The sequence below is a fragment of the Podarcis vaucheri genome (genome assembly GCF_965113315.1).
Source record: "Podarcis vaucheri genome assembly, chromosome: 14".
NCBI lineage: Eukaryota > Metazoa > Chordata > Lepidosauria > Squamata > Lacertidae > Podarcis > Podarcis vaucheri.
In genome coordinates this window covers 36269315-36390741 of record NC_138752.1, presented here as the reverse complement: position 1 = coordinate 36390741, position 121427 = coordinate 36269315, and the positions used below count along the sequence as shown (strand labels likewise).

The window sequence follows — 121427 nt, the reverse complement described above, 5'->3', positions numbered from 1 at the left end:
TGGTGAGTTTTCATGATGGCTTTTTAAAGGAAAAGATGCCAACTGGCGTGGAAATGTGGAGAACTCAATTTAAGACTGGGAAACTGAGAAACCAAAATGGATAGGTTTACCCATCCCTACTCCAGAGTCTATTGCCCTGCCCTCTCCTGGGTCAAGGATCAGGCTGGCCATTGCTTGAAGATCCTTGACTTCTTTTTAAACATTGCTTGGTAGCTTTCCGAAGTCCTTTTTGGGGCTCTGTTGGCACTCGGGTGCTGGAGGGCAACCTCAATAACTCAGGCACTCCACTCCCAGCCATCCACCTACCCCTGCAAGCTACCATGGAGATTCACCCCAAAGAGGCACAGCTAGCTACAGGATCTGGACAGGCACCTCTGAAGCAGCTAGGACGCGTTGTATCCTGGTGGCGGGGTCTCCTGTCGGGACAGCTAGAGCTGCCGCTTTATTGATGAGCAATGCTCGCTTGCCATTGCTGCTCGCTCTAGCACCTGTACACACACACACCCTTCTGCTCAATTCACTACTTTGGAAGACAAGGGAGGAAGCTCGCCTCCAAACAGCGAAGGCTTCTCACCTTCTCCTTTTGGGGAATGGTAGAAAGAGAGGCTACTTCCAGTTTCGCTGGATGGTGCAAGTGTGTGTCCGCAGGCTGACCCAAGTTGCCACAGTGGCAGTCCTGTGCACCCTTACCTGGGAGTAAGACCTGTTGGACATGGTGGGCCTTACTTCAGACTAAGCATGCTTAGGATTGCACTGAGGGATGTAAGCCATGATTTGTGCCGTGTTTCTGCAGAAATGAGAGGAGGGATTTTCAGGGAGGGCTCAGAAGCCTTTTGCTGCCTCTCTTCTTGCAGCTTGTTGCATGGGGCAAGTGTGTGCCCTCCTTGCGGGTTTTCAAGGTGTTTGCAGCCCTGTTTCCTTTTTCCACCCAGGCGGGACAAGCAAAGGGGCAGGAATGGATGCTGATCGCCTATTGCGTCCTGTTCTTCAGAGGCAGAGAAAGGGGATGTTGCGAATGGTGCACGCAACCCAGGCAACATTGTCCCAAAGGTTAGGGAAAGGAGGTCTAAGCTCCCCCTAGTGGCTTTTGCCCGAATTAACCCGGCTCGCTTGGAAGTCCAACACCCAAAGCAACCACCTGCACTGCCTATTGCCGCCCTCCCCACCTGGCGCTGGCTGGGGCTGATGGGAGTTGTAGTTTGAAACACCTGGAGTGAGCCAGGTTGATGATAGCTGACCTATTGCTCTGGGCCAGCCCCAGATATTTTACTACACACTGTGCCATTTCCTATTCATGGTGTTTTGGTGGCCTTCTCATTACGGTTTTGTGGTGGCAGGTTCATTAGGGCAACCTCAGTCTGCCCTCGGCCAGCCTTCACATGCCTGCCTTCTTTCTTACAACCAGTCCAGCAGGTGGCACTGCCTGTCAACTTCCCCCTCCTGTGTTGCCCTTGTAGAGCCCAGCAGGCAGGAGGATGGGGGCAAAAGTAGAACTAGTTGGCTCTGCCTGCCATTAGCTCTGGCGCCACCTACTGTTGACTTCCCTGCCTTCTGCCCTATCAGTCCCAATGGACACCAGCCACAGCCGAACAACACTATTCCTCCAGTCTCTGGCTTGGAGAAACAGGAATGTGTGATGCCGAAGAAGCAGCCTCTGATTCTAATGTCCCCATCGTTCTTCCTGCAGCTAAGCCATCATCCCCAATACCAGCAGAAAGAGACCACAGGCACTGTCAGCCCTACCTCTGTTGAGTCTTCCCAGCATTATCACTGCGCTGAGGCTTAATTTGGGCCGAGGATTCAGCTCCAGCACTAGTAATGCATTTTATATTGATACTGCTCACTAAAGGAGGACAGTCTCCCACTCCCTGCTCATCCCTCTCTCCCCACTGTACGGCAATCTATTACTTCATTCATCTTTTAAAAGATGTACGGATCAAAGGTTTTCAAAAATACACAGAGCAACTTACTTTCTTTCTTTTTGGCAGCTATGAGATTACTCACTGCCTTCTTCTCAGTTTTTAGAGCTCTGTTTAGGTTCAGTATTATCCTCAGAGCTCTACTACTGCATGAAGTGGTCCCAGTGGGGTCTTCCAGGAGAAAGCCTGAGACTCTTTGCATCACACATAGCAAGCGCTCCATTTGCCTGCCCTTTTCTGGTTGCAGAACCCCTCACAATTCCGTCCCATATTTATGGCGTTAACCTCGCTTCTCTTATCAGTAGCTTTCCCACATACCCTGCAAGCAGTTCCCTCTTCAAGGTTAACTAATAGGTCTGTTTTGCTACAGGCTCCTCCTCCCTATAGCCCTCAAAGGCAGCAGCTCTTAGTCCTACGTTGAGCCCTGGCCTCACCCAACCCAGCCGCACCTCCTCCTTATATATTGGCAGTGGAGGCTTCTCCATCACGGTGAGTGGGGCACCCACCCCAGTCTGCCCCCAGCCAGTCTCCACCCACCTGCCTTCTTACTCACATGCAACCCAGGAGGTGCCAGCACTGCCTGTTGGCTTCTTCCTCCTTAGTCTCAGTGTTGCCCTTGCAGAAGGACGGGGACAAAACTAGAATGAGTTGGCTCTGGCTCTGCCTCCTGTTGGACTCCCCTGATTTCTGCCTCACTAGTCCCCGGTGGGCACCAGTCATCACTGTATATTGGCAGGGGAGAACAGAGGATGAACAAGCTCCAGCTGGTGCCTTTTCAGAACATTAAACCTTTCTTCCCAGCTGTTTCCAGATGGGTGTTTCTTGTGGGATCTGGAGCTCTTCGTGCATGCAGGAGTCCAGACAGTGTTACCGACATCAACTTTCCAGCCCATATTTAATTCAGCTGTAGCTTTCCGGTGAAAACCCATTAAGTAAAACCCAAACCCATTGCCAATGACCCGTTTGCAATATCTCAATGGCTTGATTATTATGAATTAAACCCTATCGAGAAGACCCTGAATCTCCTCGAAAGGTATAACGGAGATTTTCCCAACTTAGCGCCTTCCAGATGTTTTGGACCCATCAGTTCCATCCAGCACAGCCATTAGGAGTGACTAGTAAACCAACCAAAGTAAGGTTTGATGGAATCTACCTAATCTTTCCTTCTCAAGGTTGAGAAAGAGTTCCCATGTGTTCCTGAAACTCTGGCTCAATTGTTATAAATTCAATGGCAATTCATGTGTTTTTTACCCTCCTTGGCCAGGGATCTATGTCTGCAGATCTCCTTAGCAGAACTAGAGTGTTTCCTTTCTTTGTGGATTCCCCAGAAATTATCTCGGAGGTCCTGGGCTACAACCAGCTGGGACTGATGGGAATTGTAGTTCAAAACTTCTGGATGGCACCAGGTTGCTGAAGGCTGATTTGAAGAGGAAGGTTATATCCAGTCATTCATTCATTCATTTAAAAAAAGCATTTGCATTTTTAAAATAAAATAAAATAAGGAAAACCCTCTGATGCAGCATTTCATAACACCTTGCTTGTTTGGATAAAGACATAAGGTAAAATAAATATGAGATTACCTGAGAGCTAGTAAACCTGTGGCCCTCCAGATGTTGTTGGACCACAACTCTCATCAGCCCCTGCTAGCATGGCCACGGCAACATCAGGAGAGCCACAGCTTCTCCATCCCTTGTTTAGCCATTCAGGCCTAGTTTATTTATTTCAGACATTTCTACCCAACCTGTTTCTCCAAAGAGACTCAAGGCAGCTAAAAAAGTAATGAAACCAGAATGAAACCATCTTTAAAAGTCCTGCTATACCCTGAGATTAATGCTAACCACATCCAACCTGTTTTACAAATTTCCAAGGCATGTTTACTCAGAAGCAAGTCCCCATAGGGGTGCCATGGGGTTTGCTCCCTGCTCATTGGGGGTGCTTAGGAAACCACAGAGAAGAAAGATATTCCATGTTTACCATTTGATCACCCCAACTAGATGTCTGGGTTCAAAGAGCTTGGGGAGGGGGGGAGGGTTGAAGCGCTGCGGGTCATTTTGCATGAAGAGGGATGGGCTTGGGGGGGGGGAGACTCAATTTGTTTGTGAATCTTCTGTGAACAGGAAAAATCCATCCCAACCAATCATCATCCGATAAACCCTCCGCTTGGGCCAACCAACTGGCTCAGCTCTGCCACCGCATAGAGGCCCAGCTTCTCCACGCAAACCTCACCTGGGCAGGATTACAGCAAAAGGCACCCACCTGTCCTGGATGGACTATGGACCTCCTGTGCTTGGCGATAAAGTGGTCCTGCATCGTTCCAAAGGATGTGTTTGGACACACACACAGGCTTCTTTCATTTGTATGGGACTCACACGAACAAACTTGCTTTGACAACCACTTTCTTTTTTTAAACAGCAACAACAGAACTTTAATTACAAAAAATTTCGTTGCCATAACATCTTTGTAAAGCTTTAAGCTATTTTTTAAGATGACGTTTTACAACCTCCTGCTCTTTCAATCTGCCCTCCTCGTCCTGCCCCAAGTGCATGATGGTTTGGGTGGGGTAAGTGTGGGACTGGGGTCGGGGTTCTTGTCTGTTGTGGGCCGTAGCTGAGGTTGCTAGTCACATAATTTGAGCCCCCCCTTCCCTCCTTTGAACTCTCCTGAAGCTTGGTAGATGGGAATGTTGGATCAATGATAAATGCATGAAGGGAAATGAATCTGATTTTTACCAGCTTCAGGCTTCTCAAAGCTTGGGTCATTGGAAAACTCTGGTCACTGATGCAAAAAACCCATTGTCTCTAATGTAGAAATAGGGTGAACATTTCTATAATGGAGTTTTCTTTCATCCTATGAATTGTTTACACTGGTAACCAGGCAGTTAAATTGTTTTAATCCCATTGAAACCAGCAGATTGTTTCCCCTCCCTTGAATTTTTATTAAAGCTTGAAAGAACAAAGAAAAAAAAGTATAAGGAAATAAATATCAAATATCAAGCATTTTTAACATAAAAATTAAAAGAAAATAGATAAAGATGAGAAGAAAAAAGAAAAGGAGAAAACTTTCGATTCTCCATCTATCAGCTTTAAAAATTCACAAAATGTTCTTACTTCATAACAATACTCAACAGGCCGGCAGATCTTAGAGCTGGTAGGTGTTTAGTTAATTGATTGATATATTTGAATGCAGCTTAATTGCCAAGGTGGCTTCGAAGTAATTTACAAGTGTGAAACAAAATATAAAAATAAACAAAGACACATCATTAGGATACACGATAAAACAACCTCATCAAAACGTTAACATAAACCAATAAAAATCAATAAAACCAATAAAATCAAACAACAACAAAAACAAGCCCATTAAAACAGCAAAGCAGTTAAAGCAGGAGAGATCAGAGAAGTGCTTGTTTAGCCAGATGTGTATTCAAGATCCAGTGGAATGCCAATACTGATGGGGCATCTCGTATATCAGCAGAGGAGCATTCCACAAAACTGGAGCTACTTGTGGAAAAAGCCCACCACTGTGCTACTACAAGCTAGTAATCATATGTGCATTCATCAGCTGATGGCTCTAGCAGCAGGTTGTTTGTTTTTTCATAGGCTCTTCAGTATGCGGCCCTTCAATATGTGGTTACAGACAACTCAATACAATTAATCTATATAATCAATGGTTTTTCCCCTAGAAAAATAGGTGCTGGTACTCACCATGAAGTTGTTGCAGTAAGTCCCACACTTTTTAACAACAACAACAAGAAGAGGTGCCAGTATTGTGTACCCTTGAGTATCTCCTGGAAAACAACAACACTGCATAGAATATTTTCCACACCCAAAGGCCAGTACAAAATGGAGGTCTAGACCTGATGTCAAAATGTGTACAGCTGTGGCGTGTGGCCATTGGACTAAGGGGACTAAGCTAGTCCCCTAAATGTTCCCCTGGTGCCTCCTTCCCAAAGCCTGGGAAGCTTTTGCCTGGCTTAGGGAGGGAGGCACAAGGCTCTGATGGACCCATCCTGCCATCTTCCCAAAGCCCATCCGGCTTTTGCAAGGAGGCAGGAAGGCTCCAGCATCCTGTGAGAGCCCTGGCACCTCCTTCCCAAAGCCTGAGAGGGATGTGTGATGCTCATGTGCATGACATCAGGACATCAGGACATCACAGTGCATGATATCAACCCCACCCCTCACAAGCTAGTGCCTCTGGCCTTAATTGTTCCCCTATGAAAAATTTCACCGCGCGCCACTGGTATACAGTGATGAGCCCAGAAGGGATAGCATTCAACAATTTAGGGGCCACCACAGAAAGCACCCTGCTGTGCATCGCTGCTCCCAAAACTTCACTCGGCAGCCAAATTGCTAGCAGGGCCTCCCCTGCAGAATGCAACAAGCGGGCAGCTTATCTAAAAGCATTTCCGCTTTGCTCTTTATCCAAAAAGTATCCCAGAGAAACTTACATGCGATGAATAACAAAAAAAAGTCAGTCCCTGCCCACAGGCGTACAACCTAAAAGATAAAAGGAAAAGGGAAAGGGGACATGGAGGGAAGAGGAAAACAAGCAAACTCGGGCAACAGTTCTTAAAATTCTGTAAGTGGAAGAGCCAAATGGAACTGACCTCCACAGAGCTGTTGGGGTGGGACCAGCTTTCCATTTCTCCCTTTGTGATTGGACTGCCACAGATCTAATACCGCATGCAGCACTTTTACTGTATCCTGGGTGTTTTTCAGTGGAAGCTCGCTCACATATTCAGTTACCCACCGTGAATAGAGGGATGGAGGATAAATTCAATTCAGTTTTTAAAATGTGCATAAATCCACACAAAGAATGCTGGTGTGTTTTCATGAGCACTTTAAAAATGAAACTGATGTGGAAATGTAGAGAACTGAAATTAGGACTGGAAAAGGGAGAAACTGAGAGAAACTGAAATTGACAGATTTGCCCATCCCTAGTCATGAAATGGTTCACATTCCAGAGCGTCTTAGACAGAGATGGGGAAACGGTGTCCTATCTGATGTTGCTATTCTACAGTTTCCATCATCCCTGGCCATTGGCCATGCTAGCTTGGTTGAATGGGAGCTGGAGTCCAAGAACATCTGGAAGGCCGTAGGTTCCACATCCCTGATCTTAGATATACAGCTACAAACAAACATGTTTGAACTGTATGTTGGGCAAAAGAGTCCTGTACTGGAGACAGCTGGACTAGAGGACCCTCATGGTCTCTTCCAACTCTACAGTTCTATGAGTTTATATGTGCCAAGCAGCCCTGGCTCTCACATGATACAACACATGGGTCAATTGCGCCACAATGTCCAGAGTTTTCCATGGCCCCACTTGAGACGCTCATGGGGAGGGAGAGGCAAGGAAGGTTTGAGCTTGGGGGTGCAGAACAAGAAGCCATGGAGCAGAGAGTGCCTTCGGAAAGGATGTTTGTGCGTGTATTTATTTTTTTCCTTCTAAAGGAGAGGGGTGCTATCGGGATTTATTATTGAACCAGAGTTTTTCCAGGAAATCACTTTCTCTTGCTGGAGTCAACCATATTATTATTGGTGACAAGGGAGGCACTGTAATGAAACATCCCGGTGGAGGAGTCAGTGGCCGAGTCCCAGGCAAAGTAGGCTATGCCACTAAATGAAAGTGGATGCCATAGTTTTTTTCTGCGATGTTATGCTTTGAGATGACAGTAGGTTGGCACGTTTTCTGGGACAACTATAATGTTCTCCTGCAACTCACGGGTGAAAATACCGTATTTTTTGCTCTATAAGACGTACCAGACCACAAGACACATCTAGTTTTGGGAGGAGGAAAACAAGAAAAAATATATTCTGAATCTCAGAAGCCAGAACAGCAAGAGGGATTGCTGCGCAGTGAAAGCAGCAATCCCTCTTGCTGTTCTGGCTTCTGTGATAGCTGTGCAGCCTGCATTTGCTCCATAAGACGCACACACATTTCCCCTTACTTTTTAGAAGGGAAAAAGTGAGTCTTATAGAGCAAAAAATATGGTAATTGATCACATTTCCAAGCTTCCCATTGGCATCTGGTCATTGTGAGAACAGGATGGTGGAGCAGAGGGACCTTTTGGTCTGATCCCATAGGGCTCTTTTTATTATCTTAACTGTGAGGACTGCTGCGGTGGACTGGCTAAGAGCTAAGAGCCAGGAAGTCTCTGGTTCAGATCTAGCCTTTGCCATGAACCTGATGGGTAGCTTTAGCAGGATGTTCCATCTCATGCTTGGCTTCCCCATTTCTGTTTTGAGGACAGCAGTACCGAGATATAACATATGTGAGTTACTGGAAACACCATAAATTTTTTAGCATGTTTAAAGCACATAGCTTATGCCAAAGAACCCTGCAAACTGCAGTTGGCCCTTCACAGACCTACAGTTCCAAGCACCCTTAACAAACTATAGTTCCCAGGTTTCTTTGGAGGGCAATTGTGTGTGTTAAATGTGTTTCAAAGATATGGTGTGGGTGAGTCCGTCTTTCGAGAACACCATCACACTCTTCCTGTACGTTTTCTTAGAACTCTGATCTTGTCACTGCTTGTTCGGTTTCACTAGAGTACTGTCTTATTGTTAGAATCATTACTTTAAATACCTTTCACCCCCCCCAAAAAAAAAGTTATAGGAGAGGTATGAGAAACCTGGGACCCTCCAGGTGTTTTTGGACCCCAGCTTCCATTATCCCTGACTATTGGGTATGCAGGTGGGACTCTTGGGAGTCTGAGTCCAAAATTTGGAGGGCAAGGGTTCCCAGCAACAACGCTTCCTATAGCTGAGATTGGAGGAGGGATCTTAACTCCTGGTCTTCACCTGAGACCTTGAAGAATCACTTACAGCAGGCAACCATGGGCTGGAGAGATAAATAGTCTGCAAATAAGGCAGCTTTCTATCTATGTTTCATGGGGGGCATTCTTACACCCTTTAACAGTCTTACACCCTTTAAGAATCCTGGGAACTCTAGCTCTGCATGGTGTTTCCTAACAACTCTCAGCAGCCTTAAGAAACTACATTTCCCAAGGTTCTTTGGGGGAAGGCCACAATAGTTAAAAGTGGCATAAGAGTGCTTTAAATGTATAGGGTTGATGTGACCTGAGACTGCTCAACCTTTTCCCTGTTCTCTCTCCCTTTCTGCTTCTTTAAGACCTCATATTCATGTTTGCTCAGAAGTGCATTCCCACTTCATTTCAGCGATTCTTGCTCCTGAGTAAGTGTGTACAGGACTGTAACCTTAAACTTGCAAAGCTTCCCCATTTAGGTCATGTCTAGGGTAAATTTGGGTTGTATCCAATGTTAGTGCAGCTCAGAAATTAACACAACTAAGATCCATTAATTTCAGTAGGTCTACTCTAAGTAAAACTTAATTGAATACCATTTATTGTGACCTGTTAGAGAGGCTATCCCTTGATATGAAAATGTCCTCTGTTTGAAAGGTCATCTGGTCCTGTTTCAATATTTTAAAACTCTTAAGAAGGGAAGGCAGGAGGGGTGTTGAGGTCACCCGTCAGTAATTCATACCTGGAAAGCAAACTGAGCAACCACACAGGGGGCCTGCTCACAGTCTTCCTGACTAGGATGAGATGGATTGGACAGTATTTCTATTTAAATTGAATTCAATTAGTTCCAAATCTATGCATCTATATGCATAAACTAGCATGCGCACATTTTGTGAGGATGTGTTTCATCTTCTGGAAGTGTGTGTGTGAAGTATTTCCCCATTTTGCGGTGCACAAATGAAGGCCACCTTGCCCATGAGTGGGAGAGCCATAAGCCAAGGGACTGGTCCGTGATTTTCTGCTCATTAGATGTAAATAGATCCGAAGGTCAAAATGGGACAATGGAATAATTGAGTCTGGCCATTTTGTCATTTACAGGGCAGACACATTCCCTCCAGTTAATATTATATCAAACCCATTAAAGACTTTATTAGTCTAAACGCATTGACATTGTTTTAATGCCACATTTGTTAAAGAGGCCTTAATTGCTGTAATAATTGAGAGAGTGACCTTGAAGAAGCTCTGGCAATGAAGGGAATGCACACAAGGCATTTTATTTTATTTTTTGCTTTAATCTGCCTCCTGGAGCAGTAGTCCAAGGGCCATGAGAGGGACACAAAGAGCTTTCCAGAGATAAAATTGTGTTATTGCTAGCTAGTGAAAAAGAAATTTATGGGAGAAAAATAGTATTTAAAAGCAGGGCAACGCCAATACATTTTGAATCGGAAGGAGAAAATCCACATGGTGCACAAACAGCCCTCCTCACACACAGATGAAAATCAGACACGACCCACTGGAACATTGTTGCTGTTCCTGCTGTTGCTACGGTGTATTATCCGTCCTTCACCCTAAAGTCCAAGGGCAGATTACAACAATTTAAAGTGCAACGCTAAGGAAAGTTTTTAAAACTTACAATTCCCGCCCCCTCCAAAAACCCACCACAATCCCCCAAAAGTGTGTATGCCTCTATCAAGCTGCCCCTGTTCTCCGATTCCTATTCCTGCTAATCCACTATGGCTAATGTGTCCACCCATTTTGGCCTTTTGTGAAGTGCCTTCTTAAAATTTTGCAAGTGCTAAAGTTGTTCTACACAGGGTTCATCTCTCCCTGCCAGGTTTCCAGATGTGAAACGTCTTGAGAGGGTGATGAATCTTGTCCCTAACGCACATTCTGGTAAATTGCATGTGCATGGGTGTGAGAATTCCCAGGCCAGCCCCATCATTGGGCAGTGAGGTGGACACTTCAGGTGACACACACACACACACACACACTGAGCACCTTCTGCTGTTCCCCTCCTCCTGAGCCTCCATCCTAGTGTCAGCAAACTTTGATTTTCTTTCTGGTCTTATAACCTCTAAGTTGCCCTGCTGTCTTCAGTCAGTGGAGAAAACTGCCCCCAATGGCATGGTGGAAGTGAAATTCAATTGCCAGTCTGGTCTGATTCTATATGTTAGAATGCCAGGGGTGGCAGCATGTCATCATTCCCTAAGTTGTCAAATTCCCTCCCCAGAGAGATGCATCTGGCTTCTTCACTTTCGATGAATGCTGAAGATATATCTCTTTACCCTGGCCTTTGGCACCCAAAATGTGTTTCCAGGGCTCACCTTATCCCCTTGATTGTAATCTGTTTTCATTGTTTTGAATTTTAAATTGTCATACCCCACCCTTGGACCTGCTGGTGAAAGGTGGGTAATAAATTCAACATCACCTTATCCTTCGCTTCAGGCAGGAAAATGCATTGGGCCAGCCTTGCAATGCAAAGTACCATTTCACACGGCGGTGGCCAATGCATAGTTTGAATACTTATATTGTCATGACTATTCTTATAACTTTAATTAAGAGGACAAACAGCTGCTTGGCTTGTAAATCAAGCTATTGCAGTGCTACCCAAGATGGGGATTCAGAGTAGAACCTTCAGCAGTGTGTCTTTACACACACACACACACACACGCACGCAGAGTGCTAATTCACTTTCTATTTTAGTCCATTCCAGTTTTCTTTCATTAGGCATTTACCATTCTAATCTGGACAAGAATTCACAGGAATGCAAAGATTCATTCATTTATTATCCAAAGCAGCCTGAAGTGGGGGAGGGGGAGATAGCGAGAGAGAGATCAGCTAAAAAACTATTAAAATTTCAGACTGAGCACAAATTGGGCAACTCTCATTGTTTCAGAAAACTGCATTCCAACTTTGATAAATTGCTGTGATTTGGGGTATCATTTTAAAAAATAAATTGCTAACAGCAATCTATTTATCATTGTTGCTACAAAATTGTTTTAAGTTTTGTTTATAGATTATTTTAAATGGCCACTTCTGCACATTTAAATGTTTTTGGGTTTTACTAATGATCCTGTCTACTGCAACCATGAAACTTATTGATGTTCCCTTTAATTATCATCTATTATTATACTATAATATAATAACCAATCATTAGTGGTATTTCCACCATTGTTTGAGTTCAGTGGAAATCACATTCTTGGGAATTCCATTGGCTTAAATATCAGCCTAGGTAGTAGCTTTAAGCCTTTCAGTTTGCAAACTCTGGTTTGAGCAAACCAGTGCTATTTTGCTAGAAAAAGAGGTGTTGAAACTCACTATGAATGCCTCCCTTGTTCTCTTATAATGGCAATGGAGCCCACCTTAGAGATGCCAGAACTCAGTTTTGGCAAATTCTGGCTAAAAGAAAAAAAAAGCCCTGGAGCTAACCATAGTTAAAGTGAATAATATACTGCTCCACCATGATTAGATGAGAACAGAATATAATTTTTAATACATATATGTATGCTAGGAAGAGCAAGAGAGTGATATCCAAATGCAATAATTTATTGAATCATTTCTATATCCCTTTACATTTCTGATAATATCCACATTTAGAGAAGCATAATTAACAGGAAAGCAAAATATTCTCATAAACATAGGGAAATGTTCTCTTAAATATGATTAGGAGATGGGGAACATTCCATGTGCACTGTTGGGCCTTTCAATGAATGAAGAGATGAGGAAAGGTATCAGGCAGAGACAGGGGGGGATTGTAAGGGAAAGATATGAAGGATAGAAATGTGTTTAAGATCAATCACTTGTTCTATACAACTGCAATATCCTGATTTACTTGTGTTACGGAGCAGGGTGACAGTGCATTCCTATACAGTAAGTCCCACTAAGTTCAGTAGAGCTTACTCCCAAATAAGTGGATATAGGATTCCTACCTGAGAAAGGTGACTCCACTTCATGCAAGAGTTCTAACAATGTATCGGTCTGAATTTAGGGCATAACTTGTTAGGAATTTCTGCTGGGCAAGCCACATTGACACCAATGAGAATTGCTCATTCATTTTAGCCGGGCTAGTGCAAAGGAACACCTTCAGTGGGTTGTGCCTGCCATTCTCCTTAGCACCCCTGTTTTAAAAGTGTCCACTGGTCCAAAGTATTATTTAAAGCTATTGAAGCTGAGATGTTTCAAATTACTATAAAAGGGGGAAAGAAAAATAAAATTCTGAAAACCATTTTCTTACTGTACATACAAGCCTCCTTCTCCTGTATATTCTGAAGATATAACCTTATATTTGGTAAGTGTTTCTTGTGCTATTTTATCACGTGATCTGTTTATAAAAATATATATTAAAAAATTTAAAAATACAGAATATCTGATTTACTTTTTACACCCACGTCATTGTATGGTAATGTATATAAAAATATACTTGAAGCTGACCACCTTACCTGTGCAAATTCAAGATCTAAAAGCACAGGGCTGAATCAGAGAGTTGCCGGGTGCCTTGTAAGACACCTGTGTCCTCATCATACATTTGAAGAGCATTACTTATTTCTACAGAATCCTGGGAACTGTAGTTTAGCCCTCACGGAGGTATATTCCCAGCACCTTCAACAAACCACAGTTCCCAGGATTATTTGGAAAAGTAATGTGCTTTTCCACGCGGGTGGCGCTGTGGGTAAAACCTCAGCGCCTAGGACTTGCCAATCGCATGGTTGGCGGTTCGAATCCCCGTGGCAGTGTGCGCTCCCGCTGCTCGGTCCCAGCGCCTGCCAACCTAGCAGTTCGAAAGCACCCCCGGGTGCAAGTAGATAAATAGGGACCGCTTACTAGCGGGAAGGTAAACGGCTTTGTCACGCTGGCCACGTGACCCGGAAGCGTCTGCGGACAGCGCTGGCTCCCGGCCTCTAGAGTGAGATGAGCGCACAACCCTAGAGTCTGTCAAGACTCGCCCCTACAGGCAGGGGCACCTTTACCTTTATCTTAATGTGCTTTAAATATTTGATGTGTATGCAGCCCTCGTCCAGCCTACTGCTCAATGTACGGCATCCCCAGCAGAACAGGGTCACATCACACATTGCACAAAACATTTATATAAAAGGAGGAAAGGAGAACTTTCTGTGCTAGAAAGAATGTACAACTTCCAAATGAATGTCCATGCAGTGGAAAACACGCATCTGTGAGCATCACATGTGATGATACACACATGGTTTCATGGGTGTAGCCAGGATTTTTGTTGGGGAGGGGCAGGCCTTTTGTTGGGGGAGGGGGCAGAACCTCAGTTTGTTATGTACCTTTATTGATTTTTATTGATTTGAGGGGGCAGCTGCCCCTCCCTGCCTATGTCCTTGCATGGTTTGCATATTATTGCCTACACAAAAATGTGTACTGTGGGACTCTCACAATGACAGCTGTTCCCAGTCTACATAAGGGGGCACACTAATGCAAGGGGCTAAAGGGTTCCTTGCAAAATTAAGCCACTATTTTGGATGCAGCATTTCCCCAATATGTCCCCCTGGAGTGTTGAAGCCCTGAGAACATAATAATAATAATAATATATTATTATTATTTATACCCCGCCCATCTGGCTGGGTTTCCCCAGCCACTCTGGGCAGCTTCCAACACAATATTAAAATAAAGTAATGCATCAAACATTAAAAGCTTCCCTAAACAGAGCTGCCTTCAGATGTTATCTAAAAGTTTGGTAGGAAACCAAGTCAGACTACTGGTCCATCTAACTCAGTATTGACTACACTGACTATCAGCAGTTCTCCAGGGTTTCAGAACTGTGTGACTCGCAGTCCTACGCCTAGAGATGCTGGGGGATTGAGCCTAGGATCTTCTGCAAACAAAGCTCAGGCCTTTCCCCTGCGTGCAGCTTCGAACTCCCACTCTGTCAAAATATGGGCAATGGAATCTCAGGGGAGAAATGGAGAACCAAAGACTCCTTGATACAGGTGGAGCAACAGCAGACAGAGATGGCAGGGGCAAAGTGTCCCAAAGCATGACCATCGCCCAGAGGCAACTGCAAGAGGTACCTTACAGCTTTCCATCAGGCTCTCATCCAGTGTGGTGGCAACCATTATATACGATAATCTTTACTGTCATTGTCCCATACAGAACAACGAAATTACCAAGGAAACCCAGTTTTAATCTGGAGCGGGGATTGCATCCAGGTATCCAAAATGTGGCAGCTGTGAAAACCAGTGGACAGTTAGATTTCATACTCTGGATGGGGTGATTCTATTTCAATGCTTGCATGTTTTTAAAAGAAAACCTCCCTCCGAAAAGAAAGGCAGCATGTCAGGGAGAACGATGCTAACCCAGACCACTCCCTGATGTGCTAGTTTTCTACCTGCAAGATTAAAAACAAATACAGTGGTACCTCAGGTTAAGTACTTAATTCGTTCCGGGGGTCCGTCCTTAACCTGAAACTGTTCTTAACCTGAAGCACCACTTTAGCTAATGGGGCCTCCCGCTGCTGCCGCATCGCCGGAGCACGATTTCTGTTCTCATCCTGAAGCAAAGTTCTTAACCTGAAGCACTATTTCTGGGTTAGCGGAGTCTGTAACCTGAAGCGCATGTAACCCGAGGTATCACTGTAAATAAAATACACGGGAGCAGTGAAAAACGCGACTCCCCCGCCCCCCGCGATCCTGCGGGAAAACGCAGCCGGGGGCGAGGGATGAAGCCTCCCTCCCAACGCCCCGCGGGCTCGCCGGCGAAGGGCCGAGAAGGCGGCGCGGCCAGGGTGGGGGGCCGGCAGGCGGGAAAGCAAGCAAGGGCGGAGCGGCCTGGCCGGTGGCGGAAGGGGCCGGGCGAGGCGGGCCGGGTTTCCGCGGCGGAAGGAGAGGCGGCTGCCTTGAGCGACGGAGGCCCCGCCAGGAGTGGCCGCGGGAGCAGCGATCGGTGAAACCGTTGGCCTGGCGGCCTCGGCCCGCTGCCAGGTGAGCTGCCGCCCGTTTACTTTTGCTTTTTACCTCAGCGCCTCGCCGGGCGCTCGCTGGTGAAAGGCTGAGGGAAGCCAGGCCAGGCTGGGTAGGCCTCGCGCGGGACTAAAACTGCTGCGTATTTATATATATGCCGCGCATCTTTTTGAGCTCCCGAGACGTGTAAGGGTGAGGAAATGCTGGATTGAATACATTGCATGGCGGGTTTGTTTGTTGTTGTTTTTAAATTAACCAAAGCTCAGTTTTAAAGCAAACTTTAATCTGTGGTGTTGGCTTTTTTATTTTATTTTTATTTTTTGGTAATCGTTCTTGCTTTCATTTCCAGTACGCAAAAAAACCAATGGTCGCAACGATATAGGGAAAAGGGGGGGGGAGGGAGAAGAGAGGAGGGTCGTATTACAACAAAATAGCATTATAATTCCAGACTATTGTTCTTCATAAGTATGTTATCCAATAACAGTTTTTTTTCCAAAGGAAACCGTGAGAAGAGGGCTGCTGCTGGTCATGTTGCTTTAATTTGATGTATTCAATAAACGGATGCCAAACTTCAGAAAAAGTTGTGCTTTGTTTTTTGGTAGCGTAGCATTCAGGTATAATTTGTTAACTTTCCATTAAAGCTGTGGTCCAGATCTGCACTTCTATTGCATCATAAGGAGACTCATGTTACATTTAGGACTCTTCCACACTTAATGTTTGCTCTGCATTTCTAGGCACGGCTCCATAATTTAAACCTTCCTGTCCAACCCGCAAAAACCTGCTCTTTAGTGCTGAATTGGAGCAAATCCACTTAAAACCCGAATTGCCGTTTGCTCTGATTTAGGGGTACAGATTGGGTTTTCCTGGGGAAAGTGGCAGAGAGAAAAAAAGTGCCTGGACACGGACCGGGAAAATGCAGGGCAAAAGGTTAGTGTGGATGATCCCAAAAATGCATGTGCCATTAACTGTCAGTCTTGCCAATTAAAACTGATCCCTCCCAGCAATATATTCAACTGGGTTGGCAATGCTTGTTTTCAGCCCTAGTTTCAAGTGAGGAAAAGGCGGGATATTCAGTAAATAAACAAATTAGCTGCTGCCTTGCAGGATATCTTTGGGAAAAGAAAAGGCCAAGGAGTAAACCCTACACAAATCCAGAGTGGAGTCTCTAAAGCGGATTGTTGGATGTCGTCTTATACACTTTCTGCCAATTCCTGCAGCCAAGCTGGTGCCAAACATATTGCTCTGCTTCCCTTTGGACCACATCAGCAAGGCAGGGGGGGTTTTGTCCTCTGGGCAGTCCAAGACCTCCATGCACACTGCTCCCTAGGGAGGTCATTTTGGTGCTGCTAATGCAACAATAAGAATTGGGAGGGGCAGCAGCAGTTATTAATTGCTGGTCTCTGCAGACACAGCAGGTGCTGTGATTCTCCAGTACTTTGACGTCACCCCTGGAGGCGCACTCTATTTCTGTTGAGACAGACGGATGACAACAAATAAATAAAATATGAAAGACATTAAAACATTTGCCTTTAGTGGTGTGTCAGTTTCTTTTATGCAGGTTCTTCTCAGAAGCAAATGGCAACTTCTACAATGGTGGGTACTGGTCTTGTTTCAGTGTCCAATGCTTTGAGAGAGATGTTTATTGCTTAACTAATTTTCTCCCTCTGTGTGTGTGTTGGTCTGCATCCTGAACAATTCTGTCTTGTGTTTCAGAACTTTGCTGAATTTCTTCGGCCAGAAAGCTATCCTGCAAGTGAAACGTTTTTGTCAAGAGTTTGCTTGAATGTAGGAAAAGAAGTGCTTGATCGTTGACAAAGAAATTTCCACACAAGGTAGACGTAAAGCCAAGTAAGCTTTCAATGCAAATTAGAACAGCTTGCAACTCACTCTGGAGCTGTAAGCATTGGCTTTATGTGATCACTTCATGACATTTCCTTGTGTTAAGATGCTGCCCATTTCTGGGTAGGACCTTATTTCAAGTGCTGAATATTCCTTTTTTAAAATGAAGCTTTAGTGATAAGGAGCTTGCAAGATTGAGTTTAATTTTGTGAAGTTGTCCAAGATACAGCTGTAGACGTTCCTGCTGTGTGGTCATTGGGAGATCCGGCGGAACCACAGGGAGCCCCTCAGAAGGCAGTCATGGAGAAAATGGCTAGGGTGACCACTGCCCTTGGTGGCAATACCATCACTGGACGGACCATGTTCTGCCACCTGGATGCCCCTGCCAATGCCATTAGTGTATGTCGTGATGCTGCCCAGGTAGTGGTAGCTGGGCGTAACATCTTTAAGATCTACTCTATAGAAGAAGACCAGTTTGTGGAGAAGCTGAACTTGCGTGTTGGCCGCAAGCCATCCCTGAACTTCAGCTGTGCCGACGTGGTGTGGCACCAGATGGATGAGAACTTGTTGGCCACAGCAGCCACCAATGGCGTCGTGGTGACCTGGAACCTCGGCAAACCATCTCGTAACAAGCAGGACCAGCTCTTCACCGAGCACAAAAGAACAGTTAACAAGGTGTGTTTCCACCCCACGGAGGTGTACATGCTTCTCAGTGGCTCCCAGGATGGCTACATGAAATGCTTTGACCTGCGCAAGAAAGATTCTGTTAGCACATTCTCAGGTAAGGAGTCATTTCTGAATTTGCCGTGTCTGACTCTTAACACTCTCAGCAATGGTCAAGAGTACCTTTTTCTAGTTACACCTTGTCAAATGGCAGTGCTATGAGTTTGTTGGGGCTGGGCCGAAAGCAAGGTGTGACCAAATTATTGAGAGAGAATCTGATTTGGCCCTTGAGCCTCAAATCTGTTATGCTAGAATATGATTACAGATGGTGAGTGTCATCTAGATGAGCTGCCATATATGAAACTTGCTAAATGCTGTCTGTTGCGTTATCTTTCAGGTCAATCAGAAAGTGTCCGTGACGTCCAGTTTAGTATACGTGATTACTTTACCTTTGCTGCAACCTTTGAGAATGGAAATGTTCAGCTGTGGGACATCCGCCGGCCTGACCGCTACGAGAGGATGTTCACAGCCCATAATGGGCCCGTATTCTGTTGTGATTGGCACCCGGAAGACAGGTATGGACAGCACGCTCCTTTTTTCCCTATGGCACTATCTCAAGTTGTGCACTAGGATTCTCTGTTCTGTAGCTTATCTTTCTCTGTTCCCTGCCCATAGATCATACTTCCTTCTTAAATATGCAGTTTTCTCTTCCTATTTTTAAACATTATTTTAGACAGCCATGGAGAACTTACTGTTCTTAAGATTGCCTTCCTCAAGTAAAAATCTTCCATGTAGTGCTTTGTTTTTAAGCATTATATTATAGAAATGCATCTTAGAAAGCTCAAAGCTCTTTCTCCAAGAGCTTGTTTTTGTTAGTATGCTGTATAAATTATTTTCCTAAATTTGAAATTCTAGGCTAAGAACTGCAGCATAGGTTCCTAACTTGTGGCCCTTCAGATGTTGCTGACGTCTAGCTCCAGTCATTCCTGACTAGGGGCCATGCTGGCTAAGGCTTATGGGAGCTGTAGCCCAACAGCATTTTGGGATGTATGAAGGTTTTGTCATGCAGATAAGAAAAGAAGACACACAGGTGTGTGAGAGCAAGGATTGGGATATGTGCTCACCTCACCCCTCACTGTCACTGATGACTTCACTATAAGCCCTCAGGAGTAGAGACATGGGGGCTCCAATTCCCATCAGCTCCAGCCAGCATGACTCCTGGTCAGCCATGATGGGAGCTGTAGTTGAACATATTTGGAGGACCACAGGTTAGCCCCTCATACTTTAGCAGTATTGTGAGTTGGTAGCTGGGTATACGGTCAGTGTAGATCATGTATAAGAAAAGTGGTGGTTGCCGAACTGTTTACTGGCCACTTAAGCTTCTCTTCTCTTCATCTAGGGGCTGGTTGGCCACAGGGGGCCGAGATAAGATGGTAAAGGTCTGGGACATGAACACCAACCGGGCCAAAGAGATATACTGTGTGCAGACAATAGCCTCTGTGGCAAGGGTCAAGTGGCGGCCTGAATGCAAACACCACATTGCCACATGCTCCATGATGGTGGACCACAACATCTATGTGTGGGATGTACGTCGGCCTTTCATCCCCTCTGCCATGTTTGAGGAACACAAAGATGTCACCACAGGGATTGTGTGGCGTCATCTCCATGATCCTTACTTCCTCCTCTCTGGCTCTAAGGACAGCACTCTTTACCAGCATATCTTCAAGGATGCCATCCAGCCTATTGACCGGGCTAACCCTGAGGGGCTTTGTTACAGCCTCTTTGGGGACCTGGCTTTTGCTGCCAAGGAGAGCCTCATCTCCTCTGATTCTAACCGTAAGCGTGATCGGCGCCATCCTATCTTCTTCAAGCGCAAGCTAGACCCCACAGAACAGTTTGAGTACATCTCCTCTTCCAGTGCCCTAAGTGTATTTGAAGCAGACACAGAGTGCGATGCTGGTAGCATGGACTGGTTTGTGCGGACCGCCAAGCAGTATGTGCTGACAGGGAGACCGCTGGCAGAGCTGTGTGACCATAATGCCAAAGTAGCCAAAGAGCTCAAGCGCAACCAGGTAAGGGCTACCTTTGTGCAGGAGTTATTCGCTGATACTTTGGTAGATTTGGGGAGGGGGCTACAACATATCCTAGTCCCAATGGGCACCCAGGAAGGAGATGCCATGGTTTATTGTACTGGAATCAAAACCTCCAGCATGTATGTTCAACTCAGAGTACCAGAAGTCTCTTTCCTGAAGTTGGCGGCTTGTGATGAAGCCAGAACATGAGCCTGAATTAGAGCCTTAAGTCAAGTGTGGGGAAACTATGGCTTTTCTGATGTTGGACTCCCAGTTCCCATCAGCCTCAACCAGTGTGGCCAGTGGCTGAGGATAATGGGAGTTACTGTCCAGTAACACATGGAGCTCTAGTCAAGTAACTTTTACTTAGAATAGGCCCATTGAAATGAATAGTCAAGACTTATTTTAATTCCAGTGAGTGTGCCTTGAGTTCAGTTGATGGAGGGCCATAAAGTTTCCCATTCCTGCCTTAAGTGGCACAAGGAGAAAGTGTAGCGAGCAGAAGTCTATACTTGTAGTATATTTAAGAGACTTTACCAATCCAGAGATAGTCTACTTCCTACCAGTTGCCCATCAGAAGGTTGGCGGTTCGAATCCTCGCGATGGGGTGAGCTCCCATTGTTTGGTCCCTGCTCCTGCCCACCTAGCAGTTCGAAAGCACGCAGTGCAAGTAGATAAATAGGTACTGCTCCAGCGGGAAGGTAAACGGCATTTCCATGTGCTGCTCTGGTTTGCCAGAAGCGGCTTAGTCATGCTGGCCACATGACCTGGAAGCTGTACGCTGGCTCCCTCGGCCAGTAAAGCGAGATGAGCACCGCAAACCCAGAATCGTCCACGACTGGACCTAATGGTCAGAGGTCCCTTTACCTTTACCAGTTGTAGAGGCTGATGTTGCATGCGTTATTCCTCTGCTGTGAACTAAGTCTCAGTCCTGAAATACCTGAGTTTCCTAGCATGTAAAGAGGAGTCCAGGGCTATGTTCAGCCCCTCTCCCAAAAGACAATACCTGAAATTGTTGCGGTGGTGTGTGGTGGCCTCCAGCCCAGTACCTCACTCTTCATGTCTCATTTGCCTCTATTCCTTTTCCTTAGCTGAAAGACATGGTGTTGATAGTTTAACTCTTTCTGTTCTTTCTCTTATTTGTCAGGTTGCTCAGACATGGACCATGCTCCGAATTATTTACTCTGGCCCTAGCACTGTGCCCTCTTCAAACCTTAATCACAGCATTGGGAAGAGTAGTTCCAGCCTTCCACTCATGAACAGGTAAAAAAGGCTTCAGCATCCTTGATCTTGGTTGTGAGATGGGAGGTAGAAAGTTGACTGTGGCAAATGTAGGTGGGCTGGTTGCATGAGAGGTCTCATTTACACATTACCAGCACCATTTGCATTAAGCAGAGTGTTCATCTGGTTAAAAGTGAGACGACTCGCATTTCCACTCTTGAGCCCTTGCAAATAGGGCATACTACAGGGCAGAAAAAAATGCACCTTGCTGATAAGTTCAGAAGTGCTACCGGTCTCTCAGTAGGTTCTTATGTGAGCCGTGAGAAAAATTCAACTCAAAATCTTAATGATACAATATTTGTGTGGTTACTTGGTTACCAGGAATTGCAACCAGTGGGGGACTTGGATGTTGAAGGGAAGCTGGAAGCATCAGGTTTTACCTGGGTGTAACACAGATTTGTGTTTCTCTTCCAGCTTTAACTTGAAAGATATTCCTTCTGGGATAGGCAGTGAGTCAAGGATGGAGAGGAGCAAGGGAGAGAACCGACCTGAAAACATCCTCATGGATTCTTCCTCCACACTGATCAATAACGATGGTGAGAATGGTGACATACCTCTCCCCCAACCATGCATAGAAACCTAAGAACTGTTTCTCACTCCCTTCTCTGCTTCCCTCTTTTTTTTACTCTTGGATATCTAGAGAACGAAGAGACTGAGGGCAGTGATGTCCCTGCAGATTATCTCCTTGGGGATGTGGAAGGAGATGAAGATGACCTGTACATGATAGACCATGAGAATCCTCACAGTGAGTGTATATACTCTTGAGAACTGTTGGTCCTTCCTGTTCCCCTTTCTGTGTTGAGTGGAATTGTTTATCTTTCCCCATTTGCCTTCCCTCTCACGGGTCCATGTTTTCTTAACAGCTGAGGAGCAAGAGTACATCCTTCCCCAGGAGGCCTTCCCTTTGCGTCATGAGATTGTGGACAATCCCTCTGCACTGGATCACTTACAAGACAAAGCAGACTCCCCACATGTCAGTGGCAATGAGGCAGAGACTGTGTCGCTGACACCTGTGGAATCTTTCTCCCTGATCTCCATCTCTCACTCTCTGTATGACAGCCGTCTGCCTGCTGACTTCTTCAGTCCCATTGTCCGTGACATGTTGCTCTTCTATGCTGAGCAGGGGGATGTGCAGATGGCGGTGTCTGTACTTATTGTGTTGGGGGATCGTATCCGAAAGGAGATTGATGACCAGGCACAGGTACCTACCTCCCTGTTCTATATTTTAGGATTAGGATTGGGGGTCATAATTATCAGATACCTGCTGAAAGCTGCACACCCAATAAGGAACCCATCCCAATCCCAATCCCAAACTCCTATCCTGCTGCGCCTCCTCCTAACTGTTGCTGCCTATTCACCTGCCCTCCCCAAGCGAGCAAGCAGCAAGAGATACAAGGACACAACTTACCCTCTGCCTCTATCAGAGCTGATGCTGATCAGGCACAGAAGGAGAGGCATGTGGAATGGGAAGTGGCCATGAGGAGGTCTGGGTCTGGTGAATGCCTGGATGGGAGTCTGCCCAGGATCCATTTATACTCCACCTTGAATTCCTTGTTTACTAGAAGGCAGCGAGTGTGTGAAATAAAATAGCTGCTCTTCATGTTAATGCTTGTGGTAGTATATTAAGTGGAGTTGGTCTAAATTGTCTGGCTATCAAAACACACCTGCCAGTTATTTCCAATTTGACGGGCCAGGGCCAACTTAAAAATATCCATCTGCAGAAGAGGAACATGGAAAGATCCATATGAATTTTGCTTTTTATTTCACCTGCATTAGAAGTTGTTCATAGACTTGAGTGCATCCTTAAAAAAAAAAAAAAATGAAACGGCAATATATGAGTATTTCAATAAAATAAAGGGTTTGAGTCGCAAGAGAGAGGTTGAAAGAGATTTCTGGAGACGAATACTGTAAGTGACTTGTGTTCAATGCCTTAAAACCCCACAGGAACACTGGTACACTTCATACATTGACTTGCTGCAGCGCTTCCAGCTGTGGAACATCTCCAATGAGGTGATCAAATTGAGCACGTGCAGAGCCATCAACTGCCTCAACCAGGCCTCCACCACACTGCACATCAACTGCAGCAATTGCAAAAGACCCATGAGCAACAAAGGCTGGATTTGTGACAGGTGAGAGGCCTGTGCAGAGACACACTCTGTGCATGTATGCACATATAGATGTTTTAGTTTTGTGACATGCTGGGAATAATTATATGAATCTGCCTTATTCCAGGTCAGACAACTGTTCATCTGATCTGAAATTGCTTACTCTGATGGCAGTAGCTTTCTGAGATCACAAGCAGGGGTGTTTTCCAACCTTCAGGACTGGGGATTGAACCTGGGATCTCCTGCACCCAAAGCATCTTAAATTATTGTCCCTCTTTTAAGTAGCACTTTGCATACATACTTCCTGATAAATAAAGCTAGAAGTGATTTTATTTTCCAGGAGCTAAAAATCATTTTACCACCCCACACTCAGATTACATGAAGGCTTTTGAAGCTAGGTGTGCCTTACTCATTTTATAGGAGATCATATGATGTGACCTATGATAGTGGACTGATTCTTGAAGGATGTCCAAATAAGGATGTAAAAAATGCCGGAATGGCCAGTTCTGGTGCTTTATTTTTAAAAAGTGTAAATTTACAACACAGTGTGCAGAGCCTCACTGACTTTACAGATGCAGAATGGACACCACAACAGTGAGAGGTTGTTATGACTTGTCACTGCCCAAGCAAATGTGTATATACATCCTTTATGCACAAAGCAGCATAGGTCATTTTACCCAGAACCTCCCATAACACCTGGCTGGTGAGGCCATAGGTAGCAGTTATCCAAGGCTTACAGATAGCTCCCCTCTCTGGGCCGAGAGCCCAGCATTCCAGGGTCCACAGATAAGCATAGCATTAAAGCAAGCCAACTTGCATATAACAGAGCAAGTGAATATAAACATACATCAGCTCATTATTGCAAAAACGACCAATTAATTGTAGCATTATCTTGACTACCAAGATGGTGTTTGCAGAGCTTCTGGAACATCTCGCCTTTGGTTCAACAAAGTGGTGTAGCAAAAGTGTTTTTAAAAATTCCTGGAAAACAAAATCACTTCACGACTGCTTACATCCTTTTTCATGCAGTTTAAGAAGTATAGTGGAATACAGAAATTTAGAACAGACCTCCTCAGTTTATGGTACATCAAGCTAACAGAGACATCCCAGGTACCTGATTACAATGCGGTCATAACAAGGCAGCAAAACAGAAGTTTTTTGAGATCCTGATGGGCTCCTATCCATTCATGACTGATGTGCTGGTTCAGTGGGTCAGAATGGATCTCTTATCTATACCTCTTGCGAACTTTATGCATCCCAATAATGCACCTCCCAATAGTGGTGAAAAATGAATTGGTGTATAATTTCAGGTGAGCCATGCTCCTACCAGCTGCAGAGACTACAACAGCTTATCACATTCTATTTATTTTTTGTATTTCTTACAATTATATCCTACCTTTCCTCCAAGGAGCTTAGTCTGGCCTGCATGTTTCTCTCACACACACATGACCATGCACCATTTTATTCACGCAACCCTCTGAAGTAAGTTAGGATGAGTGAGCATGATTGACTGAAGCTTCATGGCTGAGTGAGGGACTTGAACCTGGGTCTCCCTACTCCTTGTCCATCAGTAATCACGTTAGCTCTCATTGGGACTCTTATGTTCCGGGATCTGTGTTGCATTTGACTGCTAATATAAGTCACTTTCTTCTGGTTGATTCATTCTGTGGTCTCGTTTCAGATGTCGGCAGTGTGCCAGCATGTGCGCTGTGTGCCACCACGTAGTGAAGGGTCTGTTCGTGTGGTGCCAGGGCTGCAGTCATGGTGGCCACCTGCAGCACATCATGAAATGGCTGGAGACCAGTTCCCATTGCCCTGCAGGCTGTGGTCACCTCTGTGAATACACCTGAACCTAATGGGAGCCTTTGTCCGCTGGAAAGCAAAACCTTGACGCACTGGCTGCTTAGAACTGGCACTGAGCTCTGTTTATGGGAGGCATTAGAGGCATAGTTGCACAAGAGACCTTAGTGAGTAGGATACTGTGAAGGAAAGGTGACCTTCGTTACTTCACAAAAAGCAGTGAAACTTTAAACGCTCAGGCGATTCTTCTTGAAAGCTTCTGGTCACTTACATCCTCCCCCTTTTTTACTGCTGCATAATATATTTTTTTTGTTATCACGATTCTGCACAAACCTACTTCTTAATGAGCCAAGATGGCACCATGAGACACTTTTGAGTTTCATTCCACTTTTTATACTGAATTAAAAGAACACAGTGAACTTTACTGCTTGCTGCTTTCTATAGAGTTCCCGAATCCTTTTGCATAAATGCTCCTAAAATTAGTGAGCTATGGCACAGCATCTGAATTTCTTCCTCAAAGAGGAAATCTCTTTCCAGGATATGTATTCAGTTGTATAATTTTAAGCAACATTTAAATTTCCTGCTCCCAGATGCAGGTCATAAACCACTGGCCAGCAAGGGAATACTATTATTTGTTACCACTTTTAGAACTTTGTAGTAAATTGCAGACTGATAAAATGCAAGAACTGGAGTTCTCTAAAGATCATCTTAATGAGCTTCTGCAAGTCAAGGAACAAATGGTTATGACTATTACTTAGAAGTAAGTCCCATGATGTTTAGTGGAGTTTACTCCCAGTGCATTAGTTTGCCATATTGGTCTTCCTAGCAGCAATAAGAAGACAAAAAGTACAGCTATATCTTCTGTGGTGGGAGCACCTAATGATGTCAGTGCGTAGTCTCTTGAGGAGATAGGCAATCCAACAGGATCTTGCTCCTAAACTGTGAAGGGCTTTAAAGGTCAATACCAACTTATAAATTAACATAAGGCAAATTGAAACTACTGCACATAATATCTAACAAGTGCCAAGTCAAACCATATTGTTGTTTTCCCCCTGGTCTTTGGTACTGCTATTCTTTCCATTTAATCTGGAACATCAGCCTTCCATGCTACAGGATAGCATAGTTGGTCAAGTTCAGTTTATTGATCCAAATGATCCCTAAATCTTGGTGCTGCTTGCCTGGCCAGTTATTCTTACCTTATGCCCATGCTGCTGCTCTAAGCTTTATATCTCATACCATGCCCTTAGGAGATGTAAAAATAATCATCTGTTGGTGAGTTGAAAAATTAAATATGGATTAGGTCAGAAGCAGCCAGCATTCATATCATATGCAAAAGAACTGTTTCAGTGTTCAGTATAATGTGCTGCCATTTTATTTAAATGGTTTTTAATATCTCAGGATATAAATTAGGACAATCATGAACAGATTACATTCTGGTTCACCCTCAGTTTGAGATGTTTAAATCGTGGCCCACTGTGAGTCAAAAGCTGTCTACGCATCAATTTATTTTAAATTGTGTGGGAAAGGGTATCCAAACCTCAGATGCTGCTGTCGACTGTGAGCAGGACCACTTTGCTTCAGAGGACAGCCAAGATTCTAGAACCTGGTCATGTCAAGGGTCTCATTATGGGAGGGATTCTGGAACCTCTGAGCCAATCACACCCTTTTTCCAAGAGGAGGGTTAAGTGGAAGGCCTGGCAGCTCTTTGTGCTGCCTCCCCCCACCTTGAAAAAATGGATGATGCCTCTGCTTCGGCGGGGTACTCCCACCGCCACATGGAGAGGAAGATGAGTGCGATGGCTTGTACAGTCTTCAACGAACTTCGACTGGAAGGGAAGCTCTGTGACGTGATCATCAAGGTCAATGGGTGCGAGTTCAATGCCCACAAGAACATCCTCTGTAGCTGCAGCTCCTATTTTAGGTCAGTGCTTCAAACAGGCAAGAGTTGGTTTCTCTGGCAAAATTCCCAGGAATATGTCTTGATTTAAGGGCTCGTTTTATTCAGTAATAGATCCTTGAGTTCCTGCTGTCTTCAAAGATGTGGTTGGCTGCTGGTTCACCCTCTCTGTTCCAGATTGCAGTTGTGTGGAAGTCATAACCACTAATTAGTAGGTTGACAGGCAGTTGAAATTTATTAGTTGTTCATCTGCCTTTTAACTGATCAATTAAACTCAAATAAGTGATCATATTGTCAAAACCACCGAATAGGTTCCTATTTAAATGATAAATTTAGTAAAACAAAAACTACCAGAATAGGTTTTTTTATTTTTTTTATTTTTGTTTTTTTTAACTACCAGAATAGTTGAGAACCATATTGTAATGTAACTTTCATTCTCTGTTACAGCAACATTTAATCAAATTGTCTTAAAAGGTAAATGAGTGTGTTCTTAACTCATGTCCACCAGTTAATAGTTTCAAGTTGTGTCTTCAAGTCAAGGGGGTGCCAAATGGGATCCAAAAGCATAATTCAGAAGCAGAGTCTTTTATCAAAGCCAAATAAGTCAAGAAGAAGGTTAATGAAATACCACAGGATAGGAATAAAGTAGAAAAGACAGGAGGGGTTAAGATTGTCTAGGTTTCTAATTTATTTGAACAGTGGATTCCATAGCAAGGATTTGCTTGAATAATGAGACCCTACCATCCTTGGCTTTTCATGCCCATCTAGGATAAAATACAGAGCCCACACTACTTCTGAGTCATTACTGACTTGTAGTATTGGGAGACTCATGGTGCTATTTGAGCAAACAGGGTTTTTGTTTAATATCTGGTTGGCTCTGTTGAGTAACGGTTTCTGAGATTTTGCTGATACAGTCAAGTGACCGTACTTCTTGCCTTAGGAGCAAAATCTTGTCTCATTATCATCCCAGTAGCTACTGAGGACCCAACTCTTCTAGCCCAAGGAAGTTATCAAATGTGAGCTGGAATATGTTTCAGTTGAGGTATGTAGAGTACTAAAATAATAAGCTGCCAATGCACCAACATGACAAGAGCTGTCATTGTCAACAATAGTTTACACTGGCAACCAAGTCCACAGGTTGAAGCCATGATGCGCCTCTTGATGTGCACTCCATCTGTTGCAACTTTTATTGCACCCCAGACCTGATGTTAGACAATCAGATCTGAATATTTGTTTTTTGTTTATTTTTTATTTATTTTTTGGCAGTCTGGCCTAAAGATGGGTGTGGTTACAGTGTCAGCATTGTAGGCAGGTGCTGCCTGTTCATAGGAACTAGTGCAAGGTTGCTCAATCTTGCATTGAATTCCTAGTCAGGCAGGTGTGCCCTAAATACTAAAACAGATCACCTCAACTTTCTAAGCATCTGGGTAGGCATGTCTAAGCAAGAATGTTTTTAGCAAAACAAGTACCATGAAGGTGTTTGCTTGATCTCAATAGCCAGTTCTTACAATAGCCAGTTCTTACTCAATTGAGTTCTTACAAATGCCGAATGGGTATTACGTGGCACCTGTAGTAGTGTCAATTCCTGTTCAACTTTTAGAAGCAATATGAGGCTTGCAGCTGTCATGAGCACCAAAAAGTTGTGGGGGTTGCTATAAAGGTTCAGCGGGTTAGCTAGAGGATCCCGGTGGACCCAACACCATCCCCTTGAAGAACCCAAGATGCAACAAAGACCAATGAGAAATAGTTGTGTTCTTTTTCAGAGCTCTGTTTACCAGTAGCTGGAACAACTCAGAGAAGAGAGTATATAATATTCCTGGCATAACCCCAGATATGATGAAACTCATTATCGAATACGCCTACACAAGGACAGTGCCCATCACCGTGGACAATGTGGAGAGGCTTCTTGTGGCTGCTGACCAATTTAATGTGATGGGCATCGTCAGGGCTTGTTCTGACTTCATGAAATGCCAGCTGTGCCTGGAGAACTGTATTGGTATCTGCAAATTCACAGAGTACTACTTCTGTCCGGAGCTGCGGCAGGCGGCCTATATGTTCATCTTGCACAACTTTGAGGAGATGGTAAAAGCGTCTACTGAATTCCTGGAGCTCTCGGTCAATGAGTTTAAAGACATCATTGAAAAGGACGAACTCAATGTGAAACAGGAAGACGCCGTCTTCGAGGCCATCCTCAAGTGGATTGCCCACGATCCCACAAACCGAAAGCAGCACATGGCAGTCCTGCTCCCTAAGGTTAGCCCTTTTAAATATCTTGGGGGTCCATCAGGTATCTAGGACCAGATTTAACTAAATACTTGTGCTAGAAGGAGCCAGTGCGAGGACTCCCATTAGCGCTGCAGGGCTTCCCCCCCCCCTTCTCCCCACTATGCCTCCCTCCATAAACTCTGGGGGTGGTTTGGGAGAACCCCCAGAATGGCACACAGGGAGGAGAGGGGGAATCATTCCATCTGGCAAGCAGAACTGTGTGAGCTGACGGAACAATTGTAATAGTGTGGTGTTGAATCCCACCCCTTATGTCTCCAGATCTACAGTGCTGGCTAACTTTCCAACCAGCTTCATATAATGGCTGTGTACTACCTTTGGTGCAAGAGGCTGTATGCCTCCTGAATGCCAATTGCTGGGAATCACAAGTGGGGAGAGCCGTTGCAGTTGGGCTCTGCTTGCAAGCTTCCCATCGTCATCTGGTTGGCCACTGTTAAGAGCAGGATGCTGGATTAGACGGGCCATAGGCCTGCTCTAGGAGGCTCTTGGGCTGTTACGTATGTCGCCCTGAGTTTCATTCATGTACTTATTATTGAAAGGCTGCTGTTGCTACCTGTCACTGGGAATCACAAGTGGGGAGAGTGCTGTTGCGCTCAGGTCCTGCTTGTGGGCTTCCCTTTGGGGCAGCTGGTTGGCCGCAAGGATACGAGCGTCATAATTTGGGGAAAAGCTGTAGCTCAGTGGGAAGGCACCTGCATCACATGCACAACACCCCACTCCTCAAATCAGTTCATGCAAAAATCAAAATCTAAATACAGTAGTACAATAACAATATACAATAAGCCATGTAGTATCACTGAAACATAACATCGCAAAACTAATAATCGGCAATTAGTGCAGCTGGTGGAATCGTCTGTTGGTGATCCAGTGAATCCTTGGCAGCCAGGGTTTCAACTGCCCTGGAGATGCTGCTGAGTCCCAAAACATCAGTTGGACAAACAACAAACAGTTGCTGTCCTAATGCCTGTACTGCAATAAAATGAAATTATTATGTTGGTAGAAGGAGGATTGCTGCTCTCTGGATCCTCCAGTGGCAGCAGTTAATCACAGTAAAAAGAAAGTGTTCATAACTGGTCTCCTAATTGATTAAGATGTTGTGAATCATAGCATCAGCTCTGCATAACATAGTTTTTCTTCATGTCATGGAGACCTTCCCCGTGATCTCACTGCTAGACAGTTAAGTGCAGCTTTAGTTATACTCCTCCACCTTTCTGAGAGGATACCACTTCATAATAAGACTCCTGTAACACAGTGGCCAAGGTTTACAGGCTGAGTGATGGTGAGGAAACAGACCTGTCTCATGAACTTGAGAATAACAAGACAGGAATGTGCCTCATTCCTATTAGCACCAGTCCTTTTCACTCCCCTCTCTGCAGGTACGCCTGGCCTTGATGCATGCTGAATATTTTATGAACAATGTCAAAATGCATGACTATGTGAAGGATAGCGAGGAGTGCAAGCCCATTGTTATCGACGCCCTGAAAGCCATGTACGATCTCAACATGAACGGACCATCTAGCTCCGACTTCACCAACCCGCTGACGAGACCCCGTCTGCCGTACGCCATTTTGTTTGCCATTGGCGGCTGGAGCGGTGGGAGCCCAACCAATGCCATCGAAACGTATGATGCCCGTGCAGACCGCTGGGTGAACGTCACGTGCCAGCAGGAGAGCCCCCGGGCGTACCATGGTGCCGCCTACTTAAAGGGCTACGTCTACATCATTGGGGGTTTTGACAGTGTGGACTACTTCAACAGCGTCAAGCGATTTGAGCCCGTCAAGAAGACGTGGCACCAGGTTGCACCCATGCACTCACGGCGCTGTTACGTTAGTGTCACCGTCCTTGATAACTTCATCTATGCCATGGGTGGCTTTGATGGCTATGTGCGTCTCAACACAGCTGAGAGGTATGAGCCCGAGACCAACCAGTGGACCTTGATAGCCCCCATGCATGAGCAGAGGAGTGATGCAAGTGCTACAACCCTGTATGGAAAGGTAATGAGAATGAAAGTAGGCCAATGTTTATAAAAGGTAACCAGCTGCTAAGGCTGACAGGTCACAGGGGTAGATGTGAAACTTTAGGGGGTTGCCTCTAAGAGAAGAAATTAAATATTAAGGGAAGATTAGGAAACGAGGCTAGACTGATGTCCACAAGGCCCCTCACCATCCTGAGCTGCTTTCTAAACTACCCCCCCCCCTTTCCAGCCTTTGTTCCTTTCTGTAAAGATGACAACAATACAGATATCGTAAACCTGGTTTGAGGACAGAGGGAAAATAGCAAAACTGTTAATGACACCAAGCTCTGTTTTTCTTTTTAATCAAACCCACATGGAAATGCAAAACAGTTGCTTTTGATTGATAGTGAACCAGAGGCAGGAGGGATGAGGGATCCATAAACTGAACCTCAGTTCAGATAAGATGAAGGTGTTGTGAGTTGGTGGCTCATGTGACCTGAGAGGTGGTGATTACTGCAATTGGGGGAGTGTTGCTGTATTTGGCCTTACCTTTAGAGAGGCCCAAGTGGCCTCTACATCTTGAAATTCCTTTTACCAGCTGTGGTTGGTGCACAAGCTGCGACCCCTCTTGGATGACAATAGCTTGGCCACAGTTATCCACACACTGGCAACATCTTATTTAGTACACTGCAATGTCCAGAACAGGGACGCGGGTGGCGCTGTGGGTAAAAGCCTCAGCGCCTAGGGCTTGCCGATCGAAAGGTCGGCGGTTCGAATCCCCGCGGCGGGGTGCGCTCCCGTTGTTCGGTCCCAGCGCCTGCCAACCTAGCAGTTCGAAAGCACCCTCGGGTGCAAGTAGATAAATAGGGACCGCTTACTAGCGGGAAGGTAAACGGCGTTTCCGTGTGCGGCTCTGGCTCGCCAGAGCAGCGACGTCACGCTGGCCACGTGACCCGGAAGTGTCTCCGGACAGCGCTGGCCCCCAGCCTCTTGAGTGAGATGGGCGCACAACCCTAGAGTCTGTCAAGACTGGCCCGTACGGGCAGGGGTGCCTTTACCTTTACCTTTAATGTCCAGAACACTGCAATGTCCTGTACACGAAGATGCTTTGAAGCCTCATTTAGTACAAAATATAGCAGTATGTTCATTAATTGGGACCACTCATGTAGAACATATTATGTCAATCTTAAATCAGCTACATTAACTGTTTCTGTTCAGAATGGAAAGTTCTGATTTTAACCTAGACATCCTTAAGTAACTTAGAGCCCCAGTGCAAAAACCTGTCCAGCCTTTGAGATCATCCCTGCTCTGCCATCAACTGAAGTAATAAACATATTTTATTTTATTTTCGGTACCAGGTGAAAATCTGTCTAGGCCTTTTAATGCTGTATGTATTTTATATTAGATTTTTAAAACCTTCAGTATCTGTTTGCAATGCTTATTATTGTGATAGTTTGCTTGGCAGTATTGTTTTATTGATGGATATACTTTTTTATTGCTTATATTGGTCGCCGCTCTGGGAACACTGTCAGATGAAGAGCAGAGCAAGATAAATGGTGGCAACTTGTGGCATCTTAAACCCTAACAAACGTATTATGGCATGAGTGGTTATGAATTAGAACCCTACTTCATCAGACACCATAAGACTTTCATTGTTTTTGTACAGCAGCTCTCTCTCTGGAAATGAAATAAATCAGCACTTGAGATCTTTTTTGAAAAAAGAAAAAAGATAACAATAAGCACTGCCAGCCACACTTGCTTTGTCTAGTGAATCTCACGGTGCAGTATCCATACTTGAGCAGTTCCTCTGATATAGGGTCATAAACTGAGCATGAATATTTAAGAATCTTAAATAATTTTAAGGAATAGGGCTGTAACTCAGGGGGTAAAGCATCCATTCAATCCCAGGCATCTGCAGGTAGGACTGGGAAAGACCTCTGAAACCCTGGAGAGCCACAGTTAGTCAGTATAAACAATACTGAACTAGATGGACCAATAGTCTGATTCAGTGTAAGGCAGTTTCCAGCGTCCTTTTCAGTTTGGCTTCTTGTAATCCCTGCATGATTTCTTCCACATCTGGCTAGAAACAGCCCACTGGCCGCATAAACTGACCTACCAGGTGCCGGATAAACCCAGCTGACTTTGCAATGTCAGGCAGGCTGTAACACAGAATATCTATTAAGCTGCTGGTGGACCATCATATCAGGCATAAATGGCAAGTTGTGCAGACCTGCTCTAACATCTTAAGCAATGAGAGGTTATCCAGCCAGCTATTTCAGCAAGAAAAGCAACCTTGGTTTATGTTAATATACGGTAAACCAGAGATGAAAAATCTGTGGTCCTCCAGCTGTTGTTAGACTCCATCTGCCATCATCCTTGGCCATTGGACATACCAACTGGGGCTGATGGAGTCCAGCAACATATGGAGGGCCACAGGTTCCCAAACCCCGATACAAAATTTTCAAGTGTATCCAGGGTAGGAGCTGGTGTGGGTTTCGTGGTCATAGTGGAACTAAGGAGAGTAAGCTTCAAATCCCCACTCAGCCACAAAGCTCACTGAGTGTCCTTGTCTTGTTCCCTCTCTCTCAGCCTAACTTAGCCTCACAGTGTTGTTGTAAGAATTACAAGGGAGGTACCCTGAGGTGCTTGGAGGAAGGCCAGGATTAAAAAATTATTAATCCACACTTAACAACAGTCATTCTTTCTCCCAAGGAATCATGGGAGCTGTAGTTTTACCCAGGGGCCTAGGAAGCATGTGAGAATTCTCAGCGCTTTCACCAAACTACAATCCCCAGGGTTCTTTGGAGGATACCATAACAACTAAAAAGCCATCAAACCAATACGCGTGTAAAGTGGACAGGGCGAACAATTCTTTCTACAATGGCACCAAATTTATTTCAACAATATTTTCACAAACCTATTTTTTGCTTTCCTTTTTTAAAAAAGGTCTATATATGTGGTGGGTTCAACGGAAATGAGTGCCTGTTCACAGCAGAAGTGTATGACGCCAAGATTGATCAGTGGAGCTTGATCGCACCCATGAGAAGCAGGCGAAGCGGCATTGGCGTGATAGCGTACGGAGAACACGTCTACGCAGTAAGGCCAGGGTCCTTTTGTGCCCGTAATGGCAGGCAAGCCTGCAGACCCTTTGGCAGTAAAGTTGTTGGAACAGTGCTGCCTCCCTTTGGTTTGGTGAAGACCAAGTGCTTGCCAAGCTGTTGCTCATGAACTGTATATATTTAAAGAAGTGGATAGGCACAAAATGGCAAGAATGCTGTAGCTTAGTGGTCTTCTGAGGGGTGTGGTGATCTTCTCAGCCTGGTATCAACACCTGGCATCTTCAGGCAGCTACTGGGGTCTCAATGCCTGGCACTAAGACCTCCAAGCTGCAGCCTGTCCTGGTGGTGATGGCAGCAGGGCCAGCCTTACTGCTTAAGATACATAGTATTTGGTAATCACTAAGTACGTGCAGTAACACTCAATGTTGGGCCACTCTTTCAGGTGGTTCTGCTGAATCCTCGTCCCACTTCTCACACCAAAGTTCTGCCATCTAGTGAGTCCATGCCGAGGTGTAATTTAAAATAGGGAGTCAAATGCCTCAGTGAAGTCTTCTACTGGAACAATTTGTGTTGATTTAAACTAGTGCTATGCAAGCTTTCAGTGTGCACAGAAGACTTGATCAGATGACAACAACTCTCTTCTCTGGTCATTGGCCCCTATGGCAGCTTCCCTCTTGTGCCGTCTTGTCCTTCATCTTGGGCAATAAAATGTCCTTCTGCACCAGCCCTGACTACTGCTATTGCATGGAACGGAAGGGAGTTTGGGCCCAGCATCTGCACGGTGCCTCCTTGATCTACCTGGATCAGTGATCTGACTTGGTGTGAAGCAGCTGCCGCCGCCCCCTCCTCCTCTAAATGACTCCCTGTCTTTTTGCTGCCTCACAGGTGGGCGGATTTGACGGAGCCAACCGCCTTCGGAGCGCAGAAGCTTACAACCCCATCGCCAACACCTGGAGGACCATCCCAACCATGTTCAACCCTCGCAGCAACTTTGGCATCGAAGTGGTGGACGACCTGCTCTTTGTGGTGGGCGGCTTCAACGGCTTCACAACAACGTTCAACGTTGAGTGCTATGATGAGAAGACGGACGAGTGGTACGACGCCCACGACATGAGTATCTACCGCAGTGCCCTGAGCTGCTGCGTGGTGCCAGGGCTGCCCAACGTTGGGGAGTACGCTGCCAGGCGGGACAACTACGTGGGGTCAGCTCAGAGAGATGAGGTCAAGTACTCCTCATCCACAAGTACACTACCTGTGTGAAAAGCTCTCCTTGACTAATAAAGCCCTCTAGCAAGAACTATATGCACAGGTGGATTCACCTTTTTTCTCCCCCTCCACCTTAAGCTGTGAGACTGGTCCTTATGGGTGAGCTGGTGGCATATGTCCCTCCCCTGCCCAGGACCTTAACCAATCCCATTCTTTTATCCTTTAGGAAGTCATAGAGCTGACCTATAGGATATGAACAAAGCTGTTGAGAACAGTGATGGGATTCAGAGAAGAGCCACGAAGGGGATAGAGGGATTTGCCATTTGTGCTGCTATTGCTCTGACACACAAAAAAGAGTAGTAGGGGAGGACTCTCAAGGCAATCGGAAATGTTAAAAAGCATGCAAAGGCTACTACTAGGAAAATGTTGATTGTGGGTTAGTCTTGCTTTATATGTATCCAGTGATATAGCTCCTACCCTCCATTCTGCCAGATGAAGAGCTGTTTGTAAGTAGAAAGCTTGCATATTCCTGCCGCAGTAAAGCTGATCCAATAAAACCCATTCAGCCAGACTACCCATTTTCCATTTCTTATTGAGAAGCAGTAACAGACCTTGCCAAGCAAAACAGGTATTCCACAAGATGTCCCTGTTACAATCTGTAGTTTTCTTTAGACACTTGGCTTACCTAGTTGCACTTAACAGATTTTATTTTTTAAATTTCAAAATATAGTAATTTTGGCACGATGTGTAATTTCTTAGGAGAATCTTAATAAACAGAAAAAGTATGGAGCACTGAATGTTTCTAATAGTTATGCCAAAACATTCCTGGAAATGTGCATCTGCCGCTGAAAGAGCAACCCTGCGCTCTGTCTCCTCTTCCCTAGCAATATGCATTGCTGCAGCTTGTGTGACCTCTCCATCATGAGTAGGTGGTGGAGTTGGGCTATATGTGCTGGCCCTACCTACTATATCTTCATCCTCTGTCCTTCCACTCTTCCCTCCAGACCTCCATGCCTTAGACAGGAAGTCTGATTAAGTGGGGAGCTTGCAGGTGCATATACCATTCCCCCCTTCAGACCTTCTGCCCAGTGCATAGAAGTGGGCTTTCATTGGGTCTACTCTAAGTAGGACTAACATTGACTACCACCCATAGAATCTAATAACAGATCAGCAAACACAAGTATGGCATTGTCTACCCTGCATGGCTGTGGTTCTCTAATTTCATGCATAGGTTTTTCGCATCACCTGTCAGCTGATCCTTTTAGCACAGCAGGAGAAGGGTTTTTTGTGACAGGTGTGGGGGTTCCTATTTCCTTCCCTTCAGGGCCTGGAAAGGACTACAGAGCTTGTGTTTCAGTTGGTTGGGCCCCTGAACAACAGCTCTATGCTTAGAGCAAGGATAGGGAATAGGTGGTCTTGCAAGTGTTGATCAAGCCAACATGGTCCATGGTCAGCAATGAAGGGAGTTGAAGTCCATCAACATCTGAAGGGGCTACAGTTTCTCCATCCTTGACTTAAGACGGTGGGAATGCCCTGCAACATTCTGCTGCAGGCCCTGCTTGTAATACCTAGTTCTCTAAAGAGATCTTCTGCAAGTTCAGCTTTAGTTCATCCTGCCTCTTTTCTTCAAATAGCACTAATGCAAGCACAGAGTGGTCTTCCAACTGCAGGTGTTAATGTTCTAGGTGACACGGCACACACTCATTATTTGACTCATGCTGTTGGGAATTGTAGTTTAAAATATCTGGAGTGCTCCACCTTGGAAAGCTGTTACAGATTGTAGCCTTGGCCTTTTCCATCATGCCCACGAACATCTTTTTTCTCTCCTGCCCACACTTTTGGCTTTGTGTAATATATCTTAACTGAGGAAGACTTTTGTGAAACTTGAAAGCTTGCTCACTTCTGTGTTGTGACTTTTTGTTTGGCCCTACTAAAGCCAATGGGGGAACATTTTAGTCTCCCAGGACAGTCTGCAGCTGATCTGAAGGTAACCATTACTGGGGAAAGGAACTTCAAAGGCAGACTGTGAAGCCTTTGAATTGCAGTATTTCAAGAGGTTCAGTGCTATCACTTGTGGGCTGAAGGACTACAACTACCTGCCCACTAGCCCTTTAAAGCACATTCAAGGCACATTCTTTCCTCAAATAATTCAGGGCTCTAGTTTATATCTCACAGAGTTACAATTCCCAAGAACCCCTTAACAAACTACAGGGTCCATAATTCTTTGAGGGGGGAAATGTGCTTTAAATATAAAGGCTGTGTAAACACTATATCATGCTAAATGAGTTACTGATGAAGGATTGTACTTTCAAATATTTTGGGTGAGAATGGTTTGCTTAGGTTTATTGCACTTATTTTATTTATTGCTTGCCACAATTAAAAGCCTCCAAGTGATATACAAAAAGAATAAAATACATAATAAAAATGTGTAAGCATCCCGTCACTGGGACCCGAATGTCCACTGCAGGGGGGGGATGTCTTTGCTACCAAAATGACAAAGTTGGTTCCAGGAAAGCCTCCCTGGGGAGAGCACTTCCTAGGGGTGGGGATCTACTACAGAAAAGGTTTGTTCTATCATTGCTACCCTCTAGACCTCTCTTGGAGGAAGCATGCAAAAAATGTCATACGACAATGTCCATATGGATTCATAAAGGGAAAGGCAGCTCTTTGGTTATAGGTGTTCTGAACCATATACGGCTCTAAAAGTCAATACCAGCACTTTTAATTGAGACCAAAAACAAATTGGTGGAGAGTGCAGTCAGACCAGAACCAGAGTTAAACATTCATGTTTTGTCCCCGTCAACAGCCTAGCAGCTGCTTCCTGCACCAGCTGTTGTTTCCAAAGGCAGCCCCATGTACAATGTGTTGCAGTAGTCTAACTGTTAATAAGGCCATTGTCACCACCTGTACTTTTCTGTGCTTCTTTTCCCTCTGACCTCACTTTGCAATCCTCACAAACATGTATATTTGTACCTTCATCAGGCTATACCATAAATGTGTTAGTCTTAAGGGATCCCAAAACTATTTGATTATACTACTTCAATGTTTGGATTTCTCCCCCTAATGGGCCAACACTTGTTTAGTCGTTTAGTCATGTCCAACTCTTCGTGACCCCCTGGACCAGAGCACACCAGGCACTCCTGTCTTCCACTGCCTCCCGCAGTTTGGTCAAACTCATGCTGGTAGCTTCGAGAACACTGTCCAACCATCTCGTCCTCTGTCGTCCCCTTCTCCTTGGGCCCTCCATCTTTCCCAACATCAGGGTCTTTTCCAGGGAGTCTTGTCATGAGGTGGCCAAAGTATTGGAGCCTCAGCTTCAGGATCTGTCCTTTCAGTGAGCACTCAGGGCTGATTTCCTTTAGAATGGATAGGTTTGATCTTCTTGCAGTCTGTGGGACTCTCAAGAGTCTCCTCCAGCACCAGAATTCAAAAGCATCAATGAATTTTTTATTTGAATCACAAATTATCAGGAGGTGTGCATTAGGAAAAACAAACCCACACTGAGGTAACGTGACTTTGGGCTTTCCAGTCGTGGCACATTCTAACACGACGAGCTCTCCAGCAGGGCAAAGAATATGTCTGGTTTTGGGATGCTACTTTCCCTTCCATACAACGCCACCCTCTCTGGTAAGAGTACAGAGGGGAAACTCATGTGCGTCGAGAGAAGAAAGGGTGCGCGTTTGCAATGCTTTGTGGGTGATGTAGTCTTAGCCCTTGTATCCAATACCAAAACAGCCGGCTTTCGACATTCTTTTGCGGGGGGGTTCTCCCTTTGGCTTAACCCTGTGCCCTCTGTGCCTGCTGGGTAATGTAGTCCTTCCGTCTTTCCTGCCCTGCTACAGCTGGGATTAATTTTTGCACATTTCCAACTTGGAAAGCGGCCAGCGTCGCGAGAAATAATGTTGGGTGTTGCGTGGCTAGGAAGTTGACAGGTTCTCACGGTGAGGACTCCGTTTCCCGGAGTGGCTGCAACGTACGGACTACAATTCCCAGATCCAAAGGGGCGAAGAAGGGTTGCCCGTTCCAGGGGGCTTGGCGAGATCTCCCAAGAGCGCCCGGCGCGATAAAAGGAAGGCGAGGTAAAGCGGGAGGGATGGGGACGCAGGTGGGTCGAGCAGGTGGAGGGATGCAGGTAGGAGAGAGGCGGGCGGAGCGTCTAGAGACCTTCTGCTCGCCATCAGTCCGATGAAGCCGCTTACGTGTCTCTAAGAAAGAGGAAATGCAGCGCCGGGAGTTGCGCGGAGGCAAACGGGGATACAGATTTACCTACAATTTGCAAGTGGCAATTTATGCATATAGATGCAAATTTAGAAAAAAAAATTGCTGTAATTTAAACCAGGAATAAAACGCGTTTCGCCATAGTGGGGGGAGACTGGCCAGGTCAGCTGCCTGCCTGCTGTCTGGGGATGGGCAAGTTCAAGCCCTCCCCACACTGCTCTTGCTTCTGATGGGGTTTGGGGTTTTTTTAACCTTTCAGCTACCATGGGACCAGGCAGCCCTTCAGCAGAGGGCTGTCCTTTGTAAAGTAGGGGACACACACACACAATCACAATCTGAACACTCTGGCATGGGCATGAAAATGCAAGGCACTTACATGCACTTTATAATTTTGCATTATTTTGAATCCCCCTCGTTATGGGGAAAGGAAAGGCATTAAGCAGTGTACTGAAGCAGCCAGGGTTGCTGGATGAGTATTTTGGAATGATCCTCTGAGGTGGCCAATTCTCATGCAACAGTGAACCCATGTCCAATCTTATCAACCACCCCTTGTGGTACAGTATCAGCTGAGAGCGTCCGCCTTCCTTATAGCACGTTTCGCAGCTGAGTGTAGATTTGAACCTGGATCTTTTCTTATGTATAAACTGCTCCCCGCACTCTACCATCTTCTAGATGCAGCTGAGCACCTGGCCTTAAAGCATTTTTCCTGAAGGAGGTTCCTCTCAAGGTTTTCCCACTGCAGCCTCAGCCTGCAAAGGATCACTGCTTGGAATGACAGATGTGTAGGATTTTGGAGCAGATGGGACCCAGGGGCCAGCGCTTTTTGCTCTTCCCCTTCTTGATGCTCATCTTTCTGCCTGGATATTTAGCATTGCTGGACACTGATGGAGGCTGGTGAGTAGGTAGACAGTCAAAAAATGGATCAGTGAGAATTGGGTGGCTTCTCGCTTGTATATAATTCCTTCATGCATGAACTCACATTTTGAAAGGCTCCCTTCCTCCTGTATCACATTTTTGCCTCAATTTCAACTAATGCCCTGTTTGTTTGTTTGTTTGTTTGTTTGTTTAATTTATTCATTATTGCACAGTCTCCTTTCCCTGCTTTAGGGCCATGTCTTTATTTGTTGCACTTTAATTGTGATCACTTTAGCATGACCTTGTTGTTACTGTGCTAATAGCCTTGAGAACCGTGAAAGCAGGACCTGTAGAATGTAGAAACAAACAAATGAGCTGGAGCTGGTTTTGAAGTGCTCAGGTCTGATTCATTCAGGGGGAGTCAGAGAGAGGGGAAGTGAGAATAGGGGTGTCAGAGAATAGGGGGTGTCGGAGGGGAATGGGGAGTGTCAGGAAGAGAGAGAGAGAGAGAGAGAGAGAGAGAGAGAGAGAGAGAATGCTCTGTCTCCACCCTTCATTGGTTTGGCCTTGCCCCCACCTTTTCATTCATCATCTGAGGCCCTTCTTCATGTGCCTCCTCCACAAGAAGTCTGGCAACACGAGAACTGGCCTTTTCTGCAGTTGCTCCCCATTTGTGGAATGCTGTCCCCAGGGAGACTCGCCTGGTGCCTTCATTGTACATCTTTAGGCGGCAGGCAAAAACTTTCCTCTTCAACCAGGCCTTTGGCTGCTTAACACTCTGTGTCCTTTTAAATATGTTTGTGGGAGGGGAGGTTTTTGCTTTGTTTTGTTTCTGTTCTTGGTTTTTATTAGGTACTCTGTGTGGGCGGGGGGCGTGTTTCTGTATTTTTATGCTGTGAACCATCCTGAAATCTTTGGATCTCACACATATTATTTTAAAAAATAAATAAAATCTAATAATAACAATAACATGCTGCCCCCAGAAAGATTACCCTTGAGAGAATGAGGCCCTCAGCTTTGAAAAGGCTCCTCACCCCTCTTGTTAATGGATATGAAAAATATCCATCCACCCCTTCTCCCCTCAGGTTGACAAGCAGCCACTCTGCTTTACTGGAAGAAGACAGCTGTACCATTGAGAGGAGGGATGCCACACTAACCTACTCCCAGTTCATTGAACAGTAAGTGGCAGGGGCGTTTTTTCTGCTTATCTGTTTTGGTCATCATCAGGGGGCTGGGGGGGGGTCAACATTCTTGGGAAGGGAGGGAGAGGTCTGTGAAATCATCATCTTCGTTATACTTGCACCTTCCTTCAAAGGAGCCAGGGCAGCAAATGTATCAATAGATAATTAAAAAAAGAAAAGAAACAGTGCAAAACAACCTTCTAAAAAGAAGTTTATAACTCCTAAAAGCCATCACTTAGACTAATAATTTCAAGGTTGCCAGGGCAAAAACCTTAAAATGCCTGGCTATCCAGGCTTGGAAGGTTTCCATCCTTTTCCACATACACACAAGGTTATCACGGGTGACTTTTTTGCTGTTTATGAGCGGTACCGTCCTTTGCGTGCCTACTCAGAAGTAAGACCCACATGATGCCCTGCTCTATTCCTTGGGCAGCATCTGAGGTGCCACAGGTTACCTGTTCCTATTATAAATATAGTGTTGAATCTTAGGGAACTTCCAGAATGATGTGTTGGCTGAGCATTCACCCTGATTTGTTTGCCGGGAGATTAGAGGATGTTGGCTATTTAATTAGCATTCATTCTGATCTGTTTGGTGATAAGCCAGATAAGCAAATGTTATCCCATACTTTCCAGTACATTTCCTCATCACTTTGCTTATCTCAGAAAGACTGAACTTCCTCAGGTCTGTTCCACAAGACCTCCCAATCAGCTATATCTGCTCAACAAGAATTTGCATGTACTTGATTGAATTCCAGCCAGGAATAATGACAGGCGTGTCTTTGTTGCCTCTTCAAAATCTTCCTTTTTATCCTTGAAAGTGGAGGTTCTCATCCCTGTCTGCATCTGTACATAGGAAGCTACCTTATATCTAGTCAGTTTCTTGGTTCATCCAGCTCCATATTGTCTACACTGGCTGGCAGTGGCTCTTCTGGGTTTCAAGCAGGGGACATTTCTAGCCCTCCCTGGAGATCCCATTGGGATTGACTGTGACTTCTTGCATGCAAGGCCTACCTATTTGACATGAAAATGTTTTAATATATGCAATAGATTTTTTAAATGTAAGATTGTTGGAACTGTGTTTTTATTGTTAAATCACTTTGAGATGTTTTCTAGGCAGTGATGCATAAATGAAACTAAATCAAGAGCTGCCTGTTATATACAACAGTGGCTGACGTTGGTGTCTCAGATTTCAGTGGCACCTGTGCAGTGCCAAAATCTGGCAAGCCACCCCCCCCCACCATCTCTTGCCTTCTGTTGGATGTCATAGTTGTGGCGCCCCCTGCAGCACCCCAGAAGCTCTGCACCCAGTGAGATCGCACTGGTCACTTTCCCCTAGATCTGCCTTTGCATACAACAGCTGTACCTGTCTTATTTGCTTCTTAGGTATGCCTTCTCTCGGCCAGTTATACTCCAAGGAATAACAGACAACTCGGTGAGTGTCCCCACAACTGCACATTCGGGTTAAAGATTAACCCGGTTTAATGGCCCAGTTTCATAAGCTGGATCTCCAAGGTTTCAGGCCTGTGTCTTTCCCAGTCCTGCACCCAGAGATCCCTAGGGATGGAACCTAAGATCTTCTGCATGCAAAGCAAACAGATGCTCTGCTACTGAGCTGTGGCCCTTTCCTTTAGGAACACAGGAAGTTGCCTTATTATGCCAAAGTAGATCATCGGTCCAGGTAGCTCAGCACTGTCAATGCTGTCTGTCAGCAGCTGTCCAAGTTTTCAGAGTGGAGTTTTTCCCCAATGGTATCTGGAGATGCAGGATTTGAATCTGGGATCTTTCGAGATTCCTTCCAACTCTGATTCTACTCTCATCTCCTTCTGTTACCTACAGGAGTTCCAGGCCCAATGTACCAAGGACAAGCTGCTGAACAGGTTTGGGGACCGCCCTGTCCGTCTTAGCACCGCCAACACCTATTCTTACCGCAAAGGTGAGGGCAGGGTGGCCAAGATGCTTTCTGGAAGGAACCAGAGTAGGCTGGGCTTGAGCCCTGCAGCTTGGCCCAAATCTGGCGCTCTCATTATAAAGGACGCTGTTCTTACTTGATATAATTTTTTTTATTATTAATAGTAGTCCCGCTATTTACCACTACAGTGGTACCTCGGGTTAAGTACTTAATTCATTCCGGAGGTCCGTCTTAACCTGAAACTGTTCTTAACCTGAAGCACCACTTTAGCTAATGGGGCCTCCTGCTGCTGCCACGCTGCTGCTGCACGATTTCTGTTCTCATCCTGAAGCAAAGTTCTTAACCCAAGGTACTATTTCTGGGTTAGCGGAGTCTGTAACCTGAAGCGTCTGTAACCCGAGGTACCACTGTACTGCTCTTTGGTTGTTGTTGTTTTAAAAAAGAGGTGCCAGTATTCATATATTGATAAAAGTGGCTGTCAGCACAAAATGAGAGAGATGAGAGCCTCCATAGCATTGAGGACAATTGCAAAAAAAAAACCCCAACCATGACGATGATGATTATTTTTCCAAATTCCTAACTATTAGATTGGCCTTAGATTTCTACATTTTCCACAGACCCCCAAAGGTTGTGGAGCCCTTACAAACACATGCGATAATTGGGTTGGATATATAGGCACGCGCACCAAGCTGAATGTTTGCTTTTCCAAGGCTGCATTTAAAGCAATCATAAAAATAATGTTTGCAATTCAATTAAAGAAAGTTATTTGAAATTACTAGGAGCGGAGGAGGAGTGGAGGCAGAAAAGGAAACTTTTTGTGGTCCATGACCTTTCTTGCCTTTCCTGCAGCTTCTTCACACCTTTCCACATCTGAAGCAGTTTTTCCAGGGCTTAAAAATATATATTAAGTCTGTGAAAGGGTGAACGGACCTTTTTCAAGAACCTTTAAAAAAGTGCTTATTATTTATTTATTTAGGACATTTCTCTGCCACTTAATTACATAAATCACTATTCACTGTGTTAAGGAACACAGTTACAGTGGAAATGAAAATTGGTTAAATTTTCATATACAATTGTTCCCTGTAAGAGTGAAGGCAACTGAACCAGAAGCTGTTTACAGTCTAGTCAATTTCCTGGTTCCATTGAGTTGCATGATATGAAGGGAAGCAGCTATAATGAAGTAAAGAGGATAGGAATTAGCAGTCGACCTCCAACCTCGCCCAGCCACCAAACACACCTTTTTTCAGCCTCCCTCTGTTTCAGTTGAATCAAGCCACCAGCACTGGCCTGGAGTTAGTTTTACAGTAGTAATTCTGCTTGGAGCCTGAAACTGCTGCCGGACTTAAGGAATGGTTTATTTGTAATTACATTTAGATCAACCACCTTTCTTCCAAAGGAGCTCAAGGTGGCCTACGTGGTTCTCCCCTTCTCTAGTGATCTTCACAACAATCTTCTTAGGGAGGTTAGGCTGAGAAGGAGTGATTGGCCCAAGTCACCAAATATGTTTCCTGGCACTGCAGGGATTTGAACTCTGGTCTCCCAGGTCCTATTCTGACACTTACCACTACAACAAACTGGTCTGAAGCTGCAGCCTGTGGACCTGCAGAAGGCCAGTTGCTCCACTGTGAATGGAAAGTGGTCAGTAGTTCATAGGTGGGGAACCTGTGGCTCTCTGGATGTTGTTGGACTCCTAAGTCTCATCATCCCCAGCCAGCAGAGCCAGTGTTTAATAATAATAATTTATATTAATAATAATTTATTATTTATTCCCCAGCCACTCTGGGCGGCTTCCAACAAAATATTAAAATACAGTGGTACCTCTGGTTGTGAACGGGATCCGTTCCGGAGGCCCGTTTGCAACATGAAAGTAATGCAACCCGCATCTACGCATGCGTGTGATGTCATTTTGTGCATCTGTGCATGCGTGAGTGGCGAAATCCGGAAGTAACTCTTTCCGGTACTTCTGGGTCACTGCAGGACATAATCTGAAAGAACGTAACATGAAGCAAATGTAACAGGAGGTATGACTTTACAGTTATGCATCAAGCACTAAAAGCTTCCCTAAACAGGGCTACCTTCAGATGTCTTCTAAAAGTCAGATAGTTGTTTATTTCCTTGACATCTGGTGGGAGGGCATTCCACAGGGCGGGCGCCACTACCAAGAAGGCCCTCTGTCTGGTTCCCTGTAACTTGGCTTCTCGCAGTGAGGAAACCGCCAGAAGGCCCTTGGAGCTAGACCTCAGTGTCTGGGTAGAACGATGGGGGTGGAGACGCTCCTTCAGTTTAGAGGTGAGAGTTGCTTTCAGAAACACCTGGAGGGCCACAAGTCTCCTCCATCTCTGGTCTCGTGCCAAGCAAGACAGCTCTTTGAGGGAGATGCATGCCCATTGCCTGCATTCAGCATCACTGACTTCCTTTTTGCAGTTGACCTGCCCTTCCAGGAGTATGTGGATCAATTGCTGGAGCCGCAGGACCAGACCTCTTTGGGGAGTGGTGAGTAGGGCATCCCGTAACACTAGAACTCAGGACCATCCAATGAAGCTGAACGCTGGAAGATTCAGGACGGATGAAAAGAAGGACTTGCTCATGCAGTGCCTAGTGAAACTACGGAACTTGTCCCCATAGGAGGCAATGAGGGCCAGCAACTTGGATGGCTTTAAAAGAGGACTGGGCAGATTCATGGAGAAGGCTCCCATGGCTACTAGCCATGGTGGCTCAGCTCTGCCTCCACTTTTGGAGCCAGTAATACTTCTGAATACCAGTTGCTGGAAATTTCAGGAGGGGCGTTCACATAGGCAACAGGTTGGCCACTGTGAGATGAGGATGCTGAACTAGATAGGTCATTGGTCTGATCCAGCAGGCTCTTCCTATGGTCTTCGGTACTGTTTTGTTCTTGGAGGCTAAGGGGAGAATATAGGGACAGCTCAGATGTCATAGGAGAGTCCTTGCTCTGCCTTAGCCTCCTTCGGCTAATACTGCCCCTCCATGAATCCTAGCTGTCTGCTGCCTTTAGTTTTTCCTGATGCTGCACAAACCTCTTTTGCACCCAATCCAGCCACCTTGCCCATGCCCTGACTTTCCCTTGCCAACCACAGGATTAATAGATGCAATCCTACTCTAGAATTGCTTCCCCTGCTTTTTAACCCCTGCCTCAGGAGCTGAGCTTGGCTTCCATCCTGCCATGCAGTCCCTGGTGGGTCGTATTCAGGGGCCGATTCCTTGCTTCCCCCTCTCCTCCCTGCACAACTGGCAATGCCACCTTTTTGCTGTTGAGATAGCCAGGCTCCACTTGCTGCTGGCGCAACAGGAAGGCTAAGGTTCTCTTCTCAGCCCAGCTCTTTGTTCAAGGGACTGAACATGGCCCACCGTCATGGAAATCCCAAGAGTTTGCTTTTGGAATGGGACACGAAATTGATTACAGGATGCTTTTTCTGTTATGCAAAGGTCTACGGTTGTGCTTTCTGTCCTCCTTGCAGAAACACTCTACTTCTTTGGGGACAACAACTTCACGGAGTGGGGCCCTCTCTTCCAGAAGTACACCCCGCCCCCGTTCCGGATCCCAGGCACCACTGGAGCCTACAGTTTTGGGATTGCAGGTCAGTCTCTGGGGCATCAAAGGGATGGAAAGGTAGCCGGCACTTGGGAATTGTTATCCAATGTGTGCTTTGAAGGGGTCTGATCCTTCCCCCGAGCCTACTCATGTAGATATTTTGCCCCAATTGCTCTGTTTATTTGATTTATATGCCACTTTTCTTCCACGGAGGTCAAGGTGGCATACATCTTTCTCCTCCTCCTGCATTTTATTCTCATAACAACCCTGTGAGGTAGGCTAGGCCGAGAGGCAGTGCCCGGCCCAAGCTCGCCGGTTTTCATGGCTGAGTGGGGATTTGAACCCTGGCCTCCCGGCTCCTAGTCCAACACTCTAACCACTACACCACACTGCCTCTCAGGCTCTATTGGGGTTTTCATTTCTTTGAATTTCAGCTGGTTTCAAGGCAGACCCCAGGCCTTGACCCTCGATCTATTTCTTTAGTGGCCTTCTGTAGGGATAGGGAAACTCAGGCCTCGGGGCCAAATGTGGCCCTTGGGACTCTTTCCAGGTCATGCCCCTTCCCTCCAGGCCATTCCTCCCACCGACGCTACTTTGCGCTACTCTCCCTGAATTTATTTGCCTGGCTGTGGAATGTGTCCTTGAAGGCTTCTTGCTTTTAATAGTCATGGGATTCTGGGCATGGCCTTTCTGAGGGAAAAGTGCCAGTGAATTGGTTATCTTGCCACCTGGGCAGAGAGACGGCTTCAGGATTGCTCAAGGTCATAGTGGTGGAGCAAAACTCAGCAGCTGCAGCTGTCTAGCCCTAACAGTGGGTACACTCTCCAGTGCTGGAGAAAGTAGGCCCTAGACTGTGCTTGGCTAAAGGAGAAATCTACCCTCCTTTATCGAAACCGTATGGTGTGAAGAAGAAAACAAGAACAAAACATCCAGGTCTGGTAATGGGAGCAAGATTATTCCCGTGGCATTTGCTGCCATCAGCCTTCCTCTGAGACAAGGGAATGGTCTGAACACCTGGATCCTACTCAGCCCCGGTTGGAGGCAAGTCCTTGAGTTTCGTAGCGGAAGGAAAGCAAGATATGTAGTTCCTTCATTTACATTGTACAGTGTTCTCCACCCCCACCCCCATTTTGTCGTCACAACTCCAGGAGGCAGATCTTTTAATGTTGTGTTTTAATTGCTGTAACCCGACCTGGGACTGTAGGGAGATGGGCAAGTAATGAATTAACTAATAATAACAGTAAATGGACTGAAAGCCAGTGACTGGCCCAAGGCCAGTCGGCAAACATCATGGTGGAGCATGGATTTGAACCCATGTCTCCAGGGCCCTAATGCAACACTCCAATCGCTGCACCACACTGCCAATCAGAAATATAGTCTATAAGCAGCCCAGCTATTTGGTACCGTGAGTCAGCCTGGATAACTCAGTTGGTTAGAGCATGTTGCTGATAATGCCAAGGTTGCAAGTTTGATCCCTGTAAGGGACAGGTGCATATTCCTGCATTACGGGGAGTTGGACTAGATCAGAGCTTTCCAAACTGTGTGTCATGATATGTTAGTGCAGGCATAGGCAAACTCCAGCCCTCCAGATGTTTTGGGACTACAATTCCCATCATCCCTGACCACTGGTCCTGTTAGCTAGGGGTGATGGGAATTGTAGTCCCAAACATCTGGAGGGCCGGAGTTTGCCTATGCCTGTGTTAAGTGTGTCGGCTGCAGTGTGTAGCACAAGCGCTCCCTGCGCTCCTTCCAGGACTGGGAAGGGGTTAGTTTAACCTCTGGTTTGCTAGTAAAACTGTCTAAAAAGTGTGTTGCCAACATGAAAAGTTTGGAAAGCTCTGGACTAGATGATCCTCAGGGTCCCTTCCAAGTCTACAATTCTATGATCTATGTCTTGATGGTAAAAGGTAAAGGGACCCCTGACCATTAGGTCCAGTCGTGGCCGACTCTGGAGTTGCGGTGCTCATCTCGCTTTATTGGCCGAGGGAGCCAGCATACAGCTTCTGGGTCATGGGGCCAGCATGACTAAGCCACTTCTGGTGAACCAGAGCAGGGCACGGAAACGCCGTTTACCTTCCCGCCGGAGCAGTACCCATTTATCTACTTGCACTTTGATGTGCTTTCGAACTGCTAGGTTGGCAGGAGCAGGGACTGAGCAACGGGAGATCACCCTGTCGCGGGGATTTGAACTGCAGACCTTATGATCGGCAAGTCCTAGGCTCTGTGGTTTAACCCACCCGTGTTCCTGTCTTGATGGTAATGCTCCTTGAAAAGAAATGCTAATTTCCTCCCTTTTCTTTCTTCTCCGGTCGTTTGCAGGCCCCGGCTCGGGAGTCCCGTTCCATTGGCATGGCCCAGGTTACTCAGAGGTGATCTTCGGCAGGAAAGTAAGTGCTTCGGCTGGAGCAATGAGAGGGACTGTGATCGCCCACCTTTGCATGCAGGTGGTCAGCCTGCACCTGCTAGGTGGTCTTGTTTGAGACATCAGCCGTGGGTGGGTGGGTGGGGGCTCAACTGGACTGAATGCTCTTCAAGAGCCTGTTCACCCAGCACCTGGGGGGGGCACAGGTTCCCCATCCCTTTTACTGTTCCTGCCAGCTAAGCCCTTCTCTCTGTCTCTGTAGCGCTGGTTTCTGTATCCTCCAGAGAAAATGCCAGAGTTCCATCCCAACAGAACGACACTGTCTTGGTTGTTAGATACATACCCCTTTCTGCCCTTGTGGGAGAAGCCGCTCGAGTGCACCATCCACCCCGGAGAGGTGAGTCACGGCTGTGGCCCCATTTCCAAAGTTCTGGCACTAGCCTACATTACTCTAGGGCCAAGTCAAACTGTTGGTCCATCTTGCTCAGTGTTGCCTGTACTGACTCGCCATGTTTCTCCAAAATTTCAGGCCGAAATCCTGGCTGGTACATATCTACACAAATTGCTGCACTATAGGGTGGCGCTGTGGGTTAAACCACAGAGCCTAGGACTTGCCAATCAGAAGGTTGGTGGTTCGAATCTCCACAACGGGGTGAGCTCCCGTTGCTCAGTCCCTGCTCCTGCCAACCTAGCAGTTCGAAAGCACCCAAAAAAGTGCAAGTAGATCAATAGGTACTGCTCCAGCGGGAAGGTAAATGGCGTTTCTGTGCACTGCTCTGGTTCGCCAGAAGCGGCTTAGTCATGCTGGCCACGTGACCCGGAAGCTGTACGCCGGCTCCCTGGCCAATAAAGCAAGATGAGCGCCACAACCCCAGAGTTGGTCATGACTGGACCTAATGGTCAGGGGTCCCTTTACCTTTACCTAGCCTGCCACAAGCTTGTGTGGCATCTTTGGTCAGGTGTCATGGGCCCACTGCTGTCACCTGCTCTGAAATTGGCTCTGCAGCTTCGGAAGGTTGACCTGGATTGTTCTTTGGGAGATCTGCTTTGTCTCAGACTGCTTGCTTAGCTTCTACTTTTGCTTCCTTTAAGTCTCCAGTGTTCTTTCATTGCAAAGAAGCTAAACGTGATAGCACAATCCCCTGAAACCTCTCACAGCAGGGGTGTGTAACAATAGGGGCTTTAGCAAGGCATGGTGTTGCCAGGCCCCGTTAGTCCTCGCTTTGTTCTCTCCCTCTCCTCTGCCTTCCCTACAGGTCCTGTACTTCCCAGACCGATGGTGGCATGCTACCTTGAATCTGGACACCAGCGTTTTCATCTCCACGTTCCTGGGTTAGCAGATCTGCATGGTGGCTCCTCCTTGGCCTTCTTTGCCACTACTCCTGCGATGGTGTACGAAGAAGCAGGATTTGTCGACAACATTTGGGGAATCCAGGGCTAGTGATGGTGGGGCCACCCGTCTCTCATTGGATCATAGCACAGAATTAAGGAGAAGGCAGGTGGTGGTCTGCTAGTGGACTTCCCAATGTTTTAGACTACAACTCCCATGATCCCTGCCCACTGACAATGCTGGCTAGGGCTGATGGAAGTCGTGATGCCCTCCAGATGTTTGGACAATGTCACCTACCCCTCGTCTGAAAGATGACTTGCTGTAACCTTTTCTGATCTGGAACCTACTAGACCACAACTTCCATTAGCCTTGACCACTGGTTCTGTAGGCTGGGTCTGATGTGGGGCGTTGTAGTCTAACATAATCTGGGGAGCCATGGGTTTCCCCATTCCTGGGTAAAAAATGGACAAGATGATGATGAATCAGAAATTTCCAGTGACCACCCTTTGTAATTGGCAGGTCCTCTAATTATAGCCTTACATTCCAGGAAGGAAATGTGACTTGAGAGTCCTTGGATGAAGTTAAATAGGCTGTCTGCATGTAGTCACCTGTGATAAACAATAGTAGTGTGCTCTTTACAGCTGGATGCCCGTTTATTTTTTAAATAAGCCCTAGTCCTATCCGGTTTAGCTGGTTCAAAAAATTAAGCTGGTGATGTTGTTTCTCTTTCTTTCCCACCAGCTGGGTCTCTGCTAAGGAAAGCTTCACTGGTGAATTTCTGCATTTCAGGCTGATGTTAGATAGGGGAGCAGGGCTCACCCACGAATGCAAGGTTTGGGGAAACTTGAGTTTTTACAAATATTCTTTGTACCACAAAAATGTGACCTGTTCCAAGTTTTCCCCGTTGATTCCTCTTGTCTTCGCTTCCTGCCATGAAGCCCCAGTTCCATTTTTTGTTTGTCATTCATCGTCTCTGGCAGGGAACCTCTGGCCCTCCAGTTGTTCATGGGCTTCCCATCTGCATGGCCAATGGTCTGGGATGATCAGAGAGCTCCAACTCAGCAACACCCGGAGGGCCACAGGTGTCACACCTCTGTCCAAGGCAATCAGGGATCGCATCAAATGCACTTGCGGAGGTGTAACTCAGGGATGAGGGGTCTTGTGCCCTCCAGCTGCTATTGAGACTCCCCCAGCTCCATCAGTTCCAGCCAACATGGTAAGTGGTCAAAGATGATGAAAGTTCTAGCCAAATGACAGCTGGAGGGCCATGCATTCCCCAAGCTGCAATTTAGTACTTTGTGGACAGATGCTGCCTAAATGGTTTTTCCAGCCACATGAGACTTTCCAGAAATACGTTTGCCTCTAAAGTTCACTAGTTTGCGATAAAGGCAGACTCAGCCCTGCTTCTGATGCCAAATTGGATTTGCAGGTTTAGGTCACTCACATGCCTTCATAGGAACATGGGAAGCTGTTGTCAGGCTGTGTGCCCAACCAGGCCAGGATTGTTGAGTGATTGGCAGCAACTCTCCATCAGTCAGATAAGAGTCTTTCCCATCAGCCCTTTTAACTGAAGGTGGCTGCAATGGAGTTCCTACATGGCTTCTCAGCTTGAGCATGGTGCTCGTCAAGTGATAAACTGCAGGACCAAAAGGGCCTCCGCCCTTCCAGCAGGGCAGTTTATACCAGGGGTTGTGAACCTGTGGCTAGCCAGCTGCCGTTGGACTCCCAACTCCTAGCAGCCCCAGCCAACATAGCCAATGGTGAAGGATGATGGGAGATGGAGCCCAACAAAATCTAGAGGGCTGCAAGTTCCCCAGATGTGCTTTACCCCTCTTCAAATTAAATTAGATCTGCTAACACCATTTTGCTTCTCAACGTTTTACCTTTTTATAAAAAAGAAAAAGGGTTCTGTTTTGCAAAGTTCTTGTCAGAAAAGATGGAACAAAGGCAGCAAGTTGAACATTTGCCAGCAGAGCAACAGAGAACAGCTGGGCTACATGTGTGTGCTTGTATGGGGAAAATCTCAGCAATAGTTTGAGAGCCTTTGCTGGATGATCCTTGTTGTTCACGTTGACCTAGGAATAACAGTGGAGGGATGGGCAGGGAGTGGATGGGACCAATTTCCAAAAAAGTGATTTTGAAAGTTGAGTCTAGGGTCACGCTGAACTGTTTTTTCTTTGCAAGCGATACAAAACAAACGCAATTGTTTCTTGAAAGCAGTCAACTATGTTTTTGGATTTAAATTATATTTCAAAAACCTGAACTGTTTGTAAAGTGGTCTTCATGTAGTTTTTTTTGGGGTGGGGGGGTGGGGTGAGGATATAAATGGGAAAATACATTAAAAACAAGGGAAGTGCTCAGTTTTTAAAGAGAGGCTGCACTGCTAAGGTTTGTGTGGGCGTTTTAAAGGAATGCTTTCTCCTTAACTCTGATCTCCAAGTATATAGTAAACAGGTTGTGATTGTTGGGAGGTAAGGCTTTCTAGACAGGCAGTTCTTTTAATAATGCAGAATTGCATGCTTTTTTCTTTTTTTTTTACAGCAGGGATGGGGAACCTGTGACCCCTTTGGATATTGCTAGACTTCAGCAGCTCCAGCCTGCACACCCAATGGTCAGAGACAATGGGAGCGCTTGCCCAACAAAACCGGGAGCACTTTACAGAAGGAGTGAAAAGGATAAAGAGATAGGGAGGGCTAGTAGATGATGCTCAAGCAAGGCCTACAAAAAATTCCACCCCACCCTCCATTTCCATTTGCTTCCTAGAGTGTAAGAACAAACTTACACTGAAGCACAGTCAAAACAGCAGCACCCAGAACAGAGAGGTAGCAGCAGGTTTGGGGGAACCCCATGGATTGCAGAAGTATAATTGTACCCCCCTCAAAAAACCAAAATGGCAGTGGGCACAGGATGCAGACTGCTGAAGGGGAAAATGGGACAGTGGAAAATGTAATGGAGGCCCCGAAAGACGGTGTGGCTGGCTGGCACCTGTAACAAGAGCCTGTCACGCACTGCAGCAGTTTGTCTCAAGTCCCTTTCATAATGTTAGTGGGGAAATGTGGGGTGTACATTAAAAGCTGGGAGATACCTACCACACTAACAGCTAGCCAAGAGATCCACCTCTAACTGTTGCCTCTGTACCACCTTAAACAGAAACTGCCCTCGCCCACAAAACCATCACCCTCCTCAAAATTTCATGCTCAGATATTTATTTACCAGCATAACCAAAATTGGAGAGATTGCATGTTAATCCCTGCCCCCTTTTAAAGGACCAAAACTCCCCGCAATAATATTAACTATGCTTCAAAATATCCCTTTGTTATTAGGGAGGGGTTTTAAATAAAACAACAAGAAAAAGGAACTTTCAGTGGTTTAATGGGAAAACAACTACCTGGAACAGAGCCGGGGGGCTCAGCTTCCCACACAAGCAGGTGCTTCCCCCAACCAAACCCAAATTCCAGTCGTCTGTATAATAATTATTAGATCTCTGTGCCCACCTCCACCACCCAGCCCAAAATATGTGGCTATTTATTTACAGAGTAAAGAGGCCAAACAATAAAAATAAACCCAACTATCCTGGGCAGGCAGGAAAATGGAATGAGGTGGGAAGGGGGGGGACCTAAAACTTTGTAGAGAGAGAGAAAGGAGTGGGAAGAAAGCTCAAAGCCAAGCTGGGGGGATTGGGGAGAACCGGGAGGGGGGCAGTCTAGCCCCTTCAGCTTGTGGCCTGCCGCAAAGGCCGAGCCCAACAACTGCAGCATACTCAAAGTGGGAAGGGGTGTGTGTGTGTGTGTGTGTGTGTGTGTGTGTGTGTGTGTGTAGGGAAATGTGTCCATCTGCCCGGAGTGCTGTGGGGTGCAGTTTGCGGGGCTGACGTGGTATCCTTCATATGCCACTGTGGGGTGTCTGCCCCTCACACAACGCATTTCGTGGCCCTCAGGGAAAGTGCTGCTGCAGGCCTCCCTCCTCGCCTCTCTTCTTGAAACAGGGCTGGCCTTCCCCGCCACCTCAGAGCCAGGCCTGAGGCCCCCGGCTTTGCCCGTGTTGGAAAGCGGCCTGGGAGCAAGCCGACACCAAGGAGGCTTTTCTGCAGCCCTGGCCCACCCCAGGGAGGTGACGGGCAGGCCCCCAGCTGGCACAGGATGAGGTGGCCCGGCCAGCCGGAGCAGGAAGAGGAGGGAAAGCGAGACAGACAGTAAGGCATGGCGCTGGCCCAGCGAGCTCAGAGACCAGTCTCTAGCAGTCCGGTGGCCTTGGCTGCCGCGGCTTGGGGACGCCACGAGGAGGCTGCAAGCACAGCCTCTCCCCTGCGGTGGTCAGTAATCTTCTACCCAGCCGTTTTCCGATATGAACGCGTCTATCACCTCTTTCATGGCAAGGTTGGGGATCAGCTGGTCCTGGGTCAGGGGGCTGCGGGTCACGGGGTCAAAGTGGCCGACGCGCTGGAAAGAACCCAGAAGAGAGTCATGTGGCTTGCCAGGAAGCCTCTCACGTCTCCCGCAACAAAAATGCTCCCACCAGCCCCAAAATGGTCAGATTCAGGGCGCCCTCTGCCCCCAAAATCTGTTGCATAAGGCAGCATTCCCATCCTACCTGGATTGAAATCAAAGACATTTTTTTAAATCCCTAAAATGGTTTAAGGGTGTAAACTAATGTTTCATCAGGGTAAGCCTGCTGAAATGAGTAAACCTAAGCTCTGTTTATTCATTTCAACAGGTTGACTCCAAGCATTGGACACCAACTTTGATGACCTTTCAAAAGCTATGTCCTTTCTTTCATCTTTGAAAGGACTGGAGGTGCAATTCTCAGAGGGAGGTGAGAACTATCTGAGGGCAGAGAGCCCTGCTGCATCTGGATCCCTGCACTGCTGATAACAGAATGATCCCATCAAACCTGGTGCAAAGTTGTGGCAGAAGTGCCTGCGTTCTTTAGAGGCCTCCTGGAAGGGTTCCTGGCCAGAGCAGCAACTCATCCAGAGATACTGCAGGCATTCTCTAGGGACAGGCACTTGGGGCTCCTGCCTTTGCTTACCCAAGTGAAATATTTCTCATACCGCCTTATTATCCAACAGCCATGTATGCGTGTGGAGCTCCTTGACACAAGATTGGAAGAGACACACCCTGCTCCAATCAGGATCCCCTTATGGGGGGGAACTTGACACATGTACAGCTACATGCATGTACACCCCTTTGCAGCCAGCTGAATACAGAGATAGAGTGGCCCCTCCCCTCTTGCACATCCTTTCAAAATATGTGTGTGTGATATCCGAGCCCCTTCTACCAATTTGTGATATAGCTGGGGTCTGCACAGAAATATGATGCAATTCTGTTGATTCAATGCAAGGTTAACAGCTAATATAAAAACAATGCAGCTGTCCCCCGTTTCTCTCTTCTGCAGAAATTATTCTGGTGGCCTTTTCGTTTTGTCTTACATTAGAACTCTCTTGTATTTGCTCTGGTCTTGCCAGACGGGTTGGTGGGGCACTGAAGCTCACCCTACCAAACCAGTCCCCTTGTCCAGCTCCCCTCCTGGCTTCTGAAATTCTCGCAGTTCCCACCTTCTCAGCTCTAAGGCAGGCATGGCGGAAACCTTTGTCCCTCCGGATGTTGCTGAGCTACAACTCCCATCAGCACCTAGCAAGCATGGCCAATGCCGAATGATATGGGAGTTGTAGTTCTGCAACAGCTGGAGGGCCAAAAGTTTCCCTTTTGTGCTCTTTGGGCAAGAAACTCAACTTTTCCTTCCAAATACAAGCTGTGGGGCTTAGGAAGCTGTTGTTGCATTTGTTCTATATTAGGAAGTCAATGCACCTCCCCTTCTGAACCCTGTCACTACCATCACACCTGCGCAACCATCGTGCCAAAAGGCCTGAATTACCTGGAGGTGCTCTTCAATGTCTTTCCTGTCATACGTGATCCCACTGGGCGTGATACAGGGTTCTCGCATCAGTTCAAAGCTGATCTTCCCACACAGATAATCCGGGATGTCACGCTTCTGGCTCAAACGAGAAAACCAGAGTTAAACCTAGACAGATTTCAAGTAGGGAGGGGGAACCTCTGGCCCTCCAGCTGTTGGGACGCCCAACTTCTATTAGCTCCAGTCAGTGTGATCAATGGTCAAGGCTGATGCGAGTTGTAGTTCAGCAACATCTGGAAGGGCCACAGGTTCCTCATCTTCTCTTATAGGGTATGTGATGGGTAGTGGATGGAACAGCGAGATGGGGGACTGGAGAAGCCTGGCTTCCAATTCCTGTTCAGCTACAGATGACTTTGGGCCAGTCATTCTCTCAAACCTTTTGATTATTTAAAAAGGGACCTCCAATAACATAGCAGCTCAAAAAATTATTTTAGCATAAGAATTTCATATAATAATGTGGTTAGCAGGCACACACTCTTATTTCTCTCATACGAGGGAAAGCCTCTTGAAAGAGAATGGTCCCTATGACATGTGGGCACATCATCTAAAGTCAAGCACGCTCTTTTCCAACAGTCAAATTAAATCAACTATCTGTTGTTTGGTTCAGACAAGTGTGCAATGTTTAATATGACTGAATTCGCAGTGAAGGCAGCTCACCTTAGGCAAGGTCATGGGGCCGCTCTCGAGAGTCAAGATCCTGTTTTCTATGAACGTTTTATTTATTGTATAGGTCCAGTTTTTCATGTATAATTCTTGCATATGTTTTATGTTTGTGTTTGGCTATATCCTGTATTTGGCTGCCTTAATAATAAATTTGATCTTAACAGTCTGAAATAAGTATGATGATGACGATGGTGATGATATTCTGTCCGTCTACCAAGAAGGCACCCAGGGTGACAAACTCATCCTATATATATGCATTCTAAAAACAAATTCTAAAATCAGTTAAAAACATTTTCTCATGGGTCAGTGCATCTGGCTGTTAACCAGAAGGCTGGTGATTTGAGCCCACCCAGGGAGAGCTGTGGGCAGGATTCCTGCATTGCAGGGGGTTAGACTAGATGACCCTCAGGGTCCCAACTCTATGATTCTTTGATCTAAAGGTTGCCATAAAACAGTGTCCTTCAGCCATCGAATCCCTGGGCAAACAAAAATGTTTTCAAATTACTCCTGGAAGTTAATAATGATGGAGACAGAGGGCATTCCACAACCGGGGGAGTCAGCACTGAAGAGGCCCTGTCACAAGTCAGAGCCACACCAACAAGGCTTCACTTGCTGATCTGAGAGGGCTGATGTGCCGATTTACCCAGGTTGGGCCAACCAAAACTCACGCTACTAATCAACTTCGATTAGGGGGCTCCTATGAACTTGGATGAATTTGAACTTTGAATGAAACATGAACCGAATTAGTTCACTTTGTAAAGGGACAAAAGTTAACTGGAATTTGTTCCTTTTTTTCGGACATGTCGAACTTGTCCCTTTTAAAAATGAACTTCCCAAGCTGTCTGGGAACCCCCATGGACACTGCCTTGGGTTCCATAACAGAAGAGTGATGGAATATAAAAGCTGAGAATATACGTAAATGGAGCCAGGGAGCATGGCCCTCTGCTTGAGCTTGCCCTCACCTTCCGCTTCTCATCCACCTGGGAGAACAGCTCATCCATGTCTGCTAGGTACTTTTCCTAAAAGAGAAACAAATCCCTTAGCAGGAAGGAGCAGAGGCTCAACACAGAAAGCAGGTGGGGGAATTAAGCAGTTAGCTATAGATGGGGCAAACGGTCGTATCTGGATGATGAACGCAGACCAACAAAGAGGGACAATTGCACCTCTTTATAAAACAGCAGTTCAGGTCAAGTTTATGAATGGTCCATAGATCTCCAAATTTACACACACAAGAGGAAAAACCTAAATACATTTTTCCATTGTTAAATATTCGAACAAGATTAGTACAGAAACTGAAACCTCTTAGCACTTCTGTAAAAACAGGGGTGGGAGAAACCTGCAGCCTTCTGGATGCTGTCAGATTCCAACTCCCATCAGCCCCAGCCAGCAAGGCCAGCACTCAGAGATGACGGAGTCTGACAACATCAGGAGGCCCACAGGTTCTTCCACTCCTGCTGCAAAAGTTGCTTACAAAGCGTTTCAATTTGGGATGCAAACACTGCAGCCAGCTCAGTTATGCCAGCCTGTGTATACATCCCTGAACAGAACAGGAAGTCCATGTGCCGCTCTAGACACCTTCCTTGGGAGCAAACAAGAGACAGGTATGTCCGGTTCTTCCGTATCAGTGCAAATTGCGCAACAGTAACCTGTTCCGTACAGTTCCGAACTTGTGTTCCTAAATTGCGCGTGGAATGCTGTCATACCTTTCTCCTGAGCATATCGTGGGCTTTTCAACAGCTCCCCGTACAATTCTGCTAAGTTCCCTCTGACCTTTCGGCTGTCCTAGGACTGGGATTTACCTGTATCTGTTGGGTTGCAGCCAAGATTAGGCTTACTCAGAGCAAACCCACTGAAATTGAGGTTTTTAAACAGCAGTGGGGTGGCCATGTCAGGGATGTGGCTCCTGCATTGTAGGGGGTTAGATAGCTCAGTTGGTAGAGAATGAGACTCCCGAGTGGTGGGTTCAAGCCCCGCATTGGGCAAAGAATTCCTGCATTGCAGGGGGTTGGACTAGATGACCCTCGTGGTCCCTTCCAGCACTACAGTTCTAGGATTCTATCATGAACATTGACTAGCCACTTCAATAGGTCTACTTGGAGCAAACGTTTAGCAAGAGACACTCCACTGGCATTTCTGGGACACTGGCAGTGTAGAAAACTGCCAAAGGGTCCCAATTCCCTTGCTCCTCCCTCTGAGGTTGAGGTGAGAGCAGGGCTGAACCCTGGCAGATCCCCCCAGTTAATGGGGGCGAGGGACAGATGTCTCACCCCATCACATCTGCTGACACCAAGCAGTGACAACCCAAACAAAACCGTCAACCGAGGGCCCTTAAAATAGAGAGGCTGAGCCCGGGCAAAGACTGACAAGGGTCCTCACATGTTTGGCTTCAATGTTGGCCAGCTGCACACGGCTCCGACTTTCCTCCACGTTCTCCTCTTCCTGCGCCCGTCGACATTCATCCAACTCCCTAAAAGAGAAGTGGGGATTGGGCAACTTCACAGAGCTTGGCAAGGCTATCTTTATTTAAAAAAAAAATATTTCAAAGCCAAAAAAAATTACAAACATCAAATTCAAAATCCATATTCATTTTCTAACAGCCTATTACATAGATTACCTAAATTAAAATATATCTAATTGCTCTAGGCTTCCCTTTGCTATATGTAAATACAACGCAATTAGCAAATTATATTATAAATGATATTATAGGTTCCCATATACCCCCACTCCCCTTCACCCATGTGTGATCTCAATATTTTACTTCTTCCATCTTGTTGTGTTGTTATAATTTAATAATTTTTCAATTGATTCTATTATTATTTTCTTGCTTACCCCTGCACTTTTTACACATTCTCTATTAATATTTCAATTCCGGAACCATATTTTTTCATGCATTCCTTCACTCCATCCCACTCTCTAATCATTCTTTGATTTGAGTGGCCTCTAATAATTGCCATTTCTACAAACTCACAGAGATTGCTTTGCCATTCTAATAGTGATGGGATTTTCTCCACCTTGAGCTTGGCAAGGCTATCAAAGGCTACCAGCCATGATGGCTATACCCTACCTACACCACTGGAGGCAGTAATCCTTCTGAACAGGAGGGGGCAGGTCTCTTGTGCTTGGGTCCTGCTTGCCAGTTCCCACAGGAATCCGGTTGGCCACTGTGAGAACAGGATGTCAGACCACTGGCCTGATCTAGAGTACCCGTCTTATGTCACTTATCAAGAAACACGGCGATTGGGAGAGGGAGGTCAGAAGCCACCGCAAGTTGTAGAAAGGCACCGTCGCTTGGGGTCACAGCACATGCAAAGGTTTCAGCTCCAGTCCATGACACTCAGTGGCTGATGGGCAAGAACCTCATCTCCCTGAGAAGCCAGATAGCTGCTTTCAGTGGGAGTAGACAACTCCTACGACTTCCGAGGCAGCTTTTAAAATTCCAAGTCCTTTTCACGTTGTTGTGAAAGACCTGCTTTACTTTGGTTTCACTCTGTGCCACGTTAGTCTGTTCTAGATTTCCACATTTTATCTTATGGTTTTAACTTCTACTTGTAAACCACCATCAGAGAACTCTAGTGACGGGCACAGAAATGTAGTTAGTAAGCTGCGTGGGGAAGAGGCACTCAGATGAATATGGCCCTTCAGACCTCTCAGTCAGGCCCTCAGGACTCTCTTCAGGTCACAGGTGGGGAACCTCTGGCCCTCCAGATGCTTCTGGACTACAGCTTCCACCAGTCTTGGTTACTGGCCATGCTGGCGGGGGCTGATGGGAGCTGTAGCCCCACAACATCTGGAGGACTGAGGATCCCCACCCCGCCCTTGCTCATTCCATCTCCCCAGGCCACTCCTTCACTGATGTGCTCTGCAAGGTCCTCAAGTGCCTGGAAAGGGGCTTTGGATTGTGACGGTGCATCTTGCTTCCCTGGATGGAGAGCTGGGTGTCCTGGTGGATGTGTAAAAACCTCTGGCTTCTGGGTGGTTGTAGCGCAACCTGCTGTACAAAGGCTATGCACTGCATCCATTGCTCTGCCCACCTCTGGCATTTGGCCTCTGAATGCTGCCCAACAAAGGTGTGTGGCTGAAAAAGCTTCCCTACCACTGTAGAATATAAAACAAGCTATGCACCCAACACACACAAAGTCCCCTTTGTTCTTCAAGAGTTTCTCCACCCATATCTGCCATCACTCCCTCTCTTTCATCCTCTCTTTTACCTCTCTTTCTCTGCCATGATGAGCTTGGTGAGATAGGAGTGCAACTCGTTTTCCTGGTTGATCCGCTTCTCCTCAATGTTGTTCCAGCGCTTCTTCTTCGCAATCCGCAAAGCGCTTGGGATGTCGTCCCCAAAGTTCAGTCGTTGCTCTTTGGCTAAGTTGTAGGCTGGAGTAGAGGGGAATATATATCAAGGAGGAGGAGACGAAATAAAGATCTTGCAATGCGGTGTGTTCTCTATGGGCCTGTACCAAAGGCTCCAGCTGGGGCAAAACTAGGCTGTGTTGATGGGGACAGACCATTGCTGGCATGCCACTCTAGTGCACTAAAGTCTGCACTGACTGCCCATACACATGCACAAACCTGAATGACTTTCAAGTTGATACCTCGCTCCTTTTTTTCTCAGCCCTGTGGATAGCTCAGTAGGTACAAGAGGAGACTCTTAATCTCGGGGTTGTGGGTTTGAGCCTCGCATTGGGCAAAAGATTCCTGCATTGCAGGGGGTTGGCTAGATGACCCTTGTGGTCCCTCCCAACTCTACAATTCTAAGGAGAAAAGAAACCTTGACTTCTACTTTTAGTCAAACCAACCAAACCTTTGATTGATTGACATCCTATGCCCTTTTAAAATGTGTTGGGGGGGGCTGTTACAGGGTTGTTTTTGTTTTGATTATGTATTTTGTGGTCTTATATTCTGATTTTATCCTGTGAACCACTCTGAGACTTGCAGGTATAGGGCGGTATATAAATTTAATTAATGATGATGGTGATGGTGGTGCCTGAACTGAGGGAACTGAAGCTTGTTTAAGCTGTGGTTTCGGAACAAGCCAGACTGGAAGCATGGCATGGTCCTGGCTCATTCTACGAAAACAATATGAACAAACCACAGTTTCTGACTGTGTACAAGTTAGATGCCTAACGGCTAGGCCCCACAATTGCTCTCAAGTCAAAGACATGTGGCTGTTCTAGACTCCCTGGCTAAAACTGCTATCCAAAGACAACGCTGTCCTTGCCAGATTGTTAAGCGATACAGAATTCATTTTGACTTGGGCAGATGCCTGGTTCAAACCCTGGCAAAGGCTGGGAGAAATCCCTGCCTAAAATCCTGGAAACTGGCTGCCAGTCAGTGTAGAAAGTAGTGAACTAGATTGACCAATGGTCTGGCTCAGTGCAAGGCAGCTATGGTTGATTCTGTTTCACTGATTGGTCAACTTGTGACCACCTTGCGCTGAAAGGCGGTACCTAGAAAGACACACCCCTACCCACTCGGCTAGCCTGGAAACGAGAGCCAGCTTACCTCTCTGAAGGTTAGCAATGGCCTCGTCGTAGTTCTCCATCTCCATCTGGCACTGCCCCAGGAAGAAGTGCGCCTTCACGGACTGGCTGTCCAACTCCAGGGCATGCTTACAGTCAGCCAGGGCCTTGTCGTGCTGCTGCATCTTAAGGAAGCATAAGGCGCGGTTGGTGTAATAGACTGCCACTAAGGGATTCCGGTTCTAAAAGGAAAGAAAGAGAATATAAGCATGAGGGGCCAGATGGGAGACTAAAACAGCCCTCAAGGGATCTATGGGAGAAGGTGAGGCCCCAGATTCAATCCCTCCAATCACCAGGTAGGACTGGGAGAGACCCTCATCTAAAATTCACAGGTGAGCCATTGCCAGTCAGGGTGGCCTAGATGGGCCATTGCTCGAACTTGGTATAAGGCAGCTTCCTGGGTTTCGGGTTAATACAGCCTTTTCTTCATGAGGACTAGAAACTTACTTTATTTGTTAGTAGACATGTCATAGCCCAGAAGCAGAGCACATGCTATACATGCAGAAAGTTCTGGGTTCAAATCCCAGCATCTTCAGGCAGGGGAGGAAATCTCCAGGGAAATCCGAAAGGAGCCACTGCCAGTCAGTGTGGACACTACCAAGCTAAATGGACAAACAGGGCAGCTTCATATCCTTGGATGAAATCATTTTCAGGCAGGTCTCTATTTCTTATTGTTGTTGTTGTTTATTACCCACCCTTCACCCTAAGGTCCCAGGGCAGGTTATAGAATTAAAACACAACATTAAAAACATTTGAAAACACCTTACAATTTCAAATTGCCAGTGTGGTGTAGTGGTTAAGAGCGGTAGCCTCGTAATCTGGGGAACCGGGTTCGTGTCTCCGCTCCTCCACATGCAGCTGCTGGGTGACCTTGGGCCAGTCACACTTCTTTGAAGTCTCTCAGCCCCACTCACCTCACAGAGTGTTTGTTGTGGGGGAGGAAGGGAAAGGAGAATGTTAGCCGCTTTGAGACTCCTTAAAGGGAGTGAAAGGCGGGATATCAAATCCAAACTCCTCCTCCTCCTCCTCCAAATATAAGGAAGGTTCTAAAAATAGACACCAAGTGTCAAAAGCCAGTGTTAAGAGTTGTGTCTTCAGCATTCACTGGGAGCTGTATATTGAAGGTGCCACACACACCTCTAGGGGAGTAATGCAAGCCCATCCAGGGCAGCCCACCTCCCAGAACTCAGGGCACATGACACTCTGTCTTTTCAGGATCAAGCTTCAGTTTATGGGCCCTCATCCAGCCCATCACTGCCTCCAAGAACTGGCCTAGCACCTCAACTCCCTCTGCTGATTCAGATGGAACCGAGAGATAAGAGTTGGGTGACATCTGCATATTGATGGCACGCCTCTCCAAATCCCTGGATGACAGTCCGCAGAGGCTTCACATAGATGTTAAATAGCATGGGGGACAAGACGGAAGCCTGCGGGACACCAGAGAACTCCAACGGCGCTGAACAGCAGCTTCCCATGACCACCTCTTGGAAACAGCCCTAGATGAGTGGAACCACTGAAGTATGGGGCAAGGCTACAACCACTACAGAATGAGAGGCAAGTTCCGTCTTACTGATCTCTCAACTTGGACCAGGGAGTGGTTTAAGTACAGTGGTACCTCGGGTTAAGTACTTAATTCGTTCTGGAGGTAAGTACTTAACCTGAAACTGTTCTTAACCTGAAGCACCACTTTAGCTAATGGGGCCTCCCGCTGCGCCGCAGGAGCATGATTTCTGTTCTCATCCTGAAACAAAGTTCTTAACCCCAGGTACTATTTCTGGGTTAGCGGAGTCTATAACCTGAAGCGTATGTAACCTGAGGTACCACTGTACAGTCAGATTTTGAGTTTGCCCCACCCTGCAAAGAGCAGCGCTTTGTTTTTGTTTCGTTTTGCATGGGCAGAGTGCATTTCCTACATTCCATTTAGAATTAGAGAAAGGGCTGCCAAGTCTAAGCCATGGCTTTCAAAAAGGCTTAAACCCCAGTATATCTTCAAAGAATCACAGAACTGTAGAGGTGGAAGGGATCACAAGCGTCATCTAATCCAACCCCCTGCAATCTTTTGCCCTACTTGGGGCGGGAACCCATGACCCTAAGATTAAGAACCTCATGCTCTACTGACTGAGCTGCCCATCTTGTCTGTGAGGTTGTATCATTTGAGCAGCTGATTATTTATCATTATTTCTCCAGGCAGGCAGCTACCATTAAAAAAAAAAAAATTGCGTGCAGCCACTTAATCTGAAAGGTAGATCACAGGACTCAAAACAGTGAAGAGAACTGGTGCAGATCTCAGGGAAACCCCTGGAGACAGAGTGATTGCAACCAGAGAATCATGTATTCTGAGTCCCAATAGAAATAATGTGCAGCCACAGAAGTGCTAATTGTTAAATGTGCACCTGTGGTGTTATCAGCCTTGCTGCATGGATAGGGGCACATGAAATCTGGCTGAAGGCAACCTAGGAAATCATTTTTAATCTGTACTCAAACGAGGAAGGCACGGCCTTTATTCAGAACTGTCCAAAGTAGGAAGGGTTGAGGCTTACAGAGAAGGGTGGCTGGCAAAAGGTCACCAAGTGAGTTTGCAGTGAAAAACAAGTCTGGAGGTTCAAACAGGATGCTGCTTTATACTGAGTCAGACCATTGGTCCATCTAGCTCAGTACTGCCTCCACTGACTGGCAGCAGCTCCCCAGGATTTCAGGCAGGGTTCTCTGCAAACCCAACCTGAGGATTGAAACTGGGGCCTTCTGCATGCAAGACCTTAAAGCATGCTCTCTGTCCATGCTCAGAAATGCTGCCTTTCCTCACTGCCTCCTATCACACATTACTGGAGATAAAACTGAGCATTAAAACAAGGTTTTTTGGCAGGGGGAGGAGAAGGATGAGCTTTGGCACAAATAGAGCCCTAGTCACACACCCAGGTTTGCTTCTTAAGGTCCACTGTTCCCCTTACCTTGCCCCTGTCAAATCAAGGGCCAGAATCATAATCTGCCCATGCTCAGAGAAAAGTGCCCTTGCCACTTCCCCTGCGTTGCCCCTTCAAATTATTTTTAGAGTAAGCCTCCGGCATTGGCACCTTCCAGTTTATCTCCTCTCCTCACCTCACCCCCATCTGTCTCAAGAGGGCAAGCACTCTGCTTGTGTTCAGAGGGCCATTTTGTTTGGTCACACCTCCCTTCATATCTCGGAGGAAAAGGCTCAGCGATCCAAAGGACACTTACCTCCTACACCACTATTGCATCATCTCCTACCCTGCAGTCTGACGCCAGGCTCTACATAGCATGCACTTTGCCCATGTTCAGAGAGCTCTTTTCTTACTCCCCTTCAGCTATTCTTGGGGTAAACCCAAAACACTGGGGAGCAGCTGGGAGGCTCCAACTGAGTCTTGGTCACCCTGCAGCTTGCTTCCTATGCCATAATAATAATAATAATAATAATAATAATAATAATAATTTATTTATACCCCGCCCATCTGGCTGGGCTTCCCCAGCCACTCTGGGCGGCTTCCAAAAGAATATTAAAATACTATGATACCTGAGAGCAGGCCCTCTGCACATGCCCAGAGAGGCATTCTCCCCACTTCTCATATATTCTCCCAGGATAAGGCTCACGGGCCTGAGGAGCTTCCTCCTCCTGCTCTCGCTCCGCCCCTCCAACACTCAGCACTCGGTCCATGCTCAGAGGTACACACTCCCTATCTTCACGACCCGCCCCCCTCCGACTCAGGATAAAGTCCGGGGCCTGAGCTCAAACGAAGCCCCCTCTCGCCCCCTCGAAAGCGAGACCAAGCCTCTCAAGTGAGCGCACTCTGCCCATGCTCAGAGGCCACCCGGGCCCTCTCGCCGTCTTCCTCCGCCCGCCCTCCCCCCCAAAACAGAGGCCCGACTCACGATGGCCCGCCCGTAGCAAGCGGCGGCCTCCGGGTACTTTCGGCTGACGAAGAGCCGGTTGCCCTGCTCTTTGTACTCCTGCGCGCTGCGGCTCTTCTCCGGGCTGCCGCCCCCGAGGCCGCCGCCGACCAGCCCCACACCGGGCCCGCCGCCCGTCAGCCCCGCGCCGCCGCCGCCCTCCTTCTCCTTTTCCTTCTCCTTCTCCTCCTTCCCCTTCATGCCGCCCAGGCAGAAGCAGCCGCAGCAGCCGCCGCTGCCGGCCCGCCCGGAGGAGCCCGGCGGGCACCGATCGCCCCGGCCTCGCCGCACCGCCACAGCCCGGCCCGGGCCCCGATCGCCCGCAGCAGCAGCAGCAGCAGCAACACCGCCCGCAGCACAGGCAACGCAGCCGGGGAAGGAGGGCGGGCCGAGCGGGAGGAGGGGCCCGCGCGAACGGAAAGGGCCGGGCCCAGGCGCCGGAGGAAGCGCGGCCCGCGGAGCGAGAGCGCCGCCTGGACCCCGGCCGGACGCACGGCGGCGCCTTCCCGAGGGCGCTGGAGGGGCGGGAGACGGCAAACGGCCGGGGCACGATCCTGCGAGGGGGGGCTACTCGCGAGCAAGCCCCCTTGGCTGACCGAGGGCTCCCGCTTAGGTAAGGCTAAACCGCCGCCGCTGCTGCTGCTTCCTCCCAAGTTAGGTTTACGGAGCGGAAATGAAAGCCCCGTGGATTCCAGCAAGGGCTCTTTACTCCATGAGTAAACCCCTCAGGTCGGATCCTGGCTCAGTCCTATAGTTAAATAGGAAGGCCCAGAAGTCCCGTGATGCCAGTGAGTTTGCTCGTAAGTATGGCTTAAGGCTGGATCCCTCCCATTCCAGAAGTTGTGGGGTTTTAATGGGGCAAGTAAACTTAACACAGTACAAGTAAGGGGGAATGAAAGCCCCTTGGATTTCACCGGGGTTGTTTACTCGGGGAGTAAACACCCACATCACCCCGTTTGGATCCGACCTGTTGGAAGATCTCATGAGTTCTGGCATTTTAAGGAGGTTGAATCCCAAGACCCAGCCATCCCCTCAGGGTGGGTCCCAGCTTTGCCATGATTAAGATTGGAAGACCCAAAATTCCCACGATGCTATAAGTTTGACTTACCCACTGGAAAAGACCCATATATCCTGTAGTTTCCGTGGGACTAATATCCAGGTAGGTAAACTTAACAAACTGCTGCTATCCTCCTCCTCCTAAGTAGGTTTAAGGAGGGAAATGACAGCCCTGTGGATTTTCAGCAGGGCTGTTTACTTTGGGAATCAAGCCCTCAGGTTGGATCCCATCTTAGTCATAATTAGAGAGAAGTCCTATGATTACAATGAATCTGCTTATAAGAATGGCTTACGGTTGGATCCATCCCACTGGAGAAAACCTCACACAAGTCCTATGATTTTAATGAGGATACCAGTGAGTCTACTGAATGGCTTAAGTTTGAATCTGTCCTGTTGAAGACCTGTGATTTCAGTGGGGTAGGTCACTTTAAAACAGTACTGCAAGGTGGTTTACTCTGGGAGTAAACCCCTCAGGTTGGATCTGGTCTCAGTCATAATTAGAGGGGTAAAGACCCATAATATGCACCATGATTTATATGGGTCTTTGTATGTATGACTAAAGGTTATATTAGCTAAGTACTACTACTGAGAGTAGACATATAAATTAATGGGCCTAAGTCATGTCTAGTAGTTGCAATGGGTCTACTCTGAGTATGACTACCATTGGATACTACCTGAAGTTGGATCTCCGCTAGGTTTACATCCTTGGTCGGTAAACTGCCACCTTCTTCCGAAGCAGGATCATTGAGGGGGGAACCCCATAGTTTTCAGGGTGAGGTCACTTTCAAGTATGCAACCTTGCAGTGCAATCCGTTTTTTTATGTTAAGGATTTTTTAAAAGGTTAAGGCTGCCTTACAGTACAATGGCCTCTCTAAGTAGCTGGTAAACAAAAAGCAAATAAAATGCCTGTTCCAATATTATAATCTCAAATAAAATACACATTATAATCAATAAAAGAGTAAACTGCCATTAGGCATTAAAATAGGATCTAGTTACTGAGAGGTGTAGGCCCATCTAGAGCTCGTTGGGAAAAAGGTGAGGTGTAAATGCTGCCATTATTATTATTATTATTATTATTATTATTATTATTATTATTATTTTCTCCAAGGCCCTGCTGCTTAGTTCCCTGCTTTTGTTTTTGCCTTCGGTTTCAGGAAGCCTTAAATGATGGGGCTGGAAGGAGGACTTTATGGATGTGATGAGCCTGCATACTGGAGAGCGGTTTTGAATGTTTACCAGGATGTGGTCATGGCCAAAGCGAGCAAGAAGGGGAAAACCATTGCCTTGGATAAATGGTAAATGTTTTCAGCAGGTAGCAGAACACACCTGCTACAGCAAAGAGCTTCTGGGGGGTTCCCTCTCTCATTGTACATTCAGTGAAGCAGAACACTGGAAGATTTGGGATGCACAAAAGGAAGGCCTTCTTAACACAGCACATAGCTAAACTATGGAAGATGTATAGTGATGGCCTCCGGACTTTTCTTATGTTCTGATGCTTCAGTTGCAGCCTTAACACTGTGGTGATTTTTCATAACTGGCAGCAGAGCTGGAGAATCTTAAGACACTTGTTTCTTATTCGTCCCCTTCATATTTTTTTCACTTTGTTTTATGTGTATCCTTACTTACCCCCTCTGATTTTTATGTCGTACTGAATGGACCTCCTGCTAGGATTATTTATTGAATTGCTAATTTATTGAATTGATATTCCACCCTTCCTTCCCAAGGAACCCAGGGTGGCAAACAGAAGCACAATTAAAAACAATGCAAAAGCATTCTGAAACGATTACAATTAATCCAATCTAAAAGCAGTTTCTGTTAAAAACATTCCTGTATCCAGTGATCTCAAGGTTGCCAGGAACAGAATTCTTTAGCCACCCAATGCTTGGGTAAACATGAATGTGTTTAAATTCCTCCTGAAAGCTGATGATAATGGAGACAGGCACACCTCACTAGGGAAGGCAATACGCATCCAGGGAATCGCCACTGAAAAGGCCCTTCATGGGGGCAGCAGCAACTGGGCCACCAAGTCCTCCCCTGCCAACCATACAGTCCAATATGACTTCTGCAGCAGAGCAGTGCCAGTCCCCAGAGCAATGAATTGGACAAGTCTGTGGCCTGTGCAGTTCTTCTCTTTTTGTCTCTTGTGAGCTTTGCCCAAATCAGTTTAACTGAAGAAGGGGGAAATGTGTTTCTCCTCGCTGATCTTTTCAATGCTAGTCAAAACCATTTTATTGTTTTTATTCCCTTCCCTCTGTTACCATTTGCAGGTATCAAGAGGAGCTGCCAATTGCTGTTTCCGGGCGGAAGGACAAACACTTGACAAAAGAAGAGCTGGTGAGGCTGATGGAATGGAAGCTTTCCGTAAGTAATTCTGCCAGAGTCGGTTGCCATGTGGAGCAGAGGCAGCATGGACCCAGGGGTGTGATAGTGCGTAGTCACAGGAACCTGCAGCCCTCCAGATACAGCTGGACCACAGCTCCCACCATCCTTGCTCACTGACCACGCTGGCAGGGCCTGATGGGAGTTGGAGTCCATCAGCAGCTGGAGGGCCATGTTCCCCATCCCTGTTTTAGAAAGTCTATCCCTCACGCACCCCATCTGCTCACGGAAGTTAAAAATAAAATAGAAATACTCACTGACTATTTAGGTAACGGGAAATGCCTGTGAAATGAAACAACAATAATCAGATTATAATAATGATAATATATTTTTACTTTTCGGACTTTATAATCATTTGTTTCCAAAAGTTCTCCAAGAGACTTAAAAAAACATTTAAAATCATAAGCATGAATATACTATACCATTAACAGAACTCATACAGAACACCGGCAATTCCTCTTTATATTTTACACACACAAAGTGCCCCAATAACAGCAAAATAGCACCAGCTCAGTTATTCAGAAGCTTGGGGGGCAAGTCTTGGCACTGCAAAGCTGGCAGCACAATAAAGGAGCCTGGCAGACCTCAATCCTTAACATAATTAAAAAAAGGAGAGCATTCCATAGCGTAGCTCTGTCCTGAGTGAGCATATGAGACTCAGAACTAGTTTTAAGTCAGCAGTGTAGGCCCAAGTGGGAATGACTGCCTTCTCTCTTCCCTGCAGAGAGGCAAGTTTCGCCCTCGACTCCAGCAGCTGGTGGCCACTAACTCCAGCGAGATGGTGGAGAGCTGCACCAGAAAAGCCTTCCAGCTCCTCCCTGACGTAGCAGCTGCCATGACTGAGCTGTGCAAACTCAAGGCTGTGGGGCCCGCCACAGCTTCAGGTAGGAAAGGCCCTGAAGCCTGCAGGTTTGCCTACACATTTTGCAAGGAGTTTGAGCAATGATTGTGCTCTTTCATTCACCCAGCATTCTCTTAACATGATCACAGCAAAACGTTTCTTTTTGAACGGTGGTAGCTCAGTGGAGGAACATCTGCCTTGCACACAGAAGGCCCCAGCTTTAGTCCCCAACAACTCCAATTAGGGCTGGGAACGTTCCTATACAATGCAAGGTAGCACCTGCTCCACAAGAGGGAAGCCACCCTTCAGAGAAGCTTGCCTGTCATCTAAGGAACTCTGTGATTCTTCAGAACCTGAATTTCTCTCTCTCTTTCTCTTGAATTTTTATTTATTTAAGAAAGGGCAGACACTTCTATAACATACAGGAAGAAATAAATAAAGAGCAGTTGAATTGAAATTAAACATACACACATAATGCAAATTTGGATCACTTCATTCACAACCCCTGAAAAGAATTATACCTTTTTTCCTTTTTTTGCACACAACACATACATGCTTAGTGAAAGAACAAGAGGGGGTCCCACTCTGCCCATGTATGCCCTACGCAGAAGTAACATGAATAGGGCTCAAATTAATATCAGGAGCTTCCCTCATTCCCCACCTAACCTTGCCTAAGGCTGCATCTGCACCTTACATTTAAAGCTGTTTCATACCACTTTAAACAGTCATGGCTTCCCCCAAAGCATCCTGGGAATTAGTTAAGGGGTGTAGAGAGTTGCTAGGAGATCCCAATTCTGCTCACAGATCTGCAATTCCCAGAGTTCCACAAGGGGAGGAATTGACTGTGAAACCACTCTGGGACTGGGGTCTCCTAACGGCTCTCAGCATCCTTAAGAAACTACAGTTCCCAGAATTCTTTGGGGGAAAGCCATGGCTGTTTAAAGTAGCATAATGAGGTAGATGGGACCTAAACCAAGAATGTGGCTGCCTAGTCCACCCCGCTCTTCCTGAACGGAGTTTCGTATTCCAGATGGCATATTCTTGCCCCATGTTTATTACAGACTGCTACATATTGGTCTAAATTTTTTGCTTGTTTGTTTCAGCTTTCAGCCAGGATCCACGGGGTTTAATCTTGTCAAGCTGTATGAGCAGCTGCAGCGGTGCTTTACAAATAAAAATAATTCCAGCCTTTTGAGGGCAGGGGTGGCTAATCTGTGACCCTCCAGATGTTGTTAGGCTACGAGGACCGTCATCCCTGACAGCTAGTCTTGCTGGCTGGGACTGCTGGGGGCGTAAGAGGCTGCCTTATACAAAGTCAGATTTTTGAACATCCCAGCCACGCAAAAGTCAGGCAAGGAAGAGGCATTATGATTGCAGCTGAAGGAGGCACTTCAGCCAGGCAACAGCATTTGAGGGTGGGGCACGGCCTGAGGAGGTGACAGTAAGACCTGGATCCTTAGGGGTCATGAAGGGAGGATTCAACCTGCTTTGGATGGAGTTGACACGAAGGAATAAGATGGTCCTACTCTGCATAATAAGGGACGTGGCTGGTGCTGTGGGTTAAACCAGAGCCTAGGATTTGCCGTTCAGAAGGTTGGCGGTTCGAATCCCCGCGACGGGGTGAGCTCCCATTGCTCGGTCCCAGCTCCTAACAGTTCGAAAACATGTCAAAGTGCAAGTTGATAAATAGGTACCGCTCTGGCGGGAAGCTAAACGGTGTTTCTGTGTGCTGCGCTGGTTCGCCAGAAGCGGCTTAGTCATGCTGGCCACTTGACCTGGAAGCTGTACGCTGGCTCCCTCGGCCAGTAAAGCGAGATGAGCGCCGCAACCCCAGAGTCGGCCACGAGTGGACTAATGGTCAGGGGTCCCTTTACCTTTACCTTACTCTGCATAATGCAGATTCTTCTACTCGTATTTCCTTCTCTTTAAGAATCTTGTAGCTTCGGAAGTACCCTGAAGATGTCGAGAGCTCAAGGTGCATATGTGATATTGCTCTCCCGCCATCCTCCCCAACGTCTGCCTTTGCTCCCATTGCAGCGATTCTGACTTCCGGAGCCCCGGAAGCAGCTGCCTTTATGGCCGACGAAGCAGTAGAGTCTCTGCCAGGCCTTGTCCCTGTCCAGTACACCCTCAAGCACTACCTGCGCTACCTTGACGGAATCCAGAGCTGTGTCAAGAAGCTAAACGAAGGTAAGGCAGGAGAAGTTGGGACAGTGTGCACACTCTGAAATGGATGGGGATGCCTGCTGGATGAGGAGGGTTCTCCTTGTGAGCTAGAACACTGAACACACAAACTTCCAGCTCACAGAAACCTTCTCTGTGCATTCCATTGCTACCATATATGCCAGGAAGAGACCCTTCCTCTCTGCCCACTAATAGGATTCTGTCTCCACCTTTAAAGCCCTGCCTCTTCACTTAAAATAATAATTATTTAAAAGCTCCAAGACAAGTCAAGTTTCTTCTGGTTCTGTAGTAATTTGTTCCTGTGTGTTTCCGGCTTTCCTGTCCAGTTCCCATAGAAAGTTGCCTTATGTTGTATCCGACCATTGGTCCATTTAGCTCAGTAGTATTTCTTGGGGAAACCTTTTTCAGTCTGAGAGCCATATTCCCTTGTAGACAACCTTCTGGGGACTGAGCCAGAGGCAGAAGTGAGCAGTGCTCACAAAGGGTGTGTTTCCTTCTATACACACACACACACCCTCCGTCCAGGCAAACAAGAAGCCAGATCACAGCTCAAGGACAAATTCCAGTTGTGCAGCAGAACCCAAGCAGGGCTCAGGGCAGGACCAATGAGGGGCATGATTTGGGAACTGGTGCTGTCCCCCAGTCTCAGGGTTTCTACATCCTCAAAGCACACAGCCCAACCAATTCCTTGTTCTTAATCCATTTCCTAGTTGATGCAGAACAGGCCTGGACGCCTCACCGTGTGGAGATGTGCCTCTGGGCTTGGGCCATCGGCAGCAAGCTGCAGCTGCCTTCGTTGCGGGCTCTAGGCGGAGAGGGAGCAAAGGCAGGGGACGGGGCAGAAGCAGGCAGGCCTAAGAAGAAAAGGAAAGCAACATGAAAAATTCCAGGGTTGCGGCTTTGTTCCTTGGTGCATGAATACTGAAGCTGAACTACACACACACACACACACACACACACACACACACACACACACGAAAAGGCCATGCTGTTATTCTGGATCTCCAGGACAAATCTCCAGGAGAGCCTGCACCAGTGATCATTCAAGACCTTTGAACGTCTGGAGCAAATAGTGCAGCTGTGGAAAACTGGTCTTCCCTCTCAGGACTCTCTTTCACCGTCTGCAGTGTGGAGCAGCACATGGCAAAATGTAGATCAGCCTTCCTCCCCACCCGCCCCACTCCAAATAATTTGAGAATGGTAAGTCACTCATAAAACAGATTGGGCATCCTGATGTTAAGCTTGTGGTTTATAGCTGGAGCTTCACAGCTGCTCAGGATCTGGGATGAGCTTTATATTTGTGGGTGGGGAGGAATTTTGCCTCCAGTTTGACGACTATCTAGTGATTATCTTTCCATGTAATGTAAGGTTTGACGGACTTGTGTCGTCAGGAGCAATTTGCTACTTGGGTACCACTAGGGGGAGCACCTCCACTGGAAATGCCCTCCCTTCTAAACTCCTCCCCTCCTGTGCAAGCATCCTGTAAGATTGTGGTCTACTCTAGTCTACTTTGAACGGATTAATGTATGAAAGCTCTGCTATCCAGATCCTCTGACAGGTAGGGAAGCGGAGGTGTTTGACTGACTATCATTTTTGCCTCCCCAGCTCTGTCACTGCTAGTGAAATAAACACAACCAAAGCACGATTTTTTTTGGAATCTGATTTTGCTTTACAAAATCAAGTTTTATATTAGCAAAATAGATATTTAAGCTATTAACAACAAGAATTAAATACATTATCATCCATAGTCTCTCCCTCACACTCTCACACACAGTGAATATGAGATATGTGCCCAGCTGCATTACAACATAGGGAAGCTATATTTCTGAATATTATCCTAGCATTTCTCATTGTAGTTCTTGTCCAATAAAATCCTTATTTTCCTATGAATTTACTTGTTGTTCCTAACAAACTAAGAAGTGCCTGGCTGGCGGATCAGGCCAGTGGCCCATGTTCTCCCAATGGTCAACTAGAAGCCTTCCAGAATTCTGCCAGCCATTCAAAATATGATCTTCCAAAACACATCAATTTGGGTAGAATATCGACCATCTCCATCTCTGTGACCTCCCTCTGACTTCTACAGCCATCTTCCTTTGTGGCGCAGGGCAGCGGTAGGTCCTTCTGTAGCACCCTCTTAATTCACTCAGGGGTAGGGTGAGGCCCAGCTGGATTGGTGCCTTGGCCAAGCTGTGTGTGAGAGCCCCTCACAATCTGCCCCAGAATCCTTTGCACCACACAATAGTTCCTTAGCAGATGTAGGAAGGATCCCTTGGCTGAAAAAAATGGGAATGGCATGTGGTGTTTTCTTTGACTGGAAACGGACCCCTCCCACGTCAAAAAGGCAAACCAAAAAAAGGGGGGGTGAGTTGAAGACTCTAATCCTGAATGCATTTCCCTTGAGAGTTAGCCTTGTTGAACTTAATTCTGAGTCGATGGGTTTATAGGATTGTGCTGTGAGGGCTCTCTAAAATAGGACAGGGGCCCTCCAGGCAGTGGTGTGCAGCCTCATTTTGCTGGAGCCCTTGGCCATGGAGTGGAACCCCTTGGATAGCTCTTCTGCCATGTCGAAACGTCTGGCTCCCCACCCCCACCCCCCGTGCCAAGGGTTAGCAAAGCTTGCTGCTGCAGCCCAGGAATTTGCCTTCTGGCTGGCTTTGTGCTGGCTTGAGTTTTTCTGCTCCAGTAATTTTTTTTCCTTGGATGCTTAAAAGTCCCCGTGCCTGCAATCCCCCATTTTCTGTCCTTCGCACAGCCTGGAGATTTTGCCCTTGTTTTTTGAGTGTGTGCTTTGTATTTATTCTGTGAGTCCTGGGTGGGGAAAGCTTCCTGAGAGCAGGAATGAATGGAAAGTGAGAGTGAAATGCTTTGCCAATCGCTTCTGGGGAATGGTCTTGAAATCACAACCTGAGGGTGCCCCCCCCCTCTTTCAAGTAGCCAGCCCCCATCCGATCCTCCTGCACTAGGGTTGGGTTGGCATCTGTCAGTCATGGGAGACAATGGAGGAATGTGCCTCTGGAGTGAAGTCAAACCATTGGAGAGTTACAATGCCTGCTATGGGGACGGATACAGGAGAGAGATGTTTTGTTGCAGGTGGGGTAGATGAAGGCGCCTGGTTGTGCTGCTGCAGATGCACCATGGGATGCTCTGTGTCCCTGGGAACCTTCCCTTTGTTTTAGTGAGTCTTGCACTGATTAGCTTCCAAATAGACTATTGGGCTGGCTATATAAGAGACAAAAGATCACCCTAACCCAGCATTTAGTTTCCAGTTCTGCCCCCTTTAAAGAGCAACACCTCGTTAAGCATCAAAGCAAATAGTTAAGTACCCCAAGAGCAAAAAACCCTCTGGTGTTGAGTGCTGACAGCATTGGCACTAAAACAAGAGGGGGATATTGACATCCACTGGGGAAATGCTGAGGTTTTGCAGAAGTAACAAAATAAAAAAAACCAACAACCGTCAACCCTTAAAAAAAAAATCAGCAGCCCATTTTAGAAATCATTCTAAATTGAATTAAGCATCTCAAAAGCCATGGCTTGCCAATGTGGATGGGCTTCTGCATAAAACATGGACAGTGGAACTGAATCTTTTGGAGGAAGGTCTTAACTGTCCATCTGGAGTCCCAAAACAGAAGCAGAAGTCTTGGGAGGCGAGTTTACACACGGCAACATTCTGTTGCAGGTCTGGCATGCTGAGTCCTGAAATAATTGCATTGAAATTGTGTGCTGATTTCAAATAAACGGGTAAGATCACTTGTGGAATTTCATAGTCTGGGGTCCTCATTGGGAAGGACCAAGGGAGGGGGGGCAACCCAGAAGCTCCTGTGCCGTCAGCAATCTTGCAGCTTCAGTATCTGGGATGCTGCACTGCTTTCCCCTCCCAGAAACGGGGCAGGGCCTCCCCACAGAGCGGCATCTTGCCTTCAGCTCAGCTACGGTTGGAGCTGCAGTGTTAGTTCCAGCGGGAGGCTTGGTGCAGGGAAAGCCAGGGTGCTGCAAACATGTCAACACCGGGGGTTGTACTAGTTTTTAACACAGCGGAGCAACTGACCTAGTTTTGAGCTAGCGGAAGTGTGGCTCCCTCCACCCCTCAGGTATTGCTTCGCTGACACTTCGCTCCCAACCCTCTTCCTGTCACCCTTTCCAGCCAGGAACCCCAACATCCAGCGCGGGCGTCAAGCCTGCTGTACCCAATTTGCAAGCAGGTTTCCCATGACCTCTTCTGCGCTTTCTTCATCCCTCATTTTGGGCCATTCCACATGTCTGCTGTCACTGAATACACAGCAGCCTTCCCTAGAGTGACCTGCTGCTGCTGCTTCTGCAGTCTGGGTTGTCCGTTTTCTGCTTCCTCTGCCACTGAAAATTAACCCTCTTAAGAGCATAAAAAGATCCCTCTGGGTCGGGCCCAAAGCCCATCTAGTCCACCATCCTGTTCTCACAGGAGCGAACCAGGAAACACACGAGCAGGACCTGAGTTCAACAGCGCTCTCCCCTCCCTCTGTCTCAGCTCTGGAAGGCCAAATGCAGCCCTCTCTCTAAGGACTACCCGCAGGCCACACTTCCTTCCTAGCTATGCCCTGGCCACATCTCTGGCTTGCCCCAATTCACGGCCTCCCAGAAGCTTGTGGCCTAGCTCTCCTATTGCCTCTTGCTCACCTGGATGGAGGATTGAGATGCAGGGTGAGTATAAACTGCTCTACTTTGCATAGGTACAAAAATGGTGCAAATGTTGTTCCGTCCACTTTTGGCTCTGCTCCCACCTGCGACTGGCATGAGGCCCCTGGAAGGCCGTCCAAAGGGGAATGTGGCCCTCGGGATGAAAAAGCTAGTTCACCCCTGCTCCACCTGGCACACTCTTGAGCAGGGGTCAGCAAACTTTTTCAGTAGGGGGCCAGTCCACTGTGCCTCAGACCTTGTGGGGGGCTGGACTATATTTTGAAGGAAAAATAAATGAACGAATTCCTATGCCCCACAAATAACCCAGAGGTGCGTTTTAAATAAAAGCACACATTCTTCTCATGTAAAAAAACACTGATTCCCGGACCGTCCATTTAGAAGGCAATTGGGCTGGATGCGGCCCCCGGGCCTTAGTTTGCCTACCCCTGCTCTTGAGTGTGGCTGCGGAGCCCTTTCCACCAGACACGCAGAAGTCCCAACTGCAGAGCATGATGGGTAGGATGTTTTCCACTGTTAAAGGCCCCGTTTCGTTATTCATTCATCAAAAGTGCCTTGTTCTTGGCATTTGCATGCCTTTTTCTCCAGCTGTTGTCTGAGAGTGGCAGCCAGCATCTTTCCCTCTGCCTATCCACCCTTGTCTACGTCTTGAAAAGAGACCCCTCCTCACACACCCGCAATTAAAGAAAAGCTGGGGACTTTGCATGGGGGTGGAAAGAGCAGCACTGAGTAAATTATTCACAATCACATCAAGCAATTAGTTTGTCGCACTGAAACGCCGAGCCACACACAGAGTCCCAGAGGATCCTCCAGTGCTTTACTTTCCCTAATCCTCGCTGAGAATCGAAAGGATTATGTGATGTTGATACATTCCGTTCCCCATCCGTCCCCTCTATGGTGGCTGCGTTTTGTTGAGGAGAAATCAGAAGCAATTAACAATGTTGTTCTGTTTTGAGAAGGATGCCGCAGATTAAGGTCTCACAGATCCCAAAGGCTCAAGATTGTGTCAGAAACCACAACTGCGTATGCGCACAGAGAAAGCTGGTTGATCCCACATTAGATCCCAGGTGCATCTGGACCAGCGATGTAAATGGTCAGAATGAGAAACCTCCCGCCGGACGTTTATTTATAAAAAAAATATTGGATACCTTCAACTGCTTTAACACATTGTTGTAATATTGTGGGGTCAGTCTGAATGATACCTGTGGGTCCCTTCCCAAACCTGTGATCTGTGAGGTTACAATCTGTTAGAGACCATTTCTTTGTAAGATTGTAGCCTTTCTAGGCCTTATTAACCATGTTCCCCTTCAAGATAATGCCCTGAGCTGGCCAGCCAAGTACCTCCATTTACATATCCAAAGAGCTTGCCCTGTTGCTATAGAGACAAGTGGGTGGGCCTTTTCCCCACATCACCTGCAATTGCAGCAGAGTTCTCAGTTATTAGAAGTTCTGCAGATGGGATCTGCAACAAAATGTTGCAGTGTGGAGCGCTCCTGTTCAGGATTCTAGTGTCTCCATTCCACTACCACCCGGCTTTCATTCCCCACCTCCCTCCAGCAGTCAAGAGGCAATGATCAGTTACCATGTCCAGTCCTTAATGAGACTGGGTTTGTGGAGGGTGTGTCTTTTTCTAAAAGGTTTTTTGTTCTTGTTCTGCAATCCTCAGGGTCTCCCCACCCTGAAGTCTGCTGATAGAGAGATGCAAGACAGCAGCATCTTACCTATGCAAGGAACGTTATTCACACTCGGATCATCAAAAGTATAAATGATGATGATAAGTGGAAAGGTTTATACTATAGGAATGACTCTTAATTATAGAATGGGCTCCAGTTTTTTAGATACAGTGGACGCTCGGGTTGCGAACATGATCCGTGCGGGAGGCACGTTCGCAACCTGCAGTGTTCGCAACCCGTAGTACCGCTTCTGCGCACATGTGGGTCGCGATTCAGTGCGTGTGCAAAGCACCGAAACCCAAAAGTCGTGATTCGGTGCGTGCGCAAAGCACCGAAACCCAAAAGTAACCCGTTCCGGTACTTCCACGTTCGGCACAGTGCGCAACCCGAAAACGCACAACCTGAAGCGTCTGTAACCCGAGGTATAACTGTACTGGAACAACACCAAACTCCAGTAAAATATTCACTGGGATATTTTGGCTATTTTCTGGGCTGTGTTAAATGTAAGCCTATGGGGTGTATTAGATATAGTTAACTTGCATCGTGAAATTAAGATTTAATTTCATTCGGTTGCAATGGATGGGGTTTTTTTGTTTTTGTTTTACTTTTTCTAAATAAATCTGATCTGAAAAAGAAGACATAGATCGCTTCAGTGCATGAAAGTGGTATTTAGCAAACACAGTTAACAGCTGCTGGCAGACTTATCTGTCATCTAGACCGGTACTGACTATCGTGATTTAGGGTTGCTGCCTTTTAATGGACAGATGTTCCTGCTCCTTTTACAGCCTTGTGAGGGGTAGGAAAACCAGCAAGGGCAGATTCTCTCTCCCCTCCCCACCCTCCATCACTGCCTCTCCATGTTGGGAAGTTTGAATGGCTTTAAGTGAGGATCAGACAAATTAACGGAGGATACCTGTAAGTATCAGGGGCTACCAGCCATTATATTTTGCCTCCACTGTCAGACGCATTATGGCTCTGAACACCAGTTACTGGGACTCATGAATGGGGAGACTGGGGTCATGCTCAGATCCCACAGGCACCTGGTTGGCCACTGTGAGAACAGGACGCTGGGCTAGACGGGCCATTGGCCTGATCCAGCAGCCAAGCTCTTCTTAAATTCTTAAGCTTCACCTAGTGCTGTGCCAAAACTTGTCCCAGGAATCTTTGGCGAGAGCCGTGACTTTGAAGAGGTACAATACTGCTTTAAATGTATAGTGCAAATGAAGCCTGTGTTGTGGGTGTGTTTTGAGGTTTTTATTCTGTTCCAGTTTTTTTAAAAAATTAAGTTTTAAAGTTGGACTATGGTTTTTATTATTGATGCATCTTTTTTTTGGGGGGGGGGGAACCTTCCTAAGGAAGCTTTGTGCATTTAATGAATAGAACTTATGAAATCTACATTTTAAAAAATCAAGTAACAGGCAAACCTGTATGAATGTACACAGCAGTAACCCACTGTACTTAATGATAAAGGTAGCTCAAGACTCAAGATCTACCCACCCTGGAAGAATGGCAGATGAAGGTGATTGACTACATGGAATTGGCAGAAATGACTGGCAGAATCCGAGAACAGGGAGAAGAGTCGGTGAAAGAAGATTGGAAGAAATTCAAAGACTACTTACAGAAACATTGTAAAATTAATGAATGTTAGAAGGATGTTGGATAAAAACTAAGTGGTTTCCAGCTGTAATGTTTTAAGAGATATGAAAAAAAAAAGGTTTCACAAATGGGTAAAATTTTAATGGTAAGGATTTGCTGAACTAACAAATTGAACTGGAATACAAAGAAGGGAGGTATGAGGAGGTCCGAGGAAATAAGTGTATGGAAGTTATGTTATTGAAAATGAATGTGTGTTTTTAACTGTTTTTTATTTTGTATGTTTATTTCTTTTTGGTTATATTTTAAAAACCTTCAATAAATATCTTTTTAAAAAAAAAAGATAAAGGTAGCTCAGTTATCATTTTGGGGCCGGGTTCTTCTACCTATACGCTATTCTTTAAGGATAAAGTCAGTGTTACAAAACCTTGACTAAGCCCAGCTGGCTTTCCCATCAGCCACAAAAGCTGTTGCTTACCCAGTGCATGTTAATTTATCCATTCTCTTCTCAACCATCATCAGTAAAAACATAGGAACTACAGAAAGAAAGAAAGAAAGAAAGAAAGAAAGAAAGAAAGAAAGAAAGTTGGACTATGTTATAAGTCACTTTGGGTTACTTCATATTTCTGTTTTTTGTTCTTTTTGAAACCAGCTAAGAAATAGAATACATTCAAATAAAACCGGCACTTACACCAGACCACATCCCGGTGTGTGCAGTCAGCTGAGATGCCCTGTGTTTTGTTTCCCTTTCCCGTAACCTCGCTGTGACCCGATTGCCACTTTCACCATGAATAATTAGGTCTCTCCATTCTCCGGGTAGCTGTTAAAAGTCAGAGGGCTGCCAAGTGACTGCTGCGCGGGGGGGGGGGGGACCAAAGCCTCTCTCGTGCGAGTGGCAAGGGCAAAGGGGAGCTGGCAGCCAAAGGTCATTCCAGCCCCCTCCTCCTCCTTTTATTCGTACGCTGTCTTTCCACAAAAGAGTTGTGCTCAGAGCAGCTTTCAGCATGAAAGCAGTGGTACATCACTGAAAAATCAACAGGCGCAATAACAATATCATGATAACAGCTATAATGAAACAACAACATGCAACGAAAACAACAAATGCAGTAACATTGCACCTCCTAGAAATAGAAATAGCTTCTGTGCCCACTACAAATTAGCTGAGAATGCAGTTAGTCTGATCAAATATCAAGGTCTCAGCTTCCTCAAAGGGTCACTGTTCCTTTGGCATTACCCTTCGGGCAGCATTAGTGCTTCCAAAGGCCAGAGGTGTGGTACAGTGGTGCCTCGCAAGACGAAATTAATCCGTTCCGCGAGTCTCTTCATCTTGCGGTTTTTTCATCTTGCGAAGCACGGCTTTTAGTGGCTTAGCGGCTATTAGCAGCTTAGCAGCTTTAAGAAAAGGGAAACAAACTTGCAAGAACTCGCAAGACGAAACGTCTTGCGAAGCAAGCCCATAGGGAAATTCGTCTTGCGGAACGATTCAAAAAACGGAAAACTCTTTCATCTTGCGCGTTTTTCGTCTTGCGAGGCATTCGTCTTGCGAGGTACCACTGTAGTTGGACGCACTCCTCCCATGATGTTCCTGCTGATGCCTCTTCTACACCATGCAGCTTCTCAATAGCCTTAGGTCTGATTTGACAGTGCGTTGTATCCAGCTGCATTCTATGTTCCTCCTGGAACATCATTTGCCTTTTCATCTAAAGCAGTCTCTTCTGGGCCTCTTTACATACCTTTCAAGAGGTTTTCTGCATGGGGAGGTTCCCTCCCCACTCCCAGTGGTTTTCAGGGGTTCATCCTTTATTACATCATTTAAAAATACTTTTTATTAATTAAAAAAAACTATGGAATTCAGAAAATTTATTTGACCTACAAGCAAATATGGTCGATAAAGTGACTTAGGGCATTACCCGGTCTGGGATCCCACAGCTATTTCTCCCCTGGTCTCTATGCTAGCCCAAATAGGACTAATTTAGCCAGCTAACCCTGATGATCATCTAATGTTTATTGGATGGATTTCCCCCCTAAATTAATTTTTGAATTCTGAATTCATGTTTTATACTGTATTTTATGCTGTTTTTTGTTGCATCAATTAAGTGTTTTAAATTTGTTGTTAGCCACCCTGAGCCCGGTTTTTGAACCGGGAAGGGTGGGGTATAAATAAAAAAATATTATTATTACTATTATTCAGAGCCGACCCATTGAAATCAATAGACCTGAGGGTAGGGAGCCTGTGGCCCTTCAGCTGTTGGTCTCCTGTTTCCATCAGCTGCAGCTGGCACAGCCAAAGGGCAGGGATGGGAGTTGGAGCCCAACAACATGTGGAAAGCCAAAGGTTGCCCTATTCCAACCCTAGGAGGTGTGTTTAGATTTCCAGTTTAAGGGCCAAACTAAATCTAAGCAGACTATTTGCATCAGAAGGGATGTTAGTGAGGGGAGGGAGGCATGGTTGGTTTGAGTGCAGAAGGCTCAGACTGTGGAACTCCCTGCCACAGGAGGCTTTTGTGTCTCTTGTAGCATTATATATCTTAAAAGGTATCCCAGTTCTGTTTCTTATGTAGGGAGCTTATGTTGGTTCATGTGGCCCTCTCTTCTTCCTATTCTTCTTTTCTTCCCAGCACATATCCTAAGCTCAGCAGTGCCCGCTCAAGCCATGGACTCCGCCACAGGATGACGCTGGCAGTGTATGGCTTTGTCACATGCCCACTGGCTGGAGGAGAAAACAGAAAATCTAGCATTAGCAGGCTGAGCACTCCTGACACCAGCAAAAGAAGGAACTGAAAGAGGATGACACAGCTGGAAAAGACAGAAGCTCTTAAAGGTGTTGCCCTCCTGCGCAGCTCCCAACCAGGTACAGGAGGGCAGCTTCAAGAGAACCTCATACATGGCAAAGGCAGTCACGTCAGTTGCCCATTATGGCCTTTCCATCTTTCATACACTGAACCAAGCTTAATGGCTAGTCCCCATTGAGACTGGTAGGCTGGAAGGCAGGGAGCCCAACAGTAGGGGGCACCAGAGCTAATGACAGGCAGAGCCAACAAATTCTAGTTTTGTTCCTCCTTGCTGAGTTCCACAAGGGACAACACTGAAAGTGAGGAGGAGGAGGAGGAAGCTGACAGCCAGACAGCCTCCTCCCGCCACATGGGGACCCCAAACTGGTTGTAAGAAGTGTGCACGCACATGAAAGCTCAAACCAATAACAAACTTAGTTGGTCTCTAAGGTGCTACTGGAAGGATTTATTTATTTATTTTGGTTGTAAGAAAGAAGGCGGGTTTTTGGAGACCTGCTGAGAGTAGACTGAGGTTGGTGAGTCCTTTGCCCTAACAAACCAATTGCTGCTTCTACCTGATGCATTTTAGGTCCTTTAGAACAGGAAATAACAAAGATAATAGTATTTTGTGTCAGTGTTATTTTTTTGGTTATTTGGTTATCTCTTTTTCCTATTCTGTAATCCGCCCGGGAGCTAGTGAAGACTGGGTGATAAATATATGTAAAATAAAACCATGTCAAAAGGTGGGAAGCCCAATTAGCTCTTTGGCGTAAAGGTGGGATATAAAAGGAAAAATAAAATAAATGTACTGCTTACATTAAGTAGTGAACGACAAGGTAAATAAAGTACTATTTGTCAGAAACTGAACTGCAGCGGAAAAGAAACAGCACTGATTGTGACACAGAGAGGTCAGGCTTTGCAAGAAATCTGGGGCAGGTGTTTAGTGAAGAAAGATCCAATGCCGGAAAGATCCAATGCTGCTAGATTGAAATGTAACACTCCACTCCCTAAAACCCTGCAGTTTCCCTTTCAGCACAGGTCTTCTCATGTGTTCTCTAGTCGCCAGGCTGTCTTCTGCCTCCTTCTGGAAAGGACACTTTCTGCCCTGGGTTGCAAAGCTCACCCCTTAAGAATCCCAGGGGGTGTGTTTCAAAAGGGCGCGCACCCCCCCCCCCGCCACTGCGGGAGCAGGAGAGTGTTTTTATGGATTCCCAGCATCTCAGACATCTGTCTTAGTTGGAATTATTACCTGTCAGACCGCATCTCAGAAACCCCATATCATGAACCCTGTTATCTTCCTGGGTCCACCCACGCACACAGGCAAAATAAACTAGAATATTTTTTTTCAAAAACAGCAACCCATCCACATGGAGAGATGCACGCTGTTTGCTCACACTCCCACACGTATCACGACAACTGCAGCTGCAAGGAGCAACACACAGGGTTGGGGCTTGTTTGACTGGCATACTTGTGTGTACAAAGGAGGGCCACCAAGATGCAAAGGCTGCAGCTCCAAATACTACAAGCCTGCCTAGTGCTGTAAAATTTTTGATTATTTTGTGTGTGTGTCCCAAAAGATTATGGGGGCGTAACCCATTATTGGTGATTCAGGGGGCTGTTTCAGAGCAGGACTGCAGAAACTCAGACTGGTGATGGGGAGAGAAAAATGGATGTGACAACAGGTCACATCCATTTATCTGCACACCTCTGGCCCCCCACACTACTGCCATGTGGCCCCCGCAAGATTGCTCATGATGGAATACTGCCCTTGGCTAGAAAAGGTCTCTACTCCACTCCCCAATTGTATACAGGACTTCCCATTCTTTTAGAAATCTCCACTTCTGGGTTGTTTTTTTAAATATATTGTTGTGGATGAAGCCTGAAAATGCACAGGCTGCACTTGCTTAAGCAGACACGGGCAGAAGGTGTCTCTGTATCTCCTAGTAGATTTCTAGGTAACATGGAAGTAGATTGGCAAGGATTTCCAACTCCCAATGATGGCCAAAACAAAAACGAACACCCCCCCCCCCTAAATTAATATTGCTGAAATTAAGAAAGCTGATGGGACCTAGAGTGGCTTTTGGTGCAGAGGGACTGTGATTCAGTTCAGTTTGAAATCATGGCAGGCTGAAAAAAAGTCACTATCCAAGAATTCTCCTCTGCACAGCTTCCTAGAGACAAAGCTCTCTAAGGGCTCTTCCGGGTCACCTGTTTATTAAGCATTCACCCATTGCTTGCACAAAGCTGACACGGAGGTCAAATTATATTCATTTTTTGTTGAGCAACTGTCCCGATTTGTTTGTGGCAAGCTTGTACAACAAATGGCCATATTCACACCATATATTTAGAGGACTGCAATGCAATGTCAAACAGTCACTGCTTCCCCGAAAGCAGCCCGGGAACTGAAGTTTGTTAAGGGTGCAGAGAGGAGATGACTACTCCTCTTACAGAACTACAATTCCCAGAGCTCCCTGTGAAGAGGGATTGACTGTTAACTCTGGGAGCTGTAGTTCTGTGGAGGGAATAGAGGTATCGTAACGAGACTCAGCATCCTTAACATACTACAGCTCCCAAAATTATTTGGGGTAGCACAGCTGTTCAAAGCGACACCGTAGTGCTTTAAATGTATGGTGCGGACGTGGCCAGGGAACATTCATAGTGATTTGCTTGTGTGGGCATTTGCATACCTTCGCATTCATTCATCCCACACATTTCAATACATTTCCTTGTTACTTTTCTCATCTCAAAAGGGTCATCTTCAGGCTGCTGCTATTTTGCAGGAGGTATTTTATATATACCATAAGGAGATTGCAGAAGGAGGAAATCAATATATTGCTTTTTTAACCCCTCTCCCTTTTGATTTCCTCCTTCTGCAATCTCCTTATGGAAAGGGGAATGCCGTAAAGCACATTAGGCCCATGAGAAAATGTGGGGGAACTCTGGAAGGAGAGACGAGAAAGACAGGCAGATGGTGTGCAAAATATTTATTCATACTTCTCTTCTCCCCCCCCCCTTTTCAAATCAGACTTCAGATCTGGGTAGTAGTGCATTTACTTGTAGCAAGCTCTTTCTCTCCCCCCCCCCGAAATTCTCCTCCCCCTATTGCATGCTCACCCCTGCCTGTTCATCTATAGACTTCATCTCTCCAAAAACAGGTGCATTTCCATTCGTAGCGGGACGGAACAATTTCAGCAGCCTGGTGCAGCGAGATCTGGGGTGCTGTCACAGGCCACGTGCCAGAGATCTACTGCTCCCACAGTGCAAAACGAAATAAACTCGCTTCCCAAATGGCACCCCTTGCGACAGGAAGGCACGTTTTGAAGCCAGCGGGAAAGTTTTAAAATTAAAACACCCAGGGACCCTTCCAGGCCTTACCAGAAGGATGGTGGAGCCCATTAGCTGGCCTTGAGGTGTTGAGGGCTCCGCCAAGGGTTTTCACCAAGCCCATCCCATTTGGAGGATTCCTGCTGGAGCACCCTTAGCAAAAGCTGCCTATAAATGGGGAGGGGGAGGGTTCCATCTCAGGCTGGGCAGAAGACTAAGAGAGCTCCACTCTCCCACCTGCTCAGGCTCCCCGCTTCAATCCCCAGTGCAGTTGAACACTGTCAAAGGTCCTCATAAAGGATGGGAAGATCAATCTAGGCCAAGGATGAGTTAACTGGCCATCTGGAGGGCGCAGCTGACCTCCTCAAGCAAATTTATCCAGGCTCCATGTGGCCTTCCCGTGTCTTAAGCCAAGACTGTTCATGCTCATTTAAGAAAACGGAAAATTTTGTTCAAAGGTATGGCACAAAACAGACCCCGCTTTCTCTCTCTTTGGGTTTTAAGTGGAGCTCTCCTCCCCCCACCCACCCACCAAGTGCATTTGCTATTTTAAGAGCCAATCCACCCATTCAGGTGATCGGACTTCATGGCAAAATATACTTCCAAGCCTTGCTTCCCAACTACTAACTACAGCACAGAACTCCACACCTTCCCTGCGCGCACACACATACACACACTCCTGAGAATCCAGAAGTCGGCTGTCCCTGATCTAGACCAACCCCTGCTCTAGAAACCAGCTTCTGGAAACACAAAACCTGTGGGCCTGCACAGGACCGATTGCTCAGTCACTGTTCCATCGGGACAAAATGGGCACCTTGGCAATACAAGGGGGGCAGAGGCAGGGTGATGGAAGAAAGGCAGGAGAAGGAAGCTGCCTGAACCCCATGGACTTTGTAGAGATCTTAGGGCCTGGAGTTCCATCTGGGAATCTCCTTTAAGGCCAGAGATTCCTCAGCGCAGAGAAGACACATTTATAGAAACATAGGAAGGTGCTTTGACCCTTGATTGTTTCCTTAAATGATCATAATAATGCACGCAGACCTGCACACTGGTGTGGATTGGTGTGGACCTCCTGTGCACTCTCTCTCACACAGGAGCATAGGAAGCTGCTCTGTATACAAAGTCAGACCATCTAGCTCAATGTTGACTATACTGATTGACAGCGCCTCTCCACGGTCTGAGACAGTGCCATCCTTGGAGGCGCCAGGGATTGAACTGGGGCCTTTTGCCTGCAAACCACGTCATCAAACACTGAGCGATGGGAGGATGCTGTATTTCCCTCCTTCCCTCCAGAAGAATCCCAAAACCAGACCTCCAACCACAGGTTAGGTGGAAGGACTCCCAGGCCAAGGAAAGGTGAAACCCACCCACCCCCCATCTCAGCCCCTTCCCAGTAAAAAAACTGAAGCACAGAGGTGTTACCCAAGGAGCTTGCAGAAAAACCAATTCCAAAGCAAGGGAACGAAGGAAGTTACAAAGCAAACAAGCCAACAAACCCAGCAACTCAAGAGCACGAGGAATGATCTGAAGGCATCAGATGCAGCTGCATCCATCATCACAGACGCAGCTCTGCCGGAGGAACACAAAACTCTGGAATAGACACGGGTAAAGGGGTACCAACCCACCAACCCTCCCTCCCCCAAATGAATACATAGACTCTCATGCCTATAAGGGGATCTCTGAGAACACGATTGCTAAGGGATCTCCCCCCACCCCTCTTTGGAGCTGAGCTGGGGGTGGACACAGAGGGAATTCTAGGGAAAGGGGTGGCAGTTTGTTCGTTCCTGGGTCACAGATGGCCCCATTTGCCCTCCGGCCTCTTCCCGCAGGAGCCTAGCATGGGTCCTTGCTAATCTTGTTTTTGGCATCCGGCTGACGCATCGCTTCGGAGACGCGGCGCGCGGTTGCTGGGCTCCTGCGCTCCTGTGCGCCAGGTCAGCCCCCTCCCTTTCTCTCCGGTGATGTCTGCAGTTTTTGGCACTTCCAGGGCGGGTGTTGCAGAGAGAACTGGGACCGGGAAGCGGGAGGGGATTGCTACGGGGGAGGCGGGATCTGTGCCCCTAGAAGGTCGTAGGCGAAGATGTTCCAGAAGACGGCAAAGACCAGGAAGGTGGCGTAGGAGAGGAGCACCACCCACCAGCCGCACTGGTCCTGGAGGTTCTCCTCGTAGCTGCGGAGGATGGTCAGGCCCATGCTGATGCCCACAATCGCCCCTGCCAGGTGGGCCATGAAGCTGGGCTGGGGGCCCGAGGAGGGCAAGGGGGGAGAGAAACGCAGCCAAACGGCCCGGCCCACCTCAGAGCTCACTGCGAGGGGAAAGAGAGAGACAAGAGATCACAACGGCTCGAGTCCCAAGCTTCTAGTCCCTTTGAGGCATGTCTCTCTGTCATTGCCCCTCCCCTCCTTTGGTGTGTACATAGTGCCTTATAACATTTATATTAGAGGTGTGCATGTCCCCCTCCCGTGCAGTTTCAGGGTTTAAGTGGGCCCAATCCAAGTCAGGGTAATCTGGGGCTGACCCAGCCAGGATCCGGGCCCTTGCACAGTGTTTAATTAGGGTTTCACATATTGGGTCAAGGATGCAGGAGGAAAGGCCTGCCTCATCCCCACACCATGGAAGTCTCAACCAAGAGAGACCAGTATACTTACTGCACACCAGGGCTAACACCATGCGCAGCAGTTTGTAAGGGCAACGCATCCCTGCCCAGTTCTACAGAGAGAGAAACAGAATTAGATTTTTTCCTGCCCATAGCTTCTTCTCCCAATACCTTTCTCATCACACCCTCTTCCGTAAGAAGAACCTGCAGGATCAGGCCTACGGACCTCCTGCAGTCTGCTCTCGCAGCGGCCAACCAGATCTAACATAAAGTGAAATGGTATCACGTCCACCAATATTTACAACTCCAGGAGCTTTCAACCTGATCCTGAAATTCTTCTTCATAGATTTGCCCTGGAATGGCACTGCTCAAGGGAAGCACACTTGGGCCTCTGCCATTGTCCAAGGCAACCATGAGGCTGAATGACCCACCTCCCAGGAAGAAGGTGACAGCAAGGGGAAGGCCAGCCAGGTCCCAGCCATTGGCCAGAGAAGGAGCAGCCGCAGGGAGCTGGCTTCCTTGCTCGCTGCCAGAAACAGCACCCAGTTAACCAGCCAGCTGTCCCAGGGCTGAAGGTCTGAGGAGGAGCACACTCTGTCTCCATCTGTTTACCTGGGTGGGGGAGCTAAAGAGGGCTGAGATGTTTGGGTTTGGAGGTTCTGTTGTGAGTCACTTGAAGGGTCATTTGGTTAAATGACAGGGTGGAAATCTTCCAAATGGCTAAATAAATACTTGGTTTTGTTTTTCATGTTCTGTTCTATAAACCCCCCTGCAATCCTTGGATGAAGTGTGGGATATACTTTTAATATAATTAAAATAATATTTTTTATTTGTCTAGCCAAGACCTGGGGACAAGAGGCAGGTATCGCCATGTCTGGCAGAATACCAAGGCATGAAGAAGTACAATTCGTTTCAGAAAAGAAACCATAGAGAGGGTCAGGGGAGGAACCCCCCCCCCCAAAGACACAGCTTGATGAGGACTGAGCATGCTCAGTGACCACAGAGTGCAGAATGTCTGTTAGGGAAAATGAGAAACAAACAGAACCTCCTCCCGGAAAACAAGGAGGAAAGTCGAGAATGGAATGGAGTATTCCTGAGGGGTACTGGCTGGCTAGAACCCAGGAGCCATATGGCATGGCAACATTTTGTTGAAGATCTCACCACAGAATCACCATATTGAAGCCCACCAAGTTCCCCTCCCCCATTCAGTTCAAAGTGGCATCCCACTCACCATGACAACGTTAGCCAGGTGAGCGGAGCAGAGGGCGTAGACTCCCCCCGAACCTCCAACCAAAGGTGCTCTCATGTCTGTGATGGAGACGGTCAGGGAACCTGAAAGGGAAATAGCGGGAAGAAATAGGATGGAGTTGGGCAGGGGCACCACAAACAAAAGGATTTTCATTGCCTCAGCAACTTGACACGCATTTAGTTGCCAGCAAAAATCTAGTCTGGACACTCCTCAGTAAATGATCAACACCCAGGGTCCTCTCCCTGCTACACCCTTGCCTGTCCAAACCTCAAGGCATTCTTCACTTTATTTATTATATTTTAATACCACATTTTCTTCCAAGGAACTCAAGGTAGTGTGCACAGTTCTTCTCCCCACTTCATCCTCACAACAACCCTGTGAGGTAGGTTAGGCTGAGAGATGGCGGCTGCCTCAAGGTAACACAGCTAGAGCTCCATGGCTGAGTGGGGATTCGAACCCTGGTCTCCCAGGTCATGGCCCAACCCTCTAGCCATTACACCACACTGGTCCTTCTTGAAGGACTGCCTTCTCCAGCATGAAACCCTTTCGCACCCCACACATTAAACACCTGAACAGTCGTGGCTACCCCCAAAGAATGATGGGAACTGTTCTCCTAATTGTTCACTCGGAACTCCTTAGAAACTAGGTAAAGGTAAAGGGACCCCGGACCATGAGGTCCAGTTGTGGCCGACTCTGGGATTGCGGCGCTCATCTCGCTTTATTGGCCAAGGGAGCCGGTGTACAGCTTCTGGGTCATGTGGCCAGCATGACTAAGCCACTTCTGGCGAACCAGAGCAGTGCACGGAAACACCATTTACCTTCCCGCCGGAGTGGTACCTATTTATCTACTTGCACTTTGACGTGCTTTCGAACTGCTAGGTTGGCAGGAGCAGGGACTGAGCAACGGGAGCTCACCCTGTTACAGGGATTTGAACCGCCGACCTTCTGATTGGCAAGTCCTAGGCTCTGTGGTTTAACCCACAGTGCCACCTCTTTAGAAACTACAGTTCCCATAATTCTTGGGGGGGGGGGTGAACCATGCCTGTTAAAATGGTCTTTTCAACATATGGTGTGAATATGACCCACACAGGGTCAGCAATGTGATGCCCCCCCCCAGACTGCAACTCCCATCATCCCTTGGCAAAACTGGCTGGGGCTTATGAGTTGTAGCCCAAAACATCTGGGGCTTCCCTAGGTTGACAAAGACAAAGAATGGTGGAAGGGGGAAAACAAAAGCCTGACATGTTTAAACAATTTCAGATGGGTTCTCCTTGAAGATCTGAAACCCACCAACCTCCTTGGGTTTGTGGAGGGGGGAAAATACCAGCCTCTTCTGGACAGGCCTTAGCAAGCTGTGAAATGCTCTCCCCAGAGCCCACTGGGGGCAGCCCGGCAGATTGTGCTCCTTCCCTCCCTCCCCAGATGTACTTTGCTGAGACAGCAGCTTGGGAGAGGAGAGCCAGCGACTGATGAGGAATTGTTCACCCTCCATTTCGCTCTCCCTTCCACCACCACCCCGCCTCTCCAAAAAAGACATGGATGGGTGAGTAATTCCAGCAGCTGCTCTAATTGCCCAGGGGCTCAGCAAACAAATAAATAAATAAAGCTTGCAGTGACAGCCAATAAATACTCTCCCAAAGCACCGTAATTTAGAGCCTGATGCCTCCCCGCCCCCCAGCTGTCCTGGACAGGGACCACGTGGGATTTGGTCAGACTGGACTCTCGGGCAGAGACAGTGTGCGATAATGCAGGGATCTTTCTTTGTGTGTGTGTGTGTGCATGAAAGAGAGAGAGAGAGATCTACAGCCAAGGGAGACAGTCTCAATTTTTAGGGATTTAGATGCTCCAGAGACAGAACTTTGGTTCACAGAGCGCTGTTTATAAACCGTCTTGAAGGAAAAGAGATGGAACCAAAATGAAACCCCAACAATGGGTGTGTGTGTGTGTTGTGTGCTGTACCACAATTTAAGGCCTCATCTGCACTATATGTGTAAAGCAGTATCATCCCACTTATGGCTTCCCCCCCAAATATCCTGGGAACTGTAGTTCGTTAAAGGTGCTGAGAGTTGTTAGGAGACTCCTGTGTTCCTCTCACAGAGCTACAATACCCAGAGTTCCCTGGGAAGCAAGAATGACTTAAGCCACTCTGGGGATCCTCAGGCTTGAGGACTGAGTGTGGCCCTTCAGGCCTCTCAACCTGGCCCTCAGAACTCTCCCCAGGCCCCACCCCTCTCTGGCTGTGCTGAACAACTCCCAGAGGGTCCTGGCCTGGCTGGAATGTGCCCCAGCCTGGAATGTGAATTTGGATGATGGAAGATAGAGACAGGGGTGTGCAGAGACTAGCCTGCTGCGCAAGGCAAAAGGTACCTTTGTGCCCCCCCCCCCACTTTTGCCTCTTGCTCCTCCTACCCCTGGTGCAAGGCCCCTGGAAGGTCGCCCAGCAGGGAATGTGGCCCTAAGGCTGAAACGTCTTCCCCCACCCTGGACCTAAGGGCTAACAGATTAATGGTGTCCAACAGCAGGACTTAGAGAAGAGTGGAGATGCGAGCCGTGCTCCCTCACCTGCCAGAACTCCTGCGAGGTAGAGGAAGCTGATGCGAAGGATGCCGTGGACCATCTCTAGGGGTACCCCGATCATCAGCTGCAAGAGGGCGTTGAAGCCCAGCTGCTCCAACCTGGAAAGAGACACGGAAAGGCAGTGAGCTCAGCCGCCAAGCAGTGGCGTAGCGTGGGTTGTCAGCACCCGGGGCAAGGCAAGTAATTTGCGCCCCCTAACCCCTAACCTGCCGCTGCTGCCAGCTTCTTCTTGCTGCTGCCTGGTCTGGTCTTGTGTGGTTCTCTCCCGCGCTCAGCGCTGCGCTGGGCGGCTGCTGCACTGTCCCTCCCCCAGATAGTCCCTCGCTCTCTCTCCGCACCGCACGCCTGGCACCCACCCCCTCCACAGTGGGCAGCGACCCAGCGGCTCGGATCGGATTCGCACAGCCAGCACTGCAGTGAGAGAGAGTGAGTGAGCCAGGTAGGGGCAGAGAGCTGGGCAGAGAGAGGGGCAGAGTGCGAGCGCACGCCCCCAGATGTTGCGCCTGGTGCGGCCGGCCCCCCCTGCACCCCCCACGCTACGCCACTGCCGCCAAGAATCCCAGGAGGGGACAGGCAAAGTTCAGCTCACCTTGCCAGAAACGATGAGAGCTAGAAACTTGCCGTGTTGCTCCCTCCCCAAACCCTGTGATGTTCTCAGGTCTCGGAAGCTCTCAGGCCCAAACGTCACCTCCTCTAGGTTTGCAGGTGCAGTTTGCCCAAACGAAGGAGCCTCTCCTGCCTCCAGAACCCAGAGGAATCTCACAGAATTGTAGAGTTGGAAGGAACCATGCGGACAATCTAGTCCAACCCCCTGCAATGCGGGAATCTTTTTGCCCGACGTGGGGCTCAAACCCACAACCCTGAGATTAACTGTCTCATGCTGTACTGGCTGAGCTAACCTGCTGTTGCCCCCTGCTCATAGACACCTCCCCGCCCCCATCTGTACGCACATTGCAGAAATATGGAGTCAGCTTGCTCACTTGCACATCTCTCATCCAGGGAACGTTTCTCAGCTTGAGAGCCACGCTGCCAAACCAGGCAACCTTCTGGGGGCCACATGCCAAGGGTGGCCAGAGCGCCAAATGCAAATTCCACCTTTTACGCAGTAGGCTAGTTCCTACACTCACTCACTCACTCCTCTCTAGCCTCCATCCTAGCAATTGAGAGGCACGATCAGAGTTCAGGGACACATTCCAGCCAGGCAGAAACACTCAAGAAAGGGGTGGAGCAGGGCTGGTGAGGGGCGTGGCTGCAGAGGGGGCGTGGCCTGCAGAGAGTTCCGAGGGACAAACAAGAGAGGTTTGGAGGGCTGTATTTGGCCCCTAGGCCTGAGGTTCCCGACCCCTGTTCTGCTGGAAGCAACGAGCGGCAAGACAAGGCAGACACTTACCCCACATGCATGAACATGTAGGTGAGGAACCTCCAGGCACGAGCGCGGTGTCCCGGGTGGTACACGAGGGGGCTCTTCATGTACTCAGGGTGGTATGTCTGCAGGACCCACTTGTTCAGCCGAGCCCCATAGCAGAGGAATACGATGATCTAATAGAAACAGGATGCGGGGGGGGGGGGGGAGGTTATTTAGGATGATCTACTATGGTGTCCAAATGGGTGTGAGGCTGTTCAGCCCCTTGGCAACACCCAGAGATAAAGTTGATAAAGCTGCCTTCCCTTCCTATGTCTCTAGTCCTCAAGAAAATGGCTGAAAATGCATTAAACAGGTTGCATCTAGGCTGGAAATGAACAGGAGACCAGAAAAAGCCACACAAAGCAGTACAGTGGTACCTCGGGTTACATGCACTTCAGGTTACAGACTCTGCTAACCCAGAAATAGTACCTCAGGTTAAGAACTTTGCTTCAGGATGAGAACAGAAATTGTGCTCCGGTGGCGCAGCGGCAGCGGGAGGCCCCATTAGCTAAAGTGGTGCTTCAGGTTAAGAACAGTTTCAGGTTAAGGACGGATCTCCAGAACAAATTAAGTACTTAACCCCAGGTACCACTGTACTGGTCACTAAATTCTTCTCCTTTTTTAAAAAAACAAAGCAATATGCTGATCCTCAGGGTTGCAAATATATGACTACGGGAAAGAAACAAGGTGGGGGCAATGCCTAGTCAAATCTCAGATGTCCAAATGGTTGGGGGACGCAGAAATTGTTGGGGTTCAGCACCTTCTGCAGCACCTCCTCCACCCATGAGTAGGCAAAGCAGAATAAGTTGTGCAAAACTGGAATACACTGGACGCTCAGGTTGCAAAAATGATCCGTGAGGGATGCACGTTCACAACCTGCAGCGTCTGCAACCGCATCTTCGCACGTGCGGATTGTGATTCAGCGCTTCTGCGCATGCGCAACTGCCGAAACCCAGAAGTAACCCGTTCCGGTACTTCCGGGTTTCAGCAGTCCACAACCCGAAAAAACACAACCTGAAGCAGCTGTAACCCAAGGTATGACTGTAAACGAGATCCATTTGCAGCATTTTGTTTTATATCAGCAGGAATTCTTTTTATACATATGATCAAAGCACAGGTGCATGCACACAAGGAGAATTCCTCCAGCTGCAGAACCTGGCATCTCCCACAAGACGCTGATCAAGCTTTCTTTAAAAGTTTTAAACGTTAACCACGGGCCGCCTCTTCCCCCTAAGAGGAGGGCGCCCTCCACTGGCACTCGGGCGAACAGCAGGTCACCTCTCCGCCCACCTGGGTCAGTGTGACGACTGCCATGAAAACCGGAGGGGGGCAGGTGCGGTGCTGGTAGAAGTACCACCTCCGGTCCATCTCGCAGGGAAGGATCTCGTAGGCCACATAGCGCACAAAGCGCTTGTAGAAGCCCAGGCCCGTCTCGTCCAGGAGCCCATTGCGGGGAAGCGCCCTCTGTCCGTTGGCGATGGCTCGCTTGAAGCTGCTCGACCGCTTGCTGCTGATCTGCAGAGAGGGGCCACGTCATGCAAAGAGGCAGGAGACCCGCTCCCTGGAGCTCTCAGGGTGAACCAGCCCCCCAGGCTCCAGCCCCCACCCCCCAGCCAGCCAGTAAATGATGCTCTGTATCACTGCCCTTTCTCAGCACTGCTTAAATCCTCCAGTCAGCTGCTAACCTTGCCTTGCAAATATATCCAAGATAAGTACTATGAGAAACTGGCAGCAAGCATTAAAAACAGCCTTACAGACACCCCTGTTAGGTAGGTGAGTCCTAATACCCTTTGGCCGCAGATGGGGAGCTGAGGCTAAGAGAGAAAGGCTGGCCTGGTGAGTTCGTAGTTTCAGAAGGTATTCGAACGAGGAGACACTGGCTCTTAAATAAAAAAAGGTGGCTGCCGAGAGTTTTACTCCTGCTTCCCAGCTAAACGCAGACTGGCTTAAGGGAGGGAGACCCCATGTTTGGCCAGCAGGGGGCACTGTGGGGCCTGACCTTCCACCTGCTTCCCTGGTGCTTAAGGGCAAGCTCACTCAGTCCTTTGGGGCTGGATGATGAGCACCAAAAGACCTTGCTCAGGGAGATGTGCTGCATTCGGGAATTGAATTGCAGGTCACACGGTGTGCAGACGGAGCCTGCCTACTAATGCCTTCCTCCTTGCCTTACCATCTTGGCACTCAGCTGAGCCAATTAAGGAGAAATTATTGACTATTAAGTATTCAGAACTGGATAGCTGGTGCAGCCTAAATGCTTTTTAACAAAGAACTTAGGAAGAAAAGAAGAGAATTGGATATTATCTCTTTAATTGGACTCTCCCTCCCACTTTGCTATCCAAGATTATAGGAAGGGGAGATTCTATATATACTGAGTCTTTCTCCAGTGAAACCTTCCCCTATAGGAACCCACAGGGTGACCTTGGGACAGTCTCTGTCTCTCAGCCTAACCTACCGCACAAGGCTGTTGTGATGGAGAGGGAGATCAGTGCATATCAGTGGAAAATCTTACTGGCTTCAAAATTTGGCAAAACATTTTGCACTCCTGCTCAAGTCAGGCAGGCAGGGAAAACACATTCGAGTGGAAAAGAGAGGCATGAAGTTTTATATTTATATTTACTTATTGCATTTATATTGCACCTTTCCTCCAAGGAGCTCCTGGTGGCTGACATTGGTTCTCTTCTTCCTTATTTTGCCCTTACAACACCCCTGTGAGTCAAGTTAGGCTGAGAGACTGTGACTGTCCCAAGCCCCACCCAGTGGGCTTCAATCTGCAAACCAACATTTGCAGGGAGCGTTTGTCATGTCCAGTGCTTGTGATGTTAAACAGGCACCTTCATCCTACAGCTTTCCTTGCTCAAACAAGCTTACCTACAAAAAGTCTGCTTTCATTGCTCTTTCTAATTAATGCTTTGTGTGAACATGTTTACTGATTCTTATTTTATCTTAAGAGGTATAGGTCGGAAATCCTGCAGAATCACAAGTGCTGATGCAGCCACAACTACGGTGGCTGCCAGGACTCATGCCACTGACCAGGTCTACCAGCTCCTGATAGCAGATCTGTCCCTCGTCGTTGCTCTGTGCCAATGCCACCAGCATCTCCAGTTTTGCGGGGTCCAGAGGCAGTTCATGGCTGTGTACCAGGCTGGCAAAGGTCTCCACGCCAATGAAACCGGTGTTTTCAGGATCAAGCTGTTGAAGAATCAGCACTGGGCATTAGCGACAATGAATAAGCTGGAAATCAAGAGTGGTGATCCATCTCAGAAGGGCTGTTTATTCTGTGCAAGGACAGAATTTGATACTGGGTGAAGAATTCCATATCCCTAAATTATTGCTGGTTGCTTAGCTCCCACCCCCCCGACAACCTCAAGTTCCCAGCCATTTTTTTATTATTGCATTTATATCCCACCTTCCCTTCCAAGGAGCTCATTGTTTCCCACCTTCTGCACAACAATCCTGCAAGGTAAGTTATAGGCTGAGACTGTGGCTGTATTCGCAAGGCAGTTTAGCTTGTTTTCCTGACGTTCCCCTGTTCTGCATTACATTTGAACTTTCACACCATGTAGAAGTCACTTTGACTTCTACATGAGCCAGTGTGGTGTAGCGGTTAAGAGCGGTAGACTCGTAATCTGGTGAACCGGGTTTGATTCCCCGCTCCTCCACATGCAGCTGCTGGGTGACCTTGGGCCAGTCACACTTCTCTGAAGTCTCTCAGCCCCACTCACCTCACAGAGTGTTTGTTGTGGGGGAAGAAGGGAAAGGAGAATGTTAGCCGCTTTGAGACTCCTTCGGGTAGTGATAAAGCGGGATATCAAATCCAAATCCAAACCAAACCAAACTTTGGGAAAACTAACGGACTACAGCGCATGTTTAGAGCTTATTTCTGTGTTATTTTTGATTCCAGAAAAATTCTGTTTGCAGCTCCCTTGACCCAGAAAATTATGGGAGTAAAGTGACATAATTTTGGGGTGCTATTCCAGCATAGATTTCTTCCCTGCCATTTTCATGGGGCAATTGTGGGGGAACAGAAGTAGACACATGCAGAAAGGGTGGAGGTGTTAACAGAGAAAGAGGTTAGCTGCAGTGTTCACTGATGTTCGTTTTTCCATGTCACAACGTGCTTACTTGGCGTGAATGAAATTTAGAGTGACAGGCTAGTATATCGGTCAAAAAGCCACAGTTCCATGATGCAGCAGGTACTGCAACATGAACGGCACATTAGAAAATGGGAAAGAAGCTGCAGCATTATAATCAAGAAAACCAAGACAATATACCCCACACTTGAACGCACCCTTTGACTGGCTTCATGACCTAGTGGGGGTTTGAACCCTGGTCTCCCAGTTCCTAGTCCAACACACTAACCACTACACCATGCTGGCCATGGGGCTTGGTTGACACTTTCAAGCCTGTGACCGGAGCAATTTTGAAATCCAGAACTTTGAAGGTAAGTAGGGGATACATTGAACCAGGTGTAAATCTGGCTTCAACATCCTGCATAGCCCCTTGCCTGATTCAGTAAGTAGCAGTGATCCACAGGTAAAAGGCAGGCAGGCAGGCAGGCATTGAACCAGTAAGCAGTGCAGTCTGAGTGTTCATAGACTCATAGAATTGTAGAGTTGGAAGGGACCCCAAGGGGGGTGGAGGTGGCAAAAGTGCAAGGAGATGAAATCTTAAGGATGAGCAGAAATAAATTTGATTGCCCTAACACACTTCGAAATGCATTCCTCCTTCACGTGCCCTTAAAAAACAGACCACTGTGTCCTCAACCGTACTCTGTAGCCAAATGAATCTATTATTCAACATAAATATAATCAACTTGGCTCATCTGCATAATTTGGGGCGGGGAGGAGGAAAGAATTTGAGACAATGCAGAACTTGGATTTTTACACACACACACACACACACACACACACACACACACACACACCAACAACAATCAATCTTCCATCCGAGACATTAACACAACAGTTGAAAGCGCCTGTTGCAACCGTAAGCCAAAGAATTATTTTAACAAACAGCTCAATAAACAGCTTTTGTTGAGTAATGCTGTGCCAAAAATCTCTCCTGACCATCTTCCATTTGCATTTGAAAATTACCAAACACGAGATAACATTCTGGGGGACATAGGAAGCTGCCTCATGCCAAATCAGACCATTGGTCCATCTAGCACAGAACTGTCTACACTGACTGGCAGAGGCTCTCCAGGATTCCAGGCAGAGAACATTCCCAGCACTACACTGGGAACCAGGGCCAGCACGGCTAACCAAGGCGATGACTTCATGAGTTGGCTTCAGTAGATCTAAACATGTATGGTAGTTGGTTTCCAAAAGGTTTCTGGGCACTGGTCAACTCACTTCTCAAAATCAAGCAACCTGTCTCATATGCAGTGTTGAAACCCAAATTGATTTTCCCCTTAAGCATTTCATGAGAATCTCAGCTTCATTTATTTGTTGTTTTTAATGGTATCTATCTGCTTAGGCACACCCCTCCCAAAAAAGAGAAAATGCATATCCATAAAAGAAAAGAAAAAAGGCTGTAAAAATTTTTCTTGCACTAATCGGAGCAGCTAACATATATGTGCAGGTGCACATTTTTACAAGAGGAGTGTAATTTATAATTTAAACTGTGTTTGAAAGACATCTCCCCATTATGGAAAAGACTGTGACCAGCTGAGCTGTGTGCCCGATGGCTCAGTCTGCTATCCACGTGCTCAAACCATTGATGGGCAACTTTGCAGCCCCTCCTGCTCTCCTTTCTTAAGGTTCTTTAAACTAAACTTAGACTGGGCGGCCCTTCTGATAAGAGGACTGTCTGCTGCAAAGTAGGACACTGTGGAGACATGACTGAAAGTGTCTCTGGGGGCCATTATAGTCTCCCCAAGGCATTTCTGCTAATCAACATGACTAACCCACCCTGAGATGTGTGGCTATTTTTGTATCTGGAAAGAACTATTTTCCACTTGTAAGGCCGGCTTCAGGAATGTCAAGAACTGCTGAACGAGAGAGAGAGAGTTTAGGGAAACAGCCTGTCATGCGCACCCCAATCTCTGAGTAGTAAGAGACTCCGGATAATTCCCACACTTACCCAGGGCTTGGATCCCTTGGAGTGAAGGTCAGAGGAGTCTGTGTTGTCTTTGGGGTATATAATTTACTTACATATATCTGTAACATGAGCATAGGACAAAGGGGCTCACAGCATGAGCACTCCAACAGATCTTACCTCCCCATGGTTCCCAGGGAGATCCCCAAGCCATAGCGTTGGGTTCAGCACAGAGCAAGACAAGCCTCTGCGTCTACAGCTTCTAGCATCAGCCAAAAATGCATGAGAGCGCGCGCACACACACAGCTCTCTTGGCATATTTTTATCCCTCCTATGGCATCCAGCCAGATGAGGTGGGAAAAGGCCCAGCCACTTGTCTCTATGGCAACAGGGTAACCTCCTTGGACATGTAAATGGCAGCACTTAGCTCGCCAGTTCACACCATTATCTTACCAAGAGCCTTGTCTGACTGGTTTAGCATAGTTTCCCTTATAGATTCCAACCTCACGGATACAGGATCATAGGTTTAGAAGTGACCTATGGTCAGCCCCAGACTGACACACCCCCTCCCCATGGTCACCCCCAGACTGACACTCCCCTCCCCAACCTATAGCACTATATAATTTGTGGGCACATCTGATGGAGTAGACTTGAATCCACAGAAGCTTATACCATTAAAAAGTATATACAGTGGTACCTCAGATTACATACGCTTCAGGTTACAGACTCCGCTTACTCAGAAATAGTGCTTCAGGTTAAGAACTTTGCTTCAGGATGAGAACAGAAATCGTGCTCCGGCGGCACGGCAGCAGCAGGAGGCCCCATCAGCTAAAGTGGTGCTTCAGGTTAAGAACAGTTTCAGGTTAAGTACGGACCTGCGGAACGAATTAAGTACTTAACCCGAGGTACCACTGTATAATAAAATGGGTTAGTCTATATTGCTATTTTGTTCTGTTGGTGGGAGCGGGGGAATACACACACAAAATAATCTAAGGTGGAAGGTTTAGCCAGAAAGAAAAGCACCCCTCAAAAACCCTGCCCAGGCCATCTAAAGTGCCCATGGTTCCAAGCATGTGGCAGAGCTAGTAAAACAAAATTATTCTACACATTACATTGTCTTTGCCATTTTATCCCCCCAGGGAAGAGAAGGCACAGAAAAGAGAACTTGGGCAGGACAGGGAATGCTTGGGCGGGAGGGAATGAGGAACACACAGAGAGAAATGTCATCAGGTTTGAGCAGCAGGAAAGCACTCTGTCCTCGCCTGCCCATCTCCCAGCACAAGGAAGTCCTGGCTGGTGAAAGTCAGCTACCTAGTAGAAGAAGAAGAAGAGTTTGGATTTGATATCCCGCCTTTCACTCCCTTTAAGGAGTCTCAAAGCGGCTAACATTCTCCTTTCCCTTCCTCCCCCACAACAAACACTCTGTGAGGTGAGTGGGGCTGAGAGACTTCAGTAGTTTTCAGGGTCCAGCAGCATGCAAGGGCGTCTGAACTATAGCCGTGCCAAACATGTGGCTGTCAATACCTGGAAATATGTTGCCAGGGACAAAAGCATGCTCTGGGGGCGGAGGTTGCCCCAAGCTAAGAACAGCCCTTCATTTTGCTACATGCATTGCAAGCCGTGCCTTCCCCACACCACAAACAAGAATCGGTCCCTCTTGTGACTTGGTGGGTTGCGCTGTCTAGTGGTGGAGCATTTAGCAAGGGGGTGGGGGAGAATCCATTGCATCTTAGGAGGCCTCCAGACTGTTTTGCTAGAGGGATTCCAAAAATGTAGGTTTGCACAATTAAAGTGGGTTAAAAGCGCTCCATCATATCAAATCCACTTTGAAAAGTGATGGGCCAAATGCCAAAAGTCTGAGTAGGTCATACAACTCCATGCACTTTCTCTCTTGGAGGGAGCATAACCCGAGCAAGCATTGGGCTCACTTCCCATACCTAGGATCCACAGCGCCTCCACCTTTGTCAGGTTTCAGCTGTGGCTTCTTGGGCCCCTTCCAGTCCATTATTGTATCCTCACTGGTTCAGCACTTGGACAGCATCCCCTGACTCTTCTTTGCCCAAGCAACTGAGCATTACTGTTTCTACTGAACCCAACAGAACTTTTGAAAAAACCAAAAACACACACCTTCAGGGATTGTAAGCTGCTCTGCTGCTCTATTCAGTGCCTGCTGTTTCATTAATTCTGCATTTATGCCTTTAGGGTTTGTTTGCTTTTATGTCGCCTGCAACTGCTGCCATTACAGTCTTGCTGCTCTGTTTCCTTGCCATGTTGTTGAAGGCTGTTTGTTTTTAAGGTTATAATGTTAGCCACTTTGGAAAATTTTCACTCAGTGGAGCAAGTGGGAAGAAAATACCTTATAGTACAGTTGGGGGGGCCTCAAAGGGCCAAATTCAGACTGCCAGGCCCCTCTCTCTCTCCAGACCTGAGTTCCCCACAACCATCTGTGAGCCTCATCTTTCCCCCCCAAGCCACATCCCTCTCCAGGTAGACACCCTTTCCCCAGGCCACACCCACTTATAGACACACACCTTTTGGAGGCCCCACCCACTCATCAGACACACCCTCTTTCCTCAAGCCACACCCCTCACTGCCCCTGATTTGCACCCTGCTTGAGTGTTTTTGCCTGGCTGGAAAGTGTCCTTGAATTCTGACAATGCCTCTTGCTTTGGAGGATAGAGAGGGCGTGTGTCTGTAGAAACCAGCTTCCTTTACACATTCCTTTAAAATTTGCATTTGTGGCTCCACCCAATTTTGCCCCAAGCCCCACCCACCACGGCATGTCCCCTCCCACCAAGGTTGCCCAGTAGGGAATGCAGCCCCAAGGCTAAAAAAGGCTTCCGTGTCCCTGCATTACAGCATGGAATGAAACATGAGAAGGACAAGCCTCATGTCAACACTCCTGAATCTCCTGCTTAGGGGCTGACCCTGCTGCAGGGCCTTCTCTTGATCCTGGAGGGGCTACCCTAACACATAGTAAATTCTGGGATGCTGGACAATTAAAGCCCCACTGCTCCTAGCAGCTGCTTTTCCTCCCTCCCTTGGGAGGTCACTGGGGGATAGTGGAAGCCGTTCATGTGGATTATTTAGGTCAGCATATTATAAAGCTAGTCAGCTGCCCCTGTTGTAGCCAGCTGCTCTTTCCTCTCTGCCTTGCCCCGGCACAGCATCACCCAGCGCATGCTAACCACAAAGTACTGTAACTTACACGAAACTTGCAAGTACAGCCACGCACGTTCCTGCATCGCAGTTCACAGGCATGTTGTTCAGACTCCTGCTGGAGAGGCACTGCTGGTCAGTGTGGGCAATAGTAAGCTGCATGGACCAGTGATCTGACTCACTATAAGGTAGCTTCCAGTGCTCCTACAAGAAGTTCACCCGCTCCCTTTCACCACACACAACTTCTTGTGTGAGTCAGGCACATCAGTGGCAGCTATCTTTGTGTCCCTCCAGACGTTGTTAGAATCAACACCCAGCACTCCTGATCAGTCACCGTGCTGGCTGGGGCTGATGGGACTTGGAGTCCAGCAACATCTGGAGTGCCAGAAGTTAACTGCTCCCCGCTTAGATTAAATACCCAGCTTCATGGAGTTCTGTGCTAACACAAAACTTCATCTCTGCCCCCCCTGCCCCCAAAAAGTGTGCTTTGAGAGGACTGAGCCCAGGTCATGCAGTAAGTTATCTTTATAGGAAGGAGAATAGGGCAAGCTCATTCCTCCCCTCGCATCAGCCCCTGTGACTGAATAAACCAGGGAACAAAACTGTATTAGATCAGCTGAGTCAGTTGCAGTGGCGTAGCGTGGGTTGTCAGCACCCAGGGCAAGGCAAGTAATTTGTGCCCCCTAACCCATGGATTTGCGCCCCCTAACCCTAACCCCCAGATGTTGCGGCCGGTGCAGCCGGCCTCCCCTGCACCCCCCACACTACGCCACTGGTCAGTTGAATTTCTAATTTTGTTTTGTTTGTTCACATAACAGTGATGTGGTGTGTGTGTGTACACAAGCTTTACTGTTCCCATTTCACAGTTGGGAATACTGAGGAAGAGCTGTTATAAACTTGTCCAAGTTATAATTCTAAACCTACTAGGGAAATAAGCCCCATTCAATGTCGTGAGAGTAAACAGTGCTTAGGACTGCTATTCCCATTGTGCAATCCTACGGATGCTTCCACAGAAGTCTCACTGAATTCTGCACTTCTTACGCCCAAGCAAGTGTGCATAGGATCTGCAGTCCCAACTATCTTATAGCAAAGATTTTATCTTCCAGAATTCTATGTGACTCTCACCTTAATGATGGTGTGAAGCCCTAGCTGTGTTGCTCTCCAGTTAATGGAGAAAGACTGTAGCTGAATGGTAGAGCGTCTGCCTTGCCCCCAGAAGGCCTCTGGTTCGATTTCCGGGTAGGGCTTGGAGAGCTGCTGCTTGTCAGTGTATACAATACTAAGCCAGATGGGCTGAGGGTCTGGCTAAGGCAGCTCATGTGTGTTTGTGGGTCATAGTATGCTGCCCAACTAATATAAAATCTGGGGCTCATCTACTGGTCCAGAAGCAGTAACGACATACTCCAGTTTTCACCACCAGGTCAAGGCCACTTGTTCACATTGAGATTTAATGCAGTCTCATAATAATATTACAAAGAGCTTTCAATAAGAACATAAGAGGAGCCGGCTGGATCAGACCAATGTTCCATTCAGCCCAGCATCCTGTTCTCACAGTGGCCAAACAGATTCCTACAGAAAGCTCATAAGAAGGATCAGAGCACAACAGTTCTCCGCTCTACAACAGCACTCAAGCATTTCACATCCATTATCTCGGCCACACTTACAACAACAGCCCTGTGAAACAGGCTGGTGGTACCCATGTCCCCATGCTGCTGATGGACGGTGCCAAGACAGACAGCATGGCGACTCCTCAGCCCACCAACTGAACTCTTAGCCAAGGAGCCATTTGAAGCTGGGGCTGTTCTGGGCTTTGCAGTCGCTGCTTTGAGCCAGACCGTTATGCCAGCGCTCAGCTCAGGAACAACAGCAGATCCCGGCAGTTCTTACGAAGGGATCCTTCACAGACAGCCAAACAAGCGGTCACTTTGACAAAACGAAATATGCCATGGAGGTTCATGGGGGGGGGTTGCCTGAGAGGCCGCTGACTGAACTGGACACAGGGGTGACGGAAGTGACAGAAGCACAATTGGCTCAGCCTCCAGCAAGAGAATTTCAGCTGTTCTGCAGACAAGGTTTTGAGTTCCTTGCAAAGTCACCAAAAGATAGCTCAGTCAGTAGAGCATGAGACTCTTACTCTCAGGCTTGTGGGTTCCAATTCTATGATGGGGAAGATATTCCTGCGTTGCAGGGGGTTGGACTAGATGACCCTCGGGGTCCCTTCCAACTCTACAATTCTATGGTACCCAAGAAGGCAGTGGTCCCACTAAGACTCAGAGCCCTGATTCCATCAGTGGGGAATCCACAGATCCTGTCATGCTGCAAACACATTTTTGTCCCCCTGCCAGGCATACTGCCCTGTGTTCAGCCATGTCAGTGGCCGTGGTGTGTAGTGGTTACAGCACCAGAGCAGGACCTGAGGGACCAGGGCTCAAATCCGCACTCATCCTGAGTAATCTTGGGCTAGGCAATGTCTCCTGGCCTAAACTACCTTGCAGAGTTATTGTGAGGATAAAATGGGAAGAGGGAAGAACTACACACACAACCTTGAGCTCCTTTAAGAAAAGGTGGAATAGAAATGCAATTATGAATAAATAAATGAGCACCCCATCTATTTTTCAGTACAAACTCGTGCCAGTTCTTCCTTGGTCTCAGAACCTTTAGGCTGGATAGGCATGGGACAAGGGCCAAAGGCAACAGCAAAGATGGGTTGCCCACCAGTGGCAGTGATTCAGCCCGTGAAGGCTGGTTCTATGCTCTCTTGATCAGCTGCGGGCAGTGCTGGAGGTCATGTCTGCACTATGCATTTAACACACTCTCGGACCACTTTAAACAGTTATGTCTCACCACCACCAAAATATCCTAGGAACTGTAGTTCCTTAAGAGTGCTGAGGATTGTTAGGAGACCACATGCAGAACTACGGTTCCCAGCGCCCAAACTACAGCTCCCAAGATTCTTTAGGGGGAGCCATGACTGTTAAAGTGGCAAGAGAGTGGTTTGAATGCATGGTGCAGGTTTTCATGTTAGGTGACCTCTGGATCATGGAGCAACACAATAAATGCCACTAGGAAGACCACAGATCTGAAAGCTGGGGGTGGGGCAACACCTGTCTAAATCCCCCACCCCACCAAATAAATGAATGAAAATTCCAGGCAAATCCCTTATGGCTCCATCCTGAAATAACCCACCACCATCTAAATGGGCCCCTGCCACCCTCCAATCGGAAGGTGCTCCTGGACGGCTCTACCTAGTCTTCACCCCGCCCATGCCTGCCCATTTCCTTCCCTCCCTCCAGCACCCTGAAGCTGGAGTATCTCCTGGTTGGCACAGCCACACGTGGCCCGGCCAAAGCGATGCCAAGGCAAGCAGCGGGAGGGCTGGCTCCGTGCCCGCCCGACCCCACACCAGCAGCCGGAGGAGTCGCTTTTCCGGGGCACTGCAACCTGTTTGCCCAGCTGCGACCCCCTCCCCGCCACGAGATGCCACTGCCCCTGCACGCACCCCATCCCCGCCGCCCCCTTTCCTCCCCACCCCCACCCCCCATGCCAAGGGGAGCCTGCCGGCAGCGACGCTGCCGTGGAAACGGCGCCTCATCCCGCCTGGCTCACCTGCTCCTGGATGAGCTGCAGCAACGAGCTTCTATCCATATACCTGCTGGGCTGGACGGCGGAGGGAGAGGAGGACAGCGGAGGAGCGCGCACGGGCGGCGGCGGCACTGGCACCACCGGCGGCTGCCTTGCCTTCTTTCCCCCGCCGGGAAGGCGACCAAGCAGCAGCAGCGGGACCAGCAGCAGCAGCCCGGGTTCCCGAGGCGAGTGGCAGGCAGCGAGCCGGGCAGGCGGAGCCTAGGGCAGCCCGGCGGGGCGGGGAAAGACGAGGCGAGGGAGGCGCCCGCTGCGCCTCGGGCGGCGCGAGGGAGGGCGTTGCGCAGGAGCGGCGGCCGGGCAGGCAGGCAGGCAGGCGAGCGCCGCTTCTCCTCGCTGCTGATGCTGCTGCGAACAGGGACGGATGGACGGGCGCCCGGCGCACGCAGCAGCAGCAGCGCTGCAGCCCCCTCTGGCGCCCTCGCGAAGCGGCGCAGGGAGAAGAGGAGCGCGCGGCGGGCCACCCGGAGCCGCAGCGGCCGGCGGCGCCCGCGAAGCAAGGGAGGGAGGGAGGCTCGCTCGGACCCGCCTCTTTCTCCCACCCGATTGGCGGGGAATGGATCCCAAAGGACAGGGGCGGGGTGGAGAGCCCTTTCCCCCCCTCCTTCCAGCCCGAGGGCCGCATTCCCTCATGGGTAACCTGCCGCGGGCCACATGCCGGCAGAGGGCAGGGCCAGAGGCGAAAGTGGGCGGAGCAACAGGTACAGTCTGTGCACGGTAAGGGGCGTGGTCCAGCCAGGCAAAAATCAGAAGAGGAGGGGGGCATTTCTCTCCAGCAAGAGGAAGGACCACACTTTAGGGTGCGATCCAGCCAGGCAAAAGCAGGTGAGGAGGATGGAGAGCGTTTCTGGAGACCTAGGGAAGTTGCGTGCGTGCAGCCTGGGAAGAGTCCCAAGGGCCAGATACAGAGGCCTGGAGGGCCACTGGTCCTGCCTCAGTGTTATAGAACATATTGAACTAAGAAGTGTGCATGCACACGAAAGCTCATACCAAGAACAAACTTAGTTGGTATCTAAAGTGCTACTGGACAATTTTTATTTTATATATATATATAATAGTCATACCTCGGGTTGAATGCGCTTCGCGTTGAGCACGTTCGTGTTGCGCTCCGTGGCAACCCGGAAGTAACGGAGCATGCGTAAAAGCGGCAAAAAGCGACACGCGTGTGCGCAGATGTGCCGTCACTAGTTACGTTTGCTTCAAGATAGGAACGGGGCTCCGGAACAGATCCCGTTCGTATCCAGAGGTACCACTGTACCCTGTTTATCATCCACAGGGATAGAAAGCAGTACTTTACTCATCCCTAAGGGCTTGTTGCTTGAGCCCAGTGGGGATCCGGGCTTCTGTTTCAAAAGTGGTTTGCTATGTGGCCCAGGGATGGGGGTGGAGAAGGCTTGAGTGCCCAACGTGTATAGGGACCAAGTTGGTCTGGGACTAAGTTTAGATCCTGGCCACAATATCGTATTAATATTATTTGGGCACACTTAAAAGGTTTGCATACATTATCTTCCCAGCAATGCACTACACAGTGCAGAGGCAGAATTAGGGCTGTGGGAGCTGTTCCTCCACACTGGGTGCTGAGCCTTGGGGGTGCTGCAGGGCATAGCAACTATGCCGTAGTGAATTGAGCAGAATGGAAGACAGTAGGTAAGAGGGCATTGAATTTTCACCTTGCACAGGGCTCCGCTGAAATTTGAAAGATCGTAGTCCGCCCCTGCACAGTGGGCCAAAATGGTAGGTGGATCCTGCAACAAAATGTTGTAGCACATCTTCACCTCCTAGCAGAAGTGCTCCTGTTCAAGATGCCTGCCACCGAGATGCTTCTCTTATCGTCTTCCCACCCCTCCAACTGGCACTCAATATTTCATGGCCACCGACAAGTAGGAGAACAGTCCTGGCTCCCCACTGCCACAATGGGGAGCTCAGCATCCTGGAGGGAGTTAGGGAAATTGTGGGGAAATTCACTGAAAAGTGTGGGATGAGCAAATGATCAACAGGAAGTGGTTTGCTATGTGAACACCCTGCAAGAAAACCAGGATGAATGCTCAATAAAGACTGGACACAAGTCTAACCGCCAGAAAAGCAAATCAGGAAGAATGCTGAATAAACAGGCCATCTGAGAAGTGCGTTTTCCAGCAACCATCCTAGGACCACCATTTCTCCACCCCTGTTCAAACCATATTCACAATATGTAGAATGCAAGACACCAGTTTTGCAAAATGCCTTTGCATGGAGGGAGTGTTGCTCTTTCAGGGAACACGTTGCATGTTCTTAATATCCCCATTTGCACTGAAAAAGAACCTCACCAAAGTTTCTTACTTCCCTCTGTAGATGTTCGCAACAGGCACTGAGTTTGGATTTGATATCCCGCTTTATCACTACCCGAAGGAGTCTCAAAGCGGCTAACATTCTCCTTTCCCTTTCTCCCCCACAACAAACACTCTGTGAGGTGAGTGGGGCTGAGAGACTTCAGAGAAGTGTGACTAGCCCAAGGTCACCCAGCAGCTGCATGTGGAGGAGCGGGGAAGTGAACCCGGTTCACCAGATTACGAGTCTACCACTCTTAACCACTACACCACACTGGCTCTCAACAGGACTTAGGCAAGGGTTGCCAAATTACCTGGGTTGGCGTGGAGTGTCCTGACCTTGTCTTGTACCGTTTCCAGCAGCTAAACTGTGGAGAAATCAGGAGAGGAAGGTTTTAATGCCACTACGAAAATATTCCTATATATAAACCTGCATTATAACCTGCTTATGTCTGAATGTCAGCTGTGTGCTTTAAAGGCATCGCTGCAAGAGCTGGCTGAAAAGTTGGCAAGCCTCATTTTAGGTGGCGAACTGGAAAAGGTCCTACTGTGAGGCAGGGAAGATGTGTGGGTGGATGGCTCAATAATCATTCCGTTGGGCTAATGCTCATCTGTCTGGTGGAGATAGGAGAGGCTGGCAGCAGCTGGTTAGCAGGTCGTGAAAGCCATGGAACCAAGGAGCCTAAATATTCATCTTCGTCCCATACATATTCACATCCTCTGGGAAATGAGGAATTGTGGGCAGGAAGGAGAGTGACTCCATTGCCTCTCTGCCTGAAAAAGTGTGGTGAAGACCCAAGGGTGGGCAAAACCTCAGGAGGAGAGCATGCATACATCATGCATAAGGTCCTTCCCAACAGATTTCCAATTAAAGAATCTCGGGTAGCAGCAGAGCAGGAAAACCAGATGAGATCTGGGAGGTACGATTGCCTGTTCCTGTTGCCTTTGACAAACAGGGCAATCTATAATTTGATATTTTGACAGGAACTAGAACTTCCAGATACTTTTTAAATATTATTTGACATCCATTTATTATATGTATGGTATGTAATACAACAAATACATTTCATTGTGTTTTTAATATTTTGTTGGGAGCTGCCCAGAGTGGCTGGGGCAACACAGTCAGGTGGGCGGCATATAAATAATAAAATTATTGTTGTTATATATACAGCAGAAGTATCGTTTCCCAGACAACCATCGTCACAAGCCAAACAAGTCTGGAACTACACCTGACAATCAAATAACACCAATATTCTACCTATGTATATGAAGATGACTTTTGTTTTTTATTTTTTTATTTTCTTCCGCTGGACTTTGTGACTTAACTCGTATGTAACTTTGGTTATTCTACGTACCTATTTTATGGTTTTGCGCTTTTTTTGGAAATAAATGTTCATTACTTTCCCCCCAAAATAATAATCAATAAAATAAGGATACAAAAATCAAACCACCGTCTAACATTATACTTCTGATAAAAAAATTCCTACTATTTTACAAACCGTCTTTTGAGGTTCTTTACACCTCAAGACTTCCTTCCACCCCCTTCTACTGGAAACTGAACCCTGAGACTCCTGGAGTCCCTTGCCGCTCAGAGATTGGGGTGTGCATCACAGTATACACAGCGCAAATAAAATCGGCCAGTTGCGGCCTACTCTCACTGTAGCCCCTTGGCGCCAGTATTATCTGTGCAAATATTCCCTTTTCTCCTCGCAGCAGGCTTTCTCTGTGTGTGCATGGGTAAGGGCTGTCTCTGCCCCCTCTCTCCCCTCCGGTCACCACCTTCCGACATGGGATTTGAGACTTATTAATACACGGCTTCCCGGCTGCTTCTGCATGTTGCTGCCTCAGGCAGAGAAGCCCTGTTTAGATCTTCATTAAAGCGGCAGCAGAGACAGGCCTCACGGGAGGAGCACGGCCCACTTCTGATCTCCCCCTCCCCATCTTGTCTTCCCAACCCCTGCGAATACCAGCTTTAACAAAATAAAATGAAAATCTTATTATTAGCCACAGCAGTGTTTGGGTACTTAACCACCATCCCTGAGGAAACAGTCCTTTAAAAATACACCAGGCTTGGGTGATTAAAACAAAAACCAACCATCAAACTAAGCTGGCCAGGTAGTAGACAGGTGAGGGACCAGCTGAGGTAATTCCACCTGACAGGCTGTGGCTCAGTGGTAGACCATCTTCTTTGCATGGGAAAAGTCTCAGGATCAATCTCTGGCATCTCCATGTAGGGCTGGGAGAGACCGTTGTCTGAATTCCTAGAGAGCCGGTGCCAGTCAGTGTGTACAATACTGAGCTACATGGGCCAATTGTCTTGACTCAGTAGAAGGCAGCTTCCTATGTTCCCGGCAGGGCCTTCATATTATTGATATTGTCAGCTGAGCCCAACACAACTAGTACAGTGGTACCTCGGGTTACATACGCTTCAGGTTACAGACGTTTCAGGTTACAGACTCAACTAACCCAGAAATAGTACCTCGGGTTAAGAACTTTGCTTCAGGATGAGAACAGAAATCGTGCTCCGGCGGCACAGTGGCAGCTGGAGGCCCCATTACTTAAAGTGGTGCTTCAGGTTAAGAACAGTTTCTGCTTAAGAACGGACCTCCGGAATGAATTAAGTACTTAACCCGAGGTACCACTGTACTAGAATTGTGGGAAGAAAGGTGGGCAATTCTACAACCCCAGGCTGCTGACTTCCCTCCATTTTAGCCAAATCTATGCCCCTGTAGATTTGGTTTTTTAAAAAAGACAGATAAGGGGTCACTCCTTTGGGTGATTCAAATCCTTGTAAGAAATCCAAACAGCTGTTCAGTTAAGACCAAGAGTAACTGAGCTTGTGCTTGAGTTTTGTGCAAGCAAATCAGAATGAATGCTCAATAAACAGGTTACCAGGAGGAGCCTTGCACTCCTCAATATTGTGTTGCTCTCTGTCAGTTCAACTAGCAACCTAGTTTAGCCAGAAGCCAAATAATCAACAGGTTCAAAACTCACTTTGCTTCAGAACTCGGCTTCTTGCTCCATTTGGTACTGGATGAGGCAGCTGTGTTCTTTCTGCTTCGCCATACTGCCTGGTGCCAGAGAGTGAGCTCAGTTGTGTGGGTCCGAGATTGTGCAAGGACAAAGCACCAGACCTGCCCACAACTGGGGAGGGCAAAACCAGGGGAAGGAGTGTAGAGAGTTAGTTTCTCCAGTGAAGTCAGAATTCAGAATTCTCCATGTTTCACTTGCTTTTCCATTGGTGATGCTAGTGTTATGGAATCCTGAGAGTGGATTCAAACACTAGTGAAATTATTTTTCCCCCCAGCAAAGGCCAACGGGCTAAAAATATTTGCACAGGATATAAATTAGATGCATGATCTCATGTTTATGTTAATAATAAATATGATAATATTTGTACCTGGTTGAGACTATTAAGATCCTAATGACTAATGAAAAAAATGTAAGCACCCACACCATCGTTGCGGAACCATACACTTTAAATGTCAAACTTTTGTGCATTACACAACACAATGTGTTACCAACCTATAACTTTGTTGTATTTGCTTGGTGTTCACTTCCAAAAACAGAAATGTTACTTCGCATGATAAGATGAGACTGCACTGCCATACTGTCAAAGTGCAGAAGTGAATTTTGGTAGAGTTGGAAATACTTGGAAATCTCCTGTTTTCATTGTTTCATTGCATATTTTTAATTACTGATGCTTTGAATTTTAACTTGTAGCTGTGCAATGAAGCTGAAGGTTAGAAACTTCAGACCAGACAAAAGAAAGCACTTCTTCTAAACACAGTGCAGAGTTAAACTATGGAACTCACTCCCACAAGAAGTAGAGATGGCCACAAATTTGGATTACCCCCAGCAGAGAGATCTCAATGATCGGGAAGAGGTTGAGAGGCTCAACCAGCCACAGTGGTGCCTTGCAAGACGAAAATAATCCGTTCCGTGAGTCTCTTCGTCTAGCGTTTTTTTCGTCTTGTGAAGCAACCCTATTAGCGGATTAGCGCTATTAGCGGTTTAGCGGCTATTAAAGGCTTAGCGGCTTAGCGGCTAAAAGGCTATTAGCGGCTTAGAGGCTTAGAAAAAGGGGGGAAGCGAAAAAAATCGCAAGACTCGCAAGATGTTTTCGTCTTGTGAAGCAAGCCCATAGGGAAATTCGTCTTGCGAAGCGCATCGAAAAACGGAAAACCCTTTCGTCTAGTGGGTTTTTCGTCTTGCAAGGCATTCGTCTTGCGGGGCACCACTGCATTAAGCTATCCTGGACTCGGGTTGTAAAGGGCACTTTGCAAATTAGTACAGGATCCATGAACCTGGTCCATAATGGTAGCTGTGTGAACTACCGGGTAGAGGGCGGTGTATAAATTCAATAAATAAATAAATAGTGCCAGCTCTGAAGCACCAGACTTGCTAGAACGAGATGCAGTAAAAAAACAAAACCCTTCACATTGATACTGTGAGATCCCCTGTATACAACCAAGCTATTCCTTGTCATTGTCCATAAATCCAGGCTTTTGATGGCTGCATGATATGCCAGGGGAGCCAGTGGGGAGGAGGACTCAAATCAGGTTCCTAACAGCAGCCTGGCCCTTCTATTTGCCTTGACAGCAGAGCCAGATCCGTTTCCGACTTTGCAAAACCTTCTCCCTTAAGCACTGGGCTTCGGAAGCTTTCCGAGGAGGAAGTGTTCCAGCGCCAAGCAACTCTTGTTCCCTTCGGCAAGGCTGCTGCGAGCTGTGCTCCTGCTGACCCCTTTGGAGACAGAAATAGCCACACAGTGAGCAAGTAAGAGAGAGAGAGAGAGAGATCTGCATTGCAAGGGATGGCGAAGAGAATAGATCAAAGGAAAGATGGCTAAGCAAGCAAGGAAGCACTGCGGGGTGTGGGGAAAATGGCAGAAGAAATCAGGGAGAGGAAAGGAATAGGGTGGTCACTTGCTCATTCTCCTCAAATGAAGAAGAAGAAGAAGAAGGAGGAGGGGGGGGGAGGAGGAGGAGGGATAGAGTCACACAAAATTGTATATCCTGATTTGTATGTAAAGATGCAAATCTAGAAAGCATGACTATAATTTCGGTAGAGATACATATTGCAACTTGTGTGTGCCCGCTCATTAAGTGGTCCAGGTATCCACACTGGACCACTGGATCAAAACTTCTGGCTCTCCCTCCTTGTAGCACTTTATCTTTATTTTATTATTATTTATATAGGGTGGTTCACAAGATAAAAACACAAGTTAAAAACACAAATAAATAGTTAAAAACAACAAAACAATAACCGCCATCCCACAAACACATTTAAAGGGCTGTAGAATATTAATAAGCCAAAGACCTGGTTGAATAGGAATATTTTCACCTGGTGCCTAAAGATATATACAGTTCACTGCCCAGAGGAGTGTGTGAAATAATGAGACATGAGGCTTCTTCTCAGCGCTATTTTTTCTTCAGTTTGGGCAAAACTAAAAAAAGTTCCACAACTGTTGTGCCCAGATTTTCACTTTTTGAAATAATGGCTCTTCTTCTTCTCTGCATTAAGAAATTGTCACCCAGTTTTTGATTCTGGCAGCCATCTTGGAATCCTAAGGCTCTCTAGTTTCATAGAGTTAAAAAAGGAAAAGGAGGGTGTTTTCCTGTCAAAGGAGAGGGGGCCAGAATTGCCATTAGGCAGGAGAGCCTTGAAAAGTTATCCAAGCCTGCTGGAAGGCTGGGTCTGGCCACCAATTTAATTTCCCAAAATGCCCCAGAGGCATTATGGGAAATTTGACGACCTGCATAATTTTGGTGCAGCTGTTAACAGACCCTCCAAGTGTCCCTATTTTCTAGGGACAGTCCCAGATTTACAGAAGCCACCCCAGTTTCTGATTTGATCTCAGAATGTCCCACTTTTCCTTAGGACTGCCCTATTTTCATCGGAGGAATGTTGGAGGGTATTGTTATAGGAATTCTAAGGTCTTAAATATAGAATGAATGTTGATAATTGCACAAGGTAAACACACATACATAAGTACAGTGGTACCTTGGTTTAAGAACAGCCCTGTTTATGAACGATTTGGTTTATGAACTTCACAAAACCGGAAGTAGTGTCCCGGTTTGCGAACTTTACCTCGGTCTAAGAACAGAATCCGAACAGTGGAAGGGCACCGGTGGCGGGAGGCTTCATTAGGGAAAGTGCACCTCGGTTTAAGAATGGTTTTGGTTTAAGAACGGACTTCGGGAATGGATTAAGTTCGTAAACCAAGGTACGGTACCTCGGTTTATGAACTTAGGTTCAAGTACCACTGTATATAAACTATCTCTAAAATAGTACAGGAGAGCAATCCAAAAGCCATCTTGGCTCCTTTAAAGACTCTCAATATTTCCTCTGCCTCTTAATCCCCCTTGACTGAGAACAAGTAGGCAGATAGCAACCAGGGGAAGTTCCTGAAGGGATTCCTCTCCTATATCTATGAACCTCCTTGATATTAATTGTCATTGTTTGCCCAGATGCTCTGCATTGAGGGATGTCTGAGGGGCATCCTGATTGTCTTATCAAATGCTAACATTTTGTGTAAACTATGTCTGGAACTATGTAAAACTTGCTAAATCCTCAGGAATATCACATCTTGGCCTGCCTGAGCCACAGTAACCCCACCTTACATGTGACGTAATTTCTGGCTGTTTGTAGAGGGAACTGTCCTTCTCCACACAAAAATGCAAACCCTGAAAAAGAGATGTTTCTTCTTGGTTGGGGTCTCTCTTGCCTCCTTGCTAGGAAGAGAGGGAACTCTTGCAGCAGAAAAATAAAGATCTGCCTTGCTTTCACTGCATCCTGCCTCCATCCATTCATCCCTGACCAATCATGGACTTAGGGGACTCAGTCTCTTGGGGAGTTGGGCAGCAAAAGCCAACCACCCCTATTTTTTTCTATATTAGTTTGGAGTTATGTGACCCCCCCCCCCGAGCCAAGGAGATAAGTAACTATATAACCTTTAGAAGACATGTGAAGGCAGCCCTGTACAATGGTACCTCAGGTTACAGACGCTTCAGGTTACAGACTCTGCTAACCCAGCAATAGTACCTCAGGTTAAGAACTTTGCTTCAAGATGAGAACATAAATCGCGTGGCAGCAGCGGGAGGTCCCATTAGCTAAAGTGGTACCTCAGCTTAAGAACAGTTTCAGGTTAAGAGCGGACCTCTAGACTTAATTAAGTGTTTAACCTGAGGTACCACTGTATAGGGAAGTGTTTTTTTAATGTTTAATGTTTTATGTGCTTTTATATATGTTTGATGGGGGGTATAAATAATAAATTATTGTTATTATTGTGGATTAGGACATCCCATTTTCATTGGAGGGTATGTGTTAAGTGGATGGATGTCGCCAGGGGAGTGAAACACCCACTGCTCCTGCCCTCAGCCACAGCCTCAGGAACAACAAGAAGGTATAGAGAGAAGTCGCCATCCCTGAGTTATTGCTACATGTCTTTACTTTATTTTTACCCGGCTTCCTGCAAATGTTAATCGTTTGTGCCAGTAGCACACATGGACTTGGGGAATGAGCTCTCGGAATATCTGAAGCTTGTCAACCCTCTTGGCTTTGTGGAGGGGAGGCAATGCCTATTTAGGGGAATGAACTTCCAGTTCCTGAGGTCTGCTGCACGTCTGACTGCAAGCAGAGAGGCTGGTGCTCATAGGGCCTGGTAGGGCGGAAGGCAGGGAGCCCAACAGTAGGTGGCGCCAGAGCCAATGAGAGGCAGACCCAACAAGGTCTAGCTTTGTCCCCATCTTCCTTCCTCCCTGCTGAATTCTACAGGGGCAATGCTGAGCCTATGCAGAAGGAGGAAGCGGACAGCCAGGGCCGCCCCCTGGACTGGTTGTTGTAAGAAGGCAGACAGGTGGGGACTGGCTGAGAGCAGGATGAAGCTGGTGGAGCAGTGGCTCATTTGCTCTAATGGAGCAGCTTCCACCGCTAACTGCAGTAGATGGGAAGCAGAGCTCTCTCCCACCGTCTCTGCTGCCAGACCCACTATTGTTTGGATGGCGTGCCCTTCTCTATCAGATTAGGACTCAGTTTAGGTCTCATTTAAATCCGTGTTTTCAGCTGCAACTAAGCAGAACATACAGAATCCAGCTCTGTGTAACTCTTAAGGAATAGCGTCTTAAGTCTGCTAATTTTCCTCTTTCTGATCTCTTACCTTTTGTGATTTCCAAGCCTGAGGGCAAAGACTGCCTCGTCTTAAATCTGTGTGCTTCGTAAAACAAACTGCAGATGCCTTTAAATTGCCGAGTTGCCTAGAAATCATTCGGTATTGGGCAATGAACAAATGGTAATAATTTGCAGAAGGGTAGCCACCCATCAGGTGAGCATCTTCGTCCAATGCCATCCAGTCAGTTGTCTCAGGGAAGCAGATATCAGTCCCCCTGGCCGGGATGTTGTCAGCGGCTCTGCTCCTAGGGAAGAATAGTTCCAGGGAGGGCGAAAGAGACAGAAGTGCCGCTGACATTGGCTGTAACTTTTCAGAACTTGAATTCGTGCTTGTTTCCCCCTCTTCCCCCTCATTCCCTTTTCCTCATGTGTTTTGTCTCTTTTAGATGGTGAGCCTGAGGGCAGAGACTGTCCTGGCCCTGATTTCTGCAAGCCAGTCATCAAGTCTTTTTGGCTACAGAATGGGTTATGGGTTGTAAGTGCCATAAATAAATAAACAAACAATAAATATGCTTGCCAATTCAGGAATACACCATGCATCTGATGAGAGAGACTGTGGTCCAGCAAAGTGCTTATGCCACAATACATTTTGTTAGATTTTCAGGTGCCACAAAACTCTAGGGGAAGGCCTGACAGGCAGTAATAAGGCAGATGTTTTGCACCAAAAGGTCTCCTAGGTTCAACCCCTGAAATCTTCAGTTAGGCTAGGAAAGACCCCTTGTTATTTGCTGCCAGAAAATTGTAGGCACTTTTGTAAGTGATAAATAATAATGCTAATACTGCTGCGGTTTGCTGTTTTTTAAAAACTCAGTTGCTGTTGGTTGTTGTTTTTGAAAAGGTGTGGGGGAATAAACCATGCTAAGGTTTGGAAAGACATGATGGGAAACTTGGGGGGGGGGAGGGGAGATGAACTCCCTTCCCCTTCATAAAGCTGTTTCAATAGCACAAAAATGTGGCTAAATGTACACCCTGCAAAACAGAAGCCAGACACAAGGAATTTTCTTTTTCTTTTTTTTCTTTTCTCTTGCAACCAGCAGGTGCATAAAAATTTATTCTGGTCAACAGTACTCAATTGATAAAAGTCGCACGTCTGCAAGAGATTCAGGCTAAGTTAAGACGGATACAGTGTAGAAAGCTGGGCTGGCGGTGGTTTGGCAAGTTCCCTTGGTGAGGGTGGGTTTCTCCTGCAAAAAACTTTGCTGCTGGGTCTCAACTGCACAGTAGTGATGGCTAGTGCCCATTGGGACTGGTAGGGTGGAAGGCAGGGAGACGAACAGCAGGTGAAGCCAGAGCCAATGAAAGGTGGAGCTGCCTCTGATTGGTTGATAAGTAAGGAAGTAGGTAGGTAGGAGGCGCCTATGATTAGCCGGGCATAGCCCCATTTAATAAACCAGCCTCACAGAGCACACACAACAGACACGCAGTGAGGAAAGGAAGAGTAAGAAATGCAAAATTTGCGTATGTAGCTCATGTCTCACATTTCACTGCATAGTGAAGAGGGACTCCTGGAGCAGCAATAGGTAAAGGTAAAGGGACCCCAGACCATAATAATAATAATAATAATAATAATAATAATAATAATAATAATAATAATATATTTATACCCCACCCATCTGGCTGGGTTTCCCCAGCCACTCAGGGCAGCTTCCAACAAAACACTAAGATACAATAACCTATTAAACATTAAAAGCTTCCCTAAACAGAGCTACCTTTAGATGTCTTCTAAAAGTTTGGTAGTTATTTTTCTCTTAGACATGTGGCGGGAGGGCGCTCCACAGGGCGGGCGCCACTACCGAGAAGGCCCTCTGCCTGGTTCCCTGTAACTTGGCTTCTCGCAGCGAGGGAACCACCAGAAGGCCCTCAGCGCTGGACCTCAGTGTCCGGGCAGAACAATGGAGGTGGAGACACTCCTTCAGGTGGGTCCAGTCATGGCCGACTCTGGGGTTGCGGTTCTCATCTCGCTATATTGGCCGAGTGAGCTTCTGGGTCATGTGGCCAGCATGACTAAGCTGCTTCTGGCGAAGCACAGCATTGCATGGAAACACCGTTTACCTTCCCGCCTACCTATTTATCTACTTTCACTTTGACATGCTTTTGAACTGCTAGGTTGGCAGGAGCAGGGTCCGAGCAACCGGAGCTCACCCCGTTGCAGGGATTCGAACCGCCAACCTTCTGATCGGCAAGTCCTAGGCTCTGTGGTTTAACCCCCAGCGCCACCCACGTCCCTATCAGCAGTAATAGGTAAGGCTAATTTTCCTGATACTGTGGTCTATGCTATGATCTTGCACACAAAAAAACCAAGACACTGAGGTGGCAAAAGTGTTATTGGGCGGCAATGCTTCCAACTGCATATGGGGGGTTTACATGATTGTTCCTGTGTGTGTGTGTGTGTGTGTGTGTGTGTTTGAGAGAGAGAGAGATGGATAGGTGGGTGGGTGGGTGGATGGATGCTCAGTGAATATTTCCCATGTGGAAAGATATAGCCACAAGAACCACCCACTTACTTGCTGAAACGATGCTGCCCATGAACTGTTTTTCAACCCCTCATCTACTGTTTGTGTGAACTAAGTCTAAGGATCAAGCGACACATGCTTTTCCAAATAAATAAATAACTTCCTCTCTCTTTTAAGAAACGG

At 47.2% G+C, this 121427-nt stretch overlaps 6 protein-coding genes and 1 long non-coding RNA gene across 15 annotated transcripts; 4 read left to right on the top strand and 3 right to left on the bottom strand.

Moving 5' to 3' along the window:
* The first annotated feature begins 15470 nt into the window (after positions 1-15470).
* WDR24 (WD repeat domain 24) lies at positions 15471-25780 on the top strand. Of its 2 annotated transcripts, none has more exons than XM_082199083.1 (10): positions 15471-15617; positions 17310-18216; positions 18496-18673; positions 19498-20170; positions 21318-21433; positions 21866-21987; positions 22092-22196; positions 22315-22652; positions 23396-23580; positions 25238-25780. In XM_082199083.1, exons 2-10 carry the CDS (start codon positions 17736-17738, stop codon positions 25404-25406), a joined length of 2367 nt encoding a protein of 788 aa, XP_082055209.1. In that variant the 5' UTR covers positions 15471-15617; positions 17310-17735; the 3' UTR covers positions 25407-25780. The 2 variants fall into 2 exon arrangements, with proteins under 2 accessions (XP_082055209.1, XP_082055210.1); XM_082199084.1 differs by lacking the exon at positions 15471-15617 and adding an exon at positions 15669-15782.
* Positions 25781-26875: 1095 nt separating this feature from the next.
* On the top strand, positions 26876-35851 carry KLHL10 (kelch like family member 10). 2 transcript variants are annotated; one of them, XM_082199099.1, is made up of 5 exons: positions 26877-27277; positions 29017-29506; positions 30913-31530; positions 34437-34586; positions 35435-35851. In XM_082199099.1, exons 1-5 carry the CDS (start codon positions 27090-27092, stop codon positions 35807-35809), a joined length of 1821 nt encoding a protein of 606 aa, XP_082055225.1. In that variant the 5' UTR covers positions 26877-27089; the 3' UTR covers positions 35810-35851. The 2 variants fall into 2 exon arrangements, with proteins under 2 accessions (XP_082055226.1, XP_082055225.1); XM_082199100.1 differs by lacking the exon at positions 34437-34586 and having other exon boundaries at positions 26876-27277.
* Positions 35852-39539: 3688 nt separating this feature from the next.
* On the top strand, positions 39540-53423 carry JMJD8 (jumonji domain containing 8). Its single transcript, XM_082199229.1, has 10 exons — positions 39540-39834; positions 40646-40867; positions 41914-42006; positions 43393-43441; positions 43846-43942; positions 46343-46411; positions 47395-47514; positions 49788-49855; positions 50093-50227; positions 51087-53423. Exons 2-10 carry the CDS (start codon positions 40752-40754, stop codon positions 51165-51167), a joined length of 828 nt encoding a protein of 275 aa, XP_082055355.1. The 5' UTR covers positions 39540-39834; positions 40646-40751; the 3' UTR covers positions 51168-53423.
* Positions 53424-54515: 1092 nt separating this feature from the next.
* STUB1 (STIP1 homology and U-box containing protein 1) lies at positions 54516-67442 on the bottom strand. Its single transcript, XM_082199210.1, has 7 exons — positions 67141-67442; positions 63239-63437; positions 61945-62110; positions 60113-60203; positions 58699-58755; positions 57035-57151; positions 54516-55599 (listed from the first exon to the last, which is right to left on the bottom strand). Exons 1-7 carry the CDS (start codon positions 67357-67359, stop codon positions 55474-55476), a joined length of 975 nt encoding a protein of 324 aa, XP_082055336.1. The 5' UTR covers positions 67360-67442; the 3' UTR covers positions 54516-55473.
* A 137-nt stretch (positions 67443-67579) lies between these two features.
* Positions 67580-86185, top strand: LOC309518754 (uncharacterized protein). Of its 7 annotated transcripts, none has more exons than XR_014213595.1 (7): positions 67580-67771; positions 69370-69510; positions 70483-70576; positions 71319-71478; positions 73473-73625; positions 84172-84404; positions 85358-86185. XR_014213595.1 is itself a non-coding variant. In XM_082199240.1 (6 exons), exons 2-6 carry the CDS (start codon positions 69380-69382, stop codon positions 84225-84227), a joined length of 594 nt encoding a protein of 197 aa, XP_082055366.1. In that variant the 5' UTR covers positions 67580-67771; positions 69370-69379; the 3' UTR covers positions 84228-85139. The 7 variants fall into 7 exon arrangements, 5 of the variants coding, with proteins under 5 accessions (XP_082055366.1, XP_082055362.1, XP_082055363.1 ...); XR_014213596.1 differs by lacking the exon at positions 85358-86185 and adding an exon at positions 80746-80875 and having other exon boundaries at positions 84172-85139; XM_082199240.1 differs by lacking the exon at positions 85358-86185 and having other exon boundaries at positions 84172-85139.
* Positions 86186-88920: 2735 nt separating this feature from the next.
* RHBDL1 (rhomboid like 1) lies at positions 88921-109368 on the bottom strand. Its single transcript, XM_082199106.1, is given in 10 exon segments — positions 88921-89954; positions 90298-90358; positions 91477-91577; positions 94057-94169; positions 95462-95610; positions 96767-96991; positions 98507-98665; positions 108321-108659; positions 108661-108912; positions 108914-109368. Coding segments are annotated over 10 exon segments (1704 nt in total). The 5' UTR covers positions 108947-109368; the 3' UTR covers positions 88921-89682.
* A 77-nt stretch (positions 109369-109445) lies between these two features.
* LOC309518775 lies at positions 109446-119405 on the bottom strand. The gene is made up of 5 exons (XR_014213606.1): positions 118781-119405; positions 113614-113940; positions 110934-110987; positions 109572-110243; positions 109446-109529 (listed from the first exon to the last, which is right to left on the bottom strand). It is a non-coding gene; the product is annotated as an uncharacterized lncRNA (long non-coding RNA).
* Positions 119406-121427: the final 2022 nt, after the last annotated feature.

Bases quoted from the DNA above. Each gene is read 5' to 3' on its own strand.
- WDR24 (XM_082199083.1), top strand. From the start codon at position 17,736: ATGGAGAAAATGGCTAGGGTGACCACTGCCCTTGGTGGCAATACCATC. The intron at 18,217-18,495 runs GTAAGGAGTCAT...GTTATCTTTCAG, and splicing joins TTCTGTTAGCACATTCTCAG to GTCAATCAGAAAGTGTCCGT. The intron at 20,171-21,317 runs GTAAGGGCTACC...CTTATTTGTCAG, and splicing joins AAGAGCTCAAGCGCAACCAG to GTTGCTCAGACATGGACCAT.
- KLHL10 (XM_082199099.1), top strand. From the start codon at position 27,090: ATGGATGATGCCTCTGCTTCGGCGGGGTACTCCCACCGCCACATGGAG. The intron at 29,507-30,912 runs GTTAGCCCTTTT...CCCTCTCTGCAG, and splicing joins TGGCAGTCCTGCTCCCTAAG to GTACGCCTGGCCTTGATGCA. The intron at 31,531-34,436 runs GTAATGAGAATG...TTTTTAAAAAAG, and splicing joins CTACAACCCTGTATGGAAAG to GTCTATATATGTGGTGGGTT.
- JMJD8 (XM_082199229.1), top strand. From the start codon at position 40,752: ATGTGTAGGATTTTGGAGCAGATGGGACCCAGGGGCCAGCGCTTTTTG. The intron at 46,412-47,394 runs GTGAGTAGGGCA...TCCTCCTTGCAG, and splicing joins CCAGACCTCTTTGGGGAGTG to AAACACTCTACTTCTTTGGG. The intron at 49,856-50,092 runs GTAAGTGCTTCG...CTGTCTCTGTAG, and splicing joins AGGTGATCTTCGGCAGGAAA to CGCTGGTTTCTGTATCCTCC.
- STUB1 (XM_082199210.1), bottom strand. From the start codon at position 67,359: ATGAAGGGGAAGGAGGAGAAGGAGAAGGAAAAGGAGAAGGAGGGCGGC. The intron at 60,204-61,944 runs GTAAAAGAGAGG...CTTCTCTTTTAG, and splicing joins ATCATGGCAGAGAAAGAGAG to GGAGTTGGATGAATGTCGAC. The intron at 58,756-60,112 runs GTGAGGACCCTT...TTTCTCTTTTAG, and splicing joins CCAACATTGAAGCCAAACAT to GAAAAGTACCTAGCAGACAT.
- LOC309518754 (XM_082199236.1), top strand. From the start codon at position 69,380: ATGATGGGGCTGGAAGGAGGACTTTATGGATGTGATGAGCCTGCATAC. The intron at 69,511-70,482 runs GTAAATGTTTTC...TACCATTTGCAG, and splicing joins ACCATTGCCTTGGATAAATG to GTATCAAGAGGAGCTGCCAA. The intron at 71,479-73,472 runs GTAGGAAAGGCC...CTCCCATTGCAG, and splicing joins GGGGCCCGCCACAGCTTCAG to CGATTCTGACTTCCGGAGCC.